Raw genomic sequence first — 123,748 nt, forward strand, 5'->3', positions numbered from 1 at the left:
TTCGTCTGATTTCCGCTTATTGTTCTTTTCTAGGGCGAATGCTCAGAAAAGTGTCGCAACATATTCATCGTGGAAACGGTGTGCGTGGCCTGGTTCTCCATGGAGTTTCTGTTGCGTTTGCTTCAGGCTCAGCGCAAACTTCAGTTTGTCCGAAACCCACTGAACATCATAGATGTCATAGCCATCCTACCGTACTACATCTCTCTGGTTGTGGAAAGCGAAGACGAATCTGAAGACGCCGAGCTTCATGGTGCAAGTCATGGATATTTAGATAAGCTGGGCTTGATTCTGCGGGTCATGCGAGCCCTGCGGATCCTGTATGTGATGCGACTGGCTCGACACTCGCTGGGCCTTCAGACGCTGGGAATTACGATGCAGCGAAGCATTCGAGAGTTTGGACTCTTGCTTCTCTTCCTCTGCGTAGCTGTGGCGTTATTCTCGCCTCTCGTTCACTTGGCAGAGAAGGAGTTCGCTAAGGGAAAAGCCACTGGCCCTCACAGCTTCAGCAGCATTCCTTCTTCCTATTGGTGGGCTATTATATCAATGACGACAGTCGGCTACGGCGACATGGTCCCGCACAGTATCCCTGGCCAGGTCGTGGCCTTTAGCAGCATACTGAGCGGGATTCTCATAATGGCTTTTCCCGCTACATCCATCTTCCACGTGTTTTCTCGTTCATATCACGAGCTGAAGCGTGAACGTGAAATGATTTCTAAAGAAGAGCGGGTGGCCATCTTGGATGCCAGTGCTAAAGAAGACGCCCAGAGATTGCTGGAAAGACGCTCTTTAACTTCGGACAATGACACAACTGCTGGTCAGCCAACCCCGACTGCTACTGACATCTGATTCATTGGTGCATATCTATGTAATTATGCGTATTTTCTTCATGTGATTCTAACCCCCTGGTTTCACAGACGAGGCTTAAAGGGATAGTTCACCCCAAAATGAAAATTCTGTCACTAATTGCCCTATGGCTAAGCCACGCCCCCTCCACTCACTCGGACAAACAGTCGGGGACAGGCGCTATGGCAGCTGTCACAGTAGGAGACGTTTCACAGGAGGCAATTGGTGATTTTTGGAGACAGAAAGATTATATATCATCTCAAAGTCACCTAAAGGGCCTTAACTACGGAACCCCCTTAGTCCCACTTTGGCAAAAAAAATTAATTATAACTATCTCGTGACCTCAAGATAGTAACTTGTGGCCTCAAGATAGTAACTCGTGGCCTCAAGATAGTAACTCGTGGCCTCAAGATAGTAACTCGACAAGTAACAAGATAGTAACTCACGAGATATTATCTTGAGGCTACGAGTTACTATCTTAAGGCCACGAGATAGTATCTTGAGGCCAAGAGTTACTATCTTGAGGCCACGAGTTACTATCTTGAGGCCACGAGTTACTATCTTGAGGCCACAAGTTACTATCTTGAGGCCACAAGTTACTATCTTGAGGCCACGAGTTACTATCTTGAGGCCACGAGTTACTATCTTGAGGCCACGAGTTACTATCTTGAGGTCACGAGATAGTATCTTGAGGCCACGAGATAGTATCTTAAGGCCACGAGATAGTATCTTGAGGCCAAGAGTTACAATCTTGAGGCCACGAGTTACTATCTTGAGGCCACGAGTTACTATCTTGAGGCCAAGAGTTACTATCTTGAGGCCACAAGTTACTATCTTGAGGCCACGAGTTACTATCTTGAGGCCACGAGTTACTATCTTGAGGCCACAAGTTACTATCTTGAGGCCACGAGATAGTATCTTGAGGTCACGAGATAGTATCTTGAGGTCACGAGATAGTATCTTGAGGCCACGAGATAGTATCTTAAGGCCACGAGATAGTATCTTGAGGCCACGAGATAGTATCTTAAGGCCACGAGATAGTATCTTGAGGCCAAGAGTTACAATCTTGAGGCCACGAGTTACTATCTTGAGGGCACAAGTTACTATCTTGAGGCCACGAGATAGAATCTTGAGGCCACGAGATAGTATCTTGAGGCCACGAGATAGTATCTTGAGGCTAAGAGTTACTATCTTGAGGCCACGAGTTACTATCTTGAGGCCACGAGATAGTATCTTGAGGCCACGAGATAGTATCTTGAGGCCACGAGATAGTATCTTGAGGCCAAGAGTTACTATCTTGAGGCCAAGAGTTACTATCTTGAGGCCAAGAGTTACTATCTTGACCTTTCAACGCGATTACGTAATGTGTGGGGCATCACAGCTAGTGCAAGACGAACATTAGTCGTTAAAAGGTATATAAATGTTGTTGTTTTTTTAAATGGCGAATGGTTTGTCCAGATAAGACTCTTATTCCTCAGCTGCGATAGTGTCGAGACTTTTGTGAAACTGACATTTGAACCTTCAACCCATTGGATCCCATTGAAGTTACTATATGGAGAACAATCCTGGAATGTTTTCCTCAAAAACCTTAATTTCTTTTTGACTGAAGAAATAACATCTTGGATGATGCGGGGGGGGGGGGGGGGGTGAGTTAAATTAAAGTGAACTACTCCTTTAAAGGGATGGCAAAATGTAAAATCTGTCAGTAATGACTCTCCCTCATGTTGTTTCAACCCCGTAAGACTTTCATTCATCTTCGGGACACAAATTAAGATATTTTTGATTAAATCTGAGAGCTGGATCACTCCTCCATAGGCTTCTAAGGGAACGAAACTTGCTGGGCCAGAAAAGTTATTAAAGACATTTTTTTTTTAAGAAAAAGAAAATGACCGATGGTTTGACTAAATAAAACTCTTATTCCTTGGCTGGGATCGTGTAGAGCAGCGGTTCTCTCCACTCTTTTCAAGTCTCATGGGCCGCATATCATTTGTGTGAATTTTGAGTTTATTTTCTAACCTAATGAGGGGAAATAAAAACTTTTTTGCTGAGCCCTAGCTGTGAGACCACATACTCAAAATGGGATGCCCTTATTCGTGTGACATCCTGGAGGTTGGCGGGGCATCAAACAGGAAGTTGACCCTGATACACATGAACTGAGGAAAATGACATTATAGCTTTTGCTGATTTTATAATAAGGTCCTAAAATTGTCCTAGCTACTATATTGTAGAAACTTTTGATGCAAACAGGAATATGATGCATGCAAAATTAGTTAATATCATGTTTCTATTTTCAGAATGGATATCTATGGTTTAAACAGCATAGAATGAAAACAGATAACTTCTTAATCAATCACTCACGGGAATAACAAACAAACATGCAGCTGTACACTTTGTGTAAAAATGCAAGCCTTTCTCCTTATGTATATGGATGTATCAGATACTAGTTCAGACATGCCCTGACTTGTCCAAGCACCAAAAAAAAGTCATATACATAAATACATAATACCTCCAGGGGGCATAGTTGGGCTTTCTGACAATATAAATGACCAATAACCAATTGCCATTTTAACCTAAATATGATCATCCATAATAAAGGCTAGACCATTGACTGTAAAAAAAAAATAAAAATGGACAAAGCGTCTGTGACATCACCCATAGACTTTCTGAAGAACGGGTTTGAGGCTGTTTATGAGGGGGGGGGGTATGGGCGGCGCTATACTGGAAAATCTTGGGAAATACAAAATACAAATATTCAGAAAGGATACATAGGTGGTATGATGTGTCAGATCATGGCCGAGACGTCAAATTCCACTCGGCGCAGCCCGTTATCAGCTGTCAATCAAAGTTAACCGCCCTTATTTATCATACATTTTGTATCTAAATTAACGAGTTAGAAAAAAATTCACCCCCCTCACAGTTGTCAGGCACTCGGAGCCTATCCAAAAATACAATAAAAGTCCATGGGACCAAACTGTAAACATATGAATTTATGCTGTGAAAACGGACATTTTAACATGACGTCTATGGATATTTGCTCCCTTTTGGGACCGGCCTCTAGTGGATTTTAGATGTATTGCAGTTTTTCGCACTTCCGGGTAGGCTTCATTTTTCAGATTACAATGTTGGCGCTTGGCCTAGATGTCTCATGGTAGAGTCTCTATCATCACCGGCAGCCATCTTGTCACAGGCAAGCTTTCTGGTGGGCTCTGTGGTTCCTGATGTAAGATGAGTGATCAGCACGAACACAAATACTCTTATCTCGGTGAAATCTTGATGGATTTACAAACGGTTTGGTTTCTTACAAACGTTTTTAACGTGTCTATAATTCTAGATGATTATTTATTTATACAATTATTATTGTGTAATCTCTGACGTTTTACAACAAACCAAACCGTTTGAAAATCGGGAGAAATTTGAGCGAGTTATGGTTATTTAAAAAGCACATGCACCATTAAAACACAATGTTACGTGTGAGCGAGCTGACTGCGGCAAGATGGCCGCCAGCGTGGACGTCGGCCTCCATCGGCCAGCAGCGCGGACGAGACATCTAGCCTTAATTATGTATAGCTATGGTGATAAAACGGAGTCAGAGAAAAGCTTAATTGAGTAAATTATTTTGCCACGCTGAAAAGACAGTAACCCGCAGTGAACCTTAAACCTTCACCCGCTTGCCTTACGACCCCACCTCTCCCCACAGAGCTTTACTCTCTTTCTCCTGCCGTTGTAATTGTATTAGTCCTATCCCATGCTGTTTGAATAAACGTACAATCTACATTCTTTCTCTTCTTGTTTCATTTCTTACTTTTACCCTCAACTTTATAATTGTTTGATCAACACTTTCAGTTCCCTTCACACAGCCACATCAACAGCTCCCTCTGCTGGCCATTCAGTGCTTCACTTCTATTTTCTCTCTGCCCTTCCTCTCTGACACAGTTCGATTCTCTAAATACAGGTGAAACTCGAACAATTTGAATATCATGCAAGTTCATTTATTTCAGTGATTCAACTTAAAAGGTGAAAATAATATATTAAGTGAGATATTTCAAGCCTTTATTGGTTATAATTTTAATGATTATGGCTTATGAAAACCTTTTCACAATATTTTAATTTTGAATTTGGGTTTTTTTTTATAAGCTGATAAGCTAAAACTTAATTTTTCTATTTTTATTTTGTTTTTCATTTCCTGGCAGCTAAGGTTAATGTAATAATGTGAATATGTAATACCTTTTGTTCTTATGGCATTGAATAAAACAAACTTGTCCCCGATCTCCCATACTCTTAATCTACACTGAACATGTCATGCACATCTTAACTCCATTTTCTCATAGACTCATTTCTCTGATCACGCCAGTGGTTTGACTGTAGACCACAGACACGTCTGAATTTAAGCTGGCCCCTTTGTACCACTTAACTTTGTGTGGTTAACAAGCAAAAGAGCAAAGTGTTGCTGATGTCTGGCACTTCACGGGTTTTACCACACATAGAGCCTACTGCAATTATTGGCACGACAGACAAATCATTAAACATCAAAATAACAACCACTACGCATGCATACATGATATTTATAGGCCTAGCCTAAAGAAAAAAAAGGCAAATTAACTTCAAAACGACAAGTTTTACGGTGTTTTAAAACATTGTTTTTTTTTCAACAAGTCAAAATAACAGTGGCAAATAAGATATTCCCATCTCAAAAGACAAATCAGGTTGTTTGGGACATTTTTTCCAACCTGAATATTGTTCAGATATCCACTTTTGTTGTTAGTGGCATTTGAACATTAGTAGAGTTTAGTGGTTGAAAAACAACATTTCACCGCTTTGAACAGGTACTGTGTGTGTCCACCATAGCGGTAACCGCTGGCAACGTGATTGGTGTGTTTTAAATGTGTGTGTGTAAGGGTGCTTTAGGGCGTGGGTGTTTACTCTAAAACAATCAGTTTCCAAATGCACCAAGCAAAGATATCCTTTCATTTTTATAACTTTTATAAACTCAGGAAATATAATCGCAATGTTTTATATATTATTATGCAATACAAAAATCATTTAGTTACAGTTCACGCTTTCATAAAGAATAATAATTAAAAAAAACGAATTAAAATAAATAAATATACATCAGCCAATAGAATTGGAACAAATATCATACAAGCAACAAATAAAAATTAATATAAACGACATGCACAGGCCAGTTACATCAGCTAAATTAATTATAAAGTTAAATTAGATAAATATTGCATACATTTTGATGCGGATTTACCATCATTTTTTTAAGTCTGAAAAGAGGTTTGTTCTTCAGAAATTTCGATTTATGAATAAAGAATTTTCCAAGCAAAATTACTAAGTTGACTATCAGAGGAGTTTGAGTGAAAATTAGCCAAAGTGTCCATTAATAAAACATTCTGTTTCCAAAGAGCAAAAGCTGCATTTTTCATCTAGAAAAAATCTTGTTACAGGGGTAATAATGGTGAAGAATTTTTAATAATATTTATTTTACTTCGTTTTTTTAATGAATACCGTCATAAAGGGGACTTCGCTTGCACCTGAAGGCAGGGATAGAGGTTTTTATTACTTTGTTGTCTAAAGATAGACCATTTATTGAAACACTGCCCGAGAAAAATACATTAATTTGTATTCGCCCCCTTTCCTCGGATTTCTCCTCTCGGGCGTCGGACAACTGCGAGGACACCGAGCAAGAATTCCGTTTCGGAATTCAAGATGGCTACGCCCTGTGTGACATGTATGAATTGTTTTCATTGTTTTGAACCGCTTTGGTATTTTAAATGACGATTATAAACACATAATCATATGTATTACTGCGTCCCCTGTAGGTATGGGAATCGGTTGTTGTGAGTGCAATTACTAATATAACGTTGCTGGCATTGCTAACAGAAGATTAACATGAAATAAAGTGAACATTTTCAAGTTCAAATTGCTGCGTTTTGATAAGGTGTAGTCATAATTTATTTTTTTAATGTAAGTGCCTGTTACTGAGCCAGTGCTACCATTATAACAGCGGCGTACATTTGTTTCTCCGACTCGGACACGCAAAACATAACAGAACGCTTGAAGTTTGGACGTGACATCATATCCGAGGTCCGAGTCGGTTCATTGGCTATAGTAGAACGCACCATTAGTTCCTTCAGTTCAGTCACTCTTTGTCAGTAGTTAGTCTTATGTAGCGAGAGTTTTCCTGCCTGTTTGTACCTGTCTGAAGTTTCGTGGTTAGTAAAAGTATTTGTATTGGCTATATCGCCTTGTTTCTTTCTTCTGCCTGCATCACGCGAGACACCCAACAAGTCGGAGCGTGTTCATGACTGGCAGTCTGTTGAGGAGTGAATGCGATTTTATCAAGTTTTCTAAAAACAAAATGTTCCATAAACACTTTGAATTTTTCAAAAAATTCTCTTTTTTTTCATTTTTAATATCTCATTGAAAAGAGAGAAGTCGAGATGTGGGGGAAGGTTATATTTTCTTATTATATAATCTTTTATTTTATACAGGATTGACAATGGCAATTGTTCCATAGGAGGAAGGATGGAAATCGACCAACACAATATTGGCAACATGGTGGTAGTGGGGAGTGGGGTGGGGATGGTAATGACAATGGTAATAAATAATAAATGGTTACTTTGTTTAATCATACACTCACATACACACTTAGATCAAACACTTAAATCACTCTTATGTCACTTCTGGAATTATGGATTTACAAGATTGCTCACTACTGCACTATGTTGGTTTGTTTGTATGTACGTCTGATTGTTAAATAAAAATTTTTAAAAAAATGAAAAGAGAGAAGTCAATATACAGATAAACCCCCTCCTCAATTTTATTAGTCAAGATGTTTTTTACAGATTTTATTTGTTGTATATACAGGTGAAACTCGAAAAATTTTCATTTATTTCAGTAATTACTATTATTATTGAATTAATTCAACTTAAAAAGGTGAAACTAATATATTATATAGACTCATTACATGCAAAGTGAGATATTTCAAGCCTTTATTTGTTATAATTTTGATGATTATGGCTTATGAAAACCTCTTCATAATATTCAAATTTGGGGTTTTCATTAGCTGATAAGCTAAAACGTAATTTATTTTTATTTTGTTTTCATTTCCTGGCAGCTAATGTTAATGTAATAATGTGAATATGTAATACCTCTTGTTCTTATGGCATTGATTGATCTCGCCTCTTAATCTACACTGAACATGCACATCTTAACTCCATAATCTCTACTCTATCATTCATTTTTCTTATTCTAGACTCGTTTTCTCTGATCACGCCACTGGTTTGACAGTAGAATAAAAATAATGTAATTTGTGGATAATGTTGCCTCACGGGTAATCGGGCCTGTGCACGTTTAAACTTTAATGACGTAATTGAAGCCTAGGCTACAGCGCATGCGTGTTAAAACGTCAACTACGGATTTGATATCTATGACATCATCGCGCTAGGAGCGAAATCTGATCGGATTATTTTTTGACATGCTTGCCGAGAAAGGCTTACCAAAACAAAGTTACTGGGTTGTTACTTTTCACATTTACTGTGTTGGTAGATGCACTGGATATAGCACTTAAACACTGGAAAAATATCATGATGTGCCACCTTTTAAATACATTTATATTTCATATAGGCTACATGTACTAGTACTGAAACACTGCCCATCCCTCATACGCTTATTTTAAAAACAATAAAATGTTCTTTTATTTATTTCTCTCATTTTTTCTTTGTCACCGGTAGGCTAATCTAGGCCTGTGTGACGTAATGAAGCGCACGGTTTTATCCACAAAAAAACAGTCTTTAATTAAAATCCAAAAAAGATAAACATCAACAATACTAAAGAGGAACGGAACGAAATTCATGGCTCAACTTAACACTTTTTGACTTTCTAAGTTTGTGTAAATCCACTTAGGGTTAAAAGTATTTGTTTTTCCCCACGTCTAATACAATTTTCTGGTTTTGTTTCAGAAATGTGAAATGTGACAACATGCCCCATGGGTAACATGACCATTTGACAGAATTAAAATGCTATCTGATCTACTCAAAAATTAAACGAGACAAATGAAAATATTTTCTCAATATAATTTTCAATAGTGTGACAACATGCCCTGCATGTAAAATTAGCATTAAAGAACGACCTAGATATAAGATTAAAATAATAGCAGATTTGTCTAATTTTAAATAAACGCATAAACAATAAACAAATAAACAAAATGACTTTTACATATGGTTAAATAAATGTGCAGTGATACCCACCCATAGATAATAGTGTTGATATGGCAACTACAGTATAGTACATTTCGCCTTGTCATGCTGCATGTGTGCAAGTATTAAAACTAGTGTGTTAACAATACATTCTTTTATTTATAGTGCACTTTACATTGAAACGACATCACTAAGTGCTACAGTTGCAGGATATTAAAAACAGCTCCAGAAAACATCACAAAATCCATAAATAGGAATCAAACTGACCAGACATTTTAGATAAGGGCTGATTAACAATCAAGGAAACAGACTAAATTTAGGCAGGTGAAACAGGAACAGAAGAGAAAACGAAACCCTGAAAATCATCCATCGTAAAAATTAACTAAGATAAACATCTGAATAACTTGAAGCCATTCATTGGAGTCATTTAATTAAAGCCATTGTACTATGCTTGTGTTTGTGTGAAGCACATAATTTTGGGCTTTCAAAAGACACACCTATGTTTACTTATATATACTAATGCTCAAGCTTTTTTACTGCTGTCATATCAGAATGGTCAATGGTTGCGTATTGTCTGTGATGTGGCAAAGGGGTGGAACTGGATATGCAAAACAAAGAAAAAGGTGTACCTCAACATTCGTGACACTCGCCAAGCCGGTTTGTCGTGGAATAGCAGAGCTGAGTGAAAATGCATCTGAAATAACAGGTTCATAATTTCTGTTAACAGCAGAAACATGGAGGAAGTCAATGAAGAACGACGGTAAAGTACTTTAGCATTCTTTTGTGTGAAATTGTGCAAAGCATAAAATACTTTTATTTATCATCCGTACTGTAGCAAATGTACTGTTAATAATTGCAAAATAGAAGTGGATTTAGAGAACAATTAACACTTTACTATATAAGGTTTCATTAGTTAACATGAAGTGCACTTCTATATCAATAACGTTAGTTTCAACATTTTCCTTGTTATGATGCAAAAATGAACAATGTACAACAATTAACAAAGATGAACAAATAACTGTAAAAAATGTTACTTAATACACTCTAAATACTTAATACACTCTAAAAAAAGTATTGTTGGTTTAACTTAAAAAAGGTAGCTCACATGGTTGCCTTAAAATATTTGTTGATTGGAATTAATAATTTGAGTTAGTGCAACAAAAGAAGATTGGTTTAATTATAGTAACTCAAAATCATTGTGTTTTCCGAACCACATTGATTTGACAAAAGATAAAATTTCAACAAATCATGGAAATATTTTTACAGTAATGTTAACAAATGAAAACGTATTGTAAAGTCAAGTGTTATCAATAAGTTTTTATCCAGCTTGTTGCTTTTTACTGGAAACCTCATCAGGAATGTGTATTGTTCACTTTTGAAAAAACTTGTGCTGGCAATTTACTCACCCCCCTGTCATCCAAGATGTCCACGTCATTCTTTCTTCAGTCGAAAAGAAATTAAGGTTTTTGATGAAAACCTTCCAGGATTTTCTCCATATAATGGACTTCAATGGGGTCCAAACGGTTCAAGATCCAGTGCAAACTGTTCAAAGGGATTTAAACGATTCCAGACGATAAATAAGCGAATTTATCAAGCGAAACGATCGCTCATTTAATGAATAAATAACAAAGTTTAAGTTTTATAAGCTCAAATGGTCGCCTTGCTCTGTTCTGTGATGCGCGTTCGTGACTCTCTTTATCAAAATGAACAATCGCGCATCACAGAACAGAGCAAGGCGAACATTTGAGCTCATAAAACTTAAACTTTGTTAATTTTTTTTTAAATGAGCGATCGTTTCACTTGATAAGACCCTTATTCATCGTCTGGAATCATTTAAAGCCCTTTGAACAGTTTGCACTGAAACTGTCTTTTCGACCTTGAACTGTTTGGACCCCATTGAAGTCCATTATATGGAGAAAAATCCTGGAATGTTTTCATCAAAAGCCTTAATTTCTTTTCGACTGAAGACAAAAAGACACGGACATCTTGGATGACATGGGGGTGAGTAAATTATCAGCAAAAGTTTTTTGAAAAGTGAACTACTCCTTTAATGATAACAAAAGTTTGAATTCGTCGAAACATAGACATGCCCAAGAACTTGTTTTCTTTTTTCAGTCAAGTGCAATCAAACGGCAGATGCAGATATCGTCATTCATATGTTATATTCAGCATTTTGGTGCTCCTGCCGATGTGTTACTATGTCATCGTCTATGAAAACGCAGAAACCTGGAAGACAACCATTGGAGTATTGTTTCAAAAGACATTTCACAATAAAACGTCCAGCGAAACGCTCAATACGGTAACGAGAGGGATCGTATCACCGACTACGGTAACGAGAGGGATCGTATCACCGACTACGGTAACGAGAGGGATTTCTGCTGCACCGTGGAAACCTCCAGATCCCTATTATGTCGCTTACCCACACAAATATAGCTTTGTTATTAATGAGCCAGAGAAGTGCCAGAAGGAAAATACTTTCGTGGTGCTAATAATACCAGTATCTCCGGGAAACGCGGCCGCTCGGGATGCGATCCGGTCCACATGGGGTTCGGAGAAGGTAGTGGCGGACAAGACAGTAAGTCTACTATTTCTAATAGGTTGGCCAACTTCAGAAGACAGCGAAAAGCTCCAAGAGGATTTGTTGCGAGAAAGCGAGAAGCATCATGACATTTTACAAAGTGATTTCTGGGATAGTTACTACAATCTCACCATTAAGACAGCGGTAATGCTGGAATGGCTTTCTGCTAATTGCCAGAATGCGCTGTACGCGATGAAGATCGACTCGGATATGTTTCTCAATGTGAAAAACTTAGTGAATTTGCTTCTGCCGGCACCAAAGCAGAACTATATGACCGGACTTGTGGCCAGGAACGCAATGGTTTTGAGAAACCCCCTTTCTAAATGGTATCTCCCAATAACGGCTTATTCCCCGTTTCACTATCCTCCCTACGCTCTGGGTTTAGGATATGTGTTTTCTCTGGACTTGGCAGGGAAACTTATTAAAGCAGCTCAACACGTCAAAGCGGTTTATATAGAGGATGTGTTTGTCGGCATGTGCATGAAACATTTAGGCATCGATTTGACCAATCCACCCGATGGAAGCCTATTCAACGTCTTCCCAGTGGATTATAATCGCTGTCGCTATTCGAAACTCATCGCCACAACGACACGAAGCTTGGAAAACATAGTCAACTTTTGGAGGGATTTACAGACACCTGGGCCATATTGCTAACAACATTTTGTGTACGTCTTATAGTCAAACCAAAAAGTATTCAGACGCCATGCAGATATCATTTTTTTAGTGTGTGAAGGACTATGTAAGTGAGGATAGCAAAATGAAGCAAACTGTGACATATAATACACAAAAATTTCTCATACAGGTAAAAAGTATACATTTTAATGATGGATATATTATCAAAAAGTCCTGCCATGGAAGGCTAATTTATGTGTAAGACAGTCCAGATAAAACTGGGTGATTTGATAACTCGAGTTCTTATTTATAGGGAATAAACTGTGATAATGTGAGAAATGTTGTCATTTGTCATGAATGAAACACCAAAAACATAAAACCTGGGTTCGGATCTAAGATGAGAACAGCCAAATAAACTATTTAAGACCAAGATTAATTAAATAGGATGACTAAAAACGACTACCCAAACTAGACAAACACGAGTTACATTTTTGTAGTATTTTGTTGTTGTTGCTGTGCTGTACGTGTTTTTGTTTATAATAACTTTTAATGGCTGTGATCAGAAGAACTTTAATGTGTGTTTTAATATTAAAAATATATTTTGTCAATATTTTGTCATAAACAATTTCTGGAATCTTATTTCAGGATCGAGTTTCTCAAAAGCATTATGATCCGAGTTCGTTTAGAGACCATTGTTGGCCAATGATGCATTTGAGATGCAGGTCAGCAAAAAAAAATTCAAAATCTGTATGCAAAGAAGAGGTAATATGGGTTATGATATTTGTTAAACAAAATGTATTTCTATGGGTTTGAAAGAGATAAGCTTTCAATAGCTGCGCGGCTGCACTCTGTTTTATTGTTTTATTCTATTGTGTTCAGTCGGAAATAATGTAAATAAATGCCACAGGAACTAGAACGTATTTAAAGAGACTATTCATTGGCGTTTCAACTCTTTGATAATAAGTTAAAGTCCCATTTAATGCTAGCTAGAGCAACAAATTTACACACATTGATTTTATGGTTATGAAATCTACTACATTCTTAAAAATAAAAGTTTCAAAAGGGGGTTTCAGCAGCGATGATGTATAGAGAACACATTTTAGTTCCCCAAAAAACCTTTCAGTTCTTAAAAGAAGAACATATAAAAAAGCATTGTTTCGTTGATGTTATAGGTTCATAGCCTGGGTTTCACCATTGCCGCAGCGCGATTTTATTCATATCACATTTTAGCCTATTTCACAGAAAGGGAGGGAGCGGCAAGACGATGACGACGTCTATGCGACACCGAAGCAGTTTGTTTATCTATGGTCCATCTTGGCAGCGGACGCGAAGTTACCTTTTGATACAGCCTTTGTTTTGGGAAAAGAAAATTTGGGACTTTTATTTTCCCAAATCGTCGAACTGCACCGGCTTGTAGGGCTTGGGTGCCGCGTTGCATTCTAACAGAGACTGACAGGTCCGATGGAAGTGCTATTGTGTTATGAGAATATTAAAATACGGGATATTTTACAGGAAAATACTAAAACAGGAAGACAGCGGGAAAAGACCTCAAGTACGTGAGAAATTTCGTGAGGGTTGACAGCTAACAACTACACTTTTGAAACACGTTAAAAGTACATGAGTGAATGATTGTTACCACAGTTACTAAACTAGCACTAGCATCCGTTACCTTTGTCCGGATTAGTTACTGTGTTCCCACTGTTTGCCGACTCTTTGTTGGAAATTTCATATGGATCCATTCCAAAACGTTAAAAGTGCCGGTTTAGTCCACATACCGGTCACTGGCTTCCCTATTTAAAATCCCGGTAAATTCCACTACCTTTTAGGGATTTTAACATCTTCTTTCTTTTCTTTACCCCAACTCTGCTGCTTCTTCTCGTCGTTCGACTTGCTAGTTTACATGCGTGACGCTGCCAACATGGCCACCACGCCAGTAATGACGTCACGGCGCCCAAGCCCATAATTTAGTATCAACATTTTGTTCATTGAGTCTATCTCTAAATTCTGCTTCACGTGAAATGCGGTCTTCCAACCTTTTATTATCGTGTCAATTGATTTGATTAATATGCGCGAGGGAGAGAGAGAGAGAGAGAGAGAGAGCAAGGCTGTTGTTTGAAGACGTGAGAGTGTGCGCGCGTGGTCGGGTCTCTCTCTCTCTCTCTCTCTCTCTCTCTCTCTCTCTCTCTCTCTCTCTCTCTCTCCCTTAAAAACCCTTGATTTTTAATCCTCTCTTTTCCAATGGTATGTTACAATCCAAAGGAATAAGCGCAAGTTTTGTTAAAGCAGGAATATGTAAAATAGGTCATCTTTGAATTTGGGATAAATGGATTACTGCAGAAGAATTAGCTTTGAAGGTTGGTATTCATTCTGTTCGTACTGTTGAACATTTTTTAACTGAGATACAGGAGTATGTTATGGCCTTACCTTTGCTAAAAGAAAGGGTGGAGAATGTATTTCCCAGTATAAGGGTGGGGATAAATGTAGGAAATTGGCAGGAGGGTGATGGAAGATTACTTTCTTTTACAACACCTGAAATCGGTTTCTTTGATATGATATCTAAGAAGTCTTTTTATATGGTTTGTGTAAAAGTTTTAAATTTAAGAGCACTGCAAGATCTCCCAGAGACCAAATGGACTAATTTTGTTGAAACAGGCACTTCTCCAAAAGGAAGTTGGAGGACATTGTATAAGAAGCCAATTGAGAAAAGAATTGGAGATTTGCAATGGAGGATTTCTCATTGGATTGTGGCAACAAACTGTTATAAGTTGCATTTAAATGTTTTGCAAAGAGAAGATTGTCTGTTTTGTGGCTTACCAGAAACAGTGTTTCACATGCTTATTGGCTGTCCTAGGTTAATAGGATTATTTGGTGTGTTGAAAGATTTGAGCCATAATTTTGGTTTTATTTTTACAAACAGTTTGTTTATTTTTGGACCCAAATACAGTATCTTGAACAAACGTAAAATTGTGTTGATTAATGTCTTATTTGGTGAGGCAAAAATGGCAATTTGGCTGACCAGAAAGAGAAAAATGCAGTTTAATACTGATGCTGATCCTTTGAATATGTTTAGAGCAATGGTAAAAAGTAGACTGGTTATGGAGTATAAGTATTATGAATTGGTGAAGGATACTGAATCTTTCTTCTTCTTATGGGGTGTTGGAAATATTTTATGTGAACCCAGTGAAGATGGAGAATGGAATGTATTGTTATAGGCTGTGTTTTTTATTTTATTTTTTTTTATTTTTTTTAATGAAATTGTTTTAAAGGAGTAGTTTTTTATGAAGTGATGTGATAAAGGTGTAATTTGTATCTGGAGTGAAAAATGAGTTGTAATTAAAAGAGATGTTGAAAGTCAAAGTCTCTCTCTCTCTCTCTATATATATATATATATATATATATATATCCCTCTCTCTCTCTCTCTCTCTCTCTCTCTCTCTCTCTCTCTCTCTCTCTCTTATTATTATTATGCGCCCTGTCAAGCACAGCAGTCATTCTATTCGACATCACTCACCGACCAAAAAAGGCTTTGGCGGGAAAAAATTTGCTTTGGAGGCCGAAGATTAACCAGACTGCACGATTTTCAAAGTAGTCAGGTCGCTGCTCTTTTCACACTGCATGACTATCTTGGCCAGCATTCAGTAGCTGCTGTGTTCACACTGGACGATGGATCGGCGACAGAAGGTTTCACACTGCATGATTTTAGAAAAATCGCCGACAGACTCTGTCTAGCACGCTGCACGCAAACTACATTTCACAACAAACACGCGTGAGATTTGAAAAGGAAACAACGCGCGACACCACACGTGCAAGACCGGAGTTCTCGCGTGAGACTTTTTTTCCGACCCGGTTGTGGTACAGCTGGTGAAACAGACACGAGTGCTCTTGCCAAATTTCTACTAATTTTTCTTCCATTTATTGTGTCCAAATAGACCGAGAAGAAGCTTTTTTTGTTGAAACAATGCCATATCATGTTGATATGTGATCTATAACTCCTCCCCGAACTCCCTGCTGCTCTGTATCTTGCTCTCTCACTGGCTGCCGGTGATCGCCGGTGTAGTTTTCAGTCAAAACACTTTTCACACAGCAGGATTTTGAATCGCCGACAGGTCCAGATATTTAGCATGCCAAATATCTCACGGGCGTCGGCGACTCGTCGGTGATTCTCTCAGTTCGCGTCTTTGTTCATTCACACTGCGTGATTGTCACTCGCGTGAACGAGCGCCGATTTGCCTGTGATTTCGGGCATTTGTCGGCGATTTCTCAAAACCTGTCGGCGAGCCAAAATCGTGGCTAAAATCATGCAGTCTGAACTCGGCATAACCGAAACTAAAAAACAGAGCCGGCCTCTATTTGAGACGGGCTTTTATTCACCCAAACCTGCAGGCGCGTAAAAGAGACAGGCGTCTAACTGAGACTCGGCTATTAATTGAAGTTTTACGTTAAATCTCTGACCCATCATCTTTTTCCTCATCCAATTTTCTGTCGCTCTACATACGTCATCTGGTATAATTGGCTATGAGCTATGTACAGGGTCATTTGATAGACATTTGTAGCCATAGATATGTATATAAAGGCTAGATGTGTTACGGCGGGGTTTCCATCGTCATCACTGGCGGCCATCTTGTCACAGACAAGCTGATGTAAGATGAGTCGAACACAAATACTCTTATCTCGTTGAAATCTTGACGGATTTACAAACGGTTTGGTTTCTTACAAACGTTATTAACGTGGCTATAATTATCTGGATGATTATTTATTTGTACACTTTTTATTCATAAGTATGCAGTGTCATAACTACATCTCTGACGTTTATAACAAAATAAACCGTTTGAAAATCGGTAGAAAATTGAGCAAGTTATGGTTATTTAAATAGTACATGTACCATTAACACGATGTTACGAGTGAGCGAGCTGCCTGAGACAAGATGGCCGCCAGGTGCAGACGTCGACCTCCATTGGCCAGCACGTGGACGACATATCTAGCCTTTATATCTATGTTTGTAGCACCCAATAACACTCCTCCGGGCATTCGTACATACGAGAAAAAAGGACATGTGGTTTCGAGACCGCGTTTTATTCTCAATGATACGTGGTCTGGCGTAACCAGATGCCGATGAACAACATTTGTTTTCGATGCCAATAAACAGCCTTTGTTTTCTAACTTCTCAACATGATGTTCATATAAGCTGTTTTCAACTATCAGTGTCTCACACTATATGTTCCTTGTTTAAAAGAAGCTTCTACGCAGCTTTCGAATGCTTGAATCTGATTGGTTTAGGCCTATGGACTTTCTTAGTTGTAAAGTTATTTACTTTTTTCAGTCATTTCAAAAGTCCTTACAGCAGGGGGGAATTGCACTATAGATGCATTAAATGAATTCTACACACAAGAGCGTTTAAGGACAAAAACCTACAACATCTGTGCAATCTTCAGGTGTGGTATTGAAGTAATTGACTATAAATGACAATCCGTTGAATTAGGCTGTCAGAAAATAAAAAAATTCGCGCGGTCTGTGTTGTACGTCACGCATCACACACATGACCAGCAATAGTGAGCCTTGATATTCCAGTAACATAAAAGCGATTAGCGATCTAAGTTCAAATGCTCGGACACGCAAAGTGAAACATTCACGCGACTGGAAAGAAAGTGAGGCTTTGTTTTTCTTTGATCTGAAGACACGGGTGGAGCTGCATGAGAAATTGCACTACGAACTGATGATTTTTATCAGTAAAATAGTTTAGCAACTTTAAAGTGACATGACATTTCTGTTTCGTGAGGCTATAATGACATTGTTCTTGAAGCAGATAGATCGCTATTAGTAGGACGATGCTGAACAGAGAAAGAGGCACAGACTCAGGTAATTCACACACGCTTAAATCTCTCTCTAATTAGTCTGCTATAAATGTCTCAAGGCTATGTTGCTAGCTCTAAAATGACGTTTTGTTATTAGCAATGGAGGCATATGCGATGACATGCATTAGAAATTAATAAACATTTTTGTCTTGGTTAAAGTTAAGTTTGTCATAACAAAGACATTTTAAACAATGTCAACTTTGCATTAAAAGTGTCATAACAGTCATTAACATTCATGAAGACTCCTTCATGTTCATGACAGTGTCATGTCAGTCTTATGCACAGCCCTTCAAATAAAGTGTTACCAAGATTACTTTATAAATGCACTGTGTTTGCAGTCCTGTGCTGGGTTGCCGTCAGTCTTGTTTTCCCCCTCGGGATAGTTTTTTGTTGTATTTTGTTTTATATTTATTATTAAAAATCCCATCAACTCTGCACTCGAGTCCTCGCTCCTTTCACCACCCCACCTGACAACAATATACTCTCAGTATCGTAATGTCAGCCTGACAGGTTTTCCAGAAAGCAGGCGACACACCTATAAAGATAAGAAGATAACCTCGACTTTCAGTTCCAGAAAAGGAAGGTAACTTTCCTGGTATTTAACAAGACAAATCGCTTATTCTCTGAACACTATCTGCTCAAGAGAAGCTCATGTTTCAGGGTTGGTAGGCTATATACAACTCTGGTTCACGGACATTTCTAACCCCTTGACCCGATTTCGCTTCTGTTTTGTGATCAGATCATTTTTAAGCTGCTGTATTAAAGGAATGATTTCAGTCCAATGATTGCGTGAGCGAATTAATTCAAATGATCAGTCTGCAAAACAGGCTTATTCAGATTACATTACATCAGAGAATAATGCAGACTGCATTGTGTTTTCAATTAATTAATCATTCCAGTGTGTGTTTCACATTAAAACGTGAGCTCAGTCATATTCTGTGATTTTTTTTTTTTTTTTTTTTTTTTTTTGATGAATGCATAAACCAAATTAAAAAAAAAAACTACTGAAATGCATAAAGGGTGTCAATTATAGTAAATCAGATGTAAGCTTCAGAATCATGGCAGAAGGAGCTGGTACTTCCTCATATACGTGCCCTGCTATTCACAAATTGATCTCAACCTATCAAAAACCTATTGCATCAATCAACCAAATAAATAAATAGATAAAACCACAAGGTATAATTAGTCCAAGCACCAATGCCATGCAAATAATTATCTATCAAATTAAAAAAGTGTGATGGTGTTCTTACAGCATAGTCCATCTTGAATCTTCACTGACAGGACTGAAACAGGTTATAGTAACATAGGCTACAGGCAGTGTTGAGTGTAACTAATTACTAAGTAATTAGTTACTGTAATTTAAATACTTTTCCCTTGAAAATGTAAAGTAAGGGATTACTCCTAATTTATCTGTAATTTAATTACAGTTACTTCTGATGTAATTGAGGTAAATAAATACTGTGCATAGATCAATCCGATCTCACAGCGATTCGTATGCATTTTATGAGGTGTCTAAATTACGACCGCACTCGTACAAATTCGTTAGCCTGGTTCAACCAGACTCTAGTTCATTTCATTTCCACATAGAGTAGTACAGAAGTAAAATGAAATTGAGCGGAAGTGGGTAGGAGGGCGCAGCCAGGCTACAAATTCGTATGAATTATTGTAAAATATGTATGAAAAAAAGTGTGAAATGTCAAGAGATCAGACATAAAACAATAGTGGGTTTAACATCAAAATGTATTGTCTGATGCTAAAAAGTATGTTTTTATAAGGTAACCTTCTCTACCTGGTCTGTTTAAGGATAATTCATGCAATTTTATAGTATTTATTTGAAAAAATTAAAACAGATTCATGCCTTGTATTATTCAGCTGGTTGAGATTGATATGGGATTTTGAAAGTAATTAAAAGTAATTTTTAGAGAGCGTAATTAGTACAGTAATATAATTACACTGTTGAAGAGGTAAATAGTAACTAGTAATTAATTACTTTTTTTAGAGTAACTTACCCAACACTGCATAGGTGTCTCATCTCATATGTGGTGTTGTATGTGTGCGTGAACTCGTAAACCATTTCAAATGAATGACTGTCCGACATGCAACACGACACATCTGAAAAGAAAAATTTTGGTCATATGAGGTTTCTGACTGAAAGCAAGCTGTGGTTTGAGAGGGACCAAAAATGTATAGCCTGATATCCCAATATGAGATAAATCCGGCACTGGTGAACTTTTAATTTTTTATTAATAAGAACATACTCAAAGCCAGGGGTAAATAAAATTGGAAAGTACAATTAGAGGATACAGAATAGGAAAATATCACACAGAGAGACAGTTTTAAGTTGCTGGATGTAAGGAAAGTAGGTAGCGAGGTAGGATTTAAGAGGAGTTTCACGTGATGAACTCCCACTGGCCTCGGATCCCGTTTAGACCGGAGAGTGCGCGGAGAGTGAGACCGCACGCGATCAGCCCTGCCACACAGAGACTCAATCTACAGTCTATCAGAAGTGGTTGCAACTTTGCATACATCAGAAGTAAGTGTTTAATCACTGTTTTAGTCAATAGTTGCATGTATTTGGGCTATCGCGCACGCCGGTTTCAGAGCTGACAGCAGAGACCGGGCAAAAGCAAGCGCGTTTTGCATAAATGCACAGTTAGTGTTAAATCCTTGTTGTAGGCGATTGTTGCATGTATTTATTTGCAATGTTTAAGCATGCGTGGTAACTATGCATGAATCGATATTTGTACTAGGCTATACCTGTTTATAATAATGTTTTTCTCTTAAAGTTACCGCTGAGTTTATTAAACTCTTTAAGTAAACAACATGGTTTGCGCATGCTCGCAGTCCAAACCAGATTCAGCTTAGGCTACATAATAATTCTAAAATCTCTTTTCACTGACACTTCGAAAGACGATTTCATTCATTCTGCTTTAACAGAAAACGACACGTTTCGTATTGTAGCCTATAAATGATTGTTAATCCTGTCATCATCAGTTACAGACAACCCAAACGAGTTTCTTTCTAAGAGTTTCTTATCAAAAACTGTCCTATAAGAAACTGTCCACTGTCTTGTTTTTCGAGTAGATATCTGAAAAAACAACAACAACAAAACACATTTGTGAAAATAAAAATAACCCTCTAAAAGATCTATTATTATCATGCACAGTTTTTCTTTTCAAGTAAATGTAGGCCTACCTTGTTTCAAGGCTACATATTATAGAAAAAACAAGACGAAGATACAAAAATAGCTTATTTGAATTGCGGTTCTTGCATTTTCACCAGAATATTGGTGTTTTTCACTATTCCCATAGTGTAAGATTGCAGAAAGAACATTGATTGTGCAACAGATTTTGTGTGAAAATAAATTATAAAAGTGGTTCATTTTGTTTTATAATCATATGTAAGGGTAGCGAGGACGGCCTTTGCACCAGACACACAGTATTGATACAAATACTAGCTAAATTAATATGCTTTTAAATTAATATGTGCACAAAAAAAATCACTTAAGCAAAATTTGTACTACTTTGATTTAAAAAAAAATGAGAAGCTGTGCTGTATCGTGAAAGATTAACGGCTGAAGGGCGTTGAGCTCGACGAGAAGCGGAGTAACCCCTTCAGCCGTTACTTATTCACGATACAGCACTTGCCTTGAGTACCTTCCCAGATAGCAAACTGACATTGAATCAACGTGGAAATATGACATTGAAACAACGTTGTTTCGACATTGTTTTGCTCATCGAATTAACGTTGAACCAACGTCAGACGCGTCAATCTTTCAAAACTAACGGAAAATCAACTTGAAATCAACGCGTTGTTTCAACGTTATGAAAGCAAACCAATTTTCGATTTTCATTTAGCTTTGAAGAATGCCGCGTCTGACGTTGGTTCAACGTTAATTCGATGAGCAAAATCAACGTTGTTTCAATGTCATGAGAGACGTCGTTTCCACGTTGATTCAATGTCACTTTGCTGTCTTGCATTTATAAAATGGTTACTTACCACACAATAAAAATATTAAAGTAAAAAATATATGTATTAGTGCAACTTTCATGAAGTAAAATCAATAAAAGCCTTCCTTCCGCTAGAAAAAATAGTCCCTGACCGTGAACAGCAATACAGTTCCAATGTGTGTATGCGTGAAAGCTCAAATAAACACAACATAGGAACTGTTACTGCAGTGTTGCGCAGTGATACACAGAGCCGTTGGGTGAAGCGGTCGTTTATCATGAATAAAGCACAGCTATTGACCAATCAGAATCAAGGATTGGAAGTTTATATAAAAGAAATACAGAAACAAAATTACAAAAAAAATAAAAAAATAAAGAGCATCGACGGAGATCCCATATTAATTTAATATAGATTTACAGTGAGTTTCCACCTTCCCATCTGGGCTGTATTATTCTTTAAAGGCTATTGCATTGACAGCCATGTAAGACAAATGTAAAATGATGAAATAAGTTCTCTCAGGAATTGCAGGCAGAGAGATTGAAACCTAAAGATAGTCTTCTCTCTTTGTCACTCATGACAACAGAATATCGCGATCATCACGTGATGAGGCTCTGGCCCATGTAGCGCTTGTTGTTGTTCCCCTCTGTGGGACTGAACTGAATGATGTCAGATGCATTTACACTTGAGGATCAGTTTACAGTGAGCCGATGTGCCACAAACCGTCCCTGGGGTCTCATTTCCAGTGCGATCTGATCCTCAGCTCACTCACACATAAAAGACTGCCAACGCCTCTTCACAAACCAGTATGGGGATTTTAGTAGGCCTAATAGATAAACTAAAACTGAAATTTCAAAAGAACAGACTTCTTTCTGAAATAGAAAGATGATTTAACATTATACACTACCGTTCAGAAGTTTGGGGTCAGTGAGATTTTATTCAGCAAGGATGGATTAAATTGACCAAAAGTTACAGTAAAGACATTTATAATGTTACAAAAGCTTTCAAATAAATGAAATATAACTTTGAAAAAAAAAAAAAAAAACCATTGTCCACAACATTGATAATAATAATGATTTATGAGTTTTTTGGCGCATTAAAACATCATATTAGAGTGATTTCTGAAGGATCATGTGACACTGAAGACTGGCGTAATGATGCTGAACATTCAGCTTTGATCACAGGCTACATTTTAAAAGACATTCAAATAGAAAAGTTATTTTAAATTGTCATAATATTTAACAATATTATTTTTATTTGATCAAATAAATGCAGCCTCTTTGAGCTGAAGAGATTACTTTTAAAAACATGAAGAATCGAGATCCCAAACTCTTGAGCGGCAGTGATATATATCTATATAAATATATGTATATCTATCTATCTATCTACACACACACACACACACACACACACACACACACACACACATATATATATATATATATATATACTTATTTTGTACTGTTTTTGTTTCTGCTGGACAAACAAACCATTTTTGGCCTAAAATAAGCATGCAATAGAAAAAATATAGTAAATATATAATGACCTGCAGATAAAGGATTTAAAAAAATATAAAAAATCTATGTCCCTGGATGTGGAATTTGATCTGTTGATTTTTAATTATTTATAATGTTCGTTTTTTTAACACTGCTACGTGTTAGTGTTATATTTCACACAGAGCTGCAAGAAAACAATATGAACAGGTGCATGACACCCTGAAGAAGCAAAAGTAGCGGAGCTGCATTCCTGTAACACATTTAACTAGATTGTCACCAAGATGTCCATTCATTTGACCAATCAGTCCAACAGGTTATCTAGGAACACGGCCTGAAACCCGAGACGGGATCGGACGCCTTCGCACGCGAGCGATCAGAAGAGAAGCTCATTCACAAGCACAAGACCTTCCCTCTTCATCTGGTACAGAACTGAAGATTGCATGAGAAATGGGTGAGAAATATGTACTCCTATATATGTATTTTATTTTATTTGAGATAAGTCAGTTAGTGTTTGACCCTAAATAATTGATTGAAGCATTTTGTATCAGCCATATTGGTCTATTAAAGGTGTGTGACTTCTACACGAGAGACGACTTTTTGATGACTGCTGGAAAACACAGTTTCGGTGATGATTGACTTACATTGTATTGTAAAAAACAAACAAACAAACAAACAAAACCTGTTAAATCTTAAAATGTTTAATTTAATGTTTCACAAAAGAAAGGAATTCACACCGGTTTGGATTGAGAGAGAATTTTTCAGCAGAAAAAATAACTAGGTCAGCGATAATCTCAAGGCAAATCCCTGAAAAATCAAAGGAAAGTCTCTGTAAATTTGGAATGAAATACTAGGATCTATATTGCGCACCAATAAAAGAAATGAAGGTTTTTGATGAAAACATTCCAGCATTTCTCTCCATATAATGGACTTCAATGGGAACCAAACGGTTCAAGGTCCAAATGAGAGTTTCAGTGCAAACTGTTCAAAGGGCTTTAAACGATTCCAGACGATGAATAAGGGTCTTATCAAGCTAAACGATCGCTCATTTAATAAAATAATCCTGGAATGTTTTCATCAAAAACCTTATTCTTTTCGACTGAAGAAAGAAAGACATGGACATCTTGGATGACATGGGCGTGAGTACATTTTCAGCAAAAGTTTTTTGAAAAGGGAAGTTGATTGATAATGTTTTTACTCTTGTGAAATATCATCACTGCTATCCTGTGAGTAAATGAATTTAAATCAAACCCCAGTGAACTCTTTCTCTCTCCCTGTGTGTGTGTGTGTGTGAACAGCACAGAAGACAGCACTGATAGTTTATGCTCACCAGAGTCCCGTCTCGTTCAACGCCGCTGCTCGGGACGTCGCCGTCGAGGCGTTGACGAAGCAAGGCTATGAAGTCCTCGTGTCGGATCTCTATGCGATGAGCTTTAAATCCTCCGCTACTGCAGATGATATCAAGGGTATGAATTTTCTGTCATCTTCAAATATCTGCTTCATGTGCAAATGTAAGGAAAAAACTGCACAGATTCAGGTAATTCACACACGCATCTCTCCCTCTCTTTCGAGAATTAATTCAAATAAATGCTTTAATTCATTCATGCAAATAAGTGTAATCTTAGCTCCGTCTAATTTAAAGCGGGCAGAATGCTAGATCTAACGAGCCTTCATGTCAAATATTGCACTACAAACACCAATAACAGCTTTGACTGGTCAATGTTTGCAAATCGCTACGGTATAAGCGGGATAATCTTGTGCATTAAACCATTTGAAAAGGTTCATGTCTGGCCATTCTTTACCTCCAGAATTTTAGAAAGTTTACACGTACATGAAATCATTGATTATCCAGACAGACCATGCTGTAAACAAAGGAGCATTATAAAGCATATTTTAATAGAATGTCCTTTTTAAAATTATATTAGACAACGCTTTTATTCAGAAAATATTATTTTAGGTTCCCCTGGAATAATTTTTGAATTTCGGACAAATATTAAATTGAAAGATTCTATGTAAACGTTACTATTGGTTTAAATGTCTGATTTTGTATATTGATTGATTGATTGTTTTTTTAAGAAAAATTGTAAATATTTTTTTTTTGATTGACTGTAATCAGAATTATTTTTTAAATAGCTTTTTATTATTTATTTATTTTTATTATTATTATTTTAGCTTATTCACCGTAGAGTTAGATAAGTCCATAAATCGTTTGAAATCAAACCGTTTGAAACCGTTCAAACCGTTTGAAAATCGGTAAATTGAGTGAGTTATGGTTATTTAAAAAGTACATGCACCTTTAAAACACAATGTTACGAGTGAGCGAGCTGACTGTGGCAAGATGGCCGCCAGTGCGGAGAGTCGACCTCCATTGGCCAGCAGCGCGGACGAGACATCTAGCCTTTATTAGGGATATATATGGAGATGAAAAGGGACTGTATGGATTTATCTAACTCTGGAGGATACTGTGAATAAAATAAAGTCCCAAAACGTTGGCGTGCTCCTTTAAATATATATATATAAAATAATAAAAAAATAAAAAATATATATATAAATAGATTGCATGAGAAATGGGTGAGGAATCTGTCCTCCTATAAAAATAATTAAAATTAAAAAAAATTATAAAATAATATATAAAAAGATTGCATATAAAATATATATATTTTTTATTATTATTTTATTATTTTTTATTTTATTTATTTTTATTGTAGAACAGATTTCTCACCCATTTCTCATGCAATCTATTTATATATTTTTTTATTATTTTTTTATTATTTTTTATTTTATATATATATAAATAAATAAAGGAGCATTAAATTACTGTAACTATTCCAGGTGATCTGAAGAACCCTGAGCACTTTGTGTACAATGACGAGATGATGACGGCATGGCAGGACGGGCGACTGAGCGACGACGTTTCAGAAGAACAACACAAGCTGGAGAAAGCAGAGCTGGTGATCTTTCAGGTATACTCATGTCAAATTATCATACATTTCACCTCGATCTAAGAACGATAACATGATTTGGATTATATTCGCAGTTCCCTCTCTACTGGTTTAGTGTGCCTGCCATCATGAAGGGCTGGATAGACCGAGTCTTAACTCAAGGATTTGCCTTCACCCTGCAGAAGATGTACGACAACGGCATTTTTAAGGTCTGAAAAGGCTTTGTTTGGCTGATTCCTGTTTTTATGATTCATAACTCTGATCAGATTTAGTTTAAATGTTGTGCATTATTCACACCAGAATAAGAAGGCCATACTTTCATTCACCACTGGGGCAACAGAGTCCATGTTTCTGGCCGACGGCGTTCATGGAGACATCAATGTTCTCCTTTGGCCTTTACAGGTGAGATACATATCTCATATCATGAGCTTTGTTTGACCTTTCAGTTTAGTGTACTAGTTTCACAGCTTAAAACAACCCTCTCAAACAGAGCATTTATTCAAATGAAGCTAAAATACATATGGAATATGTTTTGTTTCATATTTTAGACTTAACACCCAGAGAACTTAAAAATTACGGAGTGTCATGATACACCAAGTGCAAAAACCCCGGCTTGTTGGCTAAATTCGGATTCGAAAATGCGAGGTGTGAAACATTGCACTGTTCACACAGAACAAGTTTTTTTTTAAATGTTGCTAGGCAACCACCGAAACAGCTGTCCCGTCGGTCAAGTAAACGTCAAATCAGCCTTTTATTTACTTTATTTACTTTCTGTTACACTGTAAAAAAATCCAGCTGTTTTTACGGAAAAACTGGCAGCTGTGGTTGACAGAACTTCTTTTCCTTGAAAAATGATCTCGTAATTCTGAGATGATTGATTGATTGATTGATTTTATTTGACCACTTAAATCTAAAAACATGAAAACAGTCTGAAACTGTTTTATACATTAAAATCAAATACAAAAGTAGTCAGGGATAACACAATAAAGCCTGAAGACTTATTTCCATTATGGTCTCTAAAGGCAGCGGAAGAAGACAAGTGGCAACACATCACACATTAATCATTCTCAACTATAAATTCATCACACATTATCAACTCATTAATTCAGAAAAACAGAGCAAAAACTTCTTTTCATGAAAAATGATCTCGTAATTCGGAGATAATTTACTCGTTAATTCAGAAAAACAGCAAAAACTTCTTTCCATGAAAAATTATCTCGTAATTCTGAGATAATCAACTCGTTAATTCAGAAAAACAAAGCAAAACGTCTTTTCCTTGAAAAATTATTTCGTAATTCTGAGACAATTCGTTAATTCAGAAAAACAGAACAAAAACTTCTTTCCATGAAAAATGGTCTCGTAATTCTGAGATAATTTACTCGTTAATTCAGAAAAACAGAACAAAACGTATTTTCCTTGAAAAATAATTTCGTAATTCTGAGATAATTTACTTCTTAATTTAGAAAAACAGAGCAAAAACTTCTTTTCCTTGAAAAATTATTTCGTAATTCTTAGATAATCAACTCGTTAATTCAGAAAAACAGAGCAAAAACATCTTTTCCTTGAAAAATGGTTTCGTAATTCTGAGACAATTCGTTAATTCAGAAAAACAGAACAAAAACTTCTTTCCATGAAAAATTATTTCGTAATTCTGAGATAATTTACTCGTTAATTCAGAAAAACAGAACAAAAACTTCTTTTCCTTGAAAAATTATTTCGTAATTCTGAGATAATTTACTCCTTAATTCAGAAAAACAGAGCAAAAACTTATTTTCCTTGAAAAATTATTTAGTAATTCTTAGATAATCAACTCGTTAATTCAGAAAAACAGAGCAAAAAGATCTTTTCCTTGAAAAATTATTTCGTAATTCTGAGACAATTCGTTAATTCAGAAAAACAGCAAAAACTTCTTTCCATGAAAAATTATTTCGTAATTCTGAAGTAATTCATTAATTCAGAAAAACAGAGCAAAAACTTCTTTCCATGAAAAATTATTTCGTAATTCTGAGATAATTTACTCGTTAATTCAGAAAGTCGAATTTTTCCTCAAGTGAATGCAATAAGCTTCGGTAGATTACGAAACGTGTTTGTGTTTTCTCGCACACAGAACGGAGTGCTGCGCTTCTGTGGGTTTCAGGTCCTCGCTCCTCAGATCTTCTGGTGTCCGGCGCACTCGCCAGCGCCCGTGAGAAGCCAAATGTTGGACGCGTGGCGGGAAAGGCTTCATGGCGTGTTCGCAGAAAAGCCTCTGTCCTTCGCTCCCACCGAACACTTTGACCTCAGTTTCCAAGGAGGATTTCGTCTTCGGCCGGAGGTCAGAGAGCAGTGTGCGTCTCTCACTCATGGCATCACCACAGCTCATCATTTAGGAAAACCACTTCCTCCAGACAACCAGACCAAAGCTAAAGCAAACTAAAATATCCAGCGCTAGTTACTCATGCAAAGAATAATTAACAGAATGAAGGAAGTTTTCAGAGAAATGTGCTTGAGATTATAAAATCAGCCTATTATGTATGCCTTATATAACCAACATACCAGCAGTAAGCTAAACTTATTTTTACTGTCATTCTAGTATATTATACCCATACGGTGTCTTAATGAAGTAACTTATTAAATAAAGATTGACAATTTTTGATTTTTTTTAATACTTATTAAAAAAAATCTGGGCATTTTAATGTGTTAACACATCTGCTGTGTTATGATAAACGCATAATCATGTTGTTTTACATTTTGAGATTTTGACTACAAATACAAAAAATAAATAAATATAAGAAACTACTATTTGTTGTTTTGGATGTTTATTTCACAGAATCTCAAGATTTTTCATTTATTCTTTGTATAATGTATTCTTTTAAAATAACTGATGTAACATGTTGGGTAACTAGTCTAAATGGACAATAAAAACATATCAACTATCAATATGAAGGTACATTTTAATGCTATTTTTGATTTCTTCGTGTTTCATTATTGATTATAATAACGTTAGGTTAAGTAACGCTTCAGAACGCCGTCATTAAATCAGCTGGTTTCCATTGTGACAACATGCCCCGCTATTGAGTCGGTTTGTTTATTAACGAGGTTTTTCTTGGTCAATAAAGGTGGAAATGTTCAGCAGCTGTTTGTATGTATGTGCCTTTAAATTGACTTAAAAACTATACTTTGAGATAGGCCTATATTTATTGACAATTTGCCACAACTTTGTCGTTGTTGTTGTTGTTGAAGGATTGATGGGACTTTTTTTTTTTAATTGAATACAAAATCTGAATACAAAATGGCATAAACAGTCAAGAAAAAAGGCACAACAATACCATATTGAATCCATTACAAAATAAACAATAATACATACAATTAATAATAAAAAATCAGGGTTTTGATTGTGGCATCTGAGAAGCTGACTAAACAAAGAATCTATATTGATGTATAAAGTCGTATTTTTCCAATAATATAATATTTGTAATCAAATCAAATAAAACAACAATCTTTGGTGCCCCGGTGTGGTGACAGATCTCCACTACGCGCTGACGCCACAGGCTCGCGCACACTGACCGCGACGCGTAGCTACGCGAATACGTCATTCACATGCGACAGCGCGTCATTTGCTGCAACGCAATCCCAGCCATCCCATCCCAAACTCCCAGTATTCCCGGCGTCCTGTACCGTTATTCCTCCATATCTGAAGTGAAGTTGAAGCGCTGATATTATGGGTGGAAGTCCAACATGAACTGAAGTTTATTTATTTGCCCGTAAAGAAGCGCTGCGCGGTACGTGTTGCGTCTTTTTATATACAAACTGCTTTATTTGTTTATAGAAATGTCTCATTCGCTGTGAATAGACTGTTATTGTCAGAGCTGTTGATGTCATGACAAAGCTGGAGCCATCGATGTTTTCATTTTACAATTAGCCAGAAACCGGAATCTCTATCATAAGGTTTTACTTTTATTATTGTTGTTTTATTTCCATCATGCACTAAACGAGACCTTTTACAACACAATATTTCCCAGATAATTCCCTAGATAACGGAAACAGTGCTAATGGAATAAATATTAATAAAACAAAAAAACTTTCAGAATTTTAAAGTTCCCATTATAATTTATTTTAATTATCCATTAACAAAGGCAGTATCCCAACAGTATAAGATAGATCAGCCTTTTATTTAGGGAAAAAAAACCCCAGTTAATTTCACTTTAGCTCCAATCTTTCAGGGGTTTTCACTGTTTTTTGTACAGTTTTATTGAACATTTTGAATGTATTATACAATATTTTGTAAATGGGGCTGCTGTTTTTTTAAAGTTATTTTTTTTTCATGATTAATAGGTTTAAAAAAAACTACATGTATTATTATAAAAATCAGCCAAATGCTGTTTGCATATGGTGTTAAGATTTCTGAAGTTTCTGATTAGCAATTGTTATTATATTATTAAGAGTTAAATAACAGGGACAACACAATGTTATTATTATTAAGTTGTTATTATTAACATTATTAAGTTATTATTTATTATTGTACAATCAGTTATAATGATACTGGTATTAACTCAATTAGTTTTAATTCAGTTCACCAACAATCACATTGTTAAAAATAGTTAAAAGAACCAAAAAAACTTATATCTTATATATTATTATATTTCACTTTTTTATTTCCACAAACTGTAAACTGTACTGTTAATTACAACTTTAAAAAAAAGAGCAATACTTTATTGTATTTTCATTGTTACACGTTAGATCATGTAGTTACTGTTGTAATAACTATAAATGATGCATTTTACATGATAAACACTCTAATCCTAACCCTACTATAGTAAGTGCATGTAGTTCATTAATATTAAGTTATTATCAATTATTGTACAATTCTTACAATTAGCTATAATGATACTGGTATTAACTCAATTAGATTTAATAAAGTTCACCAACAATCACATTGTGAAAAATAGTTAATAGAACAAAAAAAACATTTATATCTTTTATATACACATAATAATATATATTATATTTGACATTTTATTTCCACAAACTGTAAACTGTACTGTTTGTTTGCCATAATTACAATTTAAAAAAAGGGAAATACTTCATTTTAGTGTCATTGTTACTCGTTACATCATGTAGTTACTGTTGTAATAACTATAAATTATGCATAATTACATGATAAACACTCTAATCCTAAACCTAACACTATAGTGCATGTAGTTCATTAATATTACTCAGCGCTTAAGTGTAACCAAAAAATGTTTTAAATGTTATTCATGTTTGTGCTTCTGGATGTTGATCTTAGGCTTATTATTTAGTATTTTAGGCTCATTTTGAGCACATAAATGTGCTTTCTGCATATTTAATTGTTGCAAGTGTTATTGTTTAGTTTATTATTTTGATTTATTGTATTGAGTTGTACTTTTCCCCATGGTTTAATTAAGATGTGTAGCTGAAATCAAACTACACTTTGACAGTTTTGACAACTTTTAAAGCTTTTTATCATCCTAAAAATAAACAGACCAGCATCAAGAAGATCAAATATTCAGTTCAATTCAGATTTATTTGTATAGCACTTTTCACAAAACACATCGCAAAGCGACTTTACAGAAAATGCTTGTTTCTACATTATTGTTATCAGATGTGACTGTGTCAAAGTAATGTCCATAAATGTACAGTTCGAAGATAATAGCCTACAAATCATAAGGTCAGCTAACATCAGCACTTTTTGACTTTCTTAGTTTGTGTAAATTCCCTTATGGTTTAGACTTAGAGTATTTATTTCCCCCAACATTAATTTCACACTATTGTGGTTTTGATCAATACAACGTATATCTTTTTTTTGATTTCCCCCGAAAGAGTGGAAGTGGAATTTGACAACATGCCCCATAGGCGGGTTAAATTGTAACACGATCATATGACAAGTTAAAATGTTATCTGATCTAATAATAAAAATATTCAAGACAAACTAAAATATTTTCTCAGTAAAATACAATTATTAACTTTTTCATATAAAATAAAGTCATTTTTAAATAATTAAAAATAAAGTCATTTGGACACACCGCAAAACACAGATAGTTCAAAACATATGAATCATTTCTGAACATTGACTCACCATTTTTTCTCAATAGAATTCATAAAAGTATAGAATACAGTTCTAACAGTGTGACAACATGCCCCGCCGGCACACCTTGTGATTTAAACCCGGCTAGTGTCTTCTGCGTAAAGATTAGCATAATATCAGATTTCTCGAATTTTAAATAAACACAAAAAACAGAGATGAAACATTAACTTTGCTATGGTTAAATAAATGTTCAGTGATATTTAATTATTATTATTTTTTATTTTGGCACAATTTTTTAAACTAGTAAATACACTAAGTTTTAAAACGTGCGTTACAACCAACTATCCCTTCCCTGCATCACTCACCCCCATTCATTTAGACAGGAACAATAGACTCTTCGCGGTAAAGTGAACGAACACGCGCCTGTAGAGGGAAACGCACCTTTCATTTGGATTACATAATAAGAGTATTTTGTTTTCGTGTAAAAGTAGACATTTCAAGCTTTCTATAGCCCTGTTTCTCATGTCTGTGAGGCAAGTATCCTAAACGTAGAGTTTTGGTTCATTTGTGACGCGCTCCAGTTCTTCTTGCAGTCGAAAGCCCTAAAATAGTGTTTTTTCTCGATGCTTCGCCACAGCCAATCACGCTGCATGTTTATTAGCTCACTACATTGACGAGATTAACTTGTCAGGGCACCTAAAAAGTATTGAACTCGATACCCAGTCCGACTCTCAAAGGTAAAAACCAGAATGCCATGTTTAGTGTATTTACCAGTGATTCTGGTTATTTTATGGTAATTTCTGTGTTAAAGGGACCAATGATCTTATTAAAGTTATGATCGTAATGATAACAATATATAGACAATTTGGCAGTTGTGTATATAAGGGGTGGAGCTTGTCCCGCTCAATGCCTGCCAATCTAAAAATACTGGGTTGTTTCAACTCATGTTTGGGTCAAATATGGACAATTGGACAATTTTAAACCCAAGGGTTGGGTTTGTCCATATTTTGACCCAAACATGGGTTAAAACAACCCAACATTTTTTATAGTGCAGTCATTAAGCAAAATGCTGGGTTGTGTGGGTCAAATATGGACAAAAGGGGCTTGTCCCAGTCAATGCCTGCCAATCTAAAAATACTGGGTTGTTTCAACTCATGTTTGGGTCAAATATGAACAATTGGACATTTTTAAACCCAAAGGTTGGGTTTGTACAAATTTGACCCAAACATGAGTTAAAACAACCCAGCATTTTTTAGAGTGCAGTCATTGAACGAGATGCTGGGTTGTTTGGGTCAAATACAGACAATAGGGGCTTGTCCAGCTCAATGTCTGCACTCTAAAACATGCTGGGTTGTTTCAATTCATGTTTGGGTCAAATATGGAGAATTGGACCATTTTTAAACCCAAAGGTTGGGTTTGTACAAATTTGACTCAAACATGAGTTAAAACAACCCAGCATTTTTTAGAGGGCAGTCATTGAGCGAGATGCTGGGTTGTTTGGGTCAAATATGAACAATAGAGGCTTGTCCCGCTCAATGTCTGCACTCCAAGAAATGCTGGGTTGTTTCAACTCATGTTTGGGTCAAATATGGACAATTGGACAATTTTAAACCCAAAGGTTGGGTTTGTACAAATTTGACCCAAACATGAGTTAAAACAACCCATCATTTTTTTAGAGTGCAGTCATGGAGCGGGACGCTGGGTTGTTTGGGTCAAATACGGACAATAGGGGCTTTTCCCACTCAATGTCTACACTCTAAGAATGCTGGGTTGTTTCAACTCATGTTTGGGTCAAATATAGACAATTTTTAAACCCAATGGTTGGGTTTGTACAAATTTGACCCAAACATGGGTTAAAACCCCCAGCTTTTTTTAGATTGCAGCCTTGAAACTGTTGAATCAGAAAGTGGAGGTATGTTTTCCTCTTCATTCTGGTCATTTTATGGTCATTTCTGTGTTAAAGGGATTGATCTTATTAAAGTGGTGATCATGATGATTACAATATATAGACAATTTGGCAGTTGTGTATATAAGGGGTGGAGCTTGTCCCGGTCAATGCCTGCACTCTAAAAAACTCATGTTTAGGTCAAATATGGACAATTGGACAATTTTAAACCCAAAGGTTGGGTCTGTGCATATTTGACCCAAACATGAGTTAAAACAACCCAGCATTTTTTAGAGTGCAGTCATGGAGCGAGATGCTGGGTTGTTTGGGTCAAATATGGACAATAGGGGCTTGTCCTACTTAATGACTGCACTCTAAAACATTCTGGGTTGTTTCAACTCATGTTTGGGTCAAATATGGACAATTTTTAAACCCAATGGTTTGGTTTGTACAAATTTGACCCAAACATGGGTTAAAACCCCCAGCTTTTTTTAGATTGCAGCCTTGAAACTGTTGAATCATAAAGTGGAGGTATGTTTTTCTCTTCATTCTGGCCATTTTAAGGTAATTGCTTTGTTAAATCTGCTGGTGATCTCATTAAAGTGGTGATCATAATGATTACAATATATAGACAATTTCGTAGTTGTGTATATAAGGGGTGAAGCTTGTCCCGCTCAATGTCTGCCACTCTAAAAAAATGCTGGGTTGTTTCAACTCATGCTTGGGTCAAATATGGACAATTGCTTTACATTTCTAAACCCAATAGTTGGGTCTGTCCATATTTGACTCAAACATGGACAATTGCTTTACATTTCTAAACCCAATGGTTGGGTCTGTCCAAATTTGACCCAAACATGGGTTGAATCAACCCAGCGTTTTTTATATTGCAGCCTTGATGCTGTTAAATCAGAAAACGGAGGTATGTTTTCTTCTTCAGGTGTGCAGCATTGCTGGACGGCGGCGTGGATGTAGCGATGGTGCTGGATCTGGGTGAGAACTGCATGGAGCAGGCTAACGGAGGAGGAGGGCTCGCAAATAATGTCTCCGAGATGTTAGAACCAGAGCCCAGCACGGAGAAACCCAAACCAGTCCGATCCAGGACCGGCAGCATCACCCAAAGAGACAAATCGACCCACAATGGGCCACATGCGCAGCCTTGTATCGCTCGGGACGTTGGCTCCCAGGTTCAGCGAAGGCTCCAGAAGACGGACGGTGGAAACAAAGGAGAAACTGGGGAACCTTCCAAACAGCCACCGTGTCGAAGGCCTCTTAGTCTGGAAATAAAACCACAGCGAATTAGAGCAATGCAGCCAGTTAGGAAGGTGATTCAGCCACCGTGGCGAAGCGGAGGCCCTTCTCCACCCACGCGAAGCCTGACAAGTCTTAGTTTAGGGCCGGGAAACTGGCTTCGACGGAGCGAGAGCACATGTACGGTGAGCTCCACGATGCCTTCACGTTCTGCCAGGGGTCAAATGAGACCTGCGACCTCTTTGCCACATATCGCCAGGGGCATCGGACCCCTCCCTTCGCCTTCGACGCCTCGTGGGCCGTGCCTCCTTGTGGCTCTTCGTCCCACAAACCTGGAAGAGGAGCGTCAGACCTTTTTTCAGTCTGACTATCAGTATGAGCCTCAGTTTGAGTATGCCTCTCCAGAGCCCATCAGTGTTTTGGAGAAGTACAGAGAGGGCTCTGCTCTCTTTCTGTCCCAGGTATATTTTATGTCTAAATAACTCAATTGAGGTCTGGGGCCTCATTTATAAACGTTGCGTACGCACAAAAGAAGGCGTACGCCGCTCTCTACGCAATAGTTGGTATTTGTAAAAAGCAAACTTGACGGTAAAATGTGCGGTCCTTCACGCAAGCTCTGACCCAGGCGTACGCGTACGAACGGGTGAAATGAGAAATGGCGACACCGCCGGCAGTTGAAAAAACACGTGAAAGTGTGTGAAACTGTAGACGGTTGTGTAAAATAAATGGCAATACTGCCTCTCATAAATAACACGAAGACTTCAGCAAGTCACAATTAACAGCCTACACGAACACCCGTTTGATAGATCTGCAACAGAAATGCAAATTAACACATATTTCCAAAAAGAAAGTGAAATATGTTCTGCGATAATATTGGCATATACAATTCATCCTCATAAATAAGATGGTAAACAGAACGAAAAATAATGTACAAAGCTGATATTGTGTCCGTCTAACGGAGCAGATATAGCAATTAGATGAGACAATTAGGGAGATATATAGATAGATCGATAAATATTATTTGTCCACTGGGGAAAGTCGTTTTCATCGTAAAAATATCTTCATAATCTACGGAATCATGGTATTATTTTTTGATAAAATAACGTATGACGTATGTCTCAACCATTCAGAAAGCTGCAAGAAATTACATTTGCACTGAACTATTTCCCATTTAGATTATAACCGACATCCGTAGCTTGTCAGATGCAGAATTAAATAGAATGCCCCATCACAATGCGTAATGACGCACAATGGCTGATCTTGCGCTATAGAAGATGTGGCGATTAAATGGAAGGATTCGGAGTGAACGCATCATCTAATATATTATTTATTCAAGAATTCCCTCATTGTGTAGTTTATTTCAGTTAGGACAGTCTTGATTTCGCTCAACTCCTTGGCCACCTCTCTAATTGAATTAATGACTAGACGCTTTTTTGCCTCGACTTTGATGTCCGACCATTTCTTTTTTCATTTCGGCCACAGTCCGAGGTTGTGAGGCTACAGGATTTACGCCGTCTGCAACCTTTTGCCACTCAAGTGCCTTTTTGGCATTAGTAATGCACACACTGTGCCCTCCAAACAACATATTTCTCCTCCTTTCCACCTCGCCGACGATAACTTCTACTTCACATTGAGTGAAGTTACGTTTTTTTTTTTTTTAAATTCCTCTCTGTGTTTAACATGATTTCGCAATTGATGAACATTAACTTGTGGGCGTTTCACGGACTATTTATGGGCAACTATGGGCGTGACATGAAGCCGCAAAAGCTGCGCTACATTTAGAATTGATTGTGATTTATTAAGGGAAAAATGCGTAGGATGTGCGTGCGCACGGTTTTATAAATCCGAATATTTCTTAATGTTTCATCCGTACGCCACTTCTGACGCAAATCCTACGCAAAGTTTTATAAATGAGGCCCCTGCACTCTAAAAAATCTTGTATTATAGACAGGGGATAACGTTGACAAATGACTATATAGAAAGCACACGCTTGTAGGTCTTCAGGTGATGATTAAACAATCAAATAATTAGTCTTCAGATTCCAGTTTTTGTTTTTCGATTCCAGTCTTTCAGGTCCCCCTGTAGTCAATCATTTAATTCCTTAAAACTCATCTTTGATCACCAAAATTACATCTTTACATTTTTTTCTTGAAAAAATAATACTTCGCGCTTTCGAATAGCTTAAATGTAACTCGACATTTAGTATTCACGACTCTATGAATATGCAAATTAGCCCCGCCTCCACTCCCTCACACTCACTCAGAGATCCACCGGTTGACGATCACACGTTGATCTGATTGGTTACAAGGTCGTTTCTGGCGTCAGAAACACCAGCGATTTCAAAGCGTGTTTTTGAGACTGTCTTTGGTTCACTGAAAATACATAGCAATGCTGTCGATTTATGAACTTACACATGGTTTGTCTTAAAGCGTATTAAAAACCTCACATAGACACATAAACTACATTAAACGCTGGATTTTCACCACAAGGGGACTTTAAAACAATGCGTTCATTGCTGGAGCCACTTTAATAGTTCCCTTTTCTCTCTGTTTGATTATCTATTCTCCACATACATGAGGAGTCATTAGTAGATTATACATACCGTAGATTAGTGGTGAAAATAGGCTGTACGTTAACAGCAGTTGCTTACTCTGCAAAATATTGCCCCCAGAATGCGTTTTTTGCCATTTTATCGTCTTCTTCCAAGTGCAATTATGATGTCTTAAAAATGTTGCTTACGTTGGCAGCTTGCTAGCTATAATGACTGTTCCATTGGTCTTACCTCATGCATTTTTCCAGGCAATTGGGATTATGGAGTGTGTGTTGAGAAAGTATGAGACCTATGAAAACTTTGAAGAGGTCACAGGGGGAAACTTGCTACCGAAGAGTCAAGTGTGGGCCGCCACACGCAAGTACCTACAGAAGGAGGGTTGTGTCGGTGAGGTGTGTGGATATCATTGGAGAATAAGTGTTTGTGTATTAGCGTCCTGCCAAATAACCAATGTCATATTCTGTCAACAGGTGGTTGTAAGTCTCTCCGATGAGCTTCTGTCCCAGGCGGTAATGATGGTGGAGAGTTGTCGACCAACACTAACTATTAACTTGTCAGGAGCACGCCAACACTGGCTCGAGGGCATGCTTAGACACGAGATTGGTATGAACTTTAACCTAAACAGATCGTGAAAGTCCTTTTAGCCTTCGGTTTAGACGGACAATGCTTGTTTCTGTTGTGTCACACCTGGTTTGGACGAAATTTTGTAATATTATATTGACATTTTTCTAGTAGCTGTTAAGGGCTGTACACACCGGGACGAATATAGGCGCACGTTATTCGCCAGCGTTTTTAAACACGTTTTTTGTGTTCACACCCAAGCGGTTTTCACTGACGATGAGCCGAGTGAACATGCATATTCATTCCCTGACATTAGATGGCGCCAATTTCTCATTTCTCGCCAAAACAGTTCTCTTTTAGCAAGATGTTTGTAGTCGCAGTCGCGTTTCTCATATAGTTCTTTATGTTTTAACACCAATGAGACCAGCAGCTCTACATTCATCTTGCCTTGCATCTTCCTCGTCTTATTACTACCTGGCAGTGAAGACGCTACTTGGCATATATCTTCTTCGCCGTTACGTACGTGTGCTCGACAAGACCGTTTTGTGTTTGAGCGCCCCCAAGTTGTGTTTTACTGTAACTTCAGAAGCTCCAAACACGTGAGCAAAACCGCCAATCTCATTGGTCGTATAGTTTTTGACGTGGCGCGTCAAACTAAAAAAACGAACCCGAGGCGTTTTTAAAAAAAAGACACTTTCACGCGTGGCGTTTTCCACGTCGGTATGCACACTCAACATTGGCGCCCTTTGTTTACTCACGAGGCGTTAAACGTCAGTGAATATCGCACGCAAAATTCATCCCGGTGTGAACAGGCCTTCAATCATATGTGACCCAAAACCTCATGGGTCATTATTTTGCATTTGAGAGTTATACATTACATGAAAGGTGGATAAATAAGCTTTCCATTGATGTGTGGTTTGTTAGGATAGGACAATATTTGTCCGAGAGATACAACTATTGGAAAATCTGGAATCTGAGGGTGAAAAAATAAGAATTAGTTAAAAGAATTAGTTAAATTAAAAGAATTTTAGAATAAAATTTTATATATTTACGGTAAGAAATTTACAAAATATCTTCATGGAGCATGATCTTAATATCCTAATGATTTTTGGCATAATAGAAAAATCGAAAATTTTGACCCATACAATGTATTTCTGGCTATTGCTACAAATATACTCATGCGACATGTGACTATTTCTGTGATCCAGGGTCACATATAGTCTTTTGTCTTGAAAACCTGCCCTTCCAGCAATTGTTTGACTCTCGTCGCAGGCACACATTACTTGCGGGGCGTGAATAACAGTATGCAGCCGTGGGCCACTTCTGTCGGGAGAAAGCAGTTTGGCCTGAAACCAGCGAATCCCACCGAAGAGGGTCTCGCGAGTCTGCACAGCGTGTTGCTACGGAAACAGCCGTTCCTGTGGCGAGCCGCTCTGCTGTACTACACCGTCCATCACGCCGCGAGCATGAGCTTCAGCCAACTGTTCAGCCACATCGGACGCTTCGTGCGCGACCCCGCTGTGCGCTGGGAATACTGCCTGCGTGCCAAACGGGGACAGACGGACACCTCGAGACCAGGTGATCGCTAACAATAGAACTGAGGAGAAGTGTGTGAATGCAAGATTATTGCACTTGACAAAGCAAACATGATCTACTATTTAAGCTTTTTATTACTATTCTGAGTCTGTCTATCTATTCATCCATCCGTCTATCTATCTATTGGTGCTTATCTATCCATCCATCTATCTATCTATAGGTCTATTTATCTATTGTTCTATATATCTATCGGTCTGTATATCTGCCGGTCTATCTATCTGCCTATCCATCTATAGGTGTATCTATCTTATCTATTGGTCAATATATATAGAGGTCTATCAATCTATAGGTCTGTCTCTGTATATCTATAGGTCAATATCTATAGCTATAGTTCTATATATATAGAGGTCCATCTATCTATAGGTCTGTCTCTGTATATCTATAGGTCAATATATCTATAGTTCTATATATAGAGAGGTATATCTATCTATAGGTCTGTCTCTGTATATCTATCTATCTATAGGTATCTATATAGGTCTGTCTTTCTGTATGTCTATAGGTCTCCATCTATAGGTCTATCTATCTATGGGTCTGTCTTTCTGTATGTCTATAGTTATATATATCTATAGGTCTATCTATCTTTAGGTCTGTCTCGCTGTATATCTATAGTTTTATATATCTATAGGTCTATCTATCTACAGGTCTGTCTATCTATAGGTCTGTCTTTTTCTGTATGTCTATAGTTCTATATCTATAGGTCTATCTATCTATAGGTCTGTCTCTGTATATCTATAGTTCTATATATCTATAGGTGTATCTAGCTATAGGTCTGTCTCTGTATATCTATCTATCTATCTATATAGGTTTCCATCTATAGGTCTATCTATCTATAGGTCTGTCTCTGTATATCTATAGTTCTATATATCTATAGGTGTATCTAGCTATAGGTCTGTCTCTGTATATCTATCTATCTATCTATATAGGTCTCCATCTATAGGTCTATCTATCTATAGGTCTGTCTCTGTATATCTATAGTTCTATATATCTATAGGTCTGTCTCTGTATATTTATAGTTCTATATATAGGTCTATCTTTCTATAGGTCTGTCTTTCTGTATGTCTATAGTTATATATATATATATATATATATATATTGGTCAATCTATCTATAGGTCTGTCTCTATATCTATAGTTCTATATATCTATAGGTCTATCTATCTATAGGTCTGTCTTTCTGTATATCTATAGGTCTCCATCTATTGGTCTGTCTATAGGTCCATCTATCTATAGGTCTGTATATCTACTTATCTATAAGTCTCCATCTATAGGTCAATCAATCTATAGGTCTATCAACATGGTAGTAACACCCTAAACCGTTGGCAGTATGTTAAAAACACAGTAGCAATGTAATAAACCATGCTAGTAACATTTTAGCAAAACATTTTTTTTTGTCAAACTTTACTCTCTGGTTTCATATTGCCTCTCTATATTTGTAACTAATATGTTTTTTTATGTGTGTGTGTGTGTGTACAGGTTGCTTTAGTAAAGATCAAGTCTACCTTGATGGAATTTTAAGGATTTTACGCCACAGGAGAAACATTGATTTTAAGATATTAACTGCTCTTGGAAAGGCAAGTCCTATTAATGCTAACTGTTTTAATGCAATTTTCCAACTATCCCTTTAAGGATGTTTATACATACCACTTTCTGTAACTCCTGTTTTAGGTTTCCTATGAGGATGTGGAGAGACTTCGGCATTTGGCCGTTCTAAAGAGAACCAGGATCCCTCACTTCATGCAGGACGAAGAGCGATATCTTCAACACCTCGACCACATCGTCAACGTGAATGAACTGAGTGACGCGGAGCTTCAAGAGCTCATTCCATGAAGATCTGAACCAGACACCATTCACAAACCACCAAACCGTTTAATCAGTCGTCTCCAAAAATCATAATCAAAAAAAAAAAAAAAGTGTATGGTTTTTAAAACATACGATTGATATAATCTTGGATGGTTTATCATGAAAACGGAATTCATGATGATCATCCATAAAAATGTAAAAAGTATTACATACAGCATGGTTGTGTCCAATGATTGATGTAGTAATTTGCTATATCAAGTGCCATATTACTCAGCAAGTCTGTTTACAAATACAATGATTGTCTGTTTTGTAAAAACGACATGAATCTCAGGCATGAAAGACATGTTTAGATTCTCGCAAACCGAAGGTATGTTCGCAATAACATACTACCATACTCACTATCTTTGTAGTACACTCTTAGCAGGTTCTATATAGAACCTTAAAAGGTTCTATCAGCGCTACGTATTTGGAACCCCTAAAAGGTTCTATACACTCTTAAACAAAGGGTTCCTCTGGGTTCTATATAGAACCCTGCCTGGGGTTCCGTACTTGGCCAATAGAACCTTTTACCAAAAAAAAAGGTTCTATATAGAACATTTTGGAGTTCCATATATGAAGCGGGGGATGAAACCATTTCTGGTTCTAAACAGAACCATTTCTTCTAAGAGTGTGTACTGTGCACTAGACCTGCGTGATTCTGGACAAATTGATATTCACAATTTGTTGTTTAAAATGGAGATTACGATTCTCCCACCATTCTGAATAGACAATTAAAAAATTACGTAACTTACTTGAATGCAGTTAATTTTAAATGAATTTTTTTAAACGGGTTGAGCGAATGATTCAATGACTCATTAGTGTTTTTAAACGAATCTCTTCAATGAATGATTCAATGACAAACGCATTTTTTAACAGTCACGTGTCGCCGTTGTCGTGGAAGGATAATCTTCAATTAAAGCGTCAATTACTGATCGCGAACATCGGCGTCAGTGTTTATATCCGACCTTTAAACATTTATCTGTGATCATTTAAATTATTATAAGACAGAAATAACGATACTGTGTGGTTGAAAAGACTTAGTAGTCGAATCAGGTGTTTGAATCGAGATCTTTTAACGATGAATCGTGCAGCTCTACAGTGCACAGTATGCACATTTTCTGAATGCATGTAATACTGTACATGAAGGATGTAGTACATTATGCTAAAATGTGCAGTCAGAACTGTAATGCAATGGGCTTGACAGTGTTTCTTGATTCATTAGTTGATCAGACTGAACAAAATAGGATAACGCAACTGCATAAAGTCCTAATTATTTCAACGCGATGTTACATGCCGATTTAAACGTACAATGTAGAGATCATCTATTGCATTGCATACAATATTCCACTCGAACGCCGCCATACTCGTGAGAAGCTGAAAGATGGTCATGTAGCATTTTAATTGCATTTAGAATATAACATTCTATCATGCTAGCTAGTATTTATATCCAGTGTTGTAGTACTCGAGACTCGGATATTTTAATGGTCTTGGTCTTGTCATGGACTCGTATCCATTTGGACTCGGAATTGACTCGTACTCGATCATTTTTTTTTAGGACTCGGACTTATTCCCGAGTCCACTCGTGTTCAATTCAAAATATTTTTCATGATTATTAATGTATGTTAATAAAATATTTCTTTAAATTGATTGACACGCCCAGTGATTGGTGATTTTCTAGTGCGCAACTGCGCATGACAAATTGTAATAAAATTGCTTTTAACACCACCTACTATGTGGCCTTTTTACCCTAAACTGATCATATTTTTTAAACTCTAAGTAAATTCAGTAAAAAAAAAAAAAAAAAAAAAAAAAAGGATTTCTCTAAGTAAATAAAAGTAAATTAGGTAATCAACCCTCACTGGTCTCGGTCTCGACTTGGACTCGACCGTCTCTGGTCTCGGACTCGACTCTCCATGGACTCGGTCTTGACTCGGACTCGACTCTCTCTGGTCTCGGTCTAGACTCAGACTCGAGTGAGGTGGTCTCGACTACAACACTGTTTATATCACTCACACACACAAAAGGCAGAACTATATCAGCACTTAGAACCACCGACAGTATTTCACACTTGAACCTATAAGCACTTCATTGAGGTCCTTTTTAGTTTCTCTATTATTTATGTATTTATTATTTGCTTCTTGTATTCACGTTAAGCACTGAATGTTTGTGGTATTAGCTTTACACGCAGTAGCTAATGCATTTTTTCAACTTAGTAGGCCTGCGCCAGAGAAACGAGATTTTTTGAATTTTGTCGTTTTACTTGAAGAGTAATTAGCTGGTGAAGTGGATTTACTTATTGTAGAGTTAAGGAAAGTTATCATGAGTATTGCATTGTTTGAAGCCGACGTCACGAACAGACAAGGAAGATTTTAAAAACGAGCGGTTAATTCATAAATTTGGAAGATCTTACCTTCACGATGTGGAAATACAAACCGGTCACCAAGGCTTCCACAATCGCTTATGAATTAAAAAAAGAAAAAAAGAATGGCCTCCTTTGTCACTCTTATGTTTCGTAATCAGGGCTTATGAAGTATTGCATCTACAGATAATCAGTGTTCTTCGGAGAGCACCCTCGTGGTCTTCACTCCCCGTGATAATGTGACGGTAACCTCAGCCTTTCGTACCCGTGTAAAGCAGTCCAGCTGGCCAGCTTCCTCACTGTGCATCTTAAGATTGTGACGGACTCAGGAAGAATGATGGGAGGTCATGTGGATGTGCCTTATATGGGTTCAAAACTCATGTGTCGTGTCATGTTATTATATGCTTGAAATTATATCCATTTGTATTTATTATCATTCAGTACTGCACGAATATTGCACATTTCACAATAAGTTGTTATCTTATTAAACTTGTACACTGAAGACCCTACAATCATTGTCTGAGTGCTGAATTTGAAGTAAAACACATTCAATTTTCACTATATTATTAAAGATATGCCCTTTTGCAAAATTTTTGGGCTCTACTGTAATAGATATTCATGCTTGAATGTTAAAAAAAAACTTTGTTGCAGCTTTTCCCAGTAATGCATCTCGCATACGACGTCTTAACTCGCTGCTGAACTACGATGCATCGTTGAAGTAATCAAGTCGATAGTCGCAAATTTGTCATTCAACCACGAGGTGGTGTAGTAATTTCTTTTCAAGTGCCCGTCCGTGTAGTCAATTTTAACACCAATGAACACCAAAATTACACATTTAAATGATTTGCTTTGAAAAAAAAAATTCTCGAATGTAACTCGACACCATTGCCTCATTTAGTATTCGCGGTTCTATGAATATGCAAATGAGCCCCGCCTCCACTCAATCACTCAGCTCAGAGATCCACTGGTTGACGATCACAGGTTGATCCGATTGGTTACAAGGTCGTTTGTGACGTCAGAAACACCAGCGATTTCAAACCGCGTTTTTGAGACCGTCTTTGGTTCACTGAAAATACTCAGCAATGCTGTCGACTTTTGAACTTTACGTTTCTGAACTTTTTGTTTTTACACTCCCCAAGTTTTCGTTCGCCATTCTGGCACATATCTCTCGCGGGGGCGTGGCTAGCAGCAGTGTGTTCTCATTGGCTACTGAGTTTTTGTTCGCCATTCTGCCACACATCTCTCGCGGGGGCTTTATAAACTACATTAAACTTGATTTACACCACAGGGGGACATTAATGAATCAGTTTGAGATCAAATTTTGCAAAAGATTATAGACATGGCATCTGAGGACTATTTATCACTTATTTACAGATTCAATCATATGCTCGTACTAGAGTCTTCAGTACGAGCATGCACGTACGCAGTCCTTAAAAACGGTGCTTTAAATCTCGACAAACTAAAATACGTAATTGACAGATTTATATGTATTCGAAATAAAATATATATTGTACTGAATGTCCACGTCATGCAGGTCGAGCGCTGTCGCTCCAACCACACAACTTGGCGATGTTGTTTGCGAATGTTCGTTGGAACAATTTTTTCCAAAAATGCTGATAACGATGGAACTTGTGACCATAGTTGGCGAACGATGCTTTCGTGAAACGCACGCGGTTTACTATGAAGCCCCTCCTTCTGAAAAGCACACTGTGCTCTGATTGGTCGGCTGGGTCAGTGTGTTGTGATTGGTCGAACGCTTCGAGAGCCCCGCCCCTTACCATAACCGCCAGTTTTAACACACTACTAACTAACTCAACCAAACCCCGCCCCTTTATTCTGCATATTAAATATTTAAATGAGGAATATTATGGCGTGTTTGTTCTCAGATGCGTTTCAGGGAGTTCAGAAACACTGATATAGAGAATAACTGCCTTTCACGTAATCAGATCACAAAGTTATGAAAAAAACAGGTCAGACTGATTAAAAACAGTTTCATTTAATATATCTTATTTTCAATAAATTGCAGTAAAGCCTCCATACCCGACAATACTATAGTTTATAATCTGAGCTCATATCAGCAGGGCAAGTCATTGAACAACACAATCTTCCAGAACATAATGCAACCAGGATCAGGAGCCTCCATCAATCATCTACAGCCTGAGAATCATGGGGAAAGAGCAGGCATTCTTTCCCTCTCCTTATATTATAGCTTAATTCAGTGTTGATCCAAAAATGAAATGGAGATGTTCAACTCAAAGGAGGGAAGATTAGGGGGGAAACACCAGTTTGGTACCTAGATAACGATGGCAAGCAGCACTAATACAAAGTGAATGTAAGAGAAGGACTACAGCCCATTGTGTTCATTCTGTACAAGTCTTGTGTTGCTTAATAACTTCTTGCTCCAGTAAACTGAAGCTTCACACCTGAAAGGCAGCATGTCTCTGCACGACATGTTGAGGTAAAAAGGTTTTCCTAGAAGAAAGATTCTAAATTAATGAATGATATCAGTAAAAAAAAAATAAACATTTTAGATATACTAGATATAGGGGTGTGCGATATTTATAGTGTACGATAATATGCTGTTTTAACCCGTCATTACCGTCACACCTGGCGCACGCGTTCACTGCATGATTATAAATCTATAAAAATGCATTAATAATGCCCTCAATATTCAAGATAAGGGGACAAAAATACCTCTGTATGTCTTTTATATAATTTAATATAATTAGTCAATATCACACGACGAGTGCCGTTTTTACTCAAAATATCAGCATGATTACAAATGTGAAATGTGAATAACTTAATATTAAGCGACTAACACTTTAGACACAACATTACCTGATTTTTCTCCATTTTGCCAGTGAAAATACTCCTAAACAAAACCACAGGACTGACTGGCTGTTTCATTACTGAACGGATGAATCGTTTGACTGAATGGTTCAATGACTCATTAAGGCAGTACAATGATTCGTTCAGTAGCTTGAATGAATCTCAACGACTGCATTTAAAATGTACTTCATTTCAAAATATCAATATTCAACGTTTAAACCATCCAAACAGCAGGTTAAACGCATTCATGTCCCTCTGATCTGGATTAAACAGTGTAAATGCATCTAAGCGCCAGCTTCTGTGTTTAAAACTGCATCGCAAAGATGAATTTTGTTGATACTGATTTCATTTGATTGGCAACAGCCCTATAGTATCTTATTATTTAAATGTAAGAATTTGACACAAAAGATGATGCATCCATTTAATTAGGTTAAAAATGGCTTTATAAAAGGTACAAATCTATTGGAAAATATGATTTTAGTCACTGGCCACAACACAAAACAAAGAATATCAAAAACTTTAGGAGTCCCAACCCAACACAAACACTACAATAATGTATCAAATATGTAATAAAATATCAAATATTTCAAGATATCATGTTTGTCTCAATATCGCACACCCCTAACCGGATGTTACGTCGTTCTTACCTGCTTTTAGCCCATCATGTTGTGGTCGAGCTGCTTATTGCCAGAGCGCCTTCTGAGTTTGACAGAGGCTGTCCCTTCAGCACAGGATCTATAGGAGAACACAACATCATTAGCAGGATAATTACCAAACTAAGAATATGTAGGTGATCTACAGGGGATGGACAATAATTTCATGTGCTAATCTTCACTGATTTTACATTTCATCATAGCTGTACATAAAATAGTGCAATCCACACACATATGAGAGTTCAAAAGAGGATAAATTGTTGGTAGATCATAGCCTGGTTAAAACCAGAACATTCTCAGTTGTAACTAGAGCCCCCCCCGACCGATAAAGGATTTTTAAGGCCGATACAAATATTTTTGGGTTTTAAAATCCGATATATCGGCCGATATTTTTATTATTATTTTTTTTTTAGAAACGCACAAAAAAACATTAACAGATTTCCCTAACATTTGTAGTTATTTATGAGTTTTAACTACAATAATATGACAATGGATATTAAAAAGAAACTTGTTTCTTTTATTGTCACAACAGGACAGACTGATGATAGTGGCGTTAGCTAGCTTTGTGGTTAGCTAGTCTATGATGAGCCATAATTTAGCAATGGATAACGTCATAATTGTAAAACATAAATTTTCAATATAACAGGCCGAGGAGAGATGATGCGTCTCATTGCTGTAACTGTCACGCGCTATTAAAGAAATACTTCAGTCACATTGTCAAAAGTTAAAAGGACAGTCAGTCAACTACACTGTAACAAAGTAACGTAACTATTACTAGCTAATTCCGCTTCACTCTCGGCTTATTTATCAGCAACAAAACTGGACATGATAGTCAAATTTTGTCATGCTTATTTGAGTTAAGAGAACTGATGGGGATGCTCTTTTAATTGTTATTCAAGCAACGTATGTATCGTGACCAACTCAACGAGTGTTGCCAACAGGGACGGTGTAGAGTGCCCTCTGGTGGACAAACTATACAACTCCAACACTCATGACATGGTTCAAGCGTGTTTCATCCGTTTTTATTTTATTTTTGAAATATTCATTTATCGGCCATTATAACTGCAGATACCGATAGTTTGGAAAATGCCTAATATCGGCCGATAATATCGGTCTGGCTCTAGTAAAGACAGAAAGTTGACTTACAAAAGTAGGGGTGCTCCATGGCTTCTTGGGCAGTCAATCTCTGTTGATGATCGTAACGCAGGAGTTTATCCAGCAAATCCAGAGCTTCTGGGCTCACCAAGTGCTGATTCTCAGGCTGAACAAAGTTCTCCCAGCGCTTGCGTGTTTGCCTGAAGATGTAGGCCAGATCAAAGTTAAAACAGTCTAGCAATTAAAAGCAAATATAGAAAATGTGCATCAATCTGCTATTGGTGATGGCATCTGAAAATATCCGGGCGAATAAATTCATCAATGGGCGAAATCACCGACCAAAGCGGCGACGCTTCGACAGCGACACTAGGGCTCAGCTTTTCGTTTATAATCCATCTTCATTTGGATGAACCAAGATCTTTTAATCAATGCTGTTTTCCATGGAAGCTCGTTTCCGCCACAGAATAAATCATTTTAAAAGATAATTGCGACTTTTTATCTCACAATTGCGATTTTATCACGCAATTCTGACTTTACATTTCACAATTCTGAAAAATAAAGTCAGACTTGCGAGAAATAAACTCGCAATTCTGAATTTTTTCTCTCGCAATTGCGAGTTTATATCTCGCAATTCTGACATCTTTTCTCACAATATTTCAATTGCGATTTTTAGTCCAATTACGGAAAAATGACTGCTCACAATTCTGACTGTATAACACACAACTGGGAGTTGTGAGAGTGTGAATTGCATGATATAAAGTCGCAATTGCGTGTTAAAATCAAAATTGTGAGAAACTTGGAAATCTGACTTCTTTTCTCAGAATTGCATGTTTATATCACACAATTCTGGCTTCATAACATGCAATTGGGAGTTATAAAGTCAGAATTGCGAGTTTATTGCAATTGCAAGTTTATATCGCACATTTCTGACATCTTTTCTCACAATTGTGAGATATAGCTAAACTCAATTGCGAGTTAAAGTCCAATTACAGAAAAATGAGACTCACAATTCTGACTGTATAACACAATTGGGAGTTATAAATTCAGAATTGCGAGTTTATTGCAATTGCGAGTTTATATCTCACAATTCTGACTTTGTATCTCAGATTTGCGAGTTATAAAGTCGCAATTGCGTGTTAAAGTCAAAATTGTAACAAACTTGGAAATCTGACTTCTTTTCTCAGAATTGCATGTTTATATCACACAATTCTGGCTTCATAACATGCAATTGGGAGTTATAAAGTCAGAATTGCGAGTTTATTGCAATTGCGAGTTTATATCTCACAATTCTGACTTTGTATCGCGCAATTGCATGTTAAAGTCAAAATTGTGACAAACTTAGAAATCTGACTTCTTTTCTCAGAATTGCATGTTTATATCACACAATTCTGGCTTCACAATATGCAATTGGGAGTTATAAAGTCAGAATTGCGAGTTTATATCTCGAAATTCTTCAATCTTTTCTCACAATTATGAGATATAGCTAAACTCAATTGCGAGTTAAAGTCCAATTACAGAAAAATGAGACTCACAATTCGGACTGTATAACACAATTGGGAGTTATAAAGTCAGAATTGTGAGTTTATTGCAATTGCGAGTTTATATCTCACAATTCTGACTTTGTATCTCCAATTTGCGAGTTATAAAGTCGCAATTGCGTGTTAAAGTCAAAATTGTGACAAACTTGGAAATCTGACTTCTTTTCTCAGAATTGCATGTTTATATCACACAATTCTGGCTTCATAACATGCAATTGGGAGTTAAAGTCAGAATTGTGAGTTTATTGCAATTGCGAGTTTATTTCTGACATCTTTTCTCACAATTGTGAGACATAGCTAAACTCAATTGCGAGTTATAGTCCAATTACAGAAAAATGAGACTCATCTCCGATGTATCTCCGATTTGCGAGTTATAAAGTCGCAATTGCGTGGTAAAGTCAAAATTGTGAGAAACTTGGAAATCTGACTTCTTTTCTCAGAATTGCATGTTTATATCACACAATTCGGACTGTATAACACAATTGGGAGTTATAAAGTCAGAATTGTGAGTTTATTGCAATTGCGAGTTTATATCTCACAATTCTGACTTTGCATCTCAGATTTGCGAGTTATAAAGTCGCAATTGTGTTATAAATTCAGAATTGTGAGATAAAAAGTCGCAACTAAGTAGCTTTTATATTTCATTCTTTGGCGGAAACAAGCTTCCTTAGTTTTCAGCTGATGTGTGAACAAACCAATAAATACAACGTGTAGCTCACTTAATCAAAATCTGCATTGAACCTTTTGTGCGTAAACATCATCTTTTTGCTTTCATTCGAAAAAAATCAAAGTTATAAAATCAGCCATCCGACAGATCTTCATTCTATGTGTGCATCACTAGCTCATACGAAGATCCTCAAAATGTGGCCGATCTAGAGAACTAAGACTCACTGGCCAAGCAGATCTTTGAAGCGCGTGTCCAGCTCGATGTGATACTTGTTCAGGTAGCTGAACAGCTCTTCTGTTCCCAGAACCTTGGCAATTCTGACCAACTGCAGCAAAGATTGTTCTGTTAGCATACTGTATATTTTAAGACTACAAACTGCAACAGTTTTCAGTGAAGAATGACAAGTCTTACCTGGTCATAGTTGTCTTGACCATGGAAAAATGGCTCTTTCTGGAAGATCATACTGGCTAACATACAGCCCAAGCTCCACATGTCCAGACTGTAGTCATACATCTGCAAATCATTTTGGAGATTTAACTGCAATGTGGGAATATATTGCGTGTTGCATATCCAGCTTTTAAAGTTACAAACGACCTTGTAACCAATCAGATCAACATGTGATCGTCAACCAGTGGATCTCTGAGCTGAGTGAGTGAGTGGAGGTGGGGCTAATTTGCATATTCATAGAGCCGTGAATTCTAAATGAGGCAATGGTGTCGAGTTACATTCAAGTCTAAATATGTCATTTTGGTGATCAAAGATGAGTTTTAAGGGATATAATTATTGACTACAGGAGGACTTTAAGTCTTTGATATAATCACACAACATACCTGATAGTCAACCAGCAGCTCTGGTCCCTTATATGATCTTGAGGCGACCCTAACGTTGTAATCCTGTGCAGGGTGGTAGAACTCAGCGAGACCCCAATCTATAAGCCGCAACTACACCACGTACAAATAAACATACATCGGGTCACCAACACTGATCAACACGTTCAAAAGCAAATCCACAATGCTGGTATCTGACTTCACCTTTCTCATTTGGTGGTCTATCATGACATTGTGAGGTTTGACATCCCGATGCATGATGCCCATGCTATGAGAGTAGTCCAGCGCCTGCGAAGAGACAAAGCACACGCTTAACACACTCTCCTGTTGAAAACACACAAAAGCGTAACCTTATTTCAGCACGCTCACCTTGAGAAGTTCATACAGGTAAAACCGGATATCAAAGTCTGTTAGTCTCTGATAGAGATCCTAACAATCAGAACAACATCATGTGAGACATTTAGACGGATGAGGAACTGTTTGGATAAATTTATCAACAGAAAACTAATCATTGTTGCATATCTACGGAAGAGGATAAGGGCCAAGAAATAATAAAAAATAAAACCATCTTGAGATTAAAGTCATTATATAGCGAGATTAAACTCGTTAAATTTCAAGAAAAAAGTCAAAATACAATCTTGAGAATAAACTCATTAAATATCGAGAATAAAGTCGTGTTGAGAAAAAACTCGCCAAATTTCGATAAAAAGTCAGATTACAATCTTGAGAATAAACTCATTAAATATCGAGAATAAAAGTTGTTGTATTTCGAGAAAAAAACTCGTTAAATTTCGAGAAAAAAAGTCGAAATACAATTTTTTAAAAAGAATAAACTCATTAAATATCGAGAATAAAGTTGTTGTTTCAAGACAAAACTTGTTAAATTTCGAGAAAAAAAGTCGAAATACAATTTTTGAGAATAAACTCATTAAATATCGAGAATAAAGTTGTTGTTTCAAGAAAAAACTTGTTAAATTTCGAGAAAAAAAGTCGAAATACAATCTTGAAAATAAACTCATTAAATATTGAGAATAAAGTTATTGTGTTTCAAGAAAAAACTTGTTAAATTTCGCCAATTTCATAAATTTGTTTTAATTTGTTTTATGGCTTGGCATTTATAATAAATATTGTTTATTTATTTTTTCTCAACACTGCAATTTTGTCCCGATGCTACTTATTTTCCAGAAAATACAGTAATTAAACCATACAAATTTAAAATTACACACATACACACACACACACACACACACACACTCATATATATATATATTTATATATACACATACACACATATATTTTTTCAATAAATAACTATCAAACGCACTATTTTATTTGTTTACCCGCATGTCATGTGACCTTTAACTGACATCAGAGAACAGTGAATGTTGTTAAATTGTCGCAATATTAACTAAAAAGTCAATCAAGATATCGAATAATTGAAAATCCTCAGTTTAACAAGTTTGATAGTTTTAGTAATTAAAAGTGGTACCTTGAAATCCGTGTTATTGATGTACTCAAACACAAGGGCAGGCGTTCTAGACTGTGGAATAACAAAACAAAGGGGGAAAAAAACACTTAAACAGGATAAAAAAAAGTACACAAGTGTTCAACATTACCACACTTCGATTTTCTCAGTTAATTAAGTGCACCATCAACGTTTTCTTTAGGAATTTGCAACATTAACACACGATTCACACTTTATACTAGAACATTTCCTAGTATAGAGCAAAGATAACACTCCTGATGTGTTAAATAAAGCTGATAATACTAAATTCTTACTGGGAGATAAAAGCCTTATATAGTAAAATAGTTAACCCTCTGGAGCTGTTTGTTGAATTTTTTTACTTCATCGGAAAGTAAAAAAATCGGGCACTTGCTATGTGAAAAAAAATAAAAAATAAATCATGGACATTATTCAAAAAGGTTAAATGGTTCTGAAAAAAAAAGTCACGCTTGTATTGTTTGCATTGGAAATGAATGGAAGACGAATTTCGTCTAGTGGAAACGTTTGGTACTGCGCACAAATAAATTTTACGTAAATATAATCTAGTACCATAAAATCCCCTAAAAATACAAAAATGTTAGGGATGCACCGACATGAAAATTTTGGCCGATACCGATAACCGATAATTCTTTATATTTGAAAGCCGATAACCGATATATCGGCCGATAAACTTAAATACAAATTTTTATCTAATTTTGAGAGCCTGATTACAAAAACAAAAGTCTCACAATTAAATCCATGTCCCAAGCGCACAATTATAATGATGTTCTCAGTCGATATGACAGATTTGCGTTGCACATGTTGTCCCGAACCAGATTTTCATTTTTTGAAGAGATTTCAATCATATTTCAAGAATTTCAAAAACATAAACAGTGCTACAAGTGTCTCAGCTGAAGGGAATAATACATTATTTAACGGCTTTAATATATCGGCCACATTTTCTTACCAGGCCGATAACGATAACATTAAAAATGAACATATGAAGAGTTCAGATGCAAAAGCCTCTAAATGCCATTTGAAATTTTCTTCTTTAATAATGATTTTTATCAAACTTGTATATTTAAGTTCAGTGATTTCACTTAAATGGCAATGATTATTTAAGTGAAATTACTGAACTTAAATATACAAGTTTGATAAAAATCATCATTAAAGAAGAAAATTTCAAATGGCATTTAGAGGCTTTTGCATCTGAACTCTTCATATATCGGCCGATACCGATATGCTGGCCGCTATGTCGTGCATCCCTAAAAAAAATGTTAAATGAAAACCATTGCTTGAGCAGCAAAAGAAGGTTAATAAAACGCTTTGCGAATCGTGTCACAAAAATTTGATTGTATGGAAATTTCTAGACACAGTTTCTGAGTGGGCATGCTGATAATATTATATATACATTTATTAAAAAGATACAAAAGCGGTATATAGTTGAGAGTCATTTAGCAAAAACAGAACAGTTGCATTTACTGAAAGAGCAAACTTTACCACAGGGTCCTTCACGGTGTCTACAAGACGAATGATGTTGGTTCCTCCTCGCAAGTTCTCCAGAATTTTGATCTCACGCTTAATCTTCTTCTTCTTAACAGGCTGCAAATGTAAAGAGCACAAATTTGAGGGTTAGCTCACGCAAAAGAAATTTCTTTCACTCATCTATGAAACAAATTAAGATATTGTTTAACAATTCTCTCATCATTTTTGACCTTTAACTCCAGTCACACGATGAGAGAGCAGGCTTTCTCTTACCTTCAGTATTTTAACAACTACTCTGTCGTTGCTGTTGATGTTGATGGCCTCAAACACCTCACTGTATTTGCCTCTTCCGAGCTTCCGTACAAGCTGGTAGTCATCCTGATTGCTGAATCAGAGCAAGCAGGATATAAATAAAACTGTGCAGCAAAATGACTCACACAAACATGAAAACATTTTAAACAATTACTGTGGGGTTACAACCATGACTTTTTGACATAAGATGAACAACATTCAAGTTTTGTGGACATTTAAGTATGTTTTTTTTTTAGATAGTACCATATCATAGGGAGGGTATGGCAAGCCATTTTACTTTTAATCATTCCCAGGATTAATATCAATAATTAAATTTTCACTCTAAAATGTTAATACTTGATATCAACAAAAAAAATAGCAATGTTGGTATCAAGAATAAAATTTCAACTAGTAAAAACTATAATTCTTGAGATCTCTAATTGTATTTTCACTAGTTAAATGTCATTAAAATTTTTGATATCAAGAATTACTAGTTCCAATTCCAGTTGATACAATTATTACATCTATAAATCATTTTTGATATTATAAATAATTACTTTGTTAAAAGAAAAAATATAAATTCCTGACATCTAGAACTCAATTTTTAGTTGAAATGTAATATGTAATATAATTGTTATTTCTGATATCAATAATTAGGAGAGTAATTTGACTAGTGAAAAATTAAATTATTGATCTCAAAAATTAACATTTTTCCTAGTAGCAATTCAATTGTTGATATAAAGAACAGACATTTTCACTGGCAACCACGTAATTATTGATTTCTACAGATTTTTACTATATTTCTGAAATGTGAAATTGTAGTTTCAACTAGTAAGAAATCAAATCATATCAACAATTGAATTTGAATGGCAGCCTATGGTGACATTTAACTTAACTTAGATATCAAGAATTATAGATTTTATTAGAAATCTAATTCTTGATATCAAAAAAACTGACTAAACACGTTCAAGTGACAGCCCTACGCTATCTCACGACAAATTCGTACGAGTGATTAAAAAGTGGCTAATTCGAACTAATTCATACAACCTCACTCGTACGATTTGTCCAAACCCGTGTGATGGGTAGGTTTAGGGGCGGGGTCAGGGGTAGGTCATTCATACGAATTGGCTAATTCGTAAAATATGTACTATTTAGCAAAAACGCAGTGAGGTCGTACGAATTGTTACGAATTAGCCACCTCGTAAAATTCGTACGAATTCTCGTGAGATCGGGTTGCTGAAACCATGTACTATGGTTCACGAAATCAAGGACCATGCAATGGTAACATCACAGTACTTTTAGGGATGCACTGATATGAACATTTTGGCCTATACCGATAACAGATAATTCTTTAGATTTAATAACCAATATATAGGCGGATAAATCTAAATCCAAATTTTGATTTAATATTCTCATCATAGTTTTTATAAAACATATGACAGACTTGCGCTACACATGTTGCACTTTCCTTTTTCAAAGTGATTCCAATCGTATTTAAAGCAATTTAAAACCATCATGGCGAACAGTGCGCATCTGAAGTGTGTTAGCTTGCTGTAATTATTATCGGCTTTAATATATCGGCCAAATGTTATCGGGTCGATAACGATAAACATATATCGTGCATCCCTAACTTTTTCCAAAATTGCATTCACACCATCATCTCTGTACCTCCAGCTAGGCACATGTGCTTCATAGTCCCAGTATTCCTTGCTCTTCACAGTGTTGGCATCAGCATACACCCGTGCTTTACTGCTCACCGGACCGGGCATGGCCAGTCGATACGCCTTCTTCCCTCCACCTACAACTACGAGACTCTCCAAACGACTGCAAGTCGACTGTCTCAGTCGTGAAACACTGCAGAAAGTATTATGGTACCCTAAAACACTGTAGCAAGCCGCTTCAATGCGATCTCTCGCGAGCAATTGTGATTGACAGCTGCTCAGCGGTGGCGCGCATGACCTCGCGCTGACGCTCGCGCCACTAAAAGCCAAAGCAAAAAGCAGAGAGCGTCCGAAACAGTGCAGAAACCGGTTGGTTTTCTGATGGACCGCCAGTTTATTAAAAAAAAACTATAGTAAGGATTTCATGACCAGTCTAATAAGGTATGTCCGTTTGTAACGTTAAATAACATTAAAAACAATACCTGTCGTGCCCACCGAATGTAACGTTAGCTATGCGGTTAAACGGAACATAAACAACGTGAAGCAGCCGAGTTGATCGATTATCTTGGAGTGCGAACAGCGTTTGATCATCACTGTTTATTATAATATTCATTACAGCGGTTCAGCAGCTTCACTTTAAAACCGTTCCCTCTGGATAACGGCGCTAAGCTAGCGAAATCGATGGATGGCTTTAAGTTAATTGGCCACTACCATTTCGACACGCGCGTCTCCTGATTTCCGATTAATCTTCAAATTGAGAGTTTTAATTCCTCCCAGTGATCCAGAAATTACACCCAGTACGTGATCGAGGGATCCGCTGACAGGTAGGCGGATATCAGCCCTAGAATAGCAACACTCCTGGCGAATTTTGCTATCGCTTCTTAGATGGAGTCAACGGAAATACTTTGTGGACTTCCTGTGTCTTTTTCAAAATAAAAGCCCCCGAATTGTTGATGTGTCGCTTTCATAGGTCGCTTTACATTCATGTTTACATTAAACAACAGAAACTGAATGTTCAAAATGTGGAATTCTAAACTTTGCTTTAACAATTATATTTTCGTTCTATAATTTGTTTATATTGTAAGCGACTTAATTTGTTTATGAGTGTTGTCAAAATGATTAATCGCAATTAATCACATCTACATATATATATTTAAATACACTATACACATCTATAGACATATACATACATATTACATATACACACATATATGTAAACAAACTTTTATGTTAGACGCAATTAATACCGAATAATCAATTTGACAGCACTAACACACCAAATACACCAGTTAAAGTATATACCTGTATGACGTACACAGTTGGATACCTTTTACGTTTCGGTTATATTTTGTTTCAGTAAAAAAAACATGAGTACCGTATATTAAAAATTAAGCTAAATTATTATTCCTACTAGGCCTATATTTTGCTAACTTTTAAATCAACGTTACATGGCCTGTAGTCATTTCACCATTTGCTTCACAAATAATTACAACGGGTTATCTATGTTTACAAACATTTAATGTGTAAATACCTTGTAGTTATGACATGCACCTTTGTGATAATTGGGAGGGAAACAACGCAATTATGGCATATTTACAACTCGAGTCTCTTCCTTATGTAGAAACACAGACGTTTAAAAGGACATACAGGAGGAGCTCGGTGGTGGAAAAACCTGAAAAATAAATTATTCGATTCAACATCAAGAATATTGCTTCACAAGCAACGACAACATTCAGTCTCTGCATTTAATGCACATGAAAATAAGAGTAACAGAACAAACAATACTGACAGATAAGCCATTAACGTAAATAAGGCTTGAGGCATCGGAAGGGGAAAAAAAATCAATGTTTGCAATGTTTACATTCAAGCTGTTAGAATACAATGTATCATTATCAATATAAATTTAATTACTATTTAGACACTGCATCGTAGGAGGTTTTTACTACTTAATACTGTGTTGGATACGTGTTACCTTTATTTGTACGCATCAAATGATTCAGTTATAAAAGCTGCTGATTGGCTGCATTGTGATATTGCGTCCAAATTGGCATTTTCTTTGCGGTTTAATAACTAAAAAACCCAAACAGGTTCTATCGTCAACTGATCCAATTAGGTAAGCAGAAAAGAAAATGCTAACTAATTTATGGCATATTGTTTCTAAAGCAGAAAGCAAACAAAGAATCCGTGGCAGAGAAACTGTACAAGTTGTCTGTGGCAAAAGAATAATCACTAAAACAAAAACAACAACGTATCCTCAAAAGAGGAACCAATCACACACACACACACACACACACCGTCTACAGTATGAAGAAACACAAACAGATACTAAATCCTAGCACTGTACTCGTGTCGTAGCGATACAAAACATCCATGTATATATATATGTATATATATATAACTTTACAAATTCTACAGCATTGTTTAGCTAGCGCAACACGATATGTTTGCAATCCGCAAACAAAAATACTTCATTGTTTTTCTCAGTTGCCAGGCAGTTAATAAGTAACTGTAAATCTTTGTGCTACTGTAAATGTAACTGCTTGCAAACATATTAGAGATGATTTGAAATGCACAAGAGAAAAAGAATGGCTAATATGTTTTTTTTTTTGTTTGTTTGTTTTGTTAGCATGACAGATTACAACAAACTGTATAAATTATTTAGGCTAATCATGCATACATATACCCTGTTACATCATGGGTTAGGTGATGGGAGTTAAACATTACAAATACATACAATCACTACTGTATATTATCCAGATGGCCACACAGTGTTCAAGTTCATGGAAGCATGATATGGAGAGCACTGGAAGAAAGGCATGTTAATTTGAAAGTTACAAGGCCAAATAATTCAAAAGAAACAGAAACCATGAAACATCTAGTTGTGGTCATTCGCATGGCGTACCAATTGAAGTCATTTTGGAAAAGCAGGTCAATGCCATTCTCCATTTGTATTACTAGATACACTGGATTTTAGATACGAAGCAGAACTCAAAAGACATAATTTCTCTGTTAGAAACACCAGTCTTAAGTATAATGAGTTGCACATGAGACAAAATTGTTCGTTTTTTACAAGCTTATTTAGGAGTTGCGCCCATTCACGACGTGTTCGCTTCTGTTCGTCAGAGCGGCCGGGACATGAGGCAAAGTCTTGTAGAGTTGATGCGATGTTGCCAATCTCTAACACAGAGGTACATGAACACTTTAAAGGGTTAGTTCGCCCAAAAAAATAAAATTAGCCCTTGATTTACTCGCCCTCAAGTCATCTTAGGTGTATATGACATTCTTCAGACGAATACAATCAGAGTTATATTAATAAATGTCCTGGCTCTTCCAAGCTTTATAATTCGGTTTTGAAGTCCATAAAAGGGCATTTATCCATCATAAAAGTGCATCTATCCATCATAAAAGTGCATTTATCCATCATAAAAGTGCATTTATCCATCATAAAAGTGCATCTATCCACCATAAAAGTGCATCTATCCATGATAAAAGTGCACTTTAATGATGGATTGATGCAATATTATCATGGATAGATGTAATTTTATCATGGATGGATGCACTTTTATGATGGATAAATGCACTTTTATCATGGATGGATGCACTTTTATGATGGATAGATGCACTTTTATGATGGATAGATGCACTTTTATCATGGACAGATGCACTTTTATGATGGATAGATGCACTTTTATAATGGACAGATGCACTTTTATAATGGACAGATGCACTTTTATCATGGACAGATGCACTTTTATCATGGATAGATGCACTTTTACCACAGACAGATGCACTTTTATTATGGATAGATGCACTTTTATCATGGATAGGTGCACTTTTATCATGGATAGGTGCACTTTTATCATGGATAGGTGCACTTTTATCATGGATGGATGCACTTTAATGATGATTGGTGCTCTTTTATGATGGATAGATGCACTTTTATGATGGATGGATGCACTTTAATCATGGATATATGCACTTTTATGATGGATGGATGCACTTTAATCATGGATATGTGCACTTTTATGATGGATGGATGCACTTTAATCATGGATATATGCACTTTTATGATGGATGGATGCACTTTTATCATAGATAGATGCACTTTTCTCATTGATAGGTGCACTTTTATGGACTTCAAAACAAAAACGGCCATTCACTGCCATTATAAAGCTTGGAAGAGCCAGAACATTTATTAATATAACTCTGATTATATTCGTCCGTTAGAAGAAGGTCATCTAGGATGGCTTGAGGGCGAGTAAATCAAGGGCTAATTTAGTCACTTTTGGGTGAACTAACTAACACTTTAACAAGTACTGCAATGGGATACGTAAAACGTACAATATTCATGTAAGAAATATCGCTATTACGTGTATTTTTGCTCACTACTCTATGCACGACGACGCTGGATAACCTCCTCCTTCCGCAGTGTGTTGAACCGTGTGTTCCTGAAGGGCGCCAAGCTCCCCGAAACACTCTCCGCACCAAACACACTTGAACTGGGCTTCCCGCGAGTGAACGATGCCATGCTTGGCCAAGTGTTCGCGCTGTTTAAAGCCTTTGTCGCACGTGGGACACTTGAAGGGTTTCTCTCCGGTGTGGACTCTCCGATGTCTCTGCAACTCGGACGAGTATTTGAAGCGCCTCTCGCAGTCGGCGCACTTCATGGGTTTCTCGCGAGCCGGGTCGCATCGGTGCTGCACGAAATCAGACGAGGATTGGAAGCGTCTGCCGCAGAGCGAACACTTGAGCGGCTTCTCGGTGCAGTGCGAGTTCTGGTGGCGTTGCAACGTCGAGGACTTTTTGTAGCCCTTCCCGCACACGTCGCACTTGTAGGGCTTCTCCGCGGCGTTGGACCCGGAGTTGGACTCGGTGCACTTGTGCCTCAGGAGCTCTCCAGATTGTCTGAAGCCCTTTTGGCAAGCCGCGCATTTAAACAGGCTCTCGATCCCGTGGACGTGCTGGTGATACAGCAAATGGGAGGGCTGAAGGAAACCCTTGTCGCACTGGTTGCACTTGAAAGGCCGATCGGCGGGGTTTTTATGCGTGCGACGGTGGCGCACAAGCGCGTACTGTTGTTTGAAGCTCATCTGGCACTCTTCGCACTGGAAAGGCCGCTCTTCCGAGTGCGTGCGCTCGTGTTGCCGAAGATCCGACGGGCGTTTGAAGCTTTTCCCGCACGCGGTGCATCGAAACGGACGCTCTCCGACCGGCTGGCACTGGTGGTGCAACAGCTCGGATGACTCCTTGAAATGAAGCTCGCATAGGTTGCACTTGAAAAGATGCTCGCCGGAGTGAGCGTACATGTGGCGTACGAGATGCTGCCTGTGCTTGAAGGTCTTCTCGCAAACGGCGCATTTGTAAGGGCGGTCGGCGCTGTGGGTGCGCTGGTGATGCGCCAGGTGAGAAGCCTGACTGAACGTCTTATCGCAGGTGTCGCACTTGTAGGGTTTCTCCCCCGTGTGCACTCGTTCGTGACGCGAGAGTTCGGAGAGATGGCGAAACGCCTTATTGCACACGGAGCACTTGTAAGGACGATCCGAGTCTTGAAAGGCCGTCGTGGACGAGGAACCCATGGCCGCTGCGTCGCTGGACGTCTCCGCGGTCGAAGGTTGCTGAGGGTTCGCGGACGAGGAATCCGGCCGGTACGTTTTCTCACAGATCGAGCACTTCATCGGATTGTTTCCAGTGCTGTGTTCGTTGTGATGTTGCGCCAGGGAAGTGAGAAGCGAGAATCCCATTTTGCACACGCCGCACACAAACGGCTTCTGCTCCACCTGGACGCACTGATGCTCGAGGAGATCCGTGGCTTGGTTGAAGATCTTCATGCACTGTGTGCATTGGAAAGAACGGTCCTGGTTAACCATGCATTGGTGCTCGTGAGGATTGGCCAGGTGGGAAATGTCATGGCCGCATGCTCCGCATTTGTGGCCCCCTTCGCTCCCCACCTGTAGCTGAGGTGGCGGATGCTGTTGCGCATGTTGGCCGTGTTGAGACTGTTGTAACGCGGGATCCGCTTGCAGGACTATCCCGTAAGCGGCCGTGCCCAATGCGTTCTCAGCCCCTTGTAGAAGAGGATGCCCGACGGGAGGAGCGGCCACTGCATGTTGCTGTTGCCATGCTTCGGTCATTCTTCCACTGTACATGTATGAATTCTGCGTTCAGGAATCAGCACTTGCACCAAAATGCACCAAAAACGTTCCAACGGGTGATGGTCAGTTCATTGGAAAAGTCATGTGTGACACTAAAATTAGTTGTGGGTGAACTTGTTCATCATTGTGGGACGGTTCGATAAGGTGGATTGTTTTTTTTTTTTTTTTAATTAAATACCAATCCGAGGGGAACGTCTGCAATTTTTTTTCTGGAAACTACACAGAATTGTCTCCATTTGCATACCTGTAGTGAGAGAAAAAAAAAAAAGAAAAGTGCGTCAGTACATAAATATTACTCAAGACTCGTGCATTTTTTTGGAAAAATTAATTTCCATGCATCGTCCAATTACTGGATTCGGGCTGTGAAACGATTAATTGTGATTAATCGCATCCAAAATAAAGGTTTGTGTTTACATAAAATATGTGTGTGGTTGGTGTGTATAATTATTTTGTATATATATATATATATATATATAAATACACACACATGCATGTATACATTTAAGAAATATTTGCATGTATATATTTATACAAAATTTATATTATACATAAATATTTGATATATTAAAATAACACATTTTTCTTTAATATATACATGTGTGCATTTATATATACAAAATAATTATACACACTACACACACATATATTATGTAAACACAAACTTTTATTTTGGATGCGATTAATCGCGATTAATCGTTTCACAGCCCTATACTGGATAAGAATTGTATAAATCATAACATGAGTTTTGAGTACGATCACATTGAATCGGTGGTTATCAAACAAGGTGAACTTGAAATAAAATCTTAAAATTGTTCCAAATCTGTGCGACTTTTTTTCCACAAAAAAAATAATAATACTATGGAAGTCAATGAGGCCCATAAACTTTTTGCTTTCTGACACACTTAATATATCTTCTTTTTGTGTTTAACAGAAGAAAGAAATTAAGGTTTGGAACAACATTAGGGTGAGTTAATGATTGTTATTTTTGGGTGAACTAACCCATTAAATTAGCTACAATCACATTCATTCATTTATTGCAAGGATGAAGAACAAAGCCTTTAAAATGCATAAACTCAGTTCAGTTGAATGAGAACATTTGCACTCTTTAATGCAGTTGAACTTAATGTACGAAGCAAACTTTGATGAAAAAAATTATAACAAGAAATCTTAACACTGAAATAGCTTGTGGTCGCATTCATTAGTATGTTAGTATGCTGTCAAATTTGATTAATCACATCTAAGAAAATTGTTTTTACTTATATTATGTGTGTATTTGTTATTATATTTATATACAATACATACACACACACACATATGCATCTATTTATTGACAGTAATTCAGTTAGTCAGTAATAAATCTATTTATTATTATCATTCTAAGATCATAAAATTATGAGCCAATTGCCACAAAAAGAAGAAAAAAAATTCTACACTGTCCATGCAGAAGACTCTTACTCAGTAATATTTGCCCTTACTAATATTTACTACACCAATCACATTTACAAGATATATCGAATAACACTGATGTGATCCAATCTGTATATGACTTCAAATAGAAAACCAGGATTCCCATTACAACATGCTCACACACTCTTAACAAGAAAAAATATATATATTGTTCAAAATGCATTATAATACTACACAAATAACCATGCCATGCAATACACACAATGTAAATATGAAGGTAAAATACACGAATTGTAAAGCCGACTGCCTGCTGGCCTTAAAAGAAAGAGAAAAAAAAATGGGAGAAATGCGGAATTCCCTTTGATGGTTTCAATTCTCCGTCCAGTGCAGAACATAAGCCATGTTTGGATATCAGACATCCATATGCAAAACCATATCGTTAAACCACCTCGCTTTTTTTATTCGCAGTTTGTGTTAAAGAAAACTTCAGCTAGCTTTTGCTCGATGCAGCCAGAGCTAGCCGGCGATGCTAATGCTCTCCTCTATCAATCTGACCTTCTGCAATCGCCACACTTACTGAGAATCACAAACAACACATGCAATGAAGACTTAATCTGCAAAAAATCAAAACGCGTCTGCAGATCTGCATGCAAATGATACGCAAAGCCCCATGCGAGTGTGTGTTTACCAGCACGCTAAACTAGCTATTGCGTTAAAAGAGGCTCAGCCGCACCTCGCGGGCTTTAACCTACTTTGCGTCGCGTTTTCCCCTTCGATGCCTTGTTATCCCGAAGATCCACACTTGTAATAAATATATGCAGGACGTTTTAAGGCTGGGAGGAAAAAATTCGGGCGCTTCCCTGCCAGCGGGATCATGCAGAAGGCCCAAATAAACGTGACGCATCGGACCTCTACGACCAGCCCCCCGATGAAGAGATGGGCGGAATCAACGCGATGGAAAATCACTGATTTTATACCAGCGAAACTGTCAAACAGCTCGTTCAACCCTGTAAAGTAGCCTTATAATAGTCAAAAATAACCAAATAGTGAAGTAAGTGTGTCTCCTCACAATGGCGTTGCAACGTGCATAGCCTATGGACTGGTTTAGAGTAGCCTAAATAGCATGTGCAATTTAGATATTGTGTATTCTGAAATACATATTTTATCTATCTATCTATCTATCTATCTATCTATCTATCTATCTATCTATCTATCTATCTATCTATCTATCTATCTATCTATCTATCTGTCTGTCTGTCTGTCTGTCTGTCTGTCTGTCTGTCTATCTATCTATCTATCTATCTATCTATCTATCTATCTATCTAGTCACAATATCGCAATACGAAAATGCAACAATATTTATCATGGATACACTGAAAAAAAATTGGAGTAGGATTTACTTGAAAAAAGCTAGGCAACTTTTTTCACTCAGAAAATGCTAGTTAATTTACAAAGATTTGCCAAGTAAAATCCTAAACATATCAGTAGCTTCAATTGGAAATCTTTAAGTTAAATTTACTTGAAATATATAATTAAGCAAAATTTACGGAAAATAAGTCATTTTAACTAGGCTAGTAAAAGGTTGATTAATATCGATAAAAAATAAATTTCCTTTGCATTACATTTCACTAAAACAATAATATTGAATTTTATTATTTAGCCTATAGTATGTGCTTTAATTAGGTCATCTAAATAATTTATATTACATCATTTCAGACGTTCAACATTGTGAATGCAAAGACCTTAATACTTGGTAGACAATACACAATGGCGGTAACATTTGATGGAACGTTTTTATGTTTGAATGTGTAATTTTGAGCTAAAGATTTACTCAAAATGGCAAGTTACTAATACTGACAACAAAAATCAATGATAAAACAATGTAAATACAGCTGGAAACCAGTGAAAATGAACCTCATTAATTATTCAAGGTCTAGTGCATGATGGGAACCCCAGTATCAGAAAAGTTGAGTAAAGTTGAGTAATTTGTACTTAATTTTATTGACACTTTAATTTCTACTCACTTGAATTAAGTACTGATATGGAATTTACTTAGTTTTTTAAATTTTTGAACTGAACTAACTTTTTTCTAACTAACTTTTTCATGTAAATTACATTGGTTTTTTTTACATTAGTATTTACTTCAACAAAAAATCCTTTTTTAATAAGTGATATTGTGGATAATTCACCCCAAATATAAATTACTGTGTGAGAAAAAAATCTAGTTTTCAGAGTTTTAGTGTCAGCACTATTAAACTACTATAATGTTGAATATAATGTACAATAATGCAATGGGGGAATATTTGGGGGTCCTGATAATGCCAAATTTCTTAAGTTACCAGTAAAAAGTGGCCGACATTAAACACATAGTCAGTGAAAGAGTGCAATCTATCTATCTAAAGTAACGTTCCTATCATATTTGCAAAAGGACATTCTCTAACATTCACATAAGTTATAACCAAAAAAAAAAGTGTTCAAAACATTTTTCTGAGAACATTCAGAAATAACGTTTTTAGCTTAACATTCGTAGAACAAATTTATGAATTTCAGTCCTTTAATTAAATTCAGTCAGTCCACTTGGTGACCATATTGTTAATTCCCCCGAGGAAGCTTCATCTTGAAGAGCGAAGGATTGAAATGTGGTGTTTTCGCATCAACTCAAATCATGTGCAAATTCAACATTATGAGTATTTTATCTTTATTAAACCTTCAGTGTACCAAAGAAAGACGCGCTTTAAACACAACCTTGTTTTCAACCGTCACAAACATGGGCCGACTTTCTATAATTTTCAAAGTTATGATGATTATTATAAGACAGCTGACTCGGACAAAAGGGAACATGGTTTGTGTAATGCCTGGTTCAGATTACACGATTTTAGCCCGATTTTGTCACGATCCGTGTGACGTAGGGTGTCGTGCGGATTCGTAAAGGATGGGCGTCTGGACACAAGATTCGATCATATCATCTCGTATTGTGTCATAGTGGGCGACAACCTACGTCGCGTCTGCGATGCTCACGACAAAAATACTAGCATGTTTAATTTTTTTAACGGTCGTCCACGACGGTTCCGTCACATGTATGAGGTTGACCAATAGGAGCACAGAAGCTTTTCCGTACACAACTTTCAAAAATGGCGAAACGAAAGAGAGACGATGGTACTAATTAAAAGTAAAAATATATAAGAAAACAATATTTTACCTCAAGTTCTCGTTGGAGGATTGACAGCACATATTGTCCTCTTTGAGCAATCCAGGAACGTGTCCATTGTCGGGTTTTCTTTCTTTTTTTGACTTTTTTCTAAACACAGGACAGCCAATACAACACTCACCGCTTCATCCATTGTTTGTTTACGTTCGTTTCCGGATGTCACTCGCTACTAGTTTCGCCTTTTCAATGACATCACGCGCGCCGAAGACGGCATGCGACGACTGGTCAGGAATGATCTGAAACAGTGACTATCATAGCAGACAAAAAAAATAAAAAAATAAATAAAAGTGTAATCTGAACTTTGCATAACATTAGCTACTCATTATTAGTGGTTTGATAATGCAATCCAGCCAAAGGATAATCAATAAACCGTTATGTGACCGAATTAATAGATAGCGATACATAAAACACTAAATACAAAAGACAATCCTGTATAATTCGCTCTTCCTCTTATTTTTCTGAATCAGTTTCTGGTTTAAACGTATATGGCTGAGTTAAACCAATATTGTCACTGTGTAGCGTTTACTACAGTAAAGCTGAGCGATGTGAGTGAGTGGAGGCGGGGCTAATTTGCATATTCAAAGAAAGGGTGTCGAGTTACATTCAAGCTAATTTAAAGTAATTTTTCTTTGTATTTATTTTTAAATATGTTACGTAGCTCATCTCCTCATATAATGTCTTTTTGGTGGGATCGGCATATATCACTGTAAAAAATATTGTTTGTTTAACTTAAAAAATGAAATAACCTGGTTGCCTTAAAATTTTAAGTTCATTGAACTGAAAAAAAAAGAGTTAATACAACGAAGGAGATTGATTTAAGCATCAGAAACTCAAAATATTATGTTATCTGTTGATTTGACAAAAGAAAAATGTTGTTGTTTTTTATACAAGACACAAGTCACAACATAACCTCAAACATTTTATTAATTTTCCACATAACTTGGAAACAATCTCATAAATCATTGCGTAAGAAAGGGCATGCTTAGGCATGCAATGATCTCACAACATGATATCACTGGATGAGTAGTATAAAATATACAATAGCAGTTTATCATTCATTAATTTAGATAATGTCAGTCAGGTCCCACTGAGAAACATAAGCTGGTATTTTTACACTGCTTTCAGTCCCAATTGTTATCTACGTTGCTGGACAGAGAGACAGGCAGAAAAATCACACAGAGTAACAGCAGAAGAGAACAGGCTAACAAACATGCTGTAAAAATCTCCACAGGCTTAGGATCAGTTCTTAAGCCAAAACTTGATTTGTTCAAAGGTTGAGTGGGATAGAGACGAACCGTTTCACGTGACCTCTGTAAGAGCGGTCGCCTGTAGTAGTACATAACCTGCTCGCTGGGATGGTTTCTCAATTAAAAAAGGCACTCAGCATATCAATGATATCTTGCAAACTCGTTAAAATACGTTCAGTAGTATAGAATAATACATTGAAAACAGTCTAAACTTTTATCGAGTATTAGCCGGATTACTCAACCACTGCTGCACCTCTGTTGTACTTTTATGTCATATAGCAGATGTGACATCATGTGGTGTACGAGAAAAACACACAAGTTGCTTTAGCATTGTGTCAATGGTGAATGTGTTTTCGGTGCATCGAAAAACCAACTACACGACTGGATTGTGCTGAAATTCAGTGATTGTTGTGAGCGTGGAAAGCGTTCTGCAGGCTTGTCTGATTAAAAGTGTGTGAGTTGAATGAGAATGATGAAGCCCTTGAAGATAGCTAAGTGTGTGTCAAATCTGGGTGTGTAGATGAAAAGGTCGTATGCAGCGATCATATAGGGCTGTACCCTGGAAAACAGTGGAGGGTGGTTATATATTAGTGTGAACTGCACCTTACATCAACTATATCATAGTACATAAAACCACAAGACCGTCTTTAATCTTCAAAATCGCGCTACTCAATAATGTCTCAGGCCTGATGTGCATTTGAAAAGAAAAAAAAGTGAAATAACCTGTGTAAAACATATCAGACGAGCCGTATTTTAAAAACCTAAATGTGCGTAATAGTTCTACAGAATATTGTAAATGGACCTTTAATTGTGAATGAATGGAGGAAAAAAGTAAGCAAAGTTAACTAATGGATTATAATGGAATCATATAATAAATCGAACCATAAAAGAAGTTTACAATTTACATGGACTTGCCCAACTTACACAGATATTTACTACTGTAATTTTTGGATTCCTTACATTAAGAAGTGGTGCTAAGTGTGCATATCTTACTCTTGATCAATGCTGTTATTGACATTCTATAGGCCATTTGATTAAATAAAGAAATGAATGAACAAAATGGCTACACCGATGTTGAGTAATATCACCAAGACCACCAGGATAGAGCTGGAGCCCTGTAGAAAGAGTGTAAAATGTTGCCATTAGAAATATGGTATTGCACATTCAAAGGCTTTTAATCACATCACCAGCTTAAACATGTTTAAACCACTAAAAAGTAGCATTTTGTTTGATTTATTAAACTTAAACGTATTTAACCTAGTGCTGGGCAACAATCAATCACGATTAATCGCATCCAATATATGCGATTAAAAAAGCATATGACACAAAACAAAATCATGGACATCAGTTGAAAAGGTTAAATGGTCCCACCTGAAATGAATGGGAGACGAATTTCATCTAGTGGAAACTTTTGGTACTGCGGCCAAACAAAATCTTACCGAAAGCTCATTTTTGGAGATATCAATCTCAAATTTGGAACACAGCTTGTTTATATTTATGGCTTTGATTTTCTTGCAGTAAAACGGGTTTTTGAAAATAAATATTTTTTAAATAACAATAAACGTACAATCCGGTCCATTTTCTTTTTCATTTACAATCCAACTTTTTTCCACTCAGCAATAATCTGCCAAGTGTAATCTCTGAAAACAGATCAAACTTAAGTCTGTGCTCTACAGCGTTCAAGATTTACGATAGTTTAAGATGGAAATTTAATTTTCAGGTCTATGCTCAGAAAGTAAATAATGGATTTTAAATACAGTGAAAATATTATTTAATAGCATAAAAATATTAAATATTAAATCGAACTAAAATATATAGTACATTAATTTCATTGAAATAAAATTTTAAAAACGGTCATTTTTGACCGACACGCGGAGAGCCTCAAATTCAGCTCTGGGACCTGAAGAATGAAGATCCGACCAGCTCCAACTCACCTTCCGCAAGTTACTAGTTACCCTGAAGACCTTGATTAGTTGGTCCAGGTGTTAAATTAGAGTTGGAGCAAATTGAACCCACCCAACCCGAATTCACGGCAATTCGTACGAATTTTATGAGGTGGCTACTTCGTATTAATTCGTACGAATTACCTACCCCTGACCCTGTCCCTAAACCTACCCATCCAACACATTCTCATCCCAAGACGTCATCTAACCGACGCTTTTGACCATACGTCAACATCCGACGTTTTAGGGTACCCTTTAACGTCAGTTAGATGACGCTATCCTAGGTCGTCATCTAACTGACGCTTTACCTTTAGCGTCAGTTAGATGACGTGGGTATGTTTAGGTCTGGGGTAGGGTTGGGATTAGAGAGCGTCATCTACCTGACGTTAAAGGGTACAAACGTCGGATGTTGACGTATGGTCAAAAGCGTCAGTTAGATGACGCCCTAGGATAGCGTCATCTAACTGATGTTAAAGGGTACCCTAAAACGTCTGATGTTGACGTATGGTCAAAAGCGTCAGTTAGATGACGCCCTAGGATAGCGTCATCTAACTGATGTTAAAGGGTACCCTAAAACGTCTGATGTTGACGTATGGTCAAAAGCGTCAGTTAGATGACGTCTTGGGATGAGAATGGGCTGACCCATCACGTGAGATTAGACAAATCGCACGAATTCCTACGAATTAGCCCCCTTTTAATCACTCGTACAAATTGGTCGTGAGATAGCGTTGGTACATACAGTACAAGGTATTATACAGAACATCGTCACCTTTCGTTCATCACGCTGTTTACTTACTGAGTTTGCCTTTATCAGGTTCAGATGCTCTAGTTCTTGGTCCAGTGGTTCTGGAGAAGACGTTAAAGGGGGTGACAGAGTAATGTCCCTGTGCAAAGGCCATTCCTCCACGTCAACCCCAACATTCAAGGTATCGAGCATCTGCACAGAGTCCATCGAACCTTCCCTGGCAGCAAGACCCCATTCTTTGCCTTCGTGGTTTCGTTGACGTAGTCTCTGCAAATTGTGCCCTTGTGGACCCGAGCATTTGGTGCCAGAGCCAAAGTCCTGTTGGGAAACGGAGTCTAGGGGCTGGAACCTCATGTCAACCCGATAATCACTTTCCCCTTCTTTTTCCTGCAGATGTGAATGGGAAGAGATCCACTGGGAATTGTTTTCAACAGTCCATTCCAGAGTGGAGTTGTTGGCTTCACGATCTGACAGCTGGTATGCATTCAAGCTAGACTCACCAATCGTATGATTAGTAAAGGACTTCCTTGGCTTGTGGTTGGAGTGGGCATGCTCGTGTTGTTTGTGATAGGAGGAAACATGCTCTTGGGCGCTATAATGGTAAGAAACGTGTGGTTTTTCGTGTGCAGAAATAAACTCCTTTGGTTTGTGATTGGAGGAAGCATGCTCATTGGTCTTATGATTGGACAAGTTATGACCGGCGGACTTGTGATTGGAGTATGTGTGCACCTGTGGTTTGAACTTGGAAGAGTCGCAATCAACAGACTTGTGGTTGGATGGTTTATGCTCCCGTTCTTGTTTCCTGGAAATCGTATGTTCCTTGGATTTTTGATTTGAGGAAACATGCTTCTTCCAGGGCTTTTGATCCCAGACCTTCTCAGGGGCCATATGCTCAATGGGCTTGTGATTCGAGGAGCCGTTCTCCCATGGGTGATGAGCCGAGGAGTTCTCGTGTCCATTTATGTGACCGATCTCCTCTTCCAGAAGGGATGGCGTTGTGGAGCGACTGCTTTCTCCTTTGCTCCCTCTTCTGTGAGGATACATCTCAGCAGTCCAGTTGTTGGCCCCAGCTCTCATGGTGTCCATGCCTCTACCTTCGACTAGAACCTGAATCTCTGCCCCTCCTTGTTCGTCCACAGCGCTTTGCCGCATGAAACAAGCGTTCCTAGTGCGATGGCTTGGTGGACTGCAGGGGGGTGAGGGGGGGCTGCTCAGAACCGGGCTCAGGTCAGGCGTTTGGGCCGGGGGTGTTGTGTCTGGTGTGCAGAGCTCAAGACTGTCCGTCCCAGTGGAGACCCCCTCCAGGTCATTCTCTTTCCGGTCCTTATGCTTCGGTCTCTGGCACTCCAGTCCTATATAGTAAACAGAAATATAGGACATAGTCAAATTAGAAATGCATTCTAAAATAAGATCTCCATCTACAGAGGTGTTTTGGCAGAGTTTTGTCGAATAAGAACAAGTGATCAAATTATACGCAATAGCATAAATAAATACGATGATACAAATGAAATAAACAGTGCTTCCCAGGTAGGTTTAACAGTAGTTTTCAGGTTCAGAAATTGAAAACAGTAGGCTGATTAAATGTAAAATAACACTGCATAGTCTTCACTGGATAAATGAAACATAGATTAATCCTTAGAAATGTACAAAAGTTATTCAGTCAAGAGCAGGGAGGGCTTTTTCAACATTAAAAACACTTGGGACAAAACTCCATCAGATGACCAAATTGTGTCCTAAAACTCCACCAGGCTACCCAATGGTGTCTTAAAACTCCATCAGGTGACCCAATGGTGTCCTAAAACTCCATCAGGCGACCCAATTGTGTCCTAAAACTCCACCAGGCGACCCAATGGTGTCTTAAAACTCCATCAGGTGACCCAATGGTGTCCTAAAACTCCATAAAGCGACCCAATGGTGTCCTAAAACTCCACCAGGCGACCCAATGGTGTCTTAAAACTCCATCAGGTGACCCATTGGTGTCCTAAAACTCCATAAAGCGACCCAATGGTGTCTTAAAACTCCACCAGGCGACCCAATGGTGTCTTAAAACTCCATCAGGTGACCAAATGATGTCCTAAAACTCCATAAGGTGACCAAATGATGTCCTAAAACTCCATCAGGTGACCCAATGGTGTCTTAAAACTCCATCAGGCGACACAATGTTGTCTTAAAACTCCATCAGGTGACCTAATGGTGTCCCAAAACTCCATAAAGCGACCCAATGGTGTCCTAAAACTCCACCAGGCGACCCAATTGTGTTTTAAAACTCCATCAGGCGACCCAATGTTGTCTTAAAACTCCATCAGGTGACCTAATGGTGTCCCAAAACTCCATAAAGCGACCTAATGGTGTCTTAAAACTCCACCAGGCGACCCAATTGTGTTTTAAAACTCCATCAGGCGACCCAATGTTGTCTTAAAACTCCATCAGGTGACCTAATGGTGTCCCAAAACTCCATAAAGCGACCCAATGGTGTCCTAAAACTCCACCAGGCGACCCAATTGTGTTTTAAAACTCCATCAGGCGACCCAATGTTGTCTTAAAACTCCATCAGGTGACCTAATGGTGTCCCAAAACTCCATAAAGCGACCCAATGGTGTCCTAAAACTCCACCAGGCGACCCAATTGTGTTTTAAAACTCCATCAGGCGACCCAATGTTGTCTTAAAACTCCATCAGGTGACCCAATGGTGTCTTAAAACTCCATAAAGCGACCCAATGGTGTCTTAAAACTCCATCAGGCGACACAATGTTGTCTTAAAACTCCATCAGGTGACCTAATGGTGTCCCAAAACTCCATAAAGCGACCTAATGGTGTCCCAAAACTCCATAAAGCGACCCAATGGTGTCCTAAAACTCCACCAGGCGACCCAATTGTGTTTTAAAACTCCATCAGGCGACCCAATGTTGTCTTAAAACTCCATCAGGTGACCTAATGGTGTCCCAAAACTCCATAAAGCGACCTAATGGTGTCTTAAAACTCCACCAGGCGACCCAATTGTGTTTTAAAACTCCATCAGGCGACCCAATGTTGTCTTAAAACTCCATCAGGTGACCTAATGGTGTCCCAAAACTCCATAAAGCGACCCAATGGTGTCCTAAAACTCCACCAGGCGACCCAATTGTGTTTTAAAACTCCATCAGGCGACCCAATGTTGTCTTAAAACTCCATCAGGTGACCTAATGGTGTCCCAAAACTCCATAAAGCGACCCAATGGTGTCCTAAAACTCCACCAGGCGACCCAATTGTGTTTTAAAACTCCATCAGGCGACCCAATGTTGTCTTAAAACTCCATCAGGTGACCCAATGGTGTCTTAAAACTCCATAAAGCGACCCAATGGTGTCTTAAAACTCCATCAGGCGACACAATGTTGTCTTAAAACTCCATCAGGTGACCTAATGGTGTCCCAAAACTCCATAAAGCGACCTAATGGTGTCCCAAAACTCCATAAAGCGACCCAATGGTGTCCTAAAACTCCACCAGGCGACCCAATTGTGTTTTAAAACTCCATCAGGCGACCCAATGGTGTCTTAAAACTCCATCAGGTGACCTAATGGTGTCCCAAAACTCCATAAAGCGATCCAATGGTGTCCTAAAACTCCATAAAGCGACCCAATGGTGTCCTAAAACTCCACCAGGCAACCCAATGGTGTCCTAAAACTACATCAGGCGACCCAATGGTGTCCTAAAACTCCATCAGGCGACCCAATTGTGTTTTAAAACTCCATCAGGCGACCCAATGGTGTCTTAAAACTCCATCAGGTGACCTAATGGTGTCCCAAAACTCCATAAAGCGATCCAATGGTGTCCTAAAACTCCATAAAGCGACCCAATGGTGTCCTAAAACTCCACCAGGCAACCCAATGGTGTCCTAAAACTACATCAGGCGACCCAATGGTGTCCTAAAACTCCAACAGACCGAATGCACACATCCAATATCATGATACACATGCGTTTTCTTTTTTTCCTGTTTATGTTCCTTTAAAAACGTAACCGACTAATCGCAGAGATGGGCATTTTTGACTTAATTTGTACGCTTAAGTCCAAGGAGGAATGAAAGAGAGCTTAATTTAGTATTTGAACACTGTCTGAGACACGGCTTTCTGGAGGTGCGCGTCGGTCGATCTCCCTTTCCCGAGCGTCGTTCATGTTTGTTCACATTAATGTTCTCACAACAATGCAGTACTAGAGTTCATAGAAATGTTACTGGCCAACTGGCGATTGACACTGTTTCATACACTCAACAACACAGATCTTTATTTGCATTTGTTGTATGGGGGGGGGGGGCTTTCTGAAAGAGAAAAAGTGAAAGCATAAGTAGATGCATATGTACATGATCATCAACATTAAACAGCACAAAACGGCCTAATGTTACTGAATGAAATGTGACGAGCTACAAGACTGTGAAGCTTTAGGGGTGTTGATGGACTCGATCTACTCCATTTGTGTTTTAATCATCGTTCTGAATCACATCCAGACGTCTTTGACAAAAACCTTTGTGAAAATGATGGCTGGCAAGTGGCAACTTTTTTCAAAAACACTGGTGGGGAAATAGTTTAGTAAAAATACATGTAATATAGTAAGCATTACATTCTTATGTGCATTACAGATATACTGCTCAATTATGGCACATACTGTATGTTACAGAATGGATTTCTTATTTATTGATTTATTGACTGACCGTTCCCATAGTGATGGAAAGAGGGGGACAGTTCTTTGGCTATAGCCCGGGCCAGACGGCACTCCTCCAGGGCTCTTAGTGCGACTCCCTCTCCAGCCTCGGCCTTTCCTCGGGCGTGGCTCATCCTGCAAACAGAGCAATAAAGTCTGGATCAATAGCATTTGATTTCAATTTGATACATCCATTCCTCCAAGGCAAAATTTAACGGTAACACTTTACAATAAGCTTCATTAGTTAACACTAGGAATTAGGAGAGCTGAGAACATTAGGAACATTAAAAAAAATGGACGTAGTGTCTGTGACGTCACCCGTCGTGTTTCTGAAGAGTATTTTAGAAGCCCAAAGTGGGCGGAGCCGGCCGTCGCCATCTTGGCAGCACGTCACTCCCGGATAATGGAAAAATGGGCAAAAAGGGGGATTAGCTGAGGTGGTGCTAAGAGACAGCAGACAAACGGCTAGTAGTGACATCAGCTCTAATCCACCTGTCATTCAAATGGCCCCACCCTTTATATAGCACTTTTCACAATAGATTGCTTCAAAGCAGCTTCACAGAATCAATCAAAACATAATAACAATGTTCGTTTCTTAGTGGAAAAACATCCACGTTTGGTAGAGCTGATCAATGGTATTAATGATTGGTTAATTCATTTGAATATCCCCAACTGAGCAAGCCAAAGGCAACAGCGGCAAGGAACCAAAAAACTCCATCAAGTGACCTAAAGGTGTCCTAAAACTCCATCAGATGTCCAATTTGTGTCCTAAAACCTCATAAGGCGACCCAATGGTGTCTTAAAACTCCATCAGGGGACACAATGTTTTCTTAAAACTCCATAAAGCGACCCAATGGTGTCCTGAAACTCCACCAGGCAACCCAATGGTGTCCTAAAACCCCATCAGGTGACCCAATGGTGTCTTAAAACTCCATCAGGTGACCCAATGGTGTCCTACAACTCCATCAGGTGAACCAATGGTGTCTTAAAACTCCATCAGGTGACCCAATAGTGTCCAACAACTCCATAAAGCGACCCAATGGTGTCCTAAAACTCCATCAGGTGACCCAATGGTGTCCTAAACTCCATCAGGTGACCCAATGGTGTCTTAAAACTCCATCAGGTGACCCAATGGTGTCCTACAACTCCATAAAGCGACCCAATGGTGTCCTAAACTCCATCAGGTGAGCCAATGGTGTCCTACAACTCCATAAAGCGACCCAATGGTGTCCTAAACTCCATCAGGTGAGCCAATGGTGTCTTAAAACTCCATCAGGTGACCCAATGGTGTCCTAAAACTCCATCAGGTGACCCAATGGTGTCCTAAAACTCCATAAAGCGACCCAATGGTGTCTTAAAACTCCATCAGGTGACCCAATGGTGTCCTACAACTCCATCAGGTGACCCAATGGTGTCCTACAACTCCATAAAGCGACCCAATGGTGTCCTAAACTCCATCAGGTGAGCCAATGGTGTCTTAAAACTCCATCAGGTGACCCAATGGTGTCCTAAAACTCCATCAGGTGACCCAATGGTGTCCTAAAACTCCATCAGGTGACCTAATTGTGTCCTAAAACTCCATCAGGTGACCCAATGGAGAAAAAAAATAAACTTTAAGGCTGAACTTTAAGGCTTAATATAATTTAAATGGATGATTTATAAAAAATTCACCCCTCTCACAGTCGTCATGAAGGTCAAAATTAGCCATATAGACCAAAACCACGTTTTGAACCAGGCTGTAAACATATGTATTTCTGCTGTAAAGTCAGGCATTTTAACACGGGTGCTAATGGGATTGACTCTCTTTTGTCTCTAGTGGCCAGTCGATGAACTGCAGTTTAATTCAGTTCCGTTTTGGATTCAAGAGAGAGAGAGACCGTTTGGTATTAACTAACATGAACTAACAATGAACAAAACATATGCTACAGTTTTTATGAATGAATACATTTTTATTAATCTTCATTAATGTCGGTTAATACATTCATGTTAGTTCACAGTCAGTGCATTAACTTATGTTCACAAAAACAACATTTGATTTTAATAACGTACACTAAATGTTGAAATTAAGATCGCTAAATGCTGTAGAAGTATTGTTCATTCTTAGCTAATGAACCTTACCGTAAAGTGTTACCATTATAACCATAAGCACTTGTGTCTCGCTCAAATGACTCTTTCTTTTAGAGAGTCTTACCTGGACAATGCGATCTCTGCCTTCTGCTTGGCTATATCCGCAGCTTTCTCGGACGCCTCCACGGCACGGTCCACCTTTTCCCGGATCTTGCTGGTCCGGAGTGGGATGAGGTTTTTCCGCTTGCCACTCACCAGAACATTCTGCTTGTATTTGCCCTCTTCCTTGGTTCCATCAGGAAAGGTGGTGCAACCATATCCGTGCCGCTTGTTCCCAAACCACTCACCTTCATAGTGAAGCCCATCCGAGCGGTGACTTACACCCCAACCCGATCGCATGTCGTTCCTCCACTCGCCAGCGTACGTTTCGGTGACGGTGGCATCTACGCTTCCCCCTGCCTCTGCTTCACCTAAACTGATGTTAGAGTTGATATCTGAGGCGGCCGAGCTGACGGTGCTCATACCGGCCTCGCTACAGAACGAGCTCTGCTTGCTTAACTGGCTCGCCAGAGAGCTTTTGGACTCGGACCTTCGCAGCTTTAGACCACTGAGTATAGACTGTCGGAATCGGCCTTTCCTCTTTCTGTGCCTGTCGGCTTCACTGTGAGCACAGAGTACGAAGCCACTTCGCCCCACCGGACTGCCGGATACGCCACTGACACCGGAGCCGTCCTCTGGAGTCGGGGCTCCCTCGCTGTGATCGGATCGTAGGGAGTTTATGGAGGTGCACATCGGGGAGAAGATGATGGCTGCCATGCCGTAAGGCACGCTCTGTCTCACCCCATAACCGTGACGCATCCCGCTCAACCACTGGCCCTGGTATGTGCCTGCGCAAGCAACAGAGAGATCAGATCATTAATCATATCACTTGTGCAAGCCCCCCCCCAAAAAACACCAAATGACAACACCACCACTGTGCTGTCCTAAAGATGTATTTGACTGATTCATGTGGTTAAAAAGCTATTTGATTTAGTTTAAAACATTGCAAATTTACTTACACTCTCAGAAAAAAAGGTACAAAAGGTGTCACTGGGGCTGTACCTTTTCAAAAAGTAAATTTGTCCAGTTTAGGTGCTAATTTGTACATTGTAGGTTCTAATATGTACATTTCAGGTGCTAATGTGCATTTTAGGTGCTAATTTGTACATTTTAGGTGGTAATATGTACATTTTAGGTGCAAATATTTACATTTTAGGTGCTAATAGTTACATTTTAGGTGCAAATATTTACATTTTAGGTGCTAATATGTACATTTTAGGTGTTGATATGTACATTTTAGGTGCTAATATGTACATTTTAGGTGCTAATATTTACATTTTTGGTTTTAATATGTACATTTTAGGTGCTAATATGTACATTTTAGGTATTAATATGTACATTTCAGGTGCTAATATGTACATTTTAGGTGCTAATTTGTACATTTTAGGTGCTAATATGTACATTTTAGGTAGTAATATGTACATTTCAGGTGCTAATATGTACATTTTAGGTATGAATATGTATATTTCAGGTGTTAATATGTACATTTTAGTGTTAATATGTACATTTTAGGTATTAATATGTACATTTCAGGTGCTAATGTGTACATTTTAGGTGCTAATATGTACATTTTAAGTGTTGATATGTAGATTTTAGGTGTTAATATGTACATTTTAGGTGTTAATATGTACATTTTAAGTGTTGATATGTACATTTTAGGTGTTAATATGTACATTTTAAGTGTTGATATGTACATTTTAGGTGTTAATATGTACATTTCAGTTGCTAATATGTACATTTTAGCTGTTAATATGTACATTTCAGTTGCTAATATGTACATTTTAGGTACTAATATGTACATTTCAGGTGCTAATATGTACATTTTGGTGCTAAGATATACCACTAAGGTACCAATATGCAGCCTTTGGGTACAAAAGTGTACCTTTTGAAAAGTGACAGCTTTTGTACCTTTTTTTCTGAGAGTGTAGCCTGCGAAAGCAACAGAGAGCAAAGAACATATGTGACCCTGGACCACAAAACCAGTCACATGGGTGAATTTTCTTTAAATTGAGAGGTATACATCATCTGAAAGCTGAATAGATATGCTTTCCATTGATGCATTGTTTGTTAGGACAGAGATGCAACTATTTGAATATCTGGAATCTGAGTGGTGTGCATGCAAAAAAAAAAAAAAAAAAAAAAAAATTCAAAACATTGAGAAAATCACCTTTAAAGTTGTGCATTTATGTTCACCGTTGTGCTGCATTCACTCACACAAATAAATGTTTTATATATTTAGGGTAAGAAATGTACAAAATATGTTCAAAGAACCTGATCTTTACTTAATATCCTAATGATTTTTGGCATAAAAAAAAATCAATAATTTTAACCCATACGATGTATTGTTGGCTATTGCTACAAATATACCCGTGTGACATGTGACTGTTGTGACTGATTTGCACTGCAAAATCTTCCTGATTCACTTGTACAATTTAGGTAAAAGCCCAATTTTCATCTCAAAAACACTAAATGACAACACCACTGTACTTTCTTAAACAATTGCAAAAATCTTCCTGATCCATGAGGTCATTGTGCAATGAATGACAATTTGAAACAATTTGCTCTCTAAAATCATGGCTGGGTACTATTATAGTGTTATATTGTTAAACGCCAGAAGTTATACCCTTTGCTCAAGTGAAAATGATGAATAAATATTAACTTAAATGCAACTCTTTTTTGTCCCTGTGACTCTTGTTTATATTTTATTTATATTTGTTATTTTTTAATGAAGGCTTAAAGGGCTAGTTCACCCAAAAATTAAAGTTATCCCATAATTTATTCTAGGTGCATATGACTTTCTTCTTTCAGCCTGACGCAGTCAGAATTATATATATATATATATATATATATATATATATATATATCTATATATATATATCTCTATATATATATATGACCTGTTCATACATCATCATAAATAAACGAGTAAAAAGTATATAAATGTTATATCATGTTGTTTAAAATGGAAATGAAATGTGCGTGCACAAACAAAAGACAGGGTGAATTTTTATTTTATATAACTAGTTAGTGTCTTAAAATCGATAGCAACTAATTAACATTTGCAATACACATTTCTATTGATCAATTATATAAGAAGTGACATGTTAATTCAATTCACATTTATTTGTATGGCGCTTTTCAACACATCGTTTTTAAATCGAGTGCACATAACAATTTACAGTGATATGTTGTCTTTCAGAAATGTATATATATGAATCACAGTTAGCAAAATTTATTCATTTAAACAATGAATGTAATAATAATTTAAGGCAGAATCAATGAGCTCATTGACGTAATGAAATGAAGGCATTTCAAAATATTTTAGAACGTTCGAGATTCCGTTTTCGAACGAATGTGAAGCCGTGTGTTCTTTAATCCAGATTCCGCGCGCGTCAGTAACTGTCCAGGGTGCTGAAATATTTCACACGCGTTCCTCGCTGTTGTTTGATGAAATATCACAGTCCTCCTCGTTTAACGAGTGACATGGTTGTTAAGGGCATCGATCACATTCGGCTTTGGATGTAGGCTAATCTAACCCGATCTTTCAAAATAAAGGGGACGCCTGTCGTGTGATGCAAACATAAACGTTTTTATTTATGTTTCCGCGTAGGACTCATGGCCAAATCACAGTATACCACTCTTTTCCGCATTGATCTCACTAGCACGTCAGGAATGTGAAACAGCCAATCAGTGAGCACAGAAAAGAGATGTCCTGCTGTCGGTCGGTTTCCATGGTGATATGTTGTCCAGAGGCGCGTGTGCTGTAAATTACAGTTCATATGGTGAAATGTTATCCTTTAAAGCATGTTATTTAAGCATATCTAGAGCAAAGCAGTCGTATTATAACTCTGGAAGGTTGACTAATACTGAACTGCTGTTTATTATGTTTATTAACTCACAGATCAGATCATACACTCTAAAACAAATGCTGGGTTGTTTGAACCCAAATTTGGGTAAAATATGGACAAACCCACATGTGGGGTTAAAAAAAATTTAATATCAAATTTTAACCCAAACAGTATTTTTTTAAATTGCATTTTAACCCAACATTTGGGTTCGTCCATATTTGACCCAAATTTATGTTTGGAGACACTTTTATCCAAAGTGACGTACAAATAAGGAGAGCAATAGCAGTTAAACTAACAATAGGAAAACAATATGTGTGCTGTGACCCTTCCCAGTTTAGTCAAACGTAGAATATGTAGCCTATATATTTTTAAACAGTAGGGAAAATATGTGTAATTGCTTATGCACATGCAAAGATGTGCACTGGTTTTGCTTCAGGCATCTGCCTAATTTAACTATCAAATGAATGTGATTGGAAGCACAGCCTTTCAGATCAACTTACAGGAAGTGGATAAGCCTATTACTCAGTCATTTAGCAGACGCCTTTATCCAAATGAGGACTAAAGCAAGAGTCGTCATGAAATGATGACTGAAATGACGTCAAAGTTTCAGATATTGCATAGAGTAGCATAAGTCAAAGGAGGGATTCAAGAATTATTTTTTTTTTTAATGAGGTTAAGTGCTCACAGAAGAGATTTTGAAAGTTTAAAAGAAAAAAATGCCTAGACTCTAAAAAATGCATGGTTGTTTTAACCCAATTTTGGGTAAAATATGGAAAAACCCAGCCATTGGGTTAAAATGGCTGGGTTTGTCCATATTCTACCCAAAATTGGGTTAAAACAAACATGCAAACCCAGCCATTTTTAACCCAATGGCTGGGTTTGTCCACATTTTACCCAAAATTGGGTTAAAACAACCATGCAAACCCAGCCATTTTAACCCAATGGCTGGGTTTGTCCATATTTTACCCAAAATTGGATTAAAACAACCATGCAAACCCAGCCGTTTTAACCCAATGGCTGGGTTTGTCCATATTTTATCCAAAATTGGGTTAAAACAACCATGCAAACCCAGCCGTTTTAACCCAATAGCTAGGTTTGTCCATATTTTATCCAAAATTGGGTTAAAACAACCATGCAAACCCAGCCGTTTTAACCCAATGGCTGGGTTTGTCCATATTTTATCCAAAATTGGGTTAAAACAACCATGCAAACCCAGCCATTTTAACCCAATAGCTGGGTTTGTCCATATTTTATCCAAAATTGGGTTAAAACAACCATGCAAACCCAGCCGTTTAAACCCAATGGCTGGGTTTGTCCATATTTTATCCAAAATTGGGTTAAAACAACCATGCAAACCCAGCCGTTTTAACCCAATAGCTAGGTTTGTCCATATTTTATCCAAAATTGGGTTAAAACAACCATGCAAACCCAGCCGTTTTAACCCAATAGCTGGGTTTGTCCATATTTTATCCAAAATTGGGTTAAAACAACCATGCAAACCCAGCCGTTTTAACCCAGTGGCTGGGTTTATCCATATTTTGCCCAAAATTGGGTTAAAACAACCATGCAAACCCAGCCGTTTTAACCCAATGGCTGGGTTTGTCCATATTTTACCCAAAATTGGGTTAAAACAACCATGCAAACCCAGCCGTTTTAACCCAATAGCTGGGTTTATCCATATTTTGCCCAAAATTGGGTTAAAACAACCATGCAAACCCAGCCGTTTTAACCCAATAGCTGGGTTTGTCCATATTTTACCCAAAATTGGGTTAAAACAACCATGCATTTTTTAGAGCGTACTTTTATTTCAAAGCCGAAATTGATTTATATGTGTGCACCGATAGTTTCCACTACTCAGCACAATTGTGATTGGAAGCACAGCAACTTATAGGAATCATAATTTGTGTGCATGCACCGATATATGGCGAGCATTGGATTCTCACCTCCATCCGAGTAGGTCTCCGACCCATATCCATCTTGTAATCCATTGCTCCAGGTGCCTTCGTATCGGGAACCACTAGTGCTTTCCAACTTCCCATACCTTCCCTTGAACCCCTGTGTCCATTCGCCCTTATACTCCCACCTCCCTTTGCTCTCCACGCCAATGCCATGCCTCTTTCCCTGAGCCCAGGTTCCTCTGTAACTGTTCCCACTGGGCCAAGTGTAAACTCCGAGAACTTCGAACCCATGGCTCCAGGCTCCGGCGTATTCCCCCTGTCCCTGCGGGCCCGTGCAAACCCCTCGGCCGTGAGCCTTGCCCTGTTCCCACCCTCCACAGTACGACCCCCCATCATCAAAGTCAAACCTGCCTCCAGTGGACATGCATGAAACAGGTTTAGCCAAGTCTTGTGGAAAGATGCACGAAAAAACTAAATAAAAAGAAGGAAGACTTAGATGAGCCAGGCAGAAAGTGTTGCACCAATTTCGTGCGTTTTTAAAGGGGTTAAAAAGAAGATTCTAGGCTACACCATCCTAATGTTAAAGCTCCTGCCGGTTTGTGCACGGCCTTTGGTAATGGACGTCTTTATTGTGCATGCTAACGGGAAAGCAGATGGCGAGCTTCTCCCTTCTTCTCCGCTCGTTCCCAACAGGCTGAGACACACAGCCTCGATCGTGGAGATCAGGCCTAGTTATTTTCCACAGCCGAAAAGATCCACACAGCAGCAGCAGCATTGATGCACTCAACCAGACATTACACGAGCACACCACTCTCAGAAATACAGGAGAGCATCTGAAGCACGGATGCTGTTACGGCCTTCCCTCTAGATCATGTTTTCGACAGCATTTCCTCGCTCGTGTGTGTGTGTGTGTGTTAAATAAGATCAATCTGTTCCCAAACGCTGCTCTTTTCCCTTCTGCGGTGTTCCTGGAAGACTGGATGAAAGCGTCAAAAATCAGTTTAGTCCTGCTCTTTGGTCCATGTTCACGTGCATATTTTAAAGGTGTGTATCCATGATGGTCTGAAGCCATATGATGCTGAGTGTCTGTAGGATATGCTCATTACAGGACTGTTCCACCCCAGCCCGTTCCCCTCCCCCACTCGTGCTCTCCTCACTCTTCTTAAAGGGATAGAGGCCAAGAAACTCATATGCATACAATGGCTTGCCTAATTATCCATTTCCCTTATGACACTCTCTCTACTTAACAGCGTAATGCAATTCGTTTTTCAGCCCTTCACCAAATATTAGTGCATAATTGCATAAAAATATCCGATGCAACACTCAGCACGCGTTACCCGAGTTAAAGCGAACCCCTGAAGAGAGAAAGGACTATTTTCGGTTACACTTTACTTTAAGGTGTCATTGTTACAGTGTAATTATACATTAATAATAATTTACAACACATACTTAGGGTTAGGGTTAATTGCATGTAATAATAAGTACATGTAACATATGTAACAAGGACACTGTAAAATAAAATGTTACCCTACACTGTTAGACCTTACCAGGTTTTTTACAGTAAAATACTGGCAACACTTTTGCCAGTAATTTACTGTAAAAATGCACTAAAACTAATAAGTTGTATTTTTTAGTTAACTTGAGTTTTAGTGCATTTTTACAGTAAATAACTGGCAACAGTGTTGCCAGTATTTTACTGTAAAAACCTGGTAAGGTCTAACAGTGTATTTTCTTATTTTGATTTGTTCTTTTGATCTTATTTATATACATTTTAGATTAAAGCTGGATGTGCAGGTATTCATGCATTCTAGGGTGTCATTTTTGAGAAAGATTTGTACATAAAAAATGAAGTAGAGCACTTTTTTTTTGTTTCAAAGATACGTTCACCTTCATCAGACCAAAAAGATTATACACTCTAAAAAATGCTGGGTTGTTTTAACCCAATTTTGGGTAAAATATGGACAAACCCAGCCATTGGGTTACTTTTTTAAATGACATTTTTAACCCAATGGCTGTGTTTGTCCATATTTTACCCAAAATTGGGTTAAAACAACCCAGCATTTTTTTTTATCAAATTTTATGCTAACCAATATTGAAATGTTATACTACATGCATATAAAAATAAGATTATTAAACAGCCTCTAAAATGCCATTTTGACTGTTGTTGACTGGCTATGTAGGTCGTTTGCGTGAGAACAAAATATCGGATTGTTTGACATTGGGCTTTCAATCAATGTATTCTTGCCTCATTTGACTTCTATATTATACGATTGGGAGAGCTTTCATATGGGTGAGACTTTGCAACAAACACCCAATGTACATATACAACTAGTAAAAGCAAAAAAGTCTGAATCAGAATCCAAAATTCTTTCTGGTTGTGAATAAAACAAATGGTTTAAATAAAGTCAGTCTTGGTTACCAAATGGTCATTATCAAGCTACATAAGGAATGGATCAGGCTTGCAGACCAAATTTTAATCTGTATTGGTTTGGTAGCGAATCAGCGATAATTCAAATCTGGGGTTGATAAGAAAATTGATAATCAGATAAATCCTAAAAAGTAATCAAAAGACTTAAAAAAGTATTTGCTTAAAGCAATAGTTTAGCCAAAAATGATGAATCTGCAATCATTTCCTCAAATGCATGTAGTTCCATGACGTTTTGTTGATGGTTAGTTGACCATCAACGTCCACTTTATGGATGAATAACATTTCTCAGAGTATTTTTTTTTAAATAGAAAAAAGAAGGGCATGAGAATTTGTATATTTAGGTGAACTATCCCTTTAAGCAAAAACACAATGAAAATCTGCAGTTGCTCCATCTGGTGTTGCAGAAGGGACTTGCAGGCTCCAGTTTGCAATAAACTAGAACAGGTTAAATGGGAACAGCATTTGATACTGCCCTGAAATCCTCAAGAATATGACTCCATGGTTACCTCGGCCAGGCTGAGTACAATGTTTATACACTACTGAAACTCTCCATTGAAAATATTTGTTCTCTACACTCAGTAAATTGATACTACACATTAGTGGCCTTGGTTTTAAGGCCACTAATGGGGGTTGGGTGAAATAATCAAATATTTATCACAGTTTTCTCAATGATATACATCAGAAAAAAAATGGAAGGTCCTTCTACTTAAAATGTCCAGCACAGCCCATCACATTTCAATTATTGTCTTTTATTTGTACATTGCATAGAAACAAAAAAATTATATATATATATATATATATATATATTGATGTAACAGCGGTGGCCTTGGCAATGTGACCAAAATTGCAAATCTTAAAGGTGCAGAAATTTAGTGAATATCTGCTCATGATGGGTAGGTATCCCCTCATGATGCTCAAATAAGGGGCGTATCCCCTCATGATGCTCAAATAAGGGGCGTATCCCCTCATGATGCTCAAATAGGGGGCGTATCCCCTCATGATGCTCAAATAGGGGGCGTATTCCCTCATGATGCTCAAATAGGGGGTGTATCCCCTCATGATGCTCAAATAGGGGGCGTATCCCCTCATGATGCTCAAATAGGGGGCGTATCCCCTCATGATGCTCAAATAGGGGGCGTATTCCCTCATGATGCTCAAATAGGGGGTGTATCCCCTCATGATGCTCAAATAGGGGGTGTATCCCCTCATGATGCTCAAATAGGGGGCATATCCCCTCATGATGCTCAAATAGGGGGCGTATCCCCTCATGATGCTCAAATAGGGGGTGTATCCCCTCATGATGCTCAAATAGGGGGCGTATTCCCTCATGATGCTCAAATAGGGGGTGTATCCCCTCATGATGCTCAAATAGGGGGCATATCCCCTCATGATGCTCAAATAGGGGGCGTATCCCCTCATGATGCTCAAATAGGGGGCGTATCCCCTCATGATGCTCAAATAGGGGGCATATCCCCTCATGACGCTCAAATAGGGTGTGTATCCCCTCATGATGCTCAAATAGGGGGCGTATCCCCTCATGATGCTCAAATAGGGTGTGTATCCCCTCATGATGCTCAAATATGGTGTGTATCCCCTCATGATGCTCAAATAGGGTGTGTATCCCCTCATGATGCTCAAATAGGGGGTGTATCCCCTCATGATGCTCAAATAGGGGGCGTATCCCCTCATGATGCTCAAATAGGGGGGGGGGGGGGGGTATTGAAATCCACCTCGGTTTGTGAACCACTAAAAGAGAGTTCTCCATTTATGAAAGTGTGAGATACCTGATTCTCCTCCATTTCATTCTGTGCCTGATTTTCCTCGTTCGATTCCATCAGTTCTAAAATAAACATATTAGCATATAAATTATCAAGAAGGACAAACGCTAAATTAATTAGTTCAAAATTCAAATTATGCAGTTCAAGTAATGTTGTTCTAAAGTTGTGTATAGCTTAAGCCACCAAATCTGGTAAACTGTTACAGGAAGGGAACCCTAATTAGCTCCAACCCTAATTAAAAGCACCTGAACCAGCTAATCAAGGATTACTAGAAACTTTTTTGAAACGTACCTTAGGCCAGGGTTCTCCAATCTCATTCCTGGAGGGCCACTGTCCCTACAGAGTTTAGCTCCAACCCTGATCAAACGAGTTTCTACTGATCCTGAAGACCTTGATTAGCTTGCTCAAGTGTGTTTGATCAGGGTTGGAGCTAAACTCTGCCTTAGGCTACGTTCACACTCCACTATTATTTGAGTATCCGATTTGAATCTGATCTAAATTATTGACAACAGATTGTTTCTGCAGCAGCTTTCAGTATGTGTCCTACAACAGCATTTTATGTGGCATAATAAAGTTACATAATCCATGCAAAATCCAATCAAAGCAGTCAGCTTGAAAAGGATTTCCAGAAATCAGAATTTCAATGTGATTTCTTGCCGTTCACACTTAGTAAATCTGATCAGATTTCAATCGGATAAGCACAAAAATCTGATTTGGACTGACAGTCTGAACGAGGCATTAATGGCTGGCTCCTCGGTGGTGATTACTTAGCAATCATAAATGGACACCAACCTCTTTGTTCATCATTCATTTCGCATGATTCAGCATCATTGATCTCTCCACTCTCTTCAGCAAATTCCCTCTTTAGGACAGTGTCATGAAGAATATGTCGTTACACCAGACTTGATTCTTGCTGGCTTGAACCAAATTGGCCCCTTCGGAGGGAATACTTTCAGCATTTATTGGCGAACTTCACTCCAGTCCTCGTGTAGTCCTCCATCCCACTGCTGTGTGGGATGGAGGACTACAGGATCAAACCTGTGGAAATAAATAACCAACTCCTATTTTATACTGCCAGCTCTTAATCATGCAGTCTGAAGTCATTGTTACTTACGACACTTGGGATGTATGCTGTGTACCTCCTTCATGAAACACTACAATTAAAAGCCCAACATAAATCAAGCATACAGTTTGAACCAGTGTAAGTTTTAAAAAAATATTGCCTTACAAATAAATAAAATAGTGCTTAAATAATGGAAAGTCCCACATATATATAAAACAGAATAGCCTCCGCACGGACAATAATGAAATGATTTTAATTAAAACCATATTGTTGATGAAAATGGGTAATACAAGAAAAATAAAAGTGCTAATTATGATTTATAAGGCATCAATGTTTTAGTCTATGGCAATGCAATATTACTTCCACATCGATTTCATATTACAAAAGCAAAACAGCTTCATTTAATTTTGCCATGTTGCTGGAGCACATTTATAAAAAGTTGAAACCACGTTTCAACGTTTTCTATCGACTTATGCACTTGAAAACACTGAAAAATACTCACCTCACTAACTTCCTCAGACTGATGAACCAACCAACCGTCCACGGAGCATCCGTAGTGACGTCACAGCTGAGCGGACCGAAAAGCAAAATTAGAGTCCGACTTTTACTCAGCTGATATAGCCAAAATCGCAAAGTGCATTAAAAATAAGGATCTACAACTACAAGAGTACCAAAGGTCGCATACGTTTTTGGCGAAACAAATATATATTAGAATATGGACCGTGATGACCTAAAACTAGTTACCTAAAAAACACATGCTAAGCCAAGAAACATATTTACATTTAATGAAAAATTATTTGATTCAATTTTTTTTTTGACAACTCATCTATTCAAATCTTTATTTGTATTCATTTGATCATCATTGCAATATCCCATCAACAAGAATAATGATAACACTAAAAAAACCTGTCAGACTCCAGTCGTAATTACTGTAGTATTTACGAAATTAAATCTTGACATAAATCAGTCAATCATTAAGCTTATTTAAATGTCTGCCGTAACCACGAGACAACCAATTTGTATCGATAGAATATATTATAGCGCATAGATAAATGTCAATGAATGGATAACATGTGTTATCCGACACATAATTTTTATGGATTCGCGATTTAATTGTTACGGTAATAAGTGCGTCACCAGTCTGACGTCAGTGTTGCCAAGTCCGTGGGGAATGAATCACTGTTGCCATGGTTGGGTTGCATCACCTTTGCTTTTTGCAATTGGGCGGGTTTTGTTGTGCAGACCTGGCAACCCGCCGGCCATTCGTGCATGTATTTGTTTACTACTACAAATTCGCCGAAATAATGTACGGCTTTTGACAAACAACGAGCTCCGCCATACCATAGTCAATTATGCTGTCTTATAAACCTTCCCTTTTAAACATGTGCAGATGCTGTTTTACAGAGACATTCTTGTCGAGAAGAGGACTGTCAACTAACGTTACACAAAGTATTGTCTTGTTATTAAAAGTCATTATGTTTCTGCTGTACAATCATGTTTCAAATAGTGACATTCGTCGTTATCTGGACATTTATAGAAAATATTGTGATTATTAATAACTGTTTCTGCATAGTCTTTATCTTCGAGTAAAAGTATCATTAAAACAAAAAAATCTGCTATTTTTAAATGTGCAATGTGCATAGTATTGTAGGTGGTTGGTCTGTAATGCTGTTATTATTATTATTATTTTCTACCCTTGAGTCTTAGAATAATATCCCACTTTTCCTCAGATCTGTCAAGGACAAACCTTGCAAATCAAAAGATTTTGACACGTCATGCACAGAAGAATGCTGCATTTCTTTCACAATTCATTTATTGCCCGTGAGTATTGTTTTCTTTCTTTCTTCCTTTACAGAAATCTCTCAGTGAAAGTTAATTTTTGAAACATTTTGACCCGATAGGACTGCATGTGTGGGAACGCGAGGGCTGTTTGGAGGAAGCCGTGACAATGTTCACCAGCAGACCCTGGAGGATATTGCAGAAAATATCAAAGAAAACAAGTTCAAAAGGGTTGTGGTGATGGCAGGAGCGGGCATCAGCACTCCCAGTGGAATCCCAGACTTCAGGTAAAGTAGGACTCAAAAGACTCTTGGCCCGTAATTAGGGGTGTATTAAATCCAAACTGTCACGGTTCGGTGCATTAAAGGGATAGTTCACTTTGAAATTAATTTTTGGTATGTTTTAGCTTACCTCAAGGGCATCCAAGATCTAGGTGTCTTTGTTTTTCACAGAATTTTCAATTTTAATATTTTTAGGTCAAACCGTTCTTGTCTGTCAGTCATATAGAGTGCCGAAGTTACGACGTCACTCTGTAGGCCGAAACGCGGAAGTGAGTTAGCATTTTAGCATTACGGTTCCCTCGCTCTAAAGCCTATGGGATTTTTGAATGGGTTTTTGCTAAATCGCCTGAAATAAGATCTGTGGTGAACAAAGCCTCTAAATATTTTCACGTTTTGATCTATGACACAGAACACACAGTTATAACCTGCTTGTGGTTTTTTTGTCTGATTGTGTTTTTTAAAATCTTTATATAGGCTTCAAAATGTATAGGTTTTGGATTAACTTTTAAAGATTAAATTGCTAGACAAAACGTGTAAGGGTCACAACCCTTTGTTAAACACAGATCTTATTTTTTGCGATTTTCCAAAAGTCAATGGGGAAAATGCATTGCTTTTCGACCGAGGGAACCCATAGCTTCCGAGTTGTCCTACAAAGTGACGTCATCACTTCGGCACTCTATAATGGAGGTCTATGGTCACCACCTCAAAGAGCATGCACAGAGAAGTCCAGATTAAACATGATTTAATGACTCGTAAATGTAAGTACACATTGATGGCCTAAGACACGAAACGAGCGGTTTGTGTGAGAAAACGAACAGTATTTATATCGTTTTTACCTCTTGTAACAACAGCCATGTCCAAGTGATCTGAGGTTGTGGGCGCTTCGGTCACCGGAAGTGACCTCTTGTGCGTTTGCGAAAAAAAAGTTGCGATTTCCTTTCTATCAAAATATGTTTTAGATCTTAGATCTAGAGATTATTATATTGAACTTTGTGCATCCGCCATTGTCACCGCATGAACTCTCACGTGCAAAGAAAACGAATCTCCCCACTCATTTAATTTTGCATTATTCAATTTAATTAGTACTTTATAACATAAGATGCTTGTGTTGTGATCAAAAACCAAATAGTCTTTTGCAAGAGTGTATTCTGTTTACTGCTCAGTGCTAAATACACTAAAGGAGACCGTACTGGACTAAATGCCACTAAGTGGAACAAACTGAATAAAATAAATGAAAAGAAACCCGAGCATTGGGGATCTGTTGCTTTTTCCTATTTTTTTTTCCCCCAGACTCAACCACTTTAAGAACTTTGACCCTCTGTACATGGCAAGGTACACATTTAGTTACCAAATTTTTTACAATTATTATATGTGGTTGAATGGGTTGCACTGTGTAATTTAGTTGGTTTAGAACTGTTGATAGGATGTTGTATTTAAACAGCAGTGTTGTATTGCATGTGCCCGTGACAAATTTCCTTCGAGACAATAAAGCCAATCTTATCTTATATATTGTACCGAACTCATATCAAAACGAACGGTAACCCCAAAACCAAGATGCGTACCAAATGGTGACTTTAATCCACCTTTGAGATGGTTGCAACTTTTCTCCCACAGATCGCCTGGCAGTGGCCTTTATGACAACCTCCAACAGTACAATCTACCCTATGCAGAGGCCATATTTGAAATAAATTACTTCCATCACAATCCAAACCCTTTTTTCGCTCTAGCCAAAGAGCTGTATCCCGGTAATTACCAACCCAATCTGACACACTACTTCATTCGCCTGCTTCACGATAAGGCGCAACTGCTCAGGATGTACACGCAAAACATTGATGGACTGGAACGAAGTGAGTGACACCGTCCGTCCACACGTGCATGCCTGGAATCGGTGTAAATCTGTGATAAATGTTATTTACCTTTCATTGATTTCAGTGGCTGGCATTCCCCCACACATGTTGGTTGAGGCACATGGCACATTCGCCACGGCCACATGCACAGTTTGCCGAAGGGATTACAAAGGAGAGGAGATCCGGGTAAGTATTTTTGGCAGTGGTTTCTGGGCGTGTACAGATAGTTATGCAAAAGAAACCTCTTTCAGTATCATAATACAGTGATTTTGAAATAGCATAGGCTACTCTATTTATTGCCCTACAATTTGATCTACTATATATCTTGAAGTTGACGTAGACCTAACCCAGACAGCAAACTGACATTGAATCAACGTGGAAACGACGTCTCTCATGACATTGAAACAACGTTGATTTTGCTCATCGAATTAACGTTGAACCAACGTCAGACGCGGCATTCTTCAAAGCTAAATGAAATCGAAAATTGGTTTGCTTTCATGACGTTGAAACAACGCGTTGATTTCAAGTTGATTTTCCGTTAGTTTTGAAAGAATGACGCGTCTGACGTTGGTTCAACGTTAATTCGATGAGCAAAACAATGTCAGATCAACGTTGTTTCGATGTCATATTTCCACGTTGATTCAATGTCAGTTTGCTATCTGGGAAGCGGCAAAAAAGTGTTTTGCTCACAGTTTGTACTTACTCAAGACATTGTGATGTTTTTACATAACTGACCACTGAGATTAACCTGTCTTGCAAAGTGCCTGAAAACATAACATTTTTGTACTTCTGGAAATTTAAGAAATGAAGAGTTCATATGCAAAAGCCTCTAAGTGCCATTTGAAATTTTCTTCTAAAATGATCATTTTTTTATCAAGCTTGTATATTTAAGTTCAGTAATTTCACTTAAATGGCAATGAAGATTACCTAGTAATTGTCATTTAAGTGAAATTACTGAACTTAAATATACAAGCTTGATAAAAAAATGATCATTTTAGAAGAAAATTTCAAATGGCATTTAGAGGCTTTTGCATCTGAACTCTTCAAATATTGAATATTTTACTGCTGAAACTGGACTTTTAAAACTAGATTAGTAAAGTTTGATGACTAACTTTGATGTTGACTCGATAAAACTGAAAGTTTGAAATAACTTTAAGATTTCGCTCAAAGAAGTCAATAAAATGTTATAAACATGTGCTAAGTTGCGAGCATATTATAACACGTTCAGTTGTTTTAGCACGCTTCCTAGCATGTTTCTAACGTGATTAGCACATAGCCAGCATGTTTTAGCATAATTTAACACATTGGTAGCATAATTTAGCATGTTTGTAGCATGAGTTATCACATTGCTGGTTTACCATGTTGCTAACGCGATTTAGCACATTGATAGAATGTTTTATCATGTTGTTAGCATGATTTAGCACATTGCTAACATGTTTTAGCAAGATTTGCTAGCATGATTTAGCCTATTGTTGAAATGTTTTATCAAGTTGTTAGCACATTTTAGATTTGCGAGGTGAGAATGTGTTGAATTTCGTTTTTATTAACTCAATATTACACATTTACTATGGTACTTTTTAATGTTTTTATTTTTATTATGGTAACTTATGTTAGCTGACACCTTCATCTTGTATTATATTAGTTTTTACAAAATCTTTTGTTATTCATACATGCGTCTAACTACAGTTGTAGACGCTCAGTCATCTTGCTCTTGAATGTTTACGGACCGGCCTTGACTGTTCCAAAATGGCAGACGGCTAAAGTAAAGCAACCCATAGAAACAACCGCTAATGAGGCATCTATGTGTGTGTGTGTGTATATAAAACACATAGATGCCTCATTGTGAAGGGTTCAGATGCAAAAGCCTCTAAATGCCATTTGAAATTTTCTTCTTTAATGATGATTTTTATCAAGCTTGTATATTTAAGTTCAGTAATTTCACTTAAATGACAATGAAGATTACCTATTAATTGTTATTTAAGTGAAATTACTGAACTTAAATATACAATTTTGATAAAAATTATCATTAAAGAAAAAAATTTCAAATGGCATTTAGAGGCTTTTGCATCTGAACTCTTCATATATATATATATATATATATATATATGTGTGTGGTTTTAACATGTTAGCATGTTGTAAGCTAACATCATGTTGTTAGCATGATTTAACACTTTTCTTGCATGTTTTAGCATTATTTAGCAAATTGCTAATATGTTTTAGCATATTAGTATGTTTGAGCATGTTGCTAGCATGATTTTGTGCATTGCTAACATGTTGGTAATGGTAACATGATTTAACACATTGCTAACACGTTTTAACATGTTGCTAGCAGCACAGATAGATGGATGGATGGATTGGCTTGTCAAGCCAACATAATAAACCCATAATTGACCAACTCATTTTAAAAACAAGCATGTCATAACCTAAATATTTTGCTATGATTTGGAAATTGTATTATTGATTATGGTATGGTTGTGAAGCTACTCCTGACGTATGGTTGTCTCCCAATAGAGTGATATCATGGAAGGAAAAATACCCAAATGCTCCACTTGTAAAGGAGTCATCAAGCCTGACATCGTGTTCTTCGGCGAGGAGCTTCCTCAGTCGTTCTTCAGTTACCTGAGAGACTTCCCGATAGCAGATCTACTCATAGTCATGGGGACATCTCTAGAGGTGAGGAGACCAAATTTCACTTATAAAATCAGTGTTTTATGTGTCTGTGGGGCATGTCTGGCCCATTTCTGCCACACGAGAACAAAATCATACTCTGGTAAATCATTATGATATAAAAAGTTGAAATCATGACATACTAAGTCACACTTTATTAAACGAAAAGTCAATATTATTACATAGTGAGTCAAAATGATGACATATAAAGTCCAAGTTAAGTAGTCAAATTCAATAAATAAAGTGCCCCTGTGGTGTAAATCAAGTTTTAATGTTGTTTATATGTCTATGTGGTGTTTTTAATGTGCTTTATTAAGAAAAAGCATGTGTAAATCATTAGTTGAGTATTTTCTCCTTAAAACTGCAGTGAACCAAAGACAGGTTTGAAATCGCTGGTGTTTCTGACGTCACAAACGACCAATCAGATCAATGAATTTTTGATCATCAAAATTAAGTATTTAAATGTTTTTTCCTTGAAAACAAAACGAAAAGTCAATATTATTACATAGTGGAGTCAAAATTATGACATATAAAGTCAAAGTTAAGTACTCAAATTCAATAAATAAAGTGCCCCTGTGGTGTAAATCAAGTTTTAATGTTGTTTACATGTCTATATGGTGTTTTTAATGTGCTTTAAGACAAATATTTTGTATTTGAGTGTTTTCAGTGAAAAAAAAACACGGTTTGAAATCGCTGGTGTTTCTGACATCACAAACAACCTTGTAACCAATCAGATCAATGAATTTTTGATAATCAAAATTACGTATTTAAATGTTTTTTCCTTGAAAACAAATGTCTTAATGGCTTAAAATAGCTTGAATGTAACTCGACACCCTTGCCTCATTTAGTATACGGTGCTATGAATATGCAAATGAGCCCCGCCTCCACTCACTCACTCAGCTCAGAGATCCACACTTGATCTGATTGGTCGTTTGTGCCGTCAGAAACACCAGCGATGTCAAACCGTGTTTTTGAGACTGTCTTTGGTTCACTGAAAATACTCAGCAATGCTGTCGACTTATGAATTTACACACAGAGACACATAAACAACATTAAAAGCTGGATTTTCACCACAGGAGGACTTTAAGGAAACACATCACCAGCAGATGTCACTGTTGACTCATCTGCTAACTGCTTTTACACAGGCCTGTTCATGTGAATTGTTAGGTGGAGCCGTTCGCCAGCTTGGCCGGTGCCGTACGTGGTTCTGTGCCACGGCTTTTAATAAATCGAGACCTCGTGGGGCCGTTTTCTTGGGGGTCCCGTCCCACTGATGTGGCTGAGCTGGGAGACGTAGTCAGTGGGGTAAAAAAACTGGTGGAGCTCCTCGGCTGGAAGCAGGAGTTGGAAACCCTATTGAACGCTGGCGGAGACGAGGTATAATCAATCTCACTTCTCTTACATGTATAAATCATATCAGTCTGCTGTGCTCAGCTGAACATTCATGACATTTTGTATTCTAAAAGAGTTATGGAGGAATAAATGTTTTTTGCTCCTCTTGCCATCACCTTTCTACGGAGGCGTATTGCATTCACTTGAAGAAAAAAAATCTACTGTTTTTCTGAATTAACGAGTTAATTTTTCATGAGAAAAAAAATTGCTCTGTTTTTCTGAATTAATGAGTTAATTTTTCATGAGACATTTTTTTTTGCTCTGTTTTTTCTGAATTAACGAGTTAATTTTTCATGAGAAAATTTTTTTTTGCTCTGTTTTTCTGAATTAATGAGTTAATTTTTCATGAGAAATTTTTTTTCTCTGTTTTCTGAATTAATAAGTACATTTTTCATGAGAAAATTTTTTTGCTCTGTTTTTCTGAATTAACGAGTGAATTTTTCATGAGAAAAAAAATTGCTCTGTTTTTCTAAATTAATGAGTTAATTTTTCATGAGAAAATTTTTTTCTCTGTTTTTCTGAATTAATGAGTTAATTTTTCATGAGAACATTTTTTTGCTCTGTTTTTCTGAATTAATTAGTTAATTTTTCATGAGAAAAAAAATTGCTCTGTTTTTCTGAATTAATGAGTTAATTTTTCATGAGAAAACATTTTTTTGCTCTGTTTTTCTGAATTAATGAGTTAATTTTTCATGAGAAAACATTTTTTTGCTGTTTTTCTGAATTAATGAGTAAATTTTCATGAGAAAAAAATGTCTGTTTTTCTGAATTAATGAGTTAATTTTTCATGAGAACATTTTTTTTCTCTGTTTTTCTGAATTAACGAGTTAATTTTTCATGAGAATTTTTTTTTGCTGTTTTGTCTGAATTAATGAGTTCATTTTTCGTGAGAAAAAAAATTGCTCTGTTTTTCTGAATTAATGAGTTCATTTTTCATGAGAAAAAAAATTTTCTCTGTTTTTCTGAATTAATTTTTCATGAGAACATTTTTTTTGCTGTTTTTCTGAATTAATGAGTAAATTTTCATGAGAAAAAATTTTTTGTCTGTTTTTCTGAATTAACGAGTTAATTTTTCATGAGAATTTTTTTTTGCTGTTTTGTCTGAATTAATGAGTTCATTTTTCGTGAGAAAAAAAATTGCTCTGTTTTTCTGAATTAATGAGTTATTTTTTCATGAGAATTTTTTTTTTTGCTCTGTTTTGTCTGAATTAACGAGTTAATTTTTCATGAGAAAAAAAATTGCTCTGTTTTTCTGAATTAATAAATAAATTTTTCATGAGAAAAATTTTTTTCTCTGTTTTTCTGAATTAATGAGTTAATTTTTCATGAGAATTTTTTTTTGCTGTTTTTCTGAATTAATGAGTTCATTTTTCGTGAGAAAAAAAGTCTTTGCTCTGTTTTTCTGAATTAACGAGTTAATTCAGAAAAACAAAGCAAAAAAAAAAAAATTCCATGAAAAATTAACTCGTTAATTCAGAAAAACAGAGTAGATTTTTTTTCTTCAAGTGAATGCAATACGCCTCCGTACCTTTCATATACAGTCAAACCAAAAATGATTCGGTACCACTTTACATGAACTAAGAATGAATCTTAGTTAGTGTTCATTTCAACATTTACTAATACAATGTTAAAATCAAAGGTTGTATTTGAAGAGTTCAGATGCAAAAGCCTCTAAATGCCATTTGAAATTTTCTTCTTTAATGATGATTTTTATCAAGCTTGTATATTTAAGTTCAGTAATTTCACTTAAATGGCAATGATAATTACCTATTAATTGTTATTTAAGTGAAATTACTGAACTTGAATATACAAGTTTGACTTCTTTAATCATCATTAAAGAAGAAAATTTCAAATGGCATTTAGAGGCTTTTGCATCTGAACTCTTCATTTGTTAATATTAGTTGTTAATGCACTCTGAACTAACATGAACAGCTGGATTTTTATTAACTAACATTAACAAAGATGAATAAATACTGTAACAAATGCATTGCTCATGTTAGTTAACACATTCATTAATGTTAACTAATGAACTTTATTGTAAATAGTTACCAATTATTCAGACACCAGATGTCAAATGATTAATCACGATTAATCGCATTCACAATAAAAGTTTGTGTTTACATAATATATGTGGGTGCACTGTGTGTAAAATTATTTTGTATATATATAAATACATACACACACATGCATGTATATTTAAGAAAAAATATTATTTTTATATAAAATATTTATTTATATAAAATAAATTATATATAAATCTATATACAAAAAAACATTTCTTAAATATATACAAGCATGTGTAAAATAATTATACACTGTGCACCCACATATATGTAAACACAAACTTTTATTGTGGATGCGATTCATCGCATTTAATCGTTTGACAGCTCTAATTTTTTTTATATATTTTTCTTCACACAGTGACTATACCAGTGAAACGTATAACAATTTTGCCCTAAATTTATTCAGACACTTTGAGCTGATCATGTTTTGCTGTAGTGGTTTTTCTTTAATTACTAATGCACCTTTTTACAGCACAAATTGAACAGAATTAAGCATTGCTTGGTAATTTGTTGAACTAAATCGGTATTATCTAATCGTGTAGTTAACAGATGGATGGACAAAACTAGTGAAATATCAACTCACAGTGTCATATTTTATTACCATTTTATAAACTATTGCGAATAAACTGTGATAATGTGAGAAATGTTGCAGGCGTCAGAATACATTTTAGTTTGACTGTATATAATTTTCCAGAATGTTCCTTAATTTCAAAGTCCAATTGACAAAACAGCTTGAATTGTTTCTTTCTTTGTGAGGAAACAATTAATATAACAATTTAATATACATACACTTGAATGTTTTTTTTTCTCTGTCCTTCTCGATAGGCTTCAATAAACAAGGAGTGAACAACCAAATTTCATCTTGACGCGGATCTGGAGACCCAGAATGGGATTGATTGTTCGTTGAGCTCTTTCTCAGTAGTGAGCAGACTGTGTGTGTGTAGAGGTGTACTAATTAACCCGTAAATGTGTGAATGTTTTTATGAAGATATGTGTATCTGACATTCAGCATTTGGATAATCTTTGTGTATCCGAGATCGCCATCTTGAGGAATAAAGGTGAATTGCTCTGTGCAAAAAAAAAAAAAACAAACAAAAAAAAAAAAACATAAACTAGGCTATTAGCTACATACCTCGGGTTATTAGGGACACTATACGAGTTTATTTTTGTTTTTTGAAAACCAAAAATAAGATTAGATTTTAAAAAATAAAATACTTTTTTTTTATGTTATTGTTATGTTGTTTATAATGAGTGAATGACATCCCGGTCAATAACGACCCGAAAAATGCGTTTATGGGTTAAGTACATACTCTACTCTGCATACTGTAAGCAATGTTAAAATTCACAAGCACTGTTTAAAATTATATATACATTAATAATGTATCTGACAATTATTATTATTTTTTTTTGCATTAATAGAAATTAGCTTTTATTTTTGACTGATATAGGACTTTTTAGGACTTATTTTAGACTGATATCAGTAAGAAGCTGATATATTAGACAATAAAGAGGAAGAAATTAAAATGCAAAGGTATTCTTCAAACAGTAGCCTATAGACCTTATTCAGAGCAGCACCATGACAGGTATGAAAGTGAGGCTGTGAGGACTTGCCGTGTTTCCAATGGCATCCGCTGTAAAAAGCTGAATAAAGCTCCTAGATTACTTACAATTTTCCACAGCTTACATTGTCGGGAGTTTTTTTGTCAACTGAAATGTCTTGGAAAGATATTTTTCCAGTGTTTCATAAGCAGAACAATCCGAAAACACGTTAAATAACAGTACAGCCCATTGAAGAGATGCAGGTCTATCCCTCACAGCCTCCCTTTCATTCTCATTAAAAATCAAAGATGGCGCTGCCGTGAATAGGCGTATTAAAATGAAAAATGCTGTGCAATGATTAATGTCAACCAAAACAAAAGCCCGTGTTTATATAATATAAGTGTGTGTACTGTGTACAATCATCCCGCATAAATACACACACATGCATGTTGTATATATTTAAGAATTTTTTTATTTATATAATAAATATTTTATATTTATACGTAATATAAATTATGTATATATATATAAACACACACACATATATACATACAGTATACAATATTTCTTATATGCATAGCCTATGTGTGTTTACAAAATAATTATACACAGCGCACACACATATCATAACATCATTAAAGAGGAAGAAATTAAAATGCATACAAAATAAAGGTTTGTGTTAACATAATATGTAACGCAAACTTTTATTTTGGACGCGATCAATCGTTGCCCAGCAAATAAAAGCGATTTATCAGCGATGGAAATCCTCTGATCTGTGAGTGAGATCGCCCTCTATGGGCGGGAGGAGGACATGCGGGACAGACCCGACTACTGACTGTAGTCTTCAGCCTCTGGACAAAAAATCCTCAGATGAAGCAAAATGACGATTTTTGCGTCATCTGAGGATTTTTTTCCACACAAAAGATATATAAATCTCTCGTCTCAGGGGGATATGAGGGTGGAAAGCATGGTATTACTAATACAAGCTTAATGCTAAATCCTGAAGTATCCCTTTAATATCACAGCTCAAGTTACTGGCCCTGCTCACATTTAGATGCGTCACTTCTGCAGTAAAAATAACAATCCGCTGTCTAGGTTTTGACATGTGACGCCTTGCATGACAGTTTTGACAACGTTTGATTGAAGGCAATAGAAAAGCTCTGTGCTTGTCGCATTCATAAACGACCATGAATTGACACACAACGAGGAAAATAGTTGGAGGCTGATAATGACTTTTTGAGAAGCCGAGGACTCATTGTTTCGTCTGTTGAGAAGGTGATTTGCTCAGTTCATTGTGTCAATGTCTGAGAATGCCAAGTAAGTGACAATTAGACTACATAATTCAATTCAGTCTGTTGCCCGGTACTATACAAGGTCTGAAGCAAAACAATGCCCTCAATTATCTGGCAAGAAACAAAAATCCATGTTTCAGGAAGCAAATTATTTGACATGATGGTAGTGAAGAGACCGGAGCAGAATAGTGATATAACAGGACATCTAAAGGTAAACAAAAGCCTATTTTGGATGCACTTATGGGCACATATAAAATGCAGGTTGGCTGTCATGGAGGAAAGCCATGAGATTGCTGTGACCCGAACAATAGAGCTTAATAGCATAGCGTTGAAGAATAGCCTTATTTTTCAAATGAAGCAGTACGGCCTGAATGGCAATTGTCCTAATGTGGCGCAAACCATGAATTTCCCACACACAAACTGTAGTATAACTTTATATATCGGGATCTTGAGCTGTCTACTGTATATAATTCTATGGAGATGAAAAAAGTTTTTCACTTAACATCTATTGGTTTCTAATTTGTGATCAACCCTCCTGAAGTTTTTTCTAAAGGCCCTGATAGCGAAGTTGTATGACGTCAATTAACAAAATCAGGCCAAAATGAAGTTCGAGTTGGAGTTTTTTTTGAGAGTTTGGGAAAACTTCACTGACTTCACCTGGCAAACAGCTTCGAACTATCATGATTGGTCCATGGTGATGATGTAATAGGTGGGCGTGGCTCTGAGGCTCCGCCTCTTTGACATGTAAATCTTATCTGCAGATAATTTCTTCTGTTCAGTCGGTGGTGTTGGGATGTTTGCTAACAGTAAACCGCTGGTTACATATTTTAAACATTATTTTTCCCCTTGAAGAATGAAAAAGAACTTCACAGTGAGTTTCGAGGCTGTAAGGGCCGTCTTTGTAAGCAGATTCATCTGTATTCGTCATTCAAAAAGGAAGGCGAAATAAATATGGATGCTAATGCTATAAATATTCAAATAAATATATATAGTGCAATAAGCGGCGGGCAGCTCGCTCGAAAAAAGCGTTTGCCTCCGACGGGTCGCTGAAGGTCCGCCTTTGGTAAAATGGCGGCGGGCCGGCCGCGGAACGAAGGCGGAAGCGGCTGCCGCCGGTGGTCCGCCGTCAAACGTTTGCGATTACGCCATTCTGACGCTTCTACTGCCTTCGGAGCGCCGCCGACTCATTGCTATCTGGGTAAGACTAAGCACTTACTTACCGTTTTGAATATCAATCGTGCCGTCATGAATTCTAGGCTCGCTTTCCTCACCAACCATGTTTCCATTAGCCTTTAAATTAAAAATACGCCCAATGGGCAAAAACTCCCATATATCTCAAAAATGTTTTTACGTTCGTATGAGGTGGTATTTCAGGCAATTCGAAAAATGAATAGGCTATTACACAAAAAAATGCAATTGAAACAGTTTTAAAGTTTTAAACAGTTAAAGTCGCGATCTCTAAAGATGACGTGGTGTGTTTGGACCGAAGACGAGACGGTTCTTTATTATAAACTCATAAAAAAAGGTATTACGGGGATGTTGGATTCTAAACAACAAAGAAATGCCACAATTTATCAACAAGATCTTGATGCAGAAATGAGGGAGAAACACTCATGAGTGTAAGAAGATTTCCCTGCCATTAATGCTTGGATAACACTAGTTTTAAAACACTAGTAGTGTGGCGGATGTACGTAAACCTACCAAAACCTATTGTTTAGATTTTTGGAGTGACTTATCGTGAGAGGGAAAAAAATGTTGCATAAAATTAGTTAATGGAAACGCTGTCAATTCGCAATAGTTTTTTATCGGCATTTAGAAAATATCGCAAGTTTTGTGCAAATCTGTTTTGGAAATGCGAAATGTGGCTCTCTCTCACCGACGGTCTACAAGCAAATGGTGCAAAACATTTTTTTTTTTTGTTGGAAGATACATGTCAGTTGTAAAGGACAAAGATCTTGGTGATTCGTAATTCTCTAAGAAATGCCAGCGTCAGGCATACTAGAGAAGAAACACTTGATCATGCAGACATTTTATTTATAATTCAATAAGAGAGGGAGAAAAAAAAAAGAGAGACAAGTGGGAATTCTGCCCAGGTGTCTGATCCCTCTTTCAGATGAGCTCAAAGAATATAAGTAGAGAGAGACCAAGTACGGTAAAATCCATCGGGCTTTTCTGGAACCTCATTAGACACTTTCTCATGATGATGTTGAACCTTCACAGAGAAGCTTTAACCAGTTTCAAACCTCCTCCGTCTAGAGGTTTTATCACACATTTCTGTTTATACTAGTTTTCAGCTCCATGTTCAAAAGAATGAAATCTCTACGGTTTCAAAATATGCAATGCCTTTTAATTTAAAATCTTTCTTCTGGGCAATAACACCTCACAGATCTAAAATATGCAATGCATTATATATGTTATACCATTAATCTTAGCTTAATTCAGACTGAAGCATATTTGAACACAATATGGCACATTATAAAATGATGCAGAGATGTTCCAGGCACCACTTGTTGTATTGAAAATAAGTCCACTATATATAAAATATGGATGTAGTACATGGTAGGCACAAAGAAAGCACAAAACAACGAAATAAAACAATTCCACTCAAGAAGAGACGTCTTTAGCATAAATGATGGCATTGTCATGTCTTATGGAGCGCTTGGTGGATGTCATGAACAGCAGCGTGGGAGAAATCCTCGGAAGAACTTCCTGAATTCGGTGTTGAAGACCGTGTAGATGATTGGGTTAAGAGCACTGTTGACGTAACCCAGCCACGTCACGGTGCTCATCAGCTCTGGAGAGATATGACACGACTCGCAGCGGGCTCGGGTCGTGTGAACTACGAAGAACGGTGTCCAGCAGAAGAGGAAGACACCTGCAGGTGGAGATCACACATCACATTTCTGTTTTTAAAACCACTGGAATTCCTATTGTCCATTACTGTAAATGTTTTTTGTAAGTAATTGAAAATCATTTTCTGTGTTAGATTCACTGTGGTCACTCAGTGGTTAGATCCACTGTCTGACCATATGCCATTATTAGGGATGTCCCGATACCACTTTTTCACTTCCGATACCGATGCCGCACCTTTGGCTTTTGCCGATACCGATATTAGTCCGATATTTTTTTTTTCGTGGTCCGACTTGCCGTATACGGCCCACAGGGTGGTTTATAGGTTTAACTTTGTGAAAGACAAAACAAAACAAACACAAAAGTAAACATAATACAGATCTTTGGAAAGCTGAGAAACTCGTGATTCGAACGGCGTAAACCATTTTAAGATACAATCAACACAGCGGGCACAATCTGTCTCTTTGTCAGACCACCAACAGCCAAAACAAACCAACACAAACTGGAAGAAACTCACCAATTAGCCATCTGTTAGTCCACATTCCAACAAAAATGGTTTGGTTTCACTGTAAAGCGTCCATACAATCCAATTTGAAGAAGTTTTTAGTCCAAAACAATTGTATATATGAATAAACATCCATGGAATGTAAATAGTAGCATTTCGCGTTAGCCGACAGCGCTATCACAACTTCGACGCACTAATGCTACGTTCACACCGGACGCGAATAGGGCGTCAGGCGCGAATGATTTCAATGTTAAGTCAATGCAAGAAAAATTCCTGCGGCGCGAATGAGGCGTGGAGCGCGGCGCGGAAGACGCGAATACGCCTCATTCGCGCGTCAAGTTGGCGCGAATTGAGCGTTGTGCATTCACGCGTTTGACGCGAATTCGCGTCTGCCGCCCGAGTTGAAAAATCTGAACTTTGGCGTGAATTCGCGCCGCGTTAACCAATCAGGAGCCTAGCTGCTTGCTCACGTGGTGAAGTGTCTGGATGCTTCAATAAATTATTTTGTTAATATGACTAAATGCATGGTGGGATTATGCACAACAAAGCAAATGTTTCATCACTTAAAACATTATTTCTATATGGAGACATGTTCATTTTGTATTGAATGTTATTCATTCCATATCTAGAAATAGTATTATGTTGTAAAGACAATCAACATATCATATGTGCATAAATTCGTGTCTGGACGTGAGAGAGAGAAAAAAATCACAGGACAGGTTAATAACTTTTGAAGGCTGGCTCTATTTATTATCAAAACAAAAATAAATGACAGCTAGATTAGATGGATGAGGGGCCGGGCGAGGGTGATCCTCGCTCAGATGCGGGACAACAGGTCATCAAACTGGGCGCGTGACAGGCGGAAGTACCGCTGACAGCGGCCATCATCCAGCGCAGCTCCTGGAGCGAGCAAATGGTGAAACTCGCCAAACGGTTCGGCTCCGAAGGGTCCGGTGGACACAAATATACGGCGACGATGATCCCCACGCCGCTGTTCTGCTATCCAGAGTAAATACAGAGCGGTAACTCTCTTGATGAATGCTCGGTCGACATAAAAACAATGACCGCCAACGGATTTTGATTCTGACGCGCGTCACGCGCGTAAATTTCGCTTCAAACTTTACGCGCGCCAGTTTCGCTCTTGACACGCGAATTAACACTAGTGGTCAAGCGTCAAACTAGACGCGTCAGGCGCGAATTTGACGCGCGATTCGCGTCCGGTGTGAACGTAGCACAACACTATTGATCCGTCTAACTTCAGTTGAAACGTAAACATTGGAGAAAAAAGAATGTCAAAATGGCCACTGACCCATGAACTATTGATTGACAGGTCATTTTAGCCAATCGGCGAGTGTTAGGGGTGTCTTCTAAACTCCAACAGCCAACGAGCGTGCCTGGTGAAGATCGGTACCTACCTCTCTTTGAGTAACAGTTTATCTATCCAGTTGCAATAGAGAATGAAATGACGCTATTTTCTGATAGCCAATGAATTTCTGAAAAGACTGAAATGCAGCTTTTGTGGGTGGAATCATCCGATTACATTAGAATCCGTGCGCAAAGCGAGAGTGATTCTCTGCGCGCGTGTGCGTAAACACAACAATCATCACGTGACAGGCTGCGCCGCTAAACTGGATAGCGCTCATATTTTTTTCTCCCCTCCGATCTCCGATCTAGCGTTCTGGGCCGGTATCGGCGCGATACCGATGCCGTGGATCGGATCGGGACATCCCTAAGAACGTTGTGGTCAGAGTCCTGCTTCTTTTCTGATAAAGCAAGAAAAATGATCAGCCATGGCTCATAATATTCAAGAATGACTTTAAGAGCTCTGGAAAGCTTAGGATAACCCAGAAACCTGCAAAATCACGCTCATTAATTCTGCATTATGCAATGCTGACATAAGAATCTCTTGCGAAAGCGACCAAACTAAGTCAAATGTTATGAAGAATGCGGGAAAAAAGCTGCACATATAAATCAACCTTATATATGTTATGGTTATTAATGTGCTCCTCCAGTGGCCTCTGCTCTGCTGAATTATTCAAGTATATTAATGCTATTTCTATAAATACCCAGTAATGGAGTTAAAATAAGTTTCAGATCATCAGCATAACTGCATGTTTCTGTGATGCAAGAAATGTTTACATCTTTAGAAAAGTTATCACTTCCCCCAACCTTTGAATCCTCACGAGGAGAGGAAAACATACACATTCCTCTACTGTACACGGGAAATATGGAAAATGTCTTGTTTCTTTAAGGAGTCATTTCTGACCTGTTGATGTAACCAGTAATCAGGTCATATTCAGGTCATATTTCCCTGCAAGAGTTTTTTTTTTGGTTGAAAAGTTGAGAGAATTGTGTTTTTAAATAGACTACAATGTGTATCAGCAATGCTTTTATCACTTGTTTCTGCTTGTTTTTTGTACCGTATTACATTGATTCCAACATTCCATAACATTCCAACATTCCAGAACATTCCAACATTCCATCCAGAACATTCCAACATTCCATACAGAACATTCCAACATTCCATAACATTACCACTTTCCAACATTCCATAACATTCCAACATTCCATAACATTCCCACATTCCCACATTCCAACATTCCATCCATAACATTCCAACATTCCATAACATTACCACATCCCAACATTCCATAACATTCCAACATTCCATAACATTCCATAACATTCCCACATTCCATAACATTCCAACATTCCATAACATTACCACATTCCATAACATCCCAACATTCCATCCAGAACATTCCAACATTCCATCCAGAACATTCCATAACATTCCCACATTCCATAACATTCCAACATTCCATAACATTCCATAACATTCCAACATTCCCACATTCCATAACATTCCAACATTCCAACATTCCATAACATTCCAACATTCCAGAACATTCCAACATTTGAAATTCGGCTTGAAACTGTTCAATAGGATTTTACCACATAAAGCACATTTTAGGTTACCAGCCAAATTATTAGTATTATTATTATTATTTTTACATGGTCTGAATATGATACATATTGTCTGATGACTAACAGAACACAACAAACATTTCAGGCTGTCCTAAAAATATAGCGGGCAAGCTGTGCCACTTTTTATTTAAAGAGATAGTTCCCCCAAAATTGAAAACTCCATCATGTACTCACGTTTATGTCATTCCAAACTTGTTTGACTTTCGTTCTTCTGTGGAACACAAAAGAAGAATGTCTGTTTTTTTTTTTTTAAGTAAATATGGTCCAATGTTGGCTAACATTCATCAAAATTATGTTCTGCAGAACTGAAAAAGAAATCATATGGGTTTGGAGTAAATCATGACAGAATTTTCATTTTTGAGTAAAAGTATCAATTTAGGTTTTCTTCTAATCAAGTAAAAAGTTGAAACAAAAGAGTTGAAACAGATAAAACACACCAAAAGAGCTCTTTAGCTCCGTCCACTCCCATGAAGCACTGCGAATGACGATCTTTTTAAGCTCTTAAAATATGTAAATATTTGTATACTAGTCAAAATCTGCTATAGGGTAATTATGGACCAGCAGTTTTATTTTTTACTATTATTTACAACAGGATCTGCATTTTTATTTGTTTCGAAATAAACATGATTTCCAAAAGTCAACAAATTTGTGATAAGCAAAACATGTCAGTCTCTGAATCTTCCAGAAACAACGGCACTAATGCACTCTTTATTCAGAATACGTGATATAGTAAACCAATTTTCAACAACAATAATTATAATTAAAATAAGGAAAGATTTGAAAAATGCAACTCTAGTCTTTGCTGAACGTCTCTGTGTTAATGAATGGTGTCCCAGAAATGAGGTCAAGGCACCAGGTGAACCACGGCATCATAATTGGATAGAGGGATTTGCCTGTGGTTGGTTTTATCTGTGTGGTCCAGGGAAATTCAACTTCTGTGGCAATTTCATGCAAAGCTTGACATTGACGGTTATAATTACATACACAAACTAATTAGGCTGCTTTATTGATAAAACCTCAAAAGTTGTATTTGAAAGTTTTCTTTCATTCTGCTCACATCCAAGCGGCAACTTCCGGTCTTTCTCTTGAAACCAACATGGAACTGAAGTGACTTAAACTGCAATTCATCGACTGGCCACTGGAGGCAGGCTCCAAAAGAGAATCAATCCCATAGACCCCAATGTTAACTTGCCCAACTTTAGGGCAGAAAAAAACATGTTTACAGCCTGGTGCAAAAAAGTGGTTTTGGTCTATATAGCTAAGTTTGCCCTTCATGACAACTGTGAGGGGGGTGAATCTTTTATAACTCATCTGTTGAAATTATATTAAGCTTTCAAATTCTGCATAATCAGGGGCGGGGCCATTTGAGTGACAGGTGGATTGCTGCTACTGTCACTATTAGCTGTTTGTCTGCTGCATAGACTCTAAAATAATATTGAAGTAGTGTCTGTGACATCACCCGTAGTGTATTTTTGAAGCCCAAAGTGGGCGGAGCTGGTCGCCGCCATCTTGGCAGCGCGTCACTCCCCGATAACCGGAAATTGGCAAAGAGGTGGATTAGCTGAGGTGACGCTAACAGACAACAAACGGCTAGTAGTGACATCAGCGCTAATCCACCTGTCACTCAAATGGCCGCCGTCCTTAATTATGCATAACTTTAAGGCTTAATATAATTTAAACGGATGAGTTATACAAAAATGCACCCCTCTCACAGTCGTCATGAAGGTCAAAATTAGCTATATAGACCAAAACCACTTTTTGGACCAGGCTGTAAACATCTGTATTTCTGCTATGAAGTTGGGCATTTTAACATGGGGGTCTATGGGATTAACTCTCTTTTAGAGCCTGTCTCTAGTGGCCAGTTGATGAATTGCAGTTTAACTCACTTCCATGTTGGATTCAAGAGAGAGTTGTCTGTCTGTTAGCATCACCTCAGATAATCCGCCTCTTTGCCAATTTTCATTCATCCAAGATGGCGACGACCGGCTCCGCCCACTTAAGGCTTCAAAAACGCTCTTCAGAAAGCAACAGGTGACGTCACCACACCCACTTTTTACAGTCTATGCTCACATCGAATTATACAGTAAGTACTTTAAACTTCATCAGCACAGACAAACAACCACTCACAGAAGTATTATTTCAACACTTACCCACAACAACAGGTAAAACCCTCATGGCTTTTCTCTCCCTTCCATTGATTTTAGCCCTTTTCTTTCGCTGAGTTGGCTGGCCGTGTTTAATGCCAGTGTAGGCCACGGTTTGAATGGAGCTGTTTATATACTCCGGTGGGAAAGGGCAAACGGGCGGTTTGAAGTCATCAAGCTCCTCAAGACTGGACTGGGCCAGATCTCTCTCAATGACCCGCGGCAGAGACATGGTTCGAGATCCCAATGGTGGGAGAGCGGCAGCAACCGCCGCATGCTGTAAACTACGGCAAGCATGAATACTGTTCCTCAGTTTGGCTTTACGTGCTTCTTCCCATTTGCGCAAACCATGGAAGATCCCAAAATACAGTAGGAGCATGATGGGGCACGGGATGAAAAAGGAGCAGACGGACGAATACACCACGTAATTGTCGTCTTCCAGTTTGCATTCTGTGGGATCTCTTTGAGGAACATTGTTTATCCCGAAGATGACGGGAGAAGCCACAGCCAGCGCCAAGAGCCACGTCGCAGAGAGCAAGACCATTTGCCGATAGTCGACGTGCTTTCTGTTGTAGTTAAGCGGTATGGACACCGCTATAAACCTGTTAAAATTATACATATTTCAACTTTAGCATATGGAAACATGTAAAATAAATAAAGACTTCTAATGGGCTGTTTACACGACACCGTTTTCAACTAAAAATGTGCGTTTAGGCCGTTTCGTTCGTTTCCATGACAATGACAACTTAGGTGCCTGAAAACGGGTTTGTTTTGACAATGTAAGTGGAAAAACGTCTCCGTTTTAAGCATATCGTTGTCGTGTAAACGTACCCTAAGAGCCATAATCACAACTAAGCCAAAAGCTGTAGTCAGTGGCTCTCAACTGGTTTTCGCTTTTGAAGACCCACACTCTAAAAATAACTTGCAACCGTTCATTTGCATCAATCTTAACGCTTAACGCGCCAGACGCTCAATTCGCGCGAACAAGGCGTATTCGCGTCTTCCGCGCCGCGCACCACGCCTCATTCGCGCCGTAGGAATTTTTTACGCATGTAACACGTCTTTGCATTGACTTAACATTGAAATCATTCGCGCCTGACGCGCTATTCGCGTCCGGTGTGTACGTAGCATAAGATCCATAATCACGACAAAGCCAAAAGCTGTAGTCAGTGGCTAAAAATTACTTATAATAAAATATGCAACCGCTCATTTGCATCAATCTTTTTGAGTCATGACAGCGTTGCATGAAATTATGTATTTCAAACAACAAACTACATTGAGCTAGAGGAACTTAATCATTTGTGACAAACACAATTTTTTAAGTTGATTACTGAATGGAGCCAATTTTATGTATTTCAGTTCAAATCCACAGCTATCATAGTAAAATGTAAGATATTACTCGTCAACTGGCATTAGCTCACTCATTGCTATGTAGTGTTTATCTTCATGAAGTCACACTTTTAAGGGTGTGTTCATACTTGCACGTTTGGTTGGATTGAAACAACCCACTGAGCAAAATGATGTCCAAAAGACGTCTTTTCAACGTCTTTGTCACGAATGAAAGTTTTATGACGTCTTTTTGTGACGTGTTCTGGATGTCCGATATAGACGTTAATGGGTCCTTCGGACAAGGTTAAAAACTAGTTCAAATGTGGCCATTGTGGACATGTTTTCAACATAACTTATGGTCTCTTTTAGACAATTTATACTATTTCTGGACCAAATAAACACTCTCAGGATGCATTAAATTAAAACTCATTGTTTAGATGCGGTTTAGATAGTGATATCTGTTTTATTTTAAATCACCATTGTGGAGATCAGTGTTTGCTTTAGTTGGGCTCTTGGTCCCAGATCGCCTTACTTTAGCTTTTCTTTGGCTGTTGTAATTGTGTGTTTGTACAACACAATTGTTTGTGCAGAGAAAGCCAAAGAAATGAAAAATCAGCTGTCTTCAACACAATGCAAGCATTAAACAGCATTTAAACTTTTGGTTTTATATCTGATATTCATAACCACCAATCTTCTGGAACTGCATTATTTGGATCAGTAACTTTAAAATGATCACTGTGTACAAAATATTTTAAGAAAGTGAATCACAGATATCAAGATTTTGGATAATGACTCACAACAATGGTGACAACCAAAACAAAAAAGCTTGGCAATCAAGGATGTTTTGTACTATGAGAGCTACCCATCATGCATTGCAGCATGAAGCATTTTTTGTATTTATTGTCACCATTGTTGTGAGTCAAAATCATTTTCTCAAAACATTGTGTAAACTTGCTTTTTGTCCAACTTCCATACTACTGACCCAAATAATGCAGTTCCACAAGGTTGGTGGTTATAAACTCCAGATATCAACACAATAGTCTAAACACAACGTTAAATGCTCACTTTACTTTGATTTCATCATTATCATCAACAACAAGGAGCTAATGTGAGCCAATTTTACATTTTTCTTGGCTTTCTCTGTCACAACAATGGTGTTATTCAAACACACAGTTACAACAGCCAAAGAAAAGCTAAAGTACGAAAAGTTGGGACCAAGAGCCCAACTAAAGCAAACGCTGATCACCACAATGGTGACTTAAAATGAAACAAATATCATCATCTAAACAATGTAAGGAAATAAACATGAGTTTTAATTTAATGCATCCTATTTATTTGGTCCAGAAACAGTATAAATTGTCTAAATGAGACCATAAATAATGTTGAAAATGGCCACATTTGAACTAGTTTTTAACCTTGTACGAAGGATCCATTAACGTCTTTTTCAGACGTGCAGAACACATAAAAAGATGTCATAAAAACTTTCATTCTGGCCTCTCAGTGCACGCCTCTTCAATGTAATGTCCGACTTTTGTGACAAAGACGTTGAAAAGATGGGTCTTGCTTCACTTACAATCAAACTCTGAAACATGAATGGAACATGGAGCAAAGACAGAAATGAACCAAAAAACGGATGTGATGTCACAAGATGCAACCATAAAAAAGATGGAGGGATCCCTGCACATTTCATAAGCTCTTCACGAGTTCTCATCTAGTCAAAATACCATCATATGTACACACACATTGGTCCTGCACATAGTAAACATTGGTTTGGATGTTTGTTTTTGCAAAATATGTGCCATAAAAGGCATTTCGTTTTTTTTTGTTTTTTTTTTATCTTTAGGTATATGTATTTTATCTTTATGTATTATTTTTAGGTCCGGACCAAAAGAACCAACCAAACTAGTGTGAACAAACCCTTAATGTCAAACATAACAGCATTAAACACTAAACAGGTTTTTCCCCTCACTAAAAACAAATAAAATGACAATTAATTTCAACATTTATTCTCCCTACTCAGTCCAATGCAAAGCATGCTGGAAACTAAAAAATCCACTGCCCACTTTCCAAAGTTATCAATTTCATCAACTTTAAACTGATTAACACATACATTTCAGTTTTAAATTGCACACACAATTATGATCAATATTATTATGCAAACCTAACAACGCCAAATAATGTTTGGTTTAATTTCACCAACTTGCAACCATGTTTAGTATAGCATCTGCCTAATTTGTCTAGCTTCTTCTAAGTAGACAGTGAATTTGTGTTTGACATCAACAAGATGATAAGATTATTTGTTCTCTTATCCAATGTTAGATGCATTTTATTATTTGAATTTAGAATGGTTATTTTCCTGCTTTCTGCAATCAGATCAGAGGTCCGTTTTTGGGTCACGACTGGAGAATAATGCTAATCTCATCTTTCTTTAATAAAGTTACTCAATGATTTGCTGGAACATGGTCTTACGCACTATAAGAATGAACTTCAAAACCAGCGTGACCTGCTTCTGCAACCCCGATTAGATCAAAATAATATGCTAAAAACTGATTATTCCCTCCGCATTCTTTCTTGAGAAAATGCCTCCCAAAGCAACTTTTCTCTTTCCTCTGGAAAAGCAATGCTATGCAATATCAATATGATGGGAAATTCAAACCTGTCCACACTGATCGCACAGAGGTTAAATATAGATGCCGTACAGAGCATTACATCCATGGTCATTAGTCCATCGCAAAGAGCCACGTCCAATGACCAGACACCACCTTGAAACTGGAAAGACAGATGTCAAAAAGAGTATTAATGAGTATTTCGCATAAATGATGGAAAACAACGCCACACTTCCTTCCATCTTTCATTACTGCAATTCATTTCAAACAGGTAAGCAATTGTATCGAGACAGATGACGTTCGACTGCCCTTGATTAAACGAGTCAAACTAATCTAATGAGCCTAACAACTAGACCGATTTAACATGGGGGCAACTTGAGGATAACAAGATAAGTGGACTAAAAGAGACAGAGAATCAAAGATAGAAGCCTATGTAGTAACTCTTTTCAAATATATTTATGCATGTATGTGTGTGTGTGTATATATATATATATATATATGGTTGTAATACATTACTCAGTAAGTTACAGTACTGTAAGTAAAGGCTAACGATCAAAATGTAAAGTCTAATATTAAAATGTAGGCCTGTTTTTATTTTAACCCTCTCCCTTTAAAACACTTTAGTCAGTCCAAGAATAATTGGTGCATTTTTATACTATATATTTTTTTATAGAATTAAAAGAGCAGTTCCATGTGTATCCATGTGTATATTTCAACTGGTCGAGGTTGAAAAGGGATTTATAAGGTAATTAATAATAAGTAATGCAATAATTTTTACAGAGAGTAATTAGTACAGTACCATTGAAGATGTAATGTGTATATATAAATATACACATTGTATAAACACAAACTTTTATGTTAGATGTGATTAATCACGATTAATCGTTTTAACACTAATATACATTTTTGTTAATTAGTCATTAGTTAATTAATAAGTTAATTATAGTACAATCACGTCTTAAAACTGCAATCTATATTTCAGTGTTCATATACATCAACCTAATACGACAGACCTTAGATAAATGGTTGTAGTAGGCTACTAAAAGTGTAGACTAAAATAGTAGGCTACTAATACCTAAGAACCATGTTTGGATCATCAACAAAATGCGTTACAAAATGAACTTCTTATAAACGCATGACTTACCTCTGCATAAACAAACAGGGGTAAAACCAAAACTGCCAGCAGCAGATCTGCCACAGCCAAACTCACAATGAAATAGTTAGTCGTTGTCTTCAGGGCTTTTTCCTTGTAAACACTAAGGCAGACGAGCACATTTCCACAAATGATCACAATAATGAGCGAAACCCCGAACACGAGCGCGGGAACATTGCGCGTGAAGAGCGCGTGCTGGAGAGAGCTGGTGTTTGAGCTCGAGGTGGTGTTCATCGTTCCTGATCCGAGCGAGAACGGCTTCTTCTTCTGGGGAACTTTTCATAAATGTCTCGTGGTGTCCTGTCCGCGTTGGTCCATCTCTGTTCATCTTGTGTTAGTCCGAACACGAGCCATCGACTGTCCATCAGCCGAGTGTGTGTCGGTCAATCTGCGGTCTCTCCTTAAATTACAGTCGGCTAATCTGGGGGAGTTGCGCTGCTCTTCCCCTCGTGTGATGTAAACTGCTGTCAATGAAAGTTTCCGAGGTTGAAAAAAGCAATAGAAACCGCGCCATCAATAGAGACTCGCTTGAGGTCAGTCTAGGTGTCAGACCGTGGCGCTGCTAAAAAAAAAAAGTCAGATTTGTGAGATAAAAAGTCGCAATTACCTTTATTATTTTTTTATTCTGTGGAAGAAACAGCAGGAGAATCATTTCACAGGTAGATTTATTTTTGAATGTCAGTTTCTTAATTCTGCAAAAATATAAAAGAAAATGTATAAAATAAAAATATTTTAGTTTCCCTATAGGGAAACGTTATTTTACAAGCAATTTCTTATAATTGTGTGATTGCATATAGTTTCTTTTTTATGGAAAATAATGTATTACCTACTTATTACGTAAATGCAAAGTCATGCCTGTATGGTTAATAAAGTGAGATTGAATAATTAAGTATATTATTTGTCATATTTTATTATTGCAGGTTTGCGTAATATTCTGAGTTTCTATTTGAGGGTTATTATTAATTTTTAGGAACAGAACAGGCTGCTGAAAACACACAACGCACAACTCCCGATTTAATTAAAATGTAACTCGGATATAGTTCCTATAAGTTCCAAATTTAAAATTTATAAAAATTCCAAAAAATTCCAAAAAATAGCCACTGGGCAATACCCATATTCCATTCCAATTATGGAAGTTTCAGACCTGTATGAGATATGCATTTAGTCAAGATTAGATTTAAAAATATTTATATAAAATAGTTTAAAAAAAAAAATGTGTAATATGAAATGTGACACTGCCCACTAGGGGATGGAGCCGACTGAAAAGATATAAAGTGCCGTTTCCATGAACATGTAATGTCTGATTTCACAGTATGTTTTTACAGGACGGATTTTGATATTTGAACGTTTTGAATGATACCTAATATTTATAGAAAGGCAATAAAAAAGAGCAGCAAGTGTGAGACACTGGATTTTAAAGTGTCCCCCTGTGGTGAAAATCCAGCTTTTAATGTTGTTTATGTGTCTATATGGTGTTTTTAATGTGCTTTAAGACAAACCATGTGCATATTCATAAGTCGACAGCATTGCTGAGGATTTTCTCGTTAAAACGGCAGTGAACTAAAGACAGTCTCAAAAACACAATCGCTGGTGTTTCTGACGTCACAAACAACCAATCAGATGTGATCGTCAACCAGTGGATCTCTGATCTGAGTGAGTGAGTGGAGGCGGGGCTAATTTGCATATGTATAGAACCTTGAATACTAAATGAGACAAGGGTGTTGAATTACTTTCAAGCTATTTCAAGGCATGAAGACAGTTTTTTCAAGGAAAAAACATTTAAATTTGTAATTTTGTTGATAAAAGATGAGTTTTAAGCGATACAATTATTGACTAAAGGGGGACTTTAACTAATTGCATTTAATATACATTTAAACTATAATACTTTCATTTCATTTATTGCAAATAACATGCAATTAACACTACATTCAGTTGGTTCACGCAATTTTTTCACAATGGCATGAGGATGAGTAAATGAAAACAACATTGATTGAACTATGTGAAGTATTCCTAGATCTCTAGTTTAATACTTTCTAAATTCTGGTGCCCAAATTAGGTTAAAGTATGAACAGATTAGGAACTTAATTCAAATGTGTATTTGTAAACCTATGTCTTAACCTAAAAAAAAAACAAAAAAAAAACATGTTAATCCACAGTAATGCATAGGGCAAACGGGTTTTAGGTTCATTATTCGCTGTTGTTCATTAAAATGTAAGAAGTTACTTCAGCATATGTTTCCTCTGATCATATGAAATTAATTGGAGTTGACATCACTGTAATCACATGGAAGATGAAGGTCTACAAGCAGGATGGGTTTAGATGAAAACATAAGTTTTAAAAGTAATTAAAATAAGTATTTTCCCCCATCATGGAAAGTATATCCTCCACTCTTTGTCTGAATACTGGGACTGTAAAGATTTCATTTAGTTCTCATATTTTCCCCTCCATGTGAGGGTGAACGTGTAAAGTGAGAATAGCTATCTGAGAGATTGTGGGGGAAGATGAAGAAGAGGACAATTATAGCACATAGTTCATTCAGAAGGGAAATAAAGTATCGGATAACTGGTGGGTAATGAAGATGAAACTTTGTCTTCCTCGAGGTTCTAATAAAAGTACTTTGTTCTTTTTTTGCTACTTAGTATTTCCACTTTGTAATATGTAGAAAGTTCAACAGATGATGGTTGGAAAATCGGGGTTAGACAGTTTTCCAGCCTGTCATCAGAGCAAATACAGTCTAATATGATATTTTAAATATTTCAATAAAAATTTTACGACACTATTTTGACACAAATCTTATAACACACTTTACATAAAACACCTTTATAAAACTTTCAAGCATTACCAAATGATATCTTATGTAATGAAATCACAGTCTCAGTCCAAGAGTATTTAAATGTCCTTATTTATGTGATATGTATGTGTTAAAACAAAGGCACACACACACACACACACGCACAAAAATATATATTAAAACTGTGTGTTCATAACTTTTGAGTCTCTGAAACAGCAAGATGCCTTGTTATTGTTTTCTGTCCCTCTCATGATATTATTGGCTTAAAATTTATTAAATAATTGTTGTGTTAATTTTTCCAGGCTCAAGGATCTCAAGATGGCAAACAAATACAAGGTCAAACAAATGTTACACTTTTTTTGATTTTATCCCAATACGGGCTTAAAGATAAGGTTGTGCCTTAATCAAAAACATGCTTGAACCCTGTAACTTGATTTTTAATCAGTCTAATATTTTATGTTTTTTTTTTTAAGTGAATTGCATAGCCTATATCACATTTTTTTTGTAGATTATTTTCTACTTTAAGGCCCATTTAATTATACACAGTACTAGATATATTTATAAATTGTATTATAGATGAATGAAGTGTAAGCATCTACAAAATAGGTTAGATATACAGCCACTCTAGAGATTTCTTTTTCTGGGTTTCACCGACACTATGTTTCTGTCTGGGTTAATGTGCTTTAATTGTCCTCATAGCAACTGTACATCTGGTTTGGTTGCATGGAGGGTTTTTATGTAGGTGTCTTTAGACTCCTTGAAGTAGTCTTTGCCACATAAAGCCATGCTCACTTTCATTTGAAATGAGGAAAGACGAAAAAGTATGCCAGCAGTTCAGCGAGGCAAGACATTCTCGGTCAAAACTGTGTTCTAAAAATGGCAGGTGACCTAAAACAAGACATTTCTCCAGACATACTTCATAAACAGCCACTACTTGAGCAAAACTACACAAACCATAAACTACGTTTTCGTGTCGTTGCAAAACTTAAGTGAAAGTCAAGCGTACAAACCTGCCAAACATGTCTGAAATATCTCAAACCCTTTCTGACCTCTCTCCTGTTTTGCAGGGTGACTTGTGGGTCAAACCCCAGGGAACATTAAGCAGGTTTAAGTAAGGCTTAGTTGGGAGTATTGCACTAATGTGGAGCTCACTGTCTAAACAGTGCGTGACTAATATTGACGTCATGTGAGTTGCTTTTACCTCCCTGCAGTTCCAGACCATCCTTAAAGACTTGTATACAGGATTTGTATTTCATATTGGGAACCCAAGCGTGTTGATTGTTTCGATATTGGGGAGATTTATGTCATATATGTAAGATAGGCTCGGAGGTTGACCTTTCATTGCACAGAAAACTTCATTCTTATTTACGATCTCTTTTAGAAGAGGGATGCTGGAAACAAGCTAAGCTGTTTGTTTGCTCTCCATTTCAACTCATTCCAGTATACTAGGATATACTAACATATTAAAGAAATACAAATAATTTTTGGATCTTTTGTTTTATTTAAGGCAAGACATCACCGTACTTCCCCAATTGATTTTTTTACATTAAGAAAACTATTTTTATTTACAAGTTTTCTGAAAAGTTATACAAATGAGGCATTATCTAATTAAATATGCATTAATTTGCCAACATTAAATCTAAACATTGGATAAAACCAGGTTCAAAATTCTTCTTTTTTTGGACATATTAGATTCAAAGGATTTTAAAGAGGGGATTTTGGATATCTCTTTTTTTCAGCAGCCAGAAAAATGTATTTGCCATTTTTTTAGGAATAAAACGTTGTATAAAATCAGGAAAATTACATATGAACAAACCGCTCTGTAAAAACCTTCAGAATATACACTCACCTAAAGGATTATTAGGAACACCATACTAATACTGTGTTTGTGGCATTGATTCAACAAGATGCTGAAAGCATTCTTTAGAAATGTTGGCCCATATTGATGGAGATTTGTGGGATGCACATCCAGGGCACGAAGCTCCCGTTCCACCACATCCCAAAGATGCTCTATTGGGTTGAGATCTGGTGACTGTGGGGGCCATTTTAGTACAGTCAACTCATTGTCATGTTCAAGAAACCAATTTGAAATGATTCCAGCTTTGTGACATGGTGCATTATCCTGCTGGAAGTAGCCGTCAGAGGATGAGTACACACTCTTAGAAGAAAAGGTTCTATATAGAACCTTAAAAGGTTATATTAGCGCTACATATTTGGAACCCCTAAAAGGTTCTATAAACTCTTAAAAAAGGGTTCCTCTGGGTTCTATATAGAACCCTGGGGTTCCATACTTGGCCAACAGAACCTTTTACCAAAAAAAAAAAATGGTGAAAAATATATGAAGCGGGGGATGGAACCATTTCTGGTTCTAAATAGAACCATTTCTTCTAAGAGTGATGGTGGCCATAAAGGGATGGACATGGTCAGAAACAATGCTCAGGTAGGCCGTGGCATTTAACCGATGCCAAATTGGCACTAAGGGGCCTAAAGTGTGCCAAGAAAACATTCGTGTTGTGGCTTCGCTGAATACCTCGGTTGTAACGAGTGGTTATATCTTGACAGCATATTCAAGTAACCAAATTACTTTAAAATGGCAAAAAATGTGTGGCTCCAATGCTAAAAACCTGTTTAGTCAAACCCTGCCCTATAGTTCTCAGGCCAAGTTGGCATGGTTTGAGGGGAAATAGGATTTACCTTATCCTTTTCTACAGAAGGACTTGTGAAATGGAGCAAGAACTGTTTTTAGAAGATTAACACATTGTTGGTATTTGTATTTAAGCATTTTGCATTCCCCTGGATCTCAACTGAACACTGTATACATTGGCAGATTGCTGAAAGTTCATTAATCTCACAGATTTGGTGGTGATTGGTTTATCACTTTAACAAATGCTGGGTTGTTTTAACCCAAATTTGGGTCAAATATGGACAAACCCGGCCTCTGGGTTAAATTGTTAAATCACATTTTTAACCACACGTTTGGGTTTGTCTTTGTCCATACTTGACCCAAAATTGGGTTAAACCAACCCAGCATTTTTCAGAGTGTGATAATGTTGGCATATCTCTTAGTGTTTTTAAATCATCACTTAAAACTTATTTGTTTAGGGTAGCTTTTACTTAATTGTTGATAATTGTTGCATTATTATTATTATTATTAATCCTATATTTCATAATGTTTTTATTTTGTATTTTATTGCATTGTTTGTTTAATTGTATGTTTTATGTTTCTATATTTGTGAAGCGCTTTGAGATACCTTTTAAAGGCGCTATATAAAATAAAGTTTATTATTATTATTATTATTATATTGGAGTATGATCATATAGATGCTCTAGCTGCAAACTGACAATGTTGCGTTCATTGAGAAACATTTCACAAGTTTCCGAGGGGCGCTCCTGTAAAAAATAAAGTGGGTGAAACTTCCGGTGAGGCGGCGGAAGTAGCATTCCAATGGTGTTTTGTGTGTTAGTTAGCGAAGAGGCTAGCTGTTTTTCAGAGAATTATTTTACTATTTAAAGACGCAAATCTTTGTGAGAGATGTCGTTACGGAGCTCAGGGACAACATGTGCTGTTCGCGGTTGTATGTATAACCGGACTAAACTAATTCAGTGGCTTAAACGTGATTGTTTTGAACATAAGCCGAAAACGAAATCAGAGTGATCCTGCCAGAGCCCGTCTCTGATCCTGCCAACGACTGTAGTTTACATCACCTCCCAAAAGACGACAAATCTTCTGTGTACATTTGTTTAAATTCTTAATATTTTATAAACTCTATCAGCATGTGTTTGGCTGTTCGCTACTGATGTTACACCTAAACTCAGGATCAAAGCCTGTGTTGACAGAATACCAAATGTGCCAGTTAATGTATTCAAGTAGCACATTCATTTATAATTTTGAATAAACTCCAAAGCACAATGACTAAGTGTGTATTTTTATTTTAATTGTTGTCAGCTCAACAACTACTGCGGAGGGTAAAGGTAGTGTTATTTCACCCTTTTTAATTTCGTTGAGGTTGTGTTCCCACATCGTTAGCTAGTTTGGATCGCTGTAACTTGAATGACTGTCAGCTGTTGAATGAATGAGTGTCAAGCATGTCAAGTCGCGCTTTGTTTACTTCGAACCGGAAGACACGCCCACTTTTGACGCAAGGCCTCATGGGGCGTAGAAAACTTCCCTGAAAGTGAGAATTGTTTTTATGTTGTGACATTTAAATTCCAACTAGTAAAAAAATCAATTCTTGAAATAAAACAACTGAATTTAAATGGAAGCCTATGGTGACATTTAGTGACAATATTACAGATATCAATAATTATAGTTTTTACTGGTGGAAATGTAATTGTTGATATCAAGGATTAGCATAATAGTGGAAATGTAATTCCTGATCCTGATATCAAACAAAAATTCTATTAAATGTAATTCCCGATAACAAGAATTATCATTTCAACAAGTGAAAACTGAGTTGTTGATATCAATAATTCATATCCTGGAAATGAATAAAAGTAAAAACTGCTTGCCATACCTGCTCCTGCAACTAGGCTCACATTTGTGATGTCGTCATATAAGGACTAAATATTACATGCAATATCCAACTTTGAACAGAAGAGGTCACTTTACTACAACTTGTTTATAGAAGAAATGCGGATTGTGTATAAAAAAGCACATTTCTAAAACACATGAAACCAAGTACAGTATATATAAACTTTTTAACAAGACATGATGAAAATAAATTCAGCTTTTTGAGCTTAATTTATTTTGACATTCATAGAAATGCAAAAGGTTTTAACACATGCACATACATAACCGGGACGTTTTCCTCAGCAAAAAGAGAAAATTAAGATACTTTCCTCTCACGGTCACTGCTTCACAGGGACTTTGGTTTGGAACAACAAAAAGAGTGAAGAAAATAAAGACAGA

General features: G+C 37.3%; 9 protein-coding genes across 13 annotated transcripts in view; 5 read left to right on the forward strand and 4 right to left on the reverse strand.

Annotated features, from left to right (window-relative positions):
* The window catches only part of kcng4b (potassium voltage-gated channel, subfamily G, member 4b), a 5,256-nt gene extending 4,093 nt beyond the window's left edge, over nucleotides 1–1,163 (forward strand). The window contains exon 2 of the mRNA XM_039690768.2: nucleotides 34–1,163. Coding sequence (XP_039546702.2) covers nucleotides 34–846 — 813 coding nt within the window. The 3' untranslated portion in view covers nucleotides 847–1,163. The remainder of the gene's footprint in view (nucleotides 1–33) is intronic.
* Nucleotides 1,164–9,702: 8,539 nt separating this feature from the next.
* On the forward strand, nucleotides 9,703–12,681 carry LOC120492742 (beta-1,3-galactosyltransferase 1). Its single transcript, XM_039690984.2, has 2 exons — nucleotides 9,703–9,804; nucleotides 11,160–12,681. Exons 1-2 carry the CDS (start codon nucleotides 9,779–9,781, stop codon nucleotides 12,274–12,276), a joined length of 1,143 nt encoding a protein of 380 aa, XP_039546918.2. The 5' UTR covers nucleotides 9,703–9,778; the 3' UTR covers nucleotides 12,277–12,681.
* Nucleotides 12,682–20,504: 7,823 nt separating this feature from the next.
* On the forward strand, nucleotides 20,505–29,245 carry nqo1 (NAD(P)H dehydrogenase, quinone 1). The gene is made up of 7 exons (XM_039690986.2): nucleotides 20,505–20,619; nucleotides 23,833–23,978; nucleotides 24,823–24,990; nucleotides 26,357–26,487; nucleotides 26,562–26,675; nucleotides 26,767–26,868; nucleotides 28,574–29,245. Exons 2-7 carry the CDS (start codon nucleotides 23,975–23,977, stop codon nucleotides 28,880–28,882), a joined length of 828 nt encoding a protein of 275 aa, XP_039546920.1. The 5' UTR covers nucleotides 20,505–20,619; nucleotides 23,833–23,974; the 3' UTR covers nucleotides 28,883–29,245.
* Nucleotides 29,246–35,350: 6,105 nt separating this feature from the next.
* Nucleotides 35,351–45,041, forward strand: kiaa0895l. Its single transcript, XM_039690962.2, has 6 exons — nucleotides 35,351–36,085; nucleotides 38,424–38,567; nucleotides 38,646–38,778; nucleotides 40,009–40,314; nucleotides 41,805–41,902; nucleotides 41,997–45,041. The coding sequence occupies exons 1-6, from the start codon at nucleotides 35,351–35,353 to the stop codon at nucleotides 42,156–42,158; spliced, it is 1,578 nt and encodes a 525-aa protein (XP_039546896.2). The 3' UTR covers nucleotides 42,159–45,041.
* On the reverse strand, nucleotides 35,520–57,963 carry csnk2a2a (casein kinase 2 alpha 2a). Of its 2 annotated transcripts, none has more exons than XM_089134173.1 (12): nucleotides 57,066–57,963; nucleotides 55,380–55,491; nucleotides 55,122–55,223; nucleotides 53,628–53,678; nucleotides 52,508–52,567; nucleotides 52,343–52,426; nucleotides 52,142–52,252; nucleotides 51,723–51,824; nucleotides 51,536–51,636; nucleotides 49,158–49,306; nucleotides 48,006–48,093; nucleotides 35,520–35,650 (listed from the first exon to the last, which is right to left on the reverse strand). In XM_089134173.1, the coding sequence occupies exons 1-11, from the start codon at nucleotides 57,164–57,166 to the stop codon at nucleotides 48,020–48,022; spliced, it is 1,047 nt and encodes a 348-aa protein (XP_088990299.1). In that variant the 5' UTR covers nucleotides 57,167–57,963; the 3' UTR covers nucleotides 35,520–35,650; nucleotides 48,006–48,019. The 2 variants fall into 2 exon arrangements, with proteins under 2 accessions (XP_088990299.1, XP_039546876.1); XM_039690942.2 differs by lacking the exon at nucleotides 35,520–35,650 and adding an exon at nucleotides 46,510–47,001 and having other exon boundaries at nucleotides 57,066–57,962.
* Nucleotides 57,964–58,789: 826 nt separating this feature from the next.
* Nucleotides 58,790–65,695, reverse strand: znf319a (zinc finger protein 319a). 2 transcript variants are annotated; one of them, XM_039691000.2, is made up of 2 exons: nucleotides 65,370–65,695; nucleotides 58,790–63,454 (listed from the first exon to the last, which is right to left on the reverse strand). In XM_039691000.2, the coding sequence occupies exon 2, from the start codon at nucleotides 63,202–63,204 to the stop codon at nucleotides 61,444–61,446; it is 1,761 nt and encodes a 586-aa protein (XP_039546934.1). In that variant the 5' UTR covers nucleotides 63,205–63,454; nucleotides 65,370–65,695; the 3' UTR covers nucleotides 58,790–61,443. The 2 variants fall into 2 exon arrangements, with proteins under 2 accessions (XP_039546934.1, XP_088990175.1); XM_089134049.1 differs by having other exon boundaries at nucleotides 65,351–65,695.
* A 3,036-nt stretch (nucleotides 65,696–68,731) lies between these two features.
* Nucleotides 68,732–90,162, reverse strand: jph3a (junctophilin 3a). 2 transcript variants are annotated; one of them, XM_039690915.2, is made up of 8 exons: nucleotides 90,116–90,162; nucleotides 89,343–89,588; nucleotides 88,557–88,612; nucleotides 84,390–85,320; nucleotides 78,624–79,386; nucleotides 76,443–76,567; nucleotides 71,812–73,112; nucleotides 68,732–70,187 (listed from the first exon to the last, which is right to left on the reverse strand). In XM_039690915.2, the coding sequence occupies exons 4-8, from the start codon at nucleotides 84,766–84,768 to the stop codon at nucleotides 70,107–70,109; spliced, it is 2,649 nt and encodes an 882-aa protein (XP_039546849.2). In that variant the 5' UTR covers nucleotides 84,769–85,320; nucleotides 88,557–88,612; nucleotides 89,343–89,588; nucleotides 90,116–90,162; the 3' UTR covers nucleotides 68,732–70,106. The 2 variants fall into 2 exon arrangements, with proteins under 2 accessions (XP_039546849.2, XP_039546850.2); XM_039690916.2 differs by lacking the exon at nucleotides 84,390–85,320 and having other exon boundaries at nucleotides 90,116–90,160.
* Nucleotides 90,163–90,831: 669 nt separating this feature from the next.
* sirt3 (sirtuin 3) lies at nucleotides 90,832–97,570 on the forward strand. 2 transcript variants are annotated; one of them, XM_089134299.1, is made up of 7 exons: nucleotides 90,832–91,062; nucleotides 91,344–91,434; nucleotides 91,515–91,679; nucleotides 93,288–93,520; nucleotides 93,606–93,706; nucleotides 96,032–96,193; nucleotides 97,333–97,559. In XM_089134299.1, the coding sequence occupies exons 1-7, from the start codon at nucleotides 90,966–90,968 to the stop codon at nucleotides 97,459–97,461; spliced, it is 978 nt and encodes a 325-aa protein (XP_088990425.1). In that variant the 5' UTR covers nucleotides 90,832–90,965; the 3' UTR covers nucleotides 97,462–97,559. The 2 variants fall into 2 exon arrangements, with proteins under 2 accessions (XP_088990425.1, XP_039546936.2); XM_039691002.2 differs by having other exon boundaries at nucleotides 90,833–91,062; nucleotides 97,355–97,570.
* Nucleotides 97,571–104,798: 7,228 nt separating this feature from the next.
* On the reverse strand, nucleotides 104,799–116,629 carry drd4b (dopamine receptor D4b). Its single transcript, XM_039690745.2, has 4 exons — nucleotides 116,040–116,629; nucleotides 114,946–115,058; nucleotides 110,967–111,562; nucleotides 104,799–105,348 (listed from the first exon to the last, which is right to left on the reverse strand). The coding sequence occupies exons 1-4, from the start codon at nucleotides 116,280–116,282 to the stop codon at nucleotides 105,143–105,145; spliced, it is 1,158 nt and encodes a 385-aa protein (XP_039546679.2). The 5' UTR covers nucleotides 116,283–116,629; the 3' UTR covers nucleotides 104,799–105,142.
* Between the last annotated feature and the right edge of the window lie 7,119 nt (nucleotides 116,630–123,748).

This window comes from Pimephales promelas, chromosome 1, assembly GCF_988280905.1.
Source record: "Pimephales promelas chromosome 1, fPimPro1.hap1.1, whole genome shotgun sequence".
NCBI lineage: Eukaryota > Metazoa > Chordata > Actinopteri > Cypriniformes > Leuciscidae > Pimephales > Pimephales promelas.

Excerpts from the sequence above, each read along its gene's own strand:
- LOC120492742 (XM_039690984.2), top strand. The coding sequence starts at position 9,779 with ATGGAGGAAGTCAATGAAGAACGACG. Across the intron at positions 9,805-11,159 it reads GAAGTCAATGAAGAACGACG|TCAAGTGCAATCAAACGGCA; the intron begins GTAAAGTACTTT and ends TTCTTTTTTCAG.
- nqo1 (XM_039690986.2), top strand. Across the intron at positions 24,991-26,356 it reads TACTGCAGATGATATCAAGG|GTGATCTGAAGAACCCTGAG; the intron begins GTATGAATTTTC and ends TAACTATTCCAG. Across the intron at positions 26,869-28,573 it reads TTCTCCTTTGGCCTTTACAG|AACGGAGTGCTGCGCTTCTG; the intron begins GTGAGATACATA and ends TCTCGCACACAG.
- kiaa0895l (XM_039690962.2), top strand. The coding sequence starts at position 35,351 with ATGGTGCTGGATCTGGGTGAGAACTGCATGGAGCAGGCTAACGGAGGA. Across the intron at positions 36,086-38,423 it reads CTGCTCTCTTTCTGTCCCAG|GCAATTGGGATTATGGAGTG; the intron begins GTATATTTTATG and ends GCATTTTTCCAG. Across the intron at positions 38,779-40,008 it reads CATGCTTAGACACGAGATTG|GCACACATTACTTGCGGGGC; the intron begins GTATGAACTTTA and ends CTCTCGTCGCAG.
- csnk2a2a (XM_089134173.1), bottom strand. The coding sequence starts at position 57,166 with ATGCCCGGTCCGGTGAGCAGTAAAGCACGGGTGTATGCTGATGCCAAC. Across the intron at positions 53,679-55,121 it reads ACACCGTGAAGGACCCTGTG|TCTAGAACGCCTGCCCTTGT; the intron begins GTAAAGTTTGCT and ends GTTATTCCACAG. Across the intron at positions 52,427-52,507 it reads ACCTGTATGAACTTCTCAAG|GCGCTGGACTACTCTCATAG; the intron begins GTGAGCGTGCTG and ends GTCTCTTCGCAG.
- znf319a (XM_039691000.2), bottom strand. The coding sequence starts at position 63,204 with ATGTACAGTGGAAGAATGACCGAAGCATGGCAACAGCAACATGCAGTG.
- jph3a (XM_039690915.2), bottom strand. The coding sequence starts at position 84,768 with ATGTCCACTGGAGGCAGGTTTGACTTTGATGATGGGGGGTCGTACTGT. Across the intron at positions 73,113-76,442 it reads TTTCCATCACTATGGGAACG|GACTGGAGTGCCAGAGACCG; the intron begins GTCAGTCAATAA and ends TTTACTATATAG. Across the intron at positions 70,188-71,811 it reads ACCTGATAAAGGCAAACTCA|GGCTCCAGCTCTATCCTGGT; the intron begins GTAAGTAAACAG and ends CTCTTTCTACAG.
- sirt3 (XM_039691002.2), top strand. The coding sequence starts at position 90,966 with ATGCTGTCTTATAAACCTTCCCTTTTAAACATGTGCAGATGCTGTTTT. Across the intron at positions 91,063-91,343 it reads GTCAACTAACGTTACACAAA|ATCTGTCAAGGACAAACCTT; the intron begins GTATTGTCTTGT and ends ACTTTTCCTCAG. Across the intron at positions 91,680-93,287 it reads AGTGGAATCCCAGACTTCAG|ATCGCCTGGCAGTGGCCTTT; the intron begins GTAAAGTAGGAC and ends TTTCTCCCACAG.
- drd4b (XM_039690745.2), bottom strand. The coding sequence starts at position 116,282 with ATGAACACCACCTCGAGCTCAAACACCAGCTCTCTCCAGCACGCGCTC. Across the intron at positions 115,059-116,039 it reads CCCTGTTTGTTTATGCAGAG|TTTCAAGGTGGTGTCTGGTC; the intron begins GTAAGTCATGCG and ends CTGTCTTTCCAG. Across the intron at positions 111,563-114,945 it reads TGTGCGATCAGTGTGGACAG|GTTTATAGCGGTGTCCATAC; the intron begins GTTTGAATTTCC and ends TAATTTTAACAG.